Source organism: Pholis gunnellus, assembly GCF_910591455.1.
Source record: "Pholis gunnellus genome assembly, chromosome: 11".
NCBI lineage: Eukaryota > Metazoa > Chordata > Actinopteri > Perciformes > Pholidae > Pholis > Pholis gunnellus.
The window spans coordinates 15,934,022-16,060,831 of record NC_136538.1 but is presented as its reverse complement, the minus strand read 5'-3'; the positions used below and the strand labels follow the sequence as shown (position 1 = coordinate 16,060,831).

The following is a 126,810-nucleotide window of genomic DNA, read 5'->3' as shown; positions in this document are numbered from 1 at the left end:
GGTTAATGTCAGGATGATCAGAGCCCATCTGCTGGGGCTGCTTTCCGTTCAACAGAATTTACCTGATAGGGAAAGTTATCTTAAAGTTTTCTAAGATAACATTGAAAAAATGTACGTCTAGCTTGATTTTCCACTTCTGTCGTCCCTTTTGACTGATTAAGAAGTCATTTTCTTCCCCGCACCATGAGGGACGGATGAGGACAGAGGGGAAAGGGCCCGTCTTTACGAGGCTAGCCATGCGTGCAGGGCTGTGTTGTGCCTCTGAGACAATGGGTGCAGATGGCTGGCCCGCTGCAGATGTGGCCAGGCCTGTAACGGACGCCTGTGAGAGAGCACACCCTCCCATGGAGTCTATTTCAGCTGCCTGGCAAGGCCTGACACACACACACACACAGACGGTCCTGATCTGAACAGAGACGCACTCTTTCTTGGCAAAAAAACAGGCTGAATTTGTGGAAAGATGCAATGGTCTTATACAATCCCAACAATTACAGGCCTGTTTATGCAATACTTTCTCTGCTAATATGCTTCCCCCCCCTCTCATTTGATCAAGGCTATTGTTACCCTAGCTTCCCCATAACCCCAATGCAAATGTCAAAGTCAGAGATCGTTGTATCTGCTGCCACCCGCGTGTCAAAAGGACAGACGAAGAGTCAGACACGGACCAGGAAGAGGCTCGTCTGTGCTGTGAGGCTCGCGTGCAGGGCCGACCGACTGTGCGAGCTGCACGCTGATAGCGGCAGCGTGGAAAGCTGACCCGCTGTAGGTTGGTGTAGAATGTGACCCCCAACTGGAGTAATCTGAAAAGCCTGAGGATTACACCATTGGCTCGGCTGTCACAGAGGAGGCAAAGTCACACGGCGCTGGGCATGTGTGTGTGTTTATGAAAGAATGTGACAAACATCCCACACCGGTCTCACTCATGGAGTGTAAGGCTTCTGGGATGTTGTTGAAAGGGAACATTAATGGATCTATCTATGTATTGATCCGATGCTGTCGTCTCACATGCAGGTGGTCTACAAGAGGCCGGTCTCGGATGAAGCGTTGTTGTTGTGCAGCAGCAGCAGCAGCAGCAGCCCCCCTGTTGTTTTTAAAACAATAGCTGCACTTTGCCCCCGAGGTCACCGCAGAAGGACACTCCAGCAGGTCAGACGCGCGTGTCACCTGCTCCTTCCTCTCAACACGGAAGAGCTCAGCGTTAAGCTTTGCCATCCTCGCATTGGGAGGGATTGTTCAGATAACAAGTTTGGAGCGGTCACGCATTTTACATAAGAAAAAAGTAAGAGAAAATGATTAGAGAAAAGTAATTCCTAAGAGCAATGTATTATTAGTAACTGCCAATCTTTTTGTTAGCCTAAGACTTCAAAATAATATTCATTTTTATGTCCAATTCAATGCACTACCTTTTGACCTGGTGTTCTTGTCATCTCCTAGGAGAGGTGTGTGTGTGTGTGTGTGTGTGTTGGGGGTGGTGTAGGTATAGATCCTGTCACTCCCCCAACATGAACACCTGTTGGAGACACCAAATCCCCTCTTTGTCCCCCCTCTCAGTGGATTACCATGACAACGCCCATTCATATCATGGCTGAAGGCTGATTATACAGCCTCACACGGTCAATTATCACTGAACAGAGCGCGTTGTTTTAGGGGGACGCTGCCTTTCAAAAAAAGAAAAGGGTAGGCTGTGTACATTTTCTACAAAGCTTTATTTTGTACTTGAGGTGTCGTAGTCTAGATATTTAGCTTGAGTTTCACACCAGACTGAAATAAATGCAAAAGTATCCAACAACATTAAAAAACAAAACTCTACACAACTGTATTTGGGAATAAGATAAGGAAGGATAACGTCACATACTTCTTAGTCAATTAGCAAGAGAGCAATAAAACAGTTAAAGAAACATATGTGAGCTTTTATTACATCGGTGGAAGGCCATTTGGGGCTGACTCTGAGGGAAGGTGACGGTAATGTTTCACCACGGAGGAGAACCAGGCGGCACAAAGAGCAATGTACACAATGCAGGAAGATACAAGCACTAGGCACACAGATTACATCGGTAATACAATGATAAAATATAGTTATTAGATTGTACTGTCACATTTCTATGTTTCATTGTTGAACATTTGGTTTAGCGTAACAAAAGAAGTTCACACAAACAAAACTATTTACAAAGGCAAAGACTTCACTCCCTTTGGGTCAAAACAAATCATTCACATTATTGACTGGGATGTTAATATAGGTATGGTCCTCTAATATACTTTATATCAAACTCTTAACAGTGGCTATGAAGACGAGCTTTGCACAGCATATTGCCATCAACTGACACAATTAGTCAAAACATCGATCAGTCAACCACCTGTGATTCAGGCCCGACACTTTCATTGTCCAAAGGTCCAAACGAGCAGTGATTTCCTGTCATTTCTGTAAAAGTCACTCATAAACATCGATAAGCGAGAATCCTCACTTTGCGGGGCTCCTTCTGTTAGTCACAGTCAATTCCTTGTCACAATTACAATAAAGCAGCAACCATGGGAACAATACCGCTGACAAAAATGTAAAAACGTTGTGAGTTATTACTGAATTATCCATCACAGCATGTTTAGTATAAGAGTTAGTATGTAAAGACTATCAAATCATTCATTTAACTATCAAACACTATATTGTAATACCTAAAATGCAAACCAACATATATTATTACAAGATAGTATAACTATGAATACGTTCAGATACAAATCGTACTTGTTATTAGGCCGACTGTTGTATAGTCTGAGTATGTTCAGCCCCTGTTACACACAACTAGTGTGATTGTTCAATTTAAGAATTATAAAAACAATGTTCTTAGCTTTCAGTATACATTCAACAATGAACTTGTGCAAAAGGGAGAGAAAAAAAGAACGTAACTGTCATCAGGTGTTTTCATAACATTTTGATATCCATTTGAAATCCCATTAAAATATGGGTAATAACCACAGATAAGCATTTTTTGCGTTGACTTTTCATTCGATTTGATTCTACTGAGCCCTTCAGGAGCGGTCGATCACAAATTCTCGAGGGTAAAAAACTTTCATATTACCTTTTGCCGGCACGTCTTGGAAAAACTTTCACACAAAATAATAGCTGTGAATGAAGGGAAGGCTTTAAAAAAAAACAACCCAGTCCTGGGAGACTCTCTGACTAAATGTCTTCTCTGTGTTTCATTTCCCTTCAACAAGACTGAAATTAAGAAGGCAATTCAGACCTTTTCATAGTAAAACACTAATTGTTTTTTTTTTTACAGCAAATGACCTCAGGCCTCTGTTTTTTCTTTCTCATCCTTCTTCTTCTTGCTTTTTTTCAGGAATGAAGGTGTGCGGAACTTATTCTTCTTTTTCTTGGGGGACTTGGTCTGAGCCTCGTCCGTCTTCTCATTAGACGTAATAGAGATTTCCACCGTTTCTGAAGTGCTCAAGCTCAGCTTGGATACCTCGATGCTCAGATCCTCGTCCGTCTCTTCCAAGTGGTCTTTCCCATTGGGTATCGTGTCTGTCACAAGATGAAACCGCGTCAGTCAACAAGGATGCAGATGAGAAGTGCGTTGCGAGGCTTTTTTCTTTCTTTTTTTACAGATTACACCAAAAACACAGAAGCAAAACAAGCAGCTATTGCTGACAATTTCAAATCCCTATAATTTCAACGGCTATTGGCTCGATAATTACCGTGTTTAGCTGGCGTCATTATGGGAGAGAGGGAGAGGGAGATAGTAGAGCCATCAAATGTTGTCATCTCCTCTGCGTCAGTGGCATCATCATCATCTTCTGTAAAAGGATTAAAGTCATCAGCAGTCAGTCATTCATTAAAGCCGCTGTGTTCATGAGAGTGAGGCGTATTGGAGGAACACATTTACGTCGCTCAGAATTGTTTTTAAGAGCAAGAGTCTGCGGCCACGCTAGCTGCTCTGTGAGGCTGTACAGCAGCGCTTTGAGCCACGTGTTAAAGTCAGCATGCTACATGTTCCCCGTAGTTTAGTGTTAGCATGCTTACAGTTGCCAATTATCACCATGCTTACAGTTGCCAATTATCACCAAACACAAAGCACAGCTGAGACCGATGCCAGAGTCATTATTTTAGTTTTTCAGGTATTTGCTTGTAAAATAAATACCAGAAAATTACATTTTTTGACCTGATGATGGCGCTAGAGTGATTACACTGAATGTATGGAGACGATTTCATGGCAATCCAATACCGGACATTTCACTCAAAACCTCATGATGGCGCTAAAGTAAAGCTCAGGCATTGCCCTATTGCAAATAAAAACAAAAACATTGAATACTATGCTGGTTTAACAACATTGCTACATTTTTTTTTTATCAATCTCTATTAGCTGATTTGTTCCAAGACTGACACATTATTGTTTAGAGGGTGAAAAATAAAGGTGCTACTCTAATACACAGCTGGAGAAACGTTTCCCTGTCTGCAGTCATATCCAAGACATGAATAGTTTGACGAGACGTCTTTGCAGCTCGTCTCTCACCATCCCTGTGAGCTGACTTCACAGCTTAGAGGAAGAGTGAAACCATGGACTGACATTTTCTTTTTTTCCCCCCTGCGGGCATTTTTGCAGGAATATCCTCATTTCAGTGAACATAGTTCCAACATTTCCTCCAGACAGGAACCGAGCACTCTGACTGGACTACAGGCTAGTGAGACTGCTTTCATGGGGCTGCAAGAAGTACGGCCAACTACAATATTAGCATTACACCCAAATAATCATCAAGACACAGTCATTGCAATCCATGCAATAATGCATGATGTGTGTTTCTTAATATAAAAGAAAAACAACTTTAATTTGATTTCATAGTTCTTCAGAAATCTGCATTTAATGGGTCCTAAACTGTAGTTTGAACTCCTTCTTTTTGGCCTCGCTTGGCTGTTAAACCTTTGAGATTAGCTTTGTCTCTCCATCTCAATCTCATGACCTCTGTGAGCGTTACGGTTTAACTTCAAAATGTCACACTCCCATCATCTACATGGGATGATGTCAGATATGAGCTTGTGCGGGATTAAATTAAGTCGAGGTTTTCTGCGCCTCTTGAGAGCGATAGAGCACTTTAAGGCTGTGTAATAGGAGAGAAAGCGTTTGAGTACCTTCTTGGGCTTGCTGCTTTCGTTCTACCAGGCTCTTGTATTCCTCCAGCACTCTCTCCGTGAGCTCATTGAAGGGGTTGGGGGGAAGAGAGCGAGTCTGCGCCTCGTCCTCAACGATGAAAGCCTGATCGACAGGAGAGAATAAGAAGACGTTATGGACACCCAATGTAATGAATAGAAGTAATTGCTCATAGGTAACGATGGCAACTGGTTATACTTTTATGTTTACATATTAGAGAGTTGTTTGAAAGCCATTGTTGGAACAAGTTAAAAGGTCTCAACCATGAAACAGGAGGACTATTGCACAATAAAGAAGGCATTTTCTTGCCATGTCTGCATTTTTTTCCCTTGTGCAAAAATGTGACTTTGATAACGTGATAATAGGAATATCCGTATTGATTTGGGTGTTAAAACTCCTTTTGTACTTGATGGAAATTGACGTTGGCTCTCTTTTTTGTCTTTGGTTGAATGCAATGTTTTGTTTTTTTGCTTTTGTGGCTCGTTAAATGTTTTTAATGGTCGTGGTTGTAGTAATTTAAAATGGCGTGATGATTGTGCTTAGTGATTTAAAAACTGCAGCAGTGTTTTAGAAAATGTGCTGAAGCGATTAAAACCCCCCAAACAGTGACGCATCCTGTATCATGCAGTGTGGCTGCACCTGTGACTTTGTGCCTTTTTCTTTTTTTTTTTACAAATGGTAAATATACTCACTGGGCCTTTTATGGTGTCCACAACAATGCCTGAGAGTAACTGAGATTTTGGTCCGGCAGTCATCAGGTAACCTCTGTGCTGTTCTTTTATCTGAACAAATTCAAGCAACAAAATCACATTAAGTCAAGACATTACACATACAATATATCTGTGTGTGAGACATACTGTAACAAACACTCAACAACACAGCAAATGACAGAAGAGTTCTTCAATTGATCATCACAATACAACAACCAATTTAGAAATAAATGGTAAATGAATCCATGAAGAAAGTGATGGTTAGTTGCAGCCTTACTTGCCAGAACATATTGATCAGCATCAATTTATGGAATACACATTTTGTACCTATTTCTATGGCATACATCATAGAGAATGCAATGTTAAAATAGTATATTTGAGCTTAAACTGGATGTGCCTTTTTTAAATACCAGCTTTAATAATGATACAATGCAGACAATAACAATTCATTCTTTGGGCGTCTATGGAATTGAGAAATGTGATGTTTGAACTGACCCTGTTCCTCTTATCCAAAACCTCTGTGGGATTAGTGTTGAGTGGGACAAACTGGTTGGGGTCCTCGATCTTTATTGGTGTGCCGTTGTTATTGCCTGGCTCTGAAGACTTCATCCACTGAGAAAGAGAATAAGTACAAATTGGGGGAAAGAACTCAAATACGATAAAATTGTATTTTTCAAATTGACCACAAGAGGGCAGGCTAATACAAAGGAATGGCTGCTCCCCAGCCCACTACTTCCTTCAGAGGCCGAAAACCTTTAAGGCTAGATTGTTAAATTCCTTTTTACAGTTTGCCATGAAAATCAACGCACCATGGTCTTGGTCCTGGGGCTGACATCCCCGCTGGGTGAATGTTCGGGAACATTGACCCTCAAGTAGCTGTTGGGCGAGTTGAGCCACCGGGTCCTTTCTCTTTGCTGTTTCTGCGCCATGAACTTGAAGGGGCTTCGCAGACCCAGCTCACCGTCCTCCGGTGACACAGCCGACACCGTGGCGGGGATCTCCACGTCGTTCTTAGAGCGGGGTTTTTCACGCACGATGGGGTTCCTATAAGAGTAGCCTGTTCTGTATCCCTAGACGGCCACACAAAGAGGAAGCATTACTCTAAAACACTAACCGGACAGTGTTCCTGATCCAGAGGTGGAACTGTTTGCAGTACGTTGTAGTGTTCTCCAGATCACAACCATTAAATAAGACATATCAAATACAAAAGATACAAAATTCAAAGGATGCACAGGCCACCCAAGATCCACTTACACAATGCTTCTAAATATTTAAACAGCGCTGTATATACAATCTGCGTTTTTGCAGTCGTGCCCAGTTTCAAAGGGAAAAGACAAAACTTTGGTTTAAAGCAGCGTGTTGTTAACAATACATCAAAGACGAGCGAGGCAGCGAGAAAACTGACGGGAGCTCGCAGTGGGTGCAGAGTGCAGAGTCTGAAGCTGGCAGTGCAACACTACAATCAAAATCAAAATCGCCATTTTTCTCGCAGGCAATATGACAAGTTCGCCACCGAAAAGAAAAATCCCTGCTTTAGGCTTTTGATTGCCACAATGTGAGCAGGCCATCATTTATTCACAGTATTGTTGACTGCCACTGCACAGTTTTCAAGAGCTGTGATTAGTAGCATGTTTTGGGGGGGGGTATAGGCTTGATTAACCTATGCATCGCTAGGAGCAGTAGCAGAAAGCAGCTGCTCAGTATCTGTAACTACCGTATTAGGTAGCGCAGATTAGGGAAGACACCCTGGTAATTAAGTTAAACATGCACAGATAATGTCATCCCATTCGCCAACAACTAGCGACCTCCTGTTGCAGTGAGAGTGCCGGCATTTGCACCCAGCGCCATATTCAAGTCTAGGAGAAATTGCCGAATCAAATCTCCAAAATTGCATACACGACTAGAGTCCTTACGTCAAGTGATTGTGTGGTCTATGTGACTGCCCACTGCATGCCTCGCCATCTGGAAGCTATGATTGAAAGATGTGGGCGGGCTATGATCACACAGAGCTAACACAGCTGCAGCCCACTCCAGCCACACTTGTTAGCGAGACGCACACTCAAACAGACAGTCTGACATTTTCTGTGTCCACAAAACATGTCAGGGCCCTGTCATTAGCAGTGTGGTGGTTGGCGGGCTAGCGGGGTTTAAATTGACAGTAAGGGCAGCACTGCACAGCACCAAAATCTTTAACCTGCAGACAGCATGTTGGTAACAGACGGAAAACAGTATCTGCGAAGGAATTACATAAAAACGTAAACCACTGATCCAATTACACATTTATTTCCAGATTAGATTTTTGCGAAAACATATCTAGCTTCATTGTGTTCCCTAATCAGATACTTCCTGAGGAAGCGCCTTACACAGGAAACTCAAAGCATCATGGGTAAAAGAAACAGGTCAGGGTTCGCTCACCAGGTTGTCCAGCATCCTCATGAGAGACTCGAGCTCGGCCTCGCCCACTTTCCACTTGACCTCGTTGTCCATCACCAACCCGGCAGCGGCCACTCCCCGGGTCAGGGGTTTAAACTTCTCTCTGTCCAGGAGCACCAGGTTGTCCACGCTGCCGGAACACCCCAAAGCATTCACCTGAACAAAGGCAACTCAATTATTATTATTATTATTATTCGGGTGTACACATTTTTTTTATTTTAGGAGTTACAAGCCATATTATTGTTCTGTAGCAAGTTACTCCCGGTTTACCTTCATTCATTAATATCAAAACTTATATTTATATATATCTCTCTTCTCAGATACAGTAGGATTTTCATTTGAAAAGAAAGGTAATTATAAGAGGTATGGGCTTTCAATATGTGTCAAAGACAAATACAGTCCAGAATGATGGAAAAACGAGCCGACTGCTTCCCTGACTAAACAACAGGAGTTTCTCAGAAACACGGCAGGGTTCCACCTGGCTCTGGCTCTAAACAGCGCTCTCTATCACATATTTGACTTGGCTTTGTTCAAACATTCTGTATGTTAGACATCAGCTTTTCACTTCAGGCACTGCAGTATTATTTTGCGATTCGCAAACAAGCCTGGCTCATTCGTAGAAGAAATTAAAAAAAGTTTGCGAAATGTTGAAAGAATGCTGGTGATAGTAATAATAAAGTGATTTAAACACATGTAGTTAGCTTACAAGTGTGTGAAGTTGAATCTAGGCCACATTCAGGTTTAGAAATTGCTCTGGCCAAATTATAGCAAATGACATTACCGGGAAGAGGTAGCATCAAGAATAATAGCGTCAAGCTTTTTATACCTGGATTTCACACGCTTGCTGTGAGTGGTACACGTAGTGAAAAGCCTCTTCTACGGTTTCTCCCAAAGCGAGCAGCCCATGGTTCCTCAGGATCATCACCTAAAAAACACACACAAACCACCATAATCACCATGAAGCGCTAAACGAATCCAGCTGAGCTAATACTATAGCATAACCAGATATACTAACACGTTAATTACATCAATCAATGTGTGTGTGTGTGATAATTAGCAAATATTCCCCTTATCCACATACATGGCACCCGTAGTGTTGATACAATGTTATCATCTTAAAGCAAATACTGTTCATTGTGCCCTTCTGGTTATTTTGAACTGTGAAATCCGTAACTAATTTCCCAATCAACTCAGCTAGCGTTTCACCCTCGGGTGACAATATGAATAGACGGTGTCGACAGGTGTTTCTAATATCCTGTCCCCGTCGTGAATGCAAATGAGTAATATGCTTATTCGCTTTCTAGTGGGAGTTAAATGAGAAGATCGATGCCACTCTCACATTGTAAAGACCGGTAGCTTCTCCCAGTCTTTATGCTAAGCTAATCATCTCCTGGCTTTAGCTTGATATTCCTCTTATCATCTAACTTTCAGCAGTTGAAACGAAGAAGTGCATTTCGCAAAATGCTAAACTATTTGATTAAACGGTGTTTCTAATGTTCTCTTCTCTTTATGTGACTGTTAAGTGGTTGAGACAAAATGTTCATGGTTAGTTAGCAAAAGAAAAAACGGATTCAATTTTAGTAACAATGCATGATTTGTGTGACACGCTTCCGTTCCAGTTGTGCATAAAGTATGACATAATAACTCACGACTTCCAACCAGGAGTTGAAAGCCTTCTATCCCACGATAAAGGGAGCCTGTCACTAATGGACTCCCTTGGTTTGACAGTACCTTGGCAGTCGGGCCCAGAGCTTTCTGAAACTCCACCTTCTCCTCTTTATTATCCAGGCTGCCGTGGTAACCAAAGCAGCTCACGTCTCCCAGAAGCAAAGCCTCCTGGGAAATGGGCAGGATTCCACATTTCATCGAGGACACCTGTTAACACGGGATAAAAGCAAGTGAGACCGTGACGCACCAACATATAAATAGAAGCACATTTTATTTTTGCTATCAGACACAGATAAAACTTTACACTCTATGTTCATCATGTGTTGTGCATTTTACAGCCTCGCTTCAAAGGAAACGGTGAAAGCGCGTTACAGGGCGTCTGCATCTGAAACAGGTAGCAGGGGGGGGCTGCTTTTAATTCATCCTTTCCCTCTGTTGCTAAATAAGCATTTAGCCAACAGCTTGTATGCCTTGATTAAGACGAAGCTCGTTTTAATATCGCCTGGGGTGTACTTACAGCAGCTGTAGCGGGGGTATGTATGTGAACGATGCATCTCACGTCGGGCCGCATGGAGTAAATGGCAGCATGAGGAGCAAACCCAAAGTGGTCGATGCCCAGATCAGTAGAACCCTGGTCCACCACCTCACCAACTATGTTTACTTTCACCTAAACATGGCAGGAAAAAAAACGTCATTATTTTAGAACAAGACAGAATAATCATTTGAAATACCGTTAAAGGTACCCTGTGGAGTTTTCTTGTAAACAAGCAAAGCTGCATCTCCTTCTTCCCTGCCTCTTGCCTCTGCCTTGTACTATGTGTATTGCGTCACCTACATGCTTGTGTGTCTGCATGCAGCGTATTATACTGATGTGCCGTGCCTCCCTTGTGGGGCATTCATGATATACAAATAAAACAGGGAGCCACACATAACAACACATGATGGTATCATTGTCAAGCGATTTCTTTTTTTTTAATCGGAATTCCACGGCAAAGCAGTCTGCACTCATGATGGGAACATGACAACAGAACAGTCATTGTGCTTACCAAATTAGCTGCCGTCACCTCAGCGAAAGACAGACCTCGTGGACTGATAAGAACATGATCCTGCTCTTTAGTGACACGCACCTGAAACACAATGAACATATTATTCAAATCCAAAACCTATCTAGGTTACAATGAAATGAAGAAAATGAGACATTCCAAAATGTCTGCGATGATACTACAGTGAATAATCAACGTTGGCTAAGCTGGGGCAGGAGAATCTAAGACTATATTATATATTTATATGTATTTCTGACCCGTATAATGCTTCTGCAGGAGTGTTTCCCTCGTACATTTATTCTTGTCAGGGTCCAAAAACACCAAAGCCACAGGGGACCAAATCTCTACTGTTAAAAAGTTATAAGCTGGGTTAACAGCTACTTGGAGCAGGGACAACCGTTTCATAGATTCAAGGGTACAGGAAACTCTGAACCACAAAGGAAAGCTCTCTTCACTCTGAAAAACCCAAAAATAAGTGTGTGGGTTGATAAAAACTGACTTTCTAGGCTTTCGTCTTTGGGGAAAACGTGGGCTTTATATCTTGAAATCGCAGGTGTTTATCACATATTTCAGTTTGAGTTCTTGCTGTAGGGAAGCTGTACACATTCTCAAATCTGACTTTTCCCAACCATAAATAATATATGGGCTCTGAAAATTAAGAGGTATTCCCCTTTAAGCCTCCCAGTCGCCAGAAAACAAGAGGCACACATAAAGTTACACAAACCTTGTGCGGCATACATAAGCAGATGTGCAGTGGAGCGACTAGACGTCGTGAAGGGAAGTTGTACTCACAGTGTTGTAGGAGCTTGTAAAACGAGCCCAGCTGAAGAGGTCAACGAGCCTGTAGAGGCTGGCCAGCCTGCAGCGACTCTGCTTCTCCCCTTTGGTAAAGGAGGGAGACTCGATGCCAAACAAGTCGTTGACTGGAGTCACCATCCCAATGCCTGCCACAAGAAACAACATCATCAGCAACTTGTGGTGCACCAACAACATTAAATGTGAAGGATGTTTACATGGTGTGCTTCGACAGTATATAAAGTAGAAACATCCCAGGGAGTCTCTACAGCTGGAGCTTAAAAAGGGCCTTTCTCTGAATTCCCACCGAGAGACCGAAGGATATTTTTGGGGCTGGAACACCATAAAAGGGGATTTAATGATACGGGACCATATCTTTTACAGCCACTTCAGCTTTTTAAAGAGCGGCCCTGCCTCCGCAACCCCATAGACATTTCTTGACAGTGACATTTTTCCCTCACATTTACAGTTTTGATTTGTCTTTTTCAAATCGATCTTTTCAGTTCTGGGTTCTCTGTGACCTCCACAGACACATAAGACAAAGAGGTTCTGGCTAACACAATCCACATCCACAAACTGCTGTATCATTACCAAGACGGATCATGAGGGCTGGCTACTTAATAGGAACACTGACAATGAAGAATGCTGTAAACAGCTTTTCTGCCTCCTCTGCTGTTTCAGGGTTGTTGTTCAGTGTCACAGGAGTCTGACAATGAAGATATTCAGCCTGCATAATGCACACGCAGACACGCTGAATGACAATCAGGCCCGAAAGGGAGATAGATGACGAGATTGGAGACACACACACACACACACACACACACACACAAACACGCTGGTACTCACTGATGGGCGAAGTCAGAGGGCCGCCCCCCCCCAAGGTGCTGGCCATGACCAGGTCGGCAATCTGTCTCAGAGCCAGAAGACCTGTAGGGTTGTTGCCCTTGGTCATCTGATCCTCAATCAGGCCTTCCAACTCATCTTTAAACACCTGTAGACAAAAGAAGAGAGGCTCAATTAACCTAGCGACACTATAAACACAACCTAATCTCACTTCGACACCTCGGGGTGCCAGGGAGCACAGCTTATTAAATCTGTAAACAACTCACCAAAGACAGCTAGAAACCTCTTTTGTGTGTCTGTGAAAGGGACTCGACTAGAAGCAGGAGGGATCGCATTAAACCGTACAATCAATTTTTGCCTTCAAGAGTCTTGAAACAGCACTTTTTTTCCCCCCCCTCTTCCTATGTGCTGCAGCTAAGCTCCGGCATTCTGCTTCATCCAACCATAGTTCCCATGGTGATGAGATGAGCTCCACTTGTTGGGCCTGTTATGCAACCACAGAGTGTGAGCTCGTCTTATTTCCATGCACTTCATTGGCATGTGTTTGTTGCTCCTCCTCGCACTTCATCTAACTAGACTGCACTGCTCTGTTCCTGAGATATCATCTCCTGCAGTATATGGGCGCAGAGTGAGAGGAGTATTTTGCGATTGAGGCTACGACCAAAGAATATGTAGATTACCGGTTAATGGCTTGAGCTGCTACGTGTCAGAAAATGGTGAAAATGCTCGTTTATAGTCCTTGTCTTGTTCAGATATCTTGCGGTTTAATATTGCGCAAGACTAATAAAGCCAACAGAAACATAACATTTCAGACGGTTCTCGGATGAAGGTGCATCTCCGGCTTTAAAAGCTCTGTTTATTACTCATACACGCTGAGGGCTTGTGTGTAGGAGGGCACTTATACGGAGCCGCGGGCTACATACTGGACTCTGCAAGATCTGGGTGACCCTCTTCTTCTGCTCCATCATGTTGAAGTCCTGCCTCAGGTCCGGCGACATGTTCTTGTCGCGCAGGTACTCGGGGTCGCTCTCGTGCGCGCGGTCGAAGTAGCGCTCCTTGGGGTCGTTGTTGGACAGGGACAGGGTGAGAGACCCCGCCGTCTGCCTCACCTCCACCAGGCTCATGTCTTTCGCTGCGCGGCCTCCTACTCGTCCTCTGGGATCTGTAACAAAAAGATGAAACATCACAGCTCACTGCACATTCGGGCTGTCAAGGCAACGGGTTGTTGTTTCACCAGAGAAGAGATGCTGTATGGTTTCTGCGGTGACTCATGTAATTACAAGGATGGAGACAAAAGCGAGGAGGACGTTGTCTTATGATTGACGCTGCTTTGTGAGCACGAAGCTGTTGATGTGCGAAAAAATGTGAGTTATCGTCACTGCAGCTGTAGACATAATGCAGGTATTTTTCACAGAAGTAATTACAACTCAATAACACAGCAATGCATGTGGACATCAACGACACCTCTCATTCTCACAGGTTAAGTTTTCTCTCACTTGGTGTTTTGCAGCTTACAAAGCTCACTGTCTCTACACAGATGGAGGCCAAGTCATAAAAGTGTGAGATGAAAGCAGAGGGAAGTCTCCCCACTTCTACCGGTCCTCCAGCAGCTATAAAGCAACAGTAAACAAAGGTAGGCCTCGTGTGAATTAGCCAGTTTGAATAGCAGTTAGCACCTTTAGTACCTGGACGTGGGGGTGGATGGATACAGGAGACCCTGCCAGGACTACATTACATCAGGGCCTCCGAAATTAACTCGTTTCAACTCCACCAAACCAAATGCAAACTTCCACCGAAGGTTTTTGCAGCAGCCTGTTATCCAGAACACTCGGTACATGGCGTCAAATTACAACTTTAAACCATTTGTACTTCAAAAAGTACCGGCGGGAGGAGGAGGAGGAGGGGTACGTTAGCCGAAGCTACACTTTGAGACTTGTGCACGCTCCTTAAAAAAACAAAGCGAACACAAACCCACGAGGAGAAAAAAACTATTACTGTAAGTTGCTAATTACCTGAAACAAAGTGCCCACTTGGTGAATTAAGTGACTCCGGACGATGTGGTGTCGACTTGTTCTTCCCCGACAGAGGCTCCGGGATAAGCAGACGAACGTTTATTCCCGATTCGGAGACATAGTGTTGGGGGAAAAGAGCGCAACTTGGTGCCGCTACAGTACGCGCACACGGAGCACACTGCCTGCTGCGGGTGAGAGTAGTGAGATGAAGAAGAGTGGCTGCATGGAGGAGGATGTGGGTGTGTTTGTGTGGGAAAAAAGGAAAAGTGACCATGTGACTTCACTTATCCACCCACCACCGGGCCTTATGTATGCAGCGGGACAAAGGAATGGCCACTCAGGATCAGCCTACAGCTTTTTGGGCTCTTCTTTACAACAACACTGAAGCTTTCCCGTACGCGCGTGTAGTTTTGGCGACCGTGTTTCTCTGGTATCCCTAATATCCCGCACGGAACTTGTAATACATTGCCACAGTTTGAGCCAGAGTTGGTGATTTATTTTCTCTTTCGGTCTTTGTGTGTCTGTGATTCATTAACTTCTACCACCTCGTGTCATAAATAACTGAGGCTCCTGTGTGTTTGCCACAGCCCCTCAGTGGAGGTTTGCATCAAAGCTACATGGCCCAGCCAAAAACAAAACAGAGCACTTCAAAGCCAGAACAAGTGCTTCCCTCTAAAATAAAAAAAGTGAGGGCCTCCACCAGAAAAAAAGATTTCCAAAAATATAGGATGTTGATTTTAAGAAAGCAATGAAACACAGATGTTCTCTCTCGGAGGAAACACAATAATATTTCTGATTTATTTTATTCACTTTAGACTTGATCCCCAAAAAACACAATGTACCCTGCTCACTTTCATGTGCCAAATACATTAATACATATAATTCAAAGTAATAAGCCATGTGTAACAGACTGAATTATATCAGACATATTTGTCCACCACTCGGTCACTTCTATCAGCAAAATGATCGTCACTTAATGTGCTGGCTTTGCGTTCTTGGGAGTCAAATAGCACATTAAGATCATCTCATGATAATATAGAGATAATAACACCAGCTGATGGAGCCTCAGAAAATACTTGCACGCTGCTTTTCTTCAAGCAAAATAAATTGGCCCTCTAACTGTAAACGGTATATAAGATCAAGATTAAAGGGAATGTGAAGCTCTGCAGCTTTATCTTGCTGAGAAAGGCTGGGATCCCTCCTCAATTCTCACCCCCTCTCAACTCTTCTCTGCCGTGCTGCAGCCGGTCTCTCTTTAGAGAGTATTGTAGCAATATTCAAATATTAAGTGAATGCAACTCTGGAATCTCTCGTTTTCTCAGCACCCTGCCCCCCTGCCAGAGTTATTAGCCCTTTAATCACACACAATCAGACACACAAATATCTAGATTTTAGGAGCAAGAGAGAGTCTGACTGACATAACAATGCCAGGACACAGAGTGGAGTCTGGGAGGCGGAGCAGAAATGTGGACATATGGGTTGATGTAATGAAAAGCAGAACTTCCTCACTGCAGAGCTGTGTGAACCCTGAAACCCTGAAACCCTGCCTCCCTGTTTCTGGCAGAGCTCCCACCGAAACCACGTACAAGCTTAAATGTCTCCACACACACACACACACACACACACACACACACCACACTAAACACACACTCAACATCCTCCCACCCGCCAGCCCCCGCATTCTTGCTGACTATTTGAACTTTTCAGCGAGGGCAGTCTATCTTGGACGCATTGACCAAATGTCAGGTGTTATTAGTCAACGTCTCATTCATACAGATTACTGCTGAGGATAATGATGTCTGCAGATAAAAGCACACGTTTGTCTTGTCACAAACCGGCTACTCTACTGGAAATAAACTCCACATGCAGACACGCAAATGCTGCCTGGATCCACGGTTAAACCTGTGAGAGAGAGACATCAGTACAAAGACTAAAGATCAGCACCGTGTTATGGTTGAGCTTAAGAAAGCCTGGCACTGTGGCAGGCAGAGCATGTTGTACTGAAAACGCAGGGATGCATGAAGCCACCCTTTGACCCGCAGATTCTCCCTCCTATAGTTTGCTCTGGTCTCTGCTGCTCATGGGTTTGCGTTTATGACGGCGCTGGCTGGTGCTGTATTTGGTTTCGCTGAACTGGAAGAAGCTGAAGGATCTTACATGATATAGCCTACAGACTGTTAAGTAAAGATAGGGAGAATGTAGAGGAGGCCACTGAAGGCTCACAGTACCATCTGCACTCTTGTCAACATTACACATTGGTAGAGTGACATAGGCTATTAATAATGTGTGGGAGTGCATGAAATGTAAATGGTTGACAAGTAGAATATTCCGAAATGAATGATCAGTGGAAAACAGGACCATTAAAAGCAATTGATGATTTACCTATTTAATACAACAATTAATTCATTCATTCAAAAGCATGAATTGTGCTATTAGATATACATGTTATTACATAGTGAACCTCTCTAAAGTTTGAGGACTTGTGAGTGAAAGAGAAAAGGGAAAGAATTGATCCAGTTGAGCTGCAGATATCTTGACTTTTAGTCCCTATAGTCCCTATACCTCCCATGATGCAACTCAATAGTGTGTTTCATTCTTTCATTAGAAACCTCGCTGCCTGTTAACAGGGCATGTCTTTCACACTCCAACTTAGAAAACAGACTTTGTAAACTGTGAAACATTTGTTGCCTCCAAGTCCAAGCTGATAATGACAATCTTGGAGGTCATTTTCTCAAATTTGAAAAAAGCTCTTGAACATGAAACGTGGTTTCACAGGTTGAGTAGTACGCATTGTGATGAAGTTTACCTTTAAATGTTTTGCATATTCTTTCTTTCTTTTCTTTCTCTAATCTACTAGCTATCCCATGAGAATTGTTCAATTAAAATATCGCAAGCTCTCTGCAAAAAAAAAAAAGAACAAACAACAGCATTCCTCATTTCCCCCACAATTTTTTGATAGCTCTTCTGGACTGAAGTCATTAATAATAATTCAAACACATTATAGCGCAGTATAAGTACTGGACCACAACAAAGCCGGCTTCGGGTGATAGTGTTTGGTTCGTTGGGCATTATGACTGAATGAATTTGTTAGATCATATAACCTATTTTTCAGCTGTAAGATTCTGTGGAAGGAAAAATGTTGTCTTCAAGCTGCCGGATGAAAGTCTGAATTCAGCCTGTACTCTCAGGTACCGCAGATGTCACCAAAGTACTGCATGACTCGAATAATACAGAGAGCAGAGCTTTCAGTGGATCTTTGTTATTGGGAACGCTGAATGAATAGACAATCATCATCAAGGTTTAATGGGAACCACTCAGAAAGTACTGCAAACATGCAGAGCAACAGATGTACATTTCTTTTTATATCATGATTGATGCGGAGGAGAGAAAAAGAAAAAAAAACCCGACAACTTTGTCTTAGGCCTGTTCCCAGCGCTGTTGCCGTGGTAACCAATGCTTATTCTGTCTCTTGTCTGAGGCTGACGTTAGGGGAAGAGCGAATCTCTGCCGGATAACGTCCACTTTTACAGACAAGAGGCTGTTCTCTGAAGAATGCATGAAAATAGAAAATAGAACTCCTCCAGTTCATGGAAATACAATGAGGAGAAGCAGATAATAACTCCAGTCATTCTGCCTCCTTGACTGATTGTTCTTCCTTGTAATTAGAGCACGAAGGAAAGGGTCATTGTATTCCCTCATTAATTACAGACATTCTGTATTGATTAACTACAAGATTGAAATCGCAACTGTTTCCTTTCCGACTGCAGACATCTGGCCACAAATATTGGGCCACAACCCTTTCAGAGTTTTGCCAGCCCCCTCTCCGATAATCATTTCTGGTAATTATACTCTGGCCACTGCTGGGCACCTTTTTTATCTACTCAACCTGACCCGCTGCCCCGAGAGCAAGATTGTTTGGAGCCATCTGGCAGCACAGTAATCTGTGAAGCTTAAATGAGTTTCTAAATATTTGGCCATAATTTGAGCAGTAGTCTTCCCAACACAGCTGCACATTGTTTGCCTTTTAAAAAATCCTGAATGTGACCATGGACCACAAAGAGTTGTAGACCACAATTTACATACCTGTAAAACCCTAAATGCTCACAGAGGGTACACAGTTTTTGACCGAGTTGTGCAGACAATATAACCAAGTTGATATCATTCTGTTTATGTGGCTCACTTGTTGTTATTTTTAAAACACAATCAAATGTTACCGAGCAAAGAGGGTGTAGCTGCTTGTCCTACTGTAGTTTTCCAGGAATGCTGTACATTGAAATACACATTTACATTCAGTCAAACTTGCTTTAACCTTGGGGTGGTTGGAGAGAAAAGAGAACTTGTACTCCAGAGTTTGTATTTCTGCTACAAAACAATGCCATTGTTTTGACAACTTCACACAGAATATATCCCAACTTGCTAAAAATGGCCCTGCTACACTCCCACAGCAGGGTGGGTGGCAACAACAGAGCACACTTTGAACCTGAAACAATTTACATTGTTACAGTTGGATCGGTGCCTTCGCAGCTTTTGGGTGTAGAACCGCATTGGGACACACATGCATGTAGACATACACACACACACACACTGCAGTGGTGTGGAAATAGACTGTTTACCTAAGTGGAGGAGCTGGCTGTAGTCCCTACAGTGGTTGTCTTTTGATGGCATCCATGTTGGAGATCTAGTGGTTAGTGTGCGGTTCACTTTTACTCAAGGCTGAGGTGGTGGTCGAGCTAACAGATCCCTCATATGTGTCACCTTGTAACCAACACCCTGGGAAAAAGGAAGTGTTTTCAATTTACTAATGCTGTAAAATTCCTGTAAACCTCTAACATTATGCAAAAACCTGACATTTACTGCGAACTAAAAGGTAACCAAATTCAGTGCAGTAAAAGAATTCCATTTATTATGAAATTCACTGAGCGACAAGCTGATGACATCATAAAACTTAATCTAACATAAAATTCATAAAATTTAAAACGGGAACAATCCATTGCACGGGTGAAACGGTCTGGGTCACGACCTGCCTTTTCCGTTTTACGGCTGTCTATAACTCACATCACCAGGCACACGTATTATGAAATCCTGTTTCTGCCCGAGCCCCACATCTAAAGTCAACAAATGCTTGTTCATGTTACTAGGGGTGCCATTAATTGAAAGCAGCTGTTTAAAGCCTCTGCAGCTGGAGTTAGTGCAGCTGCAGACAGGCTAGTTTAGCAATGAAGATCTACCACAATGTTTGATCTTGAGAATGCTGTAAAAATAGACGTAAGCAATTCTTAATGCAAAAAAAAAAAGGCAATGCACAGAAACCATATACACCATGTCTTGATATTTTGGAAATTGTCTCACAAAAGCCTGTCTTATGTAAAGTGTCTTTTATCTGCTAACAGCGCGATGAAAATAACCTCTTACTTTCCCAGAGCTTCAAACCCCACAGATTCACACAATTGCACAATGCTACATAGCGTATGTGCTTTGTTCTTAGCTCCAGCAAACAGCTGTTTCAATAAGATAAAAAGATAAGAAAAAGAATACAACTTACGGTGTTGTTCGTTTTCAAACTTATCCTGCAGGAGAATTCCTCGGGTTTTACTTCAAACTCCCACGGTTCCAGCAGTTGCTAGCTGTTTACATTATCACTTTGAAGAGGGTCATCTGGTTTCCCAGAAGAGAGGCAACTGCTGCTTTGCCTCTGATCTCCTGAACTCCCTCAGCTCCTCTGTGACGGCGGCTGCCTATTCTCACAGGAAAGCAGGGGAACTTGTCAGAGGAGGTTCTGGAGACCAATCTTTTAGATTGGACTGGACTCAACTGAAGAAATGGGAGGGACAAGCCTTCATCCCCGACATTTATTATGTCTCCTTAATCCTTCCTTGCTGTAGTGTTGGCTAATATCCCTGAATCATACGATTTAAAGCAATTCAAAACTAGATTAAAAAAAAACTAAACTAATACTTTATTAAACAGGGATTACTATAGTAAATCTGTATCTAACCATAAATGGAGGGAAACTGCAGCAATTTCCTGCCAGGCATATTTTTCCTCTGCATATTGAGCGTGCCTCATGTTTCTAAATTTCGCCGTCGAGGAGGACATTGCACACAGTGAATGCTTGCCCGCTATCACTCCTCCCACATACTCTCTAACAGTGAGGTGTAGGGAGTAGGATGTGCTGCTTTCCCTCTTTACTGCACCTCTCGAAACCATCCGGCAGTGTATGTGGGATGCATGCCCATGATAGGTGGGTCTGGGTGCTGTTTGTCTTATCAAAATAATAAGAGCACCTAAAAACCCATCGAGAAACACCAAGAGAGTGAAATGCGTTAGCTTATTGTGCAGACTCCGGCTCAGCAAGACTCTGCTGTGACACCTATAATATAACACCTATAATATTTATGTTCTTGATAAACATAGATTTTATCCATATAATAAAAATCCAGATGTTTTGGAAGAGAAACCAACAGGAAACTGTCCTCTGATGATTTTATTTAAGTTGGCAGCAGCTGACGAGTCAAATATAGACCTTTCTCTTTTCCTCCACTACGCCGTTGTTGTTGTCTTTGCACAGGCTGATAAAACATTCATTTCCTGAGTTTTCTGCAACCACTGAACCACTGAACCACACCCACAGAATGGCCCCAGCCAAAGAGTGCACCCAGGGAGGTCAAAGGTCGCAGCCAGATAAAGACAAGTTATTAAAATAAACATCCAAATGGTGAGACTCAGACACTTCCTCCATACCGCTTTAACTTTGAGCAGTTTTGCATTTTGTTATACCCACACACACGCACACACACACACACACACACACACAAACACGCACACACATGCACGCACACACATGCACGCACACACACACACACACACACGCGCACACGCACACACACACACAGAAAGTTTCTAAAATGATGCCATCTCTAAAACTAGTCAAACTATATTCCTGCACTACACTGCCATCTAGTGAGGACTCTGCAAACATAATGACAGTAAAATATGTCACCTCACCTCGTGTGTCTCCGCGTGTCTCCTCCTGTCACAAACACTCTAATGCTCGCTCTCTCATTTGTTTTTTGGACAGGCTGAACCAGCTATCTGGAAAATCAAGAAAATAAGAAGCTTGGGGCAGCGGAGGCAGGGAACGTCACTCCGTGGATGGTTGGTAGCTTTGGGCTGTGAGGTTTCGTGCTTCAGATTTGGGCAAAACATACTTCAGTTTGTTTCTGTGAGGACAGTCAGTCAGTTACTTTGTGTTGTTGACATGCTGGGGAGTCGAACTACAAATGCTAGTGTGTCCTTTTTTAATTTTTTGTTATTTCAATAACTACATTTTGTGTAATTAAGATACTTGAATTAGTTTAAGAATATAAGACCAGAAATGGCAAAAAAAATGGCACTACATCACTAGCAATGGTTTATATTTAAATATAACAACAATCTATGAGATTGCTAAAGTTATTTAAAGATATATACAATAAATCATACATATTAGAGGTCAAAGAAGTCAATCCCTCAACTATGTTTTGCAGCAAAATTCGAAGGAAATGTTTTCAAAATCAGATGTATTTTTTCCCACGCAGCAACCTTTAACTGAATATCAGATTCATGAGTATAAGAGTATAAACATGGCTTCAATATATAAAGGATCTTCTTCAGGGCACAGAGGAAAGTGGTGACATGATCACAAAAATTGGCTACAGCCGAACATCGTGGAGCACATGAGGGAACATGTCAGGTATGTTGATATAACAGATGTGACAAAAACGGCACAAATAACTCTGTTTCATCTGTAATAGACTGGTAAATAAGCTCCACGAAAGACTTTGGAAAGCATGATTGAAACCAATGAGGTGAGATATTGAGATTGGATCAATTACATTTTCGCTTAAGATGTGGGTCTAATTCTCAGATCTGAATCCTACAAAGCAGTGACTAAAAAAGCTGACTTTGCCCTCTTGAGAAGACACTAGAATGTTGTGTCTGCGTTTCAATGAGATATTCCTCAAGGACAAAAAGCCGAGACGGGCTATGAAGCTAAAAAGCAGCACAAGTTAAGAGTTTTTTCTGCAGATATTTTACAGAGGATTTGTACTAGTGACTGTAACTTGTCAGAAGCACTGGCATCAAACGGCATCACCTTAAAACATGTAACCAATCACACACACACACACACACACACACCTTTGAAAGGCTGATATGTGTAGCGCAACGCCCTAATCTAACAGTGGAAGGATGATCTGCAGTGGCAGATACAGTCTGAGACAGATCTTGTCAGGAAGACACGCTCTAGATGAGAGTTCTGGTTCTTTCTTGAGCTGCTTTCATGTCGGCAACAACACCACCATGCACCACCAGTGTTTGACTGCTGCCGTTACTTATCACAGAGCCCAACAGTTTTGCAAATAGATCACAGCTACTCCCTTGGGGCTACAGGGCTATGGTCTTTGTATTCAAGAGTCTTTGCAGCTTGCCATTCTTGTGTTGTGCTCTTGTCATTCAAGCACTCGCCAAGACGTTTGCTTTGGTCATAGAAACACACAGATAGGGAGAAAATGGTAATCAGACTCCCCGCATTGAATGGTCGGACCATTCTTGGCTCCCTGCACCCGCTAACCAGAGCTCAGTGCCTGCCCCACTCGCCACAGAGAAAGAGAAGAACGTCTCTGATCTTAAAGGCAAAGCCCCAACTGTGGGTTCACTTTATGTTGGAAGGACAGGGTGCTGTCAGACCATATTCCAAAGTAGTTGAAGAGGCTGTCTCGGGCACGAAGCAATTAACTGTTGTTGTGGTTGTGATGGAGCCAACTGGGAAGCCCTGCTGCCTTTATTATATAGATTTAATCTTTTATTGCTATATCATAACTGAAAGCATAATTCTAAGCCTTCATTTTCTATAATTTTCACCATGCATATAATGTTTAGTCTCAATATATCTGGAAAAAATGGGGAAAATGCTATTCACTTCTTTAATGGCATTCATTAGCTGTGTGCTGCAAGTAATTTGCTTGACAACAGACGACTCTATAGCATTAATATTTGAATGGCAGAGGACTCACTCCTAAAATTACCCTAGGTAGCCTAATGGCTGTTGCAGATATCGTGTAATTTCCTTCTGCAGCACCATAACAAAGACAAAAATAGCCTCTTTCTTTAAACAATTATGCCTCTGTCATCCCAAACAATACCAATGAACTCAGACAGGTTCACTCAGGAGGACATGAGGCACTTTTCCCAACTCTAGCGCTCTGGCTCAGTCTGTCGTTGAATTACCCCCTACACTGCGACGCAGATCGCTAAAGCCAGCTAGTTTGAGGAGCCACAATATCTCCTGAGGTGACATCAAACCTTAATTACCCCAGGAACAGAGGCATAGATGGATATCTAATGCAGTGTCTCGCTACTGCGCTGCCCCAGAATCCTTGTAAGGCAATTACTACTCCTGCAAAAGAATCAGGTGGCAGGGGTAAAGAATGGAAAGCAAACTTCATTAAAATGAGAAACATTAAAAGCACATCCCGCCCTGTGATCATCATTTTCTTGTCCTGCAGTTCTCTAAACCTGGCCGAAGCCCAGACTCATAGAGGCATCAGGCTTAATAGTATCAAACTGAGAAGGGCTTTAAGACCGCAAAGCTCCGCCAAAACCTGCCCGCACTAACAGCTTCACTCAATGACATCATTCCTGTTGTGTCATTTGTACCTTAAATTGATTCCTGACCCCTGCAGACATACCCTCAGCATTTGTAATCAAGCCTCCATCTGTTGTAAATTCATAGTTATGGATTAAAAACAATAACTGTCTAATGGTGGAAATCCCAGATCTGTAGCATTACCAAAATGTAATCAATGGTTCTCTGGCTCAAGGCCTACCCGCCCAGAAAACATCATGTCCATCTGTACATTCTGAGATATTTGGTAGAACATTATAACTAAGAGGCAAAGACATGAACCTGTAAGGGTAAGTAATAAGAGAGCCGGTTTGAGATAAATATTTAAGACATGCTGAGAAACTTTCTTTAGTTTCTAGGTCAGTGAATGGTTTCTAACATTGGACTTTAAAACACAATTATTTTCTAGTTATTTCTAGTAGAATAACAAGGGAACATGTCATTAAAAGTTACTTTCCCTGACTTTTAATGACTGAGATGATGGTGTGGATGATCACTCCTCTGAGGGCTGTAATACTTTGATATGCCATATGAGTAAGAGTGATACAAGAACTTTGTAATGTAAAACAATGTCGAGGAGTAATTTAATGTTAGGACGTATGAAACAGATTTTCTCACATGCAGACAGAGCAATTTGTTACCTTTTTATTGTCCCCAGAGTGCCCAATTATTTGTTTGATCTTCCTGGGCTTTTTCAAAGCAACAAACGTATTTGTGATCTGAAATACCACGCTGAGTTTTTCACATAACACACCTGGTCATTTGGATTCATATCTGGAAGATCAAAAACAGTTTTCGACGTTACAGCTGAAAGAAAAAGAATATTTTAGACTCGTTTGCAGCACAGTGAACTACCAACGCCATAGTTTTGAATAAATACGTATCCTTCTTAGATTAGGTGTTCCTGCAGAGGCAATTACATAAAAAACGGGAGCGCATTTGTCTTCTTGTTATTTTCCCTCCAAGATCCATGAGGAGAGTGATCAGACTATTCAGCTACAATGTGTGGCGGCAGCACATGTCCAACGTGCACCTGAACTTGATCCCCGGGTGACTCTTGATGTTATTATCATTGAATACTTGAGGGTTTTCACTTTGCCAGAAGACATTATGTTTCTGTAGCAGAACCATTTAGCTCAGGGTTGCGTTTAGTGAGGGGGGGCACGGACATAAATGGCTTATCAAACCTTAATTTAATGTTGTGTTTTGTTGCCCCTCGATCATCAGCCTGGTACTTATGGCAACATTTTTCATTGTTGTGTGTCAAGTGAGGAAAACGATTAAGAAATGTTAAGTCTGTTAAAGCTGACTTTACTTTTGTTACATTTTCCCTCTTTCATGTTTTTTTTGTTTAAGAAGATTACGAGTCTACAATCATGCTAGCAGCTCTGTGAGGCTACCTCGGCACAGCAGTTCTTTTAGCTAAGTGGTAATCTGAGCATGCAATGAAAAGAAAGCAGGGGCTGATGGGACTATCATTAGCTCTGTAGGTATAGTCATAAAACAAAGAATTAGACACATTTTGACATGATGTGCTGGATGATAAGTTAAGGATATACCAATATTGTTATAATTTATCCTGAGGGAGACTTGAATGTCTCCACCAAATTTCCAGACATTTGTTGTTGAGACATTTGACTAAAATCTAAAAATGTCCACAAGGAAAAAAAAACACGATTACTTCCTGGAAGATGGATTCTGATCTGATATTTTGGTTGCAAACATGTGATTCATTTTGAGATAAGTTGTTGTTCTCCCCTCCAGGAGTGTACGAGAGCTCCACTGGTGGAGAGGCGGCGCTAGCAGGTCAATCAAATTAAGACTTCTGTCCTGCTGTTGCCTATGCTACATTAAAGATGGAAGCAGAGAGTCACTTACTTTTTTAGGATAGAGGATAGGACCATCAGTGCAGAGTGCAGCGAAGAGTCTTCTGAGTTGAAACTTCACTTAACTTTGGCCACAGCTGACAGTTTAGATCCCCAGATACAATTCATTGTTGGCACCACAGTGTTGCATACACTCAAGAGGATAGGCTTAAATTATTTTGTTCTTATGTTGAAAGGATTGTTAAACCAAGTGTGAAACTGTTCAATGTCAATTTTCTTAAGGTTTTCATTATTCCCAAAGCAATTGTTGATGCAGCTGAATTGTCCACAGTGTTGAAGAACTGATTTTTGATTGAGGATAAAAAAAAATGATTATTTATATATAAATATAGAGATTATTTTTAAAGTAGACAAAAATGTATTCTGGGGTATTTCAACCAAACTGTGAGTTAAACCACATTGTGTTTTCAGACGAGGCTCAATCATCCTTCAGAAAAGTCGTCCTACCATCTGGGACTCCAGCACGGTTGCGTGCCTCATTTTTCAGCATTTCAATAAATAATGAAATCAGCCAAATGCACTCCTGACAAAGTCGGGCCATTTTGTCAGGATGACATGTCATGGATATTTGTTATCTGTATTGTTATTGGTCCGACAATCTCAACCAATATGTATGGCTGCTCATTCTACCGTAATTTATTAATAGAGTATTCATGCAGTCGTTAAAAACTACAAATAAATGCAAAAGCACACACTGTAGCCTTGTAAACGGTCCATAGCTCTCTCTAAAATGCTGCAGAACCAGAGCCGTGTGCTGCACAAGACAACACATGGCTCTGGTTCTCAAATCTTTGCACTGGCTTCTTGTCAAAAACTTTGATTTTAAAATACTGCTATAGATTTTCTTAAAGCACTAGGCAATTTGGTCAAAATACATGTCTGATCTGCAGCTATGTTATGAATCATCCAGACCTCTCAGATTGTCTGGGGCAGGTTTGCTTTCTGTCCCCAGAGTCTGGAGAGGCATCATTCAGTTTTTAGTAGCATTCATCCACATATCAGTAAACCTGAGGTCTGCTCCAACCCACAGTTCTTTTAAATCAAAGCGTAAAATTGTTCTGTCTGCTGCTGCCTTTCGAGGGAAAGATAACAGGGGATTGCAATGGCCAATAGTCAGTCCACCACTTTGTTCCAGACTGAAATATCTCAACAAATATTAGATGGATTGCCACGACATTCATGGTCCCCAGGAATCCTGCTGATTCTGGTTATGCCGTAACTTTTCCTCCAGCGCCACCATGAGGTTGACGTTTGTGATTCAGAGTGGAATATCTATTTCATAGATTGCCGACAGTTGCTACAGAGCTATTAAAGGTCCATAGAGGATTCATTCTAATGATAGTGGTTTGATTTAGTAAGCATTGTGGAATGTTTTTTAATCGACATCTGAAAGCCTGTTTTTACACACTGAGCTTTTAAAGTCTTGTTGTGTGCTGCTTTGTGTGTGTGTGTGTCTGCCTTTCTTTTCATTGACTCACAATGCACACTCTGAAAAAGATAATGTAGAAATGGGTTACACCTTAACTTTACCTCACCTTACACACATATAGTCTCCCACGGCACAAGGACATTCTACAGAAACCTGAGGGGATCTTTGCCTATACTTCACAAAAATGAATGCAATAGATTGAAATAAAAGCCCGTTTGGTTCATGAAATATAGCTGAGGGTTGGGTGCTGTACCTGGTGCTCTTGGTTGTCATTTTCAAAGAGCATCACAGTTAAATGAAAGAATTAAGGTCATGACTTCAGTATCTTGGCTGTGATTCATGTTAGCCAGCTGTCCTGGGATTTGAACTGCATTTTTTGAAGACCAACTTCAATCATTTTAATGAGTTCATCATACTGCTGCTGACTGAGATGTCCCTGATGTCACTGCAGGGTCCACACCAAATGTATTCTATTGTTGTATCCATCGATCCCTCCCCATACATTCATTTTTAATGAGCTAAGTCTCCTTGTTACTCCTCAGAGGCAATCGCGAGGCGACACGCATATACAGATAGGATCTCCAGTGGGGCATAAACATAGCGCTATACGTTAAAGGAGGAGAAAATCCTGCGGTTATCACAATGTACTCTGTTCCTCCTGGTGACAATCATCCTATGGAGTCTGCAACAGGCTGCAGCCAGTGAAAGTAGCCTGATGATGGCTATAGAGGAAAACTCACAGGTCACAAAAAGCTATTTTAATACATCCTAAAGGGGGACATGAATGTGTGTTTTCTTATTCAATGCCAAGTTGTCACGACATTTCACAGAAAAACAAAATATCAACCAAGTTATTGAGACAATCAGTCAAGGACCAGAGTGTATGGCTTACAAACCAATTGCTACAACTATAGGCTATGCTGTGTGTGTGTGGCTAAACTACCTATGAGGCAGCTGAGCGACAGCTCCTCCTGTCCATGTGTTCAAGTGTCCTTGGACAAGACACGGACACATTGTATGGTAGCTTGCTGCCGTTGGTGTGTGTGTGTGTGTGTGTAGGTGATTGATAAAAGTGTGTACTTGCATTTACCATTAAAAAACATTTGCTGTTGCAAATTAGTAGTACAGACGTAACATTTTTGTGAAAGGAACCCACATCACCCTAACGATGCAGCAATAAAAAGGCCTGTGTTTTTAATTAAGTAGAACAATCACTATCACATGTAATAGAGGAATGAATAAAGATGAAGCTGTTTTATCGATGTTACCCATGCAGAAGTCACACACAAAAGCAAACTCACCTTGACTTTGTGATGTGGTTTTTAAGCGGCGCTGGATTAGCATTGTGTTAGCATCATCATTGTCCGTCATGACTTACAGTGTGTGACAGCTGCTGTGACCGATACCTTTATGAGCAGAATTAATGGATTACCCATCTTTAAATGACAATCAAAGTCACCATGGGCCTGGAATCTAACAAACAAATGAATACATTTTGACTGTATCACAACGCAATTAAACCATCGTTAGGGCTCTAATTTACCGAAATAATGAGATCAGAACCCTCCCTTTTGATTGAATTCTTTAATGCTGGGCAATATACCCACTGACACTTTGATCATGAAAAGACATACATAAAGTGAATATGGCTTTGTTTGTGTGTCTCTTTTTTCTTATTCACAAAAGATTTATTTGAAATCCTTGTAGAACAACTCAGACGGCGTTTCTTTTTGTTGCTTAAGCACACCCACGTGAACGTCATATTTTATTTATAAAGCCTGAAAAGTGTGCCACAGAGAAGGCTCGGCTTCCTACGTCAGGCTTCAAAAAACTGGATGGTGCTCATAAAAAATTCAGCTCCTTTCGGAATGGAGAGAATGTTGTCTTTAATTATTTCATTTCACATTAAAAGTTTGAAAACATTCACTCCATATCCAAAAATGGGAATATGTCTGGGTGCATTCTGAGGGTTACCCCTTCTGGATGTGTTTATTTTTGTTTAACCTATGAAACCATGCCCCCTTTTGTGCGTACACATGACTGCTCGCATGTGGATTTCACAAAATATGACAATTACAGAAGCTTAGAAAAATATAAATATGAGACACTGAATTTACAGCTTATCAGACAAGAATTAGCGCCAGGGTCAAGACGCTTTCTTTCTTCAAAACTGGCGCCCGCAATGTCCACTCGTCCAAAGCAAGCTGCCACCTATTTAAACATCAAAACCAGCCCCAGTGCACACATGATACATACATTTTTCTCCATTATGGCCACAAGAGAAATGTCACGGATCCCTACTGGTGGAGTTTTACACATACATTTTCCGACAGCTAGCTCGCTCAGCAAACCATACTCTGCATCCGGAGACAGAAACCCAGAAGCTGTGGCCGGAGGCTGTAACCTCATGTCTGTGCCATTCTTGTTCTATCTCAGGAACACCTTGAGCGAATTTCTTCAAATCTGGCACAAAAGTCTACTTGAACTCAAGGATGAACTGATTTTGGTGGTCAGAGGTCATTGTGACCCCACAAAACACCTTTTTGGCCTTAATAATAATAATGTATATGTTAATTATGTCAATTTCACAAAAATGTCTAATAGGATGAAATTATCGAGTGATAATTGTGATATAGTGTAAATGGCAGCCACAGAGGGCCAAGTCCGATGAACAGTAAATTCATTAAATTCAAAATACTAGTGTTTTCACTGCAGGGGCAAATGGCTACTTCAAATTCACACTACAATTAGTGGCAAAACTCGCAGCTAACAGGTGAGTTGATTTCTGAAGAGATTTCCATATGGAAATGGTTGCATCTGTAAGTATTTGTTATTTAGGGATAGTGTTTTTGTATAGTTTTAGTGTCCTCAAATGCATGGACCATGAAATTTGTGGAAACACGATATCACTGAAATCCATCATTAGGAAGAGTTTTCCCCAAAATTTGCAGCTTTGATGCCAGCAATATTTCCAATGCTGTCACATCAGAAATGTTCTGAGAAGCCACTGAACTCTGATAGTCTCCCATGTGAGATGCGTGTACCTCATTTGTGACATGTTTCTTATTTCAGTTTTTCACAACAAAGTGCAAGGAGTGCAGCTGGATAATGATGAGGTCATGCAGTTGAATGAAGTATCAGTGTCATCACTCTAACACCGAATACTGATGCCTCCATAAATATAGTCTATTGACGTCACCGCACGACTCCTCACGCAGATTAATTTGAACCTACATAAGGTTTGTGAATACAATTGTGATGGCCCTGACAACTTCCTCTTCTCTCACACCTCCGATAAAACTCAACTGAGGAGTCTGCAAGCCTTTGTGTTTGCTTTTCACAGAGGCAAATCTCAGAGGAGAAGCGCTACGTTGTGCTATGACAGTCGAGCCTGGAACGTCGAAGTCTCGCACTTTTCTTCCTTTCTTTATCTTTCTTTTCCCCTTCCTTGGCTTCTGAGAATAGGCTGAGTCTTCCCAATTAGCAGTTTTCTGAAGAGGTGTTGTGACAGCCAGGGAATACAATTTATAGTTGTTACAGCCTATCTGAAGTCGTTGTCATTGTCTAACAAAGATAATATTAAGCTTGATAATAATCCAGAAACTATATGAAGTAAAGTAATGTGATGATTGATTGTATGTGTTTGGATCAAAGGTGGTCTAATCCTTACAGCACACCTGTCCAAGCCGCTTATAAACTGCTCCTGAAATTGAAGTCTGTTGCCAGATAATGTAGACCAGTCGCAAATCACACCTGCCTACTGTAAGCTGGTGGGAGACCTGCACAGCTTAGCTGAAAGCAGGAAAAAGGGTTTACAATAGCGAGACGAAAAAATTTTACATTGGGGCTGTTTCCTATAGGTGCTGTGGCTCCATTTATTATTATCTGACAGAGACAATGAGCATGTGTGCGTGGATGAAAAATGTTGTTGAGTTATTTTTTCCAAATCTTCCCTAGAAATATTTTTATCATGCTTCTTTATTTATTTCACTAACAAAACGAACCGCCGCTATTCGGATTAAACAAACATACAATATGGATTTTTGTTATCTTTGGACAGAGTCGGCCTAGCTGTTTCTCCTGTGTTTGTGCTGAACTAAGTCAGCCGGCCAACTTTATATTTAGCTAACGTGCAGACGTGAGAGTGGTGTTGAAATTCTGATCTGACTCTCTGCGAGAAGAAGAGTATTTCCCAAGATGACAAAGTTTTTCTTGAAATATATACCTCTGCCTTATCTTCCACTCACTCCACGTCTGACTCATCAAGGTGATCTCATCGTACCTCCCGGGTCACTCTGTGAGGCAGTCACTATGGCATCTTGCCACTGGCATCAAAGCGAAAAAGCATTGATTTCTAATAGCGGTTTTGGTCTTAAATGACAGCGCTCTGTGAGTGCCATTGTGTGAAATCCGCTTCAATGAACTCCATTGATTCATTCTGTCTTTTGAAATGGCATCCATGGGTCCAGTAAGTATATTTCTTTTATACTGATACAGGGAGTCAATATGTGACTTTATTGTTCTCAGTTTTCTCAGTCAACTTTTTCCTCCACAGCTTAGCGTGACTTGGAAATGACGTAGCCAAGACAAAACGGCTCTGTCAATAGAATGAACACTGACATGCTCTCAATAGAGGCATGCCCTCTCCCTTGCTGTGGAATAGATTTATTTCATTTTCTCTTTATTCATATGCCACGTGTGAAAGTCACCTGCATGCTGATGACTTCTTCTCAGAGAATCTCAATGCCAAAGCATTGTAAATATAAGCACACACAGTCGGAGCTACCGTTTGGTAAAACATGCTGCAGTGCAGACCAGCTCGCTGTATAATCGAGAACTGGGAATAGCAGTGAGGGGACTGACCTATATGAAAGGAGCATTTTAGACCTTCAACCCATTAAATTAAAACCTTCATAAGTGGAGATTGACAGCAGAGTTGCCGTTTGTGCTTGGGGATTCTTGGGGGAAGTGCTGCCAAATGCTGTACCTGCGTCCCTGAGCTGCAGTGCAGGGTCAGCGCTGGAGGTGGCCACCTCAGCTGAGTGTAAAATGGCCAGTAAATCACAGGCGATACAGGCCAGTGCTTGTGTGAAGTTGTGTGTATGAGGGGAAGAGTGTGTGTTCAATCTTTTACATTTCAATGTTGTTCATCCTCTGAGCTCCGTCTGCACAATGCATGCATGATCAGCCAGGAGATTATCCATTCGGTATCTCTTTGTGCGCTGGTGAATGTTTGCTTCTATGCCAACAATTACACGTGTGTGTGTGTGTGTGTGTGTGTGTGTCTGTGTGCACGTGCAGGTCACCCTGAAGCTGCCACACCAGATGTGCAGGAGTCTGGATTGTGAGGAGTGATGAGTGGCTCCCTCGCTGACTCTGCAGACTTGGAACAATGCACACAGGTCTCTCCAACTAATGAGCTCTCTATATAGAGCGCACACAGTGAGAGCCTCCCTCTCTGCCTATAGTTTCAATCAGGACCCCCATATCTGGGGAGCAGAGCTTTTTATGCTTGTGCTGGCGTCGGACCAAGGAACTTGATACAAAATGCAAATCAGCATCGAGTACCTGAGGTGGTTCCAGTTTGTTTGTGTCACCACAATGTGGAGAGTGACAGGTTCTTTGGATCAGAATGGAGTATAGGCTTAGGTTTGCAGAGGCAGTGAGGTTATTTTTGCTTTCCAACAGATACGAATGCATAGGCTTTGGATTCTCTTACAAAGCACTCTCTATATCTGTGACAGCACACAAAATCTTTTAAAAATACATTTTAAATAACTTCAGAGGTATGTTGTGTGGGCAAGCGTACTGTATCACATTTACGCATCACAGCGCAGGGACATAGATGAATCATCTTTTTTAACGTTGCAAGCTTGTTGTATTGGAAAGCACTGGTCCCCGTTGGGCGGTTAAAACCGACTCAAACAAATATGGGTTACAGGGGCTTAGAGAGTGACGCAGCTCCCCTTGAGGCAAGTGTCCAGACCTCTTACTAAGAAATGACTTCATTATTTATTTCACCTCTGTCTTTGTTTTGCAACAGTGCTTTAAACGGAGCAGGACCACTAACTTCACACTGAGCTGCTAACTACCAATGGGAAGCTGCCAAAAACAGGAGATAAAAGTTCACTCAGTGCATTAAAAGAAAATCTAAAAATAGTTTTTTTTTTGTCAGCTGAAAATATACAATGAAAGGTGCTATGGCAACTGTATCTCATCATTATTAAAAGCACCCACAAGGAGGGGAAACGTCCCTTTATCATCACTGGGAGCAGCAGAATGAAATCGGGCATAAACTGAAATCTAGTATTCCCAGTGCTAAATATGACTCTAATGAGTCAGGGGATTGTGGGCTTTTAACCTATAGGGGGGGGGGGGGGGGGGGCAATAGAAAACAACATACCACATGTTTTTGGACTGCTGGGTACATGAAGACTTAGGTTGGTAAGGCAATTTTTTTGCACAACAGGCAGTTTGGAATGCAAATCTACTCGTACGCTACCAATCATAGCCTGGTAGCAATATCATAAAATATTCATTTTCACAGGAACCCTATTCTGTGGTGGTGCAAAATCCTCTGCCTCTGATGGAGAAGTACAAAGATAGACTCACATACCCTACAGTGTTCCTGTGCCATATCGTGTACCTGTCAGGGAAATTACAAAGACTCGTGAGTTTGCGTCAGATTTCAAACGCCTAACCTTTCTGTCTTAGGAGTGATTCTCTGGCAGCACTAAATTTATGAGATGCCCTCTAGTATATTACAAGCTTGCTGTTTTGATCTATGAGGTTGTGATATAAGCTTTGGTTAATAATTGATGTCTGGAAAGGAGGTCTCTCTCCAGCTCCTTCATACGACTCAAAAAATGACATTCCTGAAAATAAGAGGGGTCTTCTGCAGGATGAAATATTTCACTTCGTGAATTACTGATGTAGCGTGTGGGAGTTCCCAACCCCTTGTCGCTCCCTTGTTATTGTGCAAAGTTCAGTGTTTTTAAGTTTGCCATGGCCTTTAGACCAGTAAGCAAAGGCTGTGCTGACCTCATTAGTGGTTACTGGTTATCATGTGAAGCTAGTGTTCTGTGTCCTGAAGTTTCTATCCATATGCTAAACAACAAAAATGACCTTTTTCTCACACGTTTCTCTCCATGACTAATTAAGTTCAGGGAAAAGGGGACTATAAGATGACTGCTTTGCAAGGAGATACATGAAAACAGCATGTTGCTGCCAAAGCTAAGCTGCTACCAAAGGGTGTGAAGGCCAGGTTTAGAGAAATAATTTACGCTTCTTCGCTTTCTTGCTGAGAGCCGTGCGTGAAGTGCCATTTTTTGAAGGAGAAAAAACAAGTGTCAGTACTCCCCTTATTTATATGTTGGCGTGTGTATCAGCAATCTCTTGCTACTAGTTTCTAATTACTAATTATTTCTTTTCAGCATATTTCAGCATGTTATACTGTGCCTTTGTCTGAACATTCTTCTGGAAATGTTTGTTCAATCATATCCTGTAAATCAAAAGAGCAGATTCAGGAAACTTTATGAAGAATTATAGCACCCTCATTCTCAACCCACCTCTCCACATTGTTTTTATGTACATATGGCTATGAGGAGTGCAGAAAAAACGCTTGCACTGTCTGTGCTGTATGATTGTGAATCGCTGGTGCAAAAGAAAAAGTCACTGTATACGGCAAGGAATAAAATGCAGAGGTACGAGTACTTGGAGCACTGACGGAGAGTGACATTAGAACATTGACACTCTCCGGTCAGGAAATACAAAGTTGCAGCCGGTTGCAGTGTTGTCTTTTTGTTAAACCAACCTAAAACCTTAACCACAGGGTTTTTGAGGGCTGCAGGGATGACGGATTTTTTGTGGGCCAACCTGGAAGTTGGCATCGGACTGACTCCCTTGACAGAAAGCTAGTGGGATTTTTCCATTGGATTTTGCAGAAAATAAGTGGCAAAAAAGAATTCATGATACTTTATGTTACATGTTTTGTACCACAAGATAATCTTCACTTGTTTATGATTTTTGAAGAATAAATGCAGTCGGCAGAAGTAAGAAGCTATTGTTGATTATTAACATACTACACCACGGTCGCATGACTTCACGTCACCGCCACTAAGCTCAAGGCGGACTCTTATCCTTGTGTTTACCACAGACCCCATTCAAAAAAACCATTGACTTCGAGACGAGGGAACCGGAAGTGCCAAAGTGCTAAATCATCTCTGGGTGTTAGGGTTCATTCCTGCAGCACTCTATTACTGCAACCAGGACATGTTAGAGTTTTGGAAGCCACAGACAAATGTTGCCCTGCAATCAGATCATAAAACGCTTCTATGTGTCACTATGGAGGGCATGGACAATATTTGGCATAAACGTATATTGTCTTTTAATTTGGGGTACTTGTTGTAATGTCAGACTATTCCTTTAAGTGAAAATCAGATCATATTCAGCACCACACTCCAGTAGTTCTTATTGGTCATTATGGATGGATGAATGGGTAGCGAGATAGACTGGGTTTTATGACTTGTCATTTGCAAATAGAGTAGACAGTTTAAATGGGGATATCTTTAATTGATAATTACAATCATGGTTGTGCTGCTGTGAGCTAATGAGGAGTTAATATAATGCAACTCCCGTGACGGCTTTGCTGAAAAATGGTTTGACTTCCAGAGGTTCTTCCTACATATCTCTTAAACATGCCCCAAGAACACTTTCCAAATGTTAATCCAGTTTATTTATGATATTCACATGTGTGGTTATTACCTAATTTTTCAAAGATTTCTCTCTAGTGACAAACTGCTGTAATAATCTCTGAAGTGAGACAGTCAATAAGAAGAAAAGACGACGCGTTTATGAGGAAATCTTTCGCAGGGTGCCCGGACTTCTGTCACTACCACACAGCCTTTAAATGGACTTCTGAAAGTTATAATTACAATCAACTTCAGGAGAACTTTGCCCGTCTGTGCATATTTCAATATTTCTCTCAGATATTAATGTTTACATATCCAGGGTGTCTCCAACTACAGGTTATTTTTCATTTTGCACTCTCGGGGCTTCCTGTGACCACCCGAAGGCAACCGCCAGGAATCAAATTAGCCAATCTAATAAAGGGATGATTCACCTCACTATCATTTCCCATCTTTTTTTTTTTTTTTATCTTTATTTATTTGGAAATATTGGCAGACATAGGATATAGTAAACCTGTACTTTGACTTATATTTCCATTGTTTTTTAGCTTTTTTGTTGACATATACAAACAAACAACAAACCTGTCCCTCCCACCCCACCCACTGGTCCACCCACCTAGAACAGAAAAGTAAATAAGTAAAAAAGTTCACCTCATTTCGCAGTGCCTGACGTCATTATTTATATGTTTATATGAGTTTCCCCAAGTATGTCAGAACCGGGTCCCAGGTGGAGAAGAATTTGTTCCTTGACCCCCTAAGTGAGTATTTTATTTTCTCTAATTGTATGAATTGCTTCAGGTCACTAAACCACATAGACGCCTTGGGTGGATTTGTTGATTTCCAGTGCAACAATATTCTTCTACGAGCAAGAAGTGTTGTAAACGCCATGGTGTTTTTATGTCTTTTTGTTATTGTAGAGTGTTGTCTATCTGTGACACCAAATATAGCTGATGCTGCATTGGGTTGACAATCAATATTAAGAGCCTCAGAGAGTGTTTTAAAGATCACAGACCAGTAAGATGCCAGAGCAGGGCATGACCAAAACATGTGCGTTAAGTTGGCAGGAGTATTATGACATCTGTTACAACTAGCATCTGAGTCAGGGTACATTTTAGCTAATCTTGCTTTTGAGAAATGAGCTCGATGCAGAACTTTAAATTGTATTATGTTAAGTTTTGCACATGAGGAACTGTCATTCACTCTTTGTAAAGCACAGTTCCACATGTCTTCTTCTGTGTCACCCCCCCCTAGCTCACCTTCCCAGTCCGCCCTTATCTTCGCCAGGGTTACATTTTTAAGAGAGGCTATACAGTCATGTATTCTTGAAATTAGCCTTTTTGAGTCGAATAGGAATTCTAGCATATCATCTAAGCCTGACACTGAAGAGATGTTTGGAAAGTTAGGGTCATGACACTTAAGGAAGTGGCAGGTTTGGAAATATCGGAATAAACTGGACCGAGGAAGGCTACATTTGTGTGATAAATCCTCAAAGCTGGCAAATATACAGTTTATGTACACATCCTTAAATTTAACGATGCCTTTTCTTTGCCAGAGAGAGAATGTAGCATCTATTCTAACTGGGGGGAAGAGGTGGTTATTACATATGGGGCTTATGTTAAGAAGATAATTAAAACCAAAGTTCCGTCTAAATTGAAACCATATCTTGAGGGTATTGATGACAATTGGATTGTTTGTGAAATGTGAGATAGAAACTGGAAGACTGGAAGTGACCAGGGCTGTAAGAGATGTTGAGCTGCAAGATCTAGCTTCGTAGTGACACCAGTCTGTATCTGGAGCATGTAGCCAAAAGAGCATTATTTGAACATTTGTTGCCCAACAGTAGTAGCAAAGATTAGGAAGAGCTAGCCCTCCCTGTAATTTAGGCCTCTGTAGAAGTTCTATACGTATCCTAGGGTTCTTACCATTCCATATAAATGAAGTGAAAGCTTTGTCGATACGTTTAAAGAAAGATTTAGGAAGGTAGAGTGGAAGGCATTGAAACAGGTAAAGGAATTTGGGGAGCACATTCATCTTGATGCAATTCACTTTTCCTGCCAAGGATAAGTTAATTGTTTTCCATTTCTTCAGATCTAATTTTACTTTCTCAAGTAGAGAAAAGACTTTTTCATGGTAAAGGTTCTGCATATCTCTTGTGATGTTAATGCCCAAGTATTTAAAGCCATATGGCAATACATTATACATTATATATGGTGTCCATTTTTATAAAGAAAAATAAGAATAGGGCCATTATCTGCAAACGTATGTGAATTTGCCACCCTAAAATGAACTTCACCTCGAGTATAGAAGCATCTTCTCACAAATTACTTCATTTTAGCTTTTATTTGAGGCACCAAATAACAGTTACATTTGTAAAACTCATGGAGAAAGCTATCAGCACTAACATCTCATCTAACTCTAATGTACAGGGTCACAAAAACTTTGTTTTAAGAACATCGCATTTCTGTAATTGTCCCTTTTCCTATTTAAACAAGATATTAGGCTGGGACATACTGAAATTACAGATAAATCCAAGTGTGCGCACCAGTTGGATATTAATTAAAGAGATAGCATGTTTTGTTTTAATGGAAGGTACAGATGGGCTCAAACATCTATGATGGTTTTATTTGTTTTATTCAAGCCTGGTGGCTAAACTGTTTTAAGAAGTGTTTCACAGAGAGAACAAATTATGGAATTTAGTTGTGGAATAAGTTTCTGTTATGATATGGAAAATTAAAATTAAAAAGTAATTTTTCATTTAGTGGGGACTAGGAAATATTACATTTACTCCAGAGCCCTTTATTCTAGGTTATTTTACTCAACAATCTTTTCATTATGTTCTCAACATACTTGGTCCAGTACAAAAGAACGTTTCATTGGAATATGCACAGTAGACTGATCGATTATATCTTATGTCCTGTGAGATCGACAACATACACAATACAACTTAGTAAGTGTGTGTCTACTGTATAGTTTAGGTCTAAATGGATTTTAGCTTGTTCACAACGCTAGCTGACGTGAATGTAACCATATTTTCAATTTCCCAGCACTGATGCTGCTAATAATGAATACGCTATATTGAACAATGTGTGACATTTGTTCCTAAGTGCCATGTGCTTATTAGGGCCTGCATTACCTCTAATATGTGCTGGTTAAAACCATAATAAAGTCGTATTTGACTTTGTTGGCTGCATTGTGTGAAAACATTTAATATCTAAAAATATCTCAGAAGAAAAACGTGTGCAATTATTAGCAACATAGGGAAGTGCATCATCTATAAAATGATCAACACAGACGTATGTTCATCAGTTGGAGATTGCTTATTATACACTGCATAGTCCTAACAGTGCACTGTTTTACTGCAAATATATATACAAGTACAACTGAGACTAATTTCAAATCAAACGACCAAAACTACATACATAATTGGCTATATTTGACCATTATTCTGCTCATGGTAAAGAAGTTCATTCCTGGTGCCCGAGGCTATATTTTAATTTCTTCTAATCTCACAAACAGGTCAGGCCAATCATTCTCTCAGACCTATCACACTAAAGTACATCAGTGCATTTTGGCTTTTTGGCACGAGTGAAATGAGTAGAAATATATGCCCTGTAGCTGAATAAACATTTATTTTCTCGAATTGTGTGAAGAATTAACTCTTTTAAATGTGGATTAATGCAAAGTTGTGATCAGATAGATTGCTGCTGCTGTTGTCCTGAGCTGCACAGAGGCAAACTCTGCAAAAAAATATGGAAGAATGAAAATGAACGTAATGGTGAAGAGGTACTTTAATGGGAAAATTCGTCTTCCTTATTACTAAATCTGTGTAAAAATAAATGACGGTTTTGGATCAGACTACATATTTAAGAGCTGAAGGTTAATGAATAAAAGCCATGTCTACTGTATAATAAAATAGGCAGAAATGGACCAAAGCAGAAACTATGAGTATATTTCTACGTATCTGTACAATCCTGTGAGTAGCAAAGTATCACTTCACCATTTTACTACAGTCACATCATATATAACTGTAAACCTTAAAGGATTTGTGGTATGAAATAGATAGAACCCAAAGCATTCACTGGGGTCAGAGCACTTAACCTGCTGCCTGTATTGCCTCTCACCATATCTCTCAATAATGTAATTGAAATCATTATTTGAAAGGGCGATTTTCTCTCCTGGTGCGCCAGAGGTGTGTTCAGCACTAATTGAAGTGGATGTCTCGGGTGTCTAGCTACTTCAACACCTTCTATCTCAGCACGAGTGGTTCTGTAACACATCTCCACGAAGGCTAAAACCTGCAGAGAAGTTTCACACTTTTTTCCATTTATTTTATGAGTGAAGATGATAGCGCGTAGATTATTATTGGATGCTGAAAAGAGAGGTCATTTTTCTATGGCAACTGTGTGTGGCTTTTAGTCGTACACACATTGCTGCTTATATTCAATGCAGCACTGCAGGCAGATGTTAGCTTTTTTTAGTTGGAGCAGAAGGGCGAGACAATGTATTCTGCATGACTAATGTTCTGAGTGTCTTTGCTCCTCTTTTTATATTACTGTTATGAGCACCAGAGTCATTTGAACAGTTGTGAAAATGAACCAGATATCAGAATGGAAAAGGTCTAATTTCAGAGAGGGGCTCTACAGTGCTCTTTTCTTCTTTCACTGAAATCTGTTTAATTAAAAAACGGAGAATAATCCAACAACATGGATCGCTGTCGCCTCGCTCCTTTGTGTGCTTTTCACACTGTCTGCTCACAAGTTTCCCTCATAGAAGTATGAGCTCAGGGAGCATAACACAGTTTGTATTCAGTCTGTGTGACAGGCGGCAAACCAGCAATCTCGTCTGTCGAAAGACAATGATTCCACTCAGCTGCCATGTTGCGCACACAAATGTGCTATAAGACGTCAGGCCGGAAATATGTCACCTGTGCACAGTGAAATTCAAAATCTTTGAACAATTCAAAAAGATCCTGTTGGGATGTTTGACTTTTAAAGCACACCTCCAAGTCTGCTCGTCGCTTTCATATGCCTAAACAGATTTTGTTTTAACATGTGAACTCTACATCCTAAATAAAAGCAGAAGTAGAAGTTAAACGCTAAGTCTACAACTAGATTAGTCTGCAGCTATTGTGATAGTAGATAGAGAGTCACTGTTTAGGTCACTTTTGAAGCACAAATGCCAAGCAGTCTTTAGTTCTAGACATTTTCCAGCTGTTCACTGATTTAGATCATTGAAAATCTAATACCTTCAGGTTTTTCAGATAAAGCAACTGATTTGAAAATGTCACCGTAGTCCCTGGGAAGTTATGATGGCCCTCTTTCATTATTTTCTGACATTTCAAAAATGAATTGGTTGATCAAGAAAATATTCAGTAGTTAATTGATATCCATCTAAACATCCATCTTTGGGACATTATTTTAGCACAGAAATATTACAAGCAAAACAAGACAAAGTACTAAAAGCGAGGCACACACAAACCCAGCATGTGCACAACCATCCGTGTCTAAACTCAGCAGGCAGGTCGGGCAAAAATCCATTATTATCACTCCTCAATGTCATAGCAGATGTATCCCACAGAAAGCCACGGCAAGTCAAAAATACATGTAAAAAGTCATACAGGTGCCACACGCATGCACGCATTACTTCATTTCAGACGCCGTCCGCATTGTAATAGTTGGACTGTGCATTAGGTTTGCATTACAGTCAAGACTTGAGCTTTTTGGCCAATGTTCCCCATGATTGAAATTCTCAGTCAGCCATCAATCTGCATTATAGACTGGTTTCCCCTTGTCTGGTGGGGGCTAACTGAAACAGATTGAGACAGCTCTTGCTCACTGCATCACTAATGGCTGCCAATGAAAGACGTCTCTGTGCAGTTGACCCGTGTGTTGAACAGGATCACGTCGCAGCTCAGAGCGATGGGGAGAACACAGCTCAATATAGGGACTCTCTTCAGCATCAGTCACCAGTCAACAGCATCCTCATCCTATTGACTAAATGTAGCCTAGAAATAGAATCTAATCACAGGGTTTGGACAGGCTCTACTTCTCCTAATGGTTTACCATTAGGTGACTGGAACAAAGCCCAAACTTTTGAGAAATATAACATTATATTCCGCATTGCATGGCAATTACAGGTTCTCAGTTATTTCCATGGCACCTGCATACTCCTCTGATTGAATACAACAGCAGAGACCAGAGGTGTTTGATGGAGAAAATGATTGCTTACTCACCTTCTGTTTGAATCCTTTTCATTATTTTGTGTCGGACACCCCTACATTAACCTGAAAAAAGGGCACCCTAAACACCGAGGCTAACATTTGGGAAATATGCACTCTCCACTCAGCTGTGTTAAATGGATAATACAGGAGTGCAGCCTTAGTCTCTCCAAGCCATTATGCAGGCTGGCCACCACAGGGTCGTTACCTGCATGGCATAATTGACAGGGAACGAAGGCAATCCTGTTAATTGATTACCTAGGCATTTGCTAATGGGAAATACAAAGCCTCATTGTGTTTTCTGAAAAGCCCAAGTCAGGAACAGTTCCACGCAAGGTCTACCAGATGCAGACCCAATAATGTATTTTAGACTTTTCCCCAGAGACCCCATCATCGGAATACCTTTGAGATTGCTTTAGTCCAATGCAAAATTACATATAGGATGATGATCCAGGCAAATATTTCACAGTGGAATAGTATCTGGCACAATACTGATCAAAAACAGAATAAAAACCCCAGGGGACCACGTGCCTCTACAGAAATACAACTTAATTAAGAGTACGCCCAGTTGCTGTTTTTTTCATTCAGGTTGAGATGAGGATGCGGGGGTATGGGCCCCTCTCCCTTCTCGTCCAGGATTCAGCCTCCAGCTCCTCCTCTGATGCATCGTTTGCATCAGTACTTGGGAACACTTGTCCGCGCGCTGCTGCACCTCCCCACAGTGCATTCACGGACTCCACTTTACCAGGTGATGACAGACCAACGCTCAAGAGTGAAAATGGTATGTTTTTAACACGCCTGAAGTCGGAATCAACGTAGAATGGAGACGCACCTCGGTCATTGCCTTTTTATCATTTTCTCTAAGTGGATTTGGCTCTTCACCCTAACTTCCATCCTGGGCGGAACAAAAGCGGAGCTAAGGTGCATTCCTTCGTGCCAGCTGCCGCTAATTAAAGCTGTTCCCCGGGAACTCTCGGAGCTGGATTTGACAAATTTTGGCGAGGCACCAACTAAAGATTTTGTTGGATTTACGGATTGGTCACCGGGCGCCAAACCCGCCGACGGCGACGACGAAAAGCACAACGTTGCAGAATTAACGACGAGCGAAGAAAGTTCGTCCAAAGTGAAGCCACGGTTGGAGGGAATTAATGCAAGTTGTCTCCAGAAGGACGGGTTGAACGGACAGCAAAAACTTTCCGGACCGAAAGTGTTTCCTGGAAGTGCTTCACCCGCGGCTGCCCCTTCTCCCAGTGAGGGAAACGTGACCGAAAATAGAACCGGTGATGGAAAAAAGAACACCGAGGAAAATGGGACACAGGGTGATGTGACAGTGGGCCTGAACGAGGATACGGATACGGACAGTTGGAGACGAACACGGAGTGCGAGGAGCGCAGAGACTTGGTCCGGTTTCAGACCCGAGGACGGGGAGGACGCTGCGTTTTCGGACCAGGAGGAGTTTGAGCTCACAAGTTCGACGTTTGCACTCACCGGGGACACGGCTCATAACCAGGCGATGGTGCACTGGTCCGGACAAAACAGCAGCGTAAGTAGTTGATGCGCAAAAGATTTACGCACGGACCTCTTTTGACGCAGTGTGGTCTGCGTGCAATCACAAATGTTGCATGTTAATTTGAATAATTTAAAGCAGTAGTATTGACTGAGAATTACGGAACATACTAGATGATACTAGAAGAGTCAATGTGCGACTGCGGAGACGTTGCATAGTTTGAGGGAATCAGTCTTACCTCGCTTCATTCTGTCTCTTACTCTCTCGCATGCACACAAACACACATGCCATCTACTATTGTTATTTGATTAATTAACTTGGCAGGTAGGCTGAAGTTTAAAGGAAAAAGATAAGTAAAAAATAATACAACTTTGATGTTCTGCATAGAGTTGTGTTGCTTTTTATCGATTGATTTTAGATAGGCATATAGTCGTGCCTATTTGAGATCAATACACCTTTCCATGCACCTGTCTTCTTGCTTGAGCCTTATCCACCTTGCTCAAAAATAGAAAGATGCGTGATGCTAATAAAAAAAAGTATACAGCTCACTGAACACATAGTGAAAGCTAAAAGTAAAGGTCATTGTACAGATTCAAATTATAACACATTTACACAAAGAATATAACTTGAAGGGCTCTGTACAACAAAGACAAATCTGGAGCAAGAGGTTTAAAATAGCATCTTAGTAATATTACAAAATAGAAATATAGATACAAAGAGAGATAAAAGACAAAAATGGAAAGCTAACAAAATAGATTCCCAGTTTGGGAATGGTCTTATATTTGGTTGTGGAAGTCTAACAAACCACATTGGAAGGATGTGAGTGAATCTGAAGCACTCAAAACAAGAAGGAGTCTTCGATGGAAGCCAAGAGCTTTACTATATGTATGTCTACAAGAAAAGGCACTGTAAATTCTAAAAGATAGCTGCTCAGTTCAAAATCATGCTCACATGCTCTCTTTTCTTGTTTTGATCAGGTGTCAAGCAGCAGAGTTTGAATTATTTGTAGTCTTTAAATCGACTTTTCAGTAAGACCAGTGAAATGTGTTGTACTCCCGCCTGCTTGAGATGTAGACATGATTTAGCTTTTTGACATCTTGCTGGCTTAAATTGCACCGTGGCAATTTTTCTGAGATGAAAGAAGCTGATTTAGAGGTGTGATTTAATACTAAAAGGCAGCGAGCCGATGCTTGATGTGGGGAACCAGATATCCAAGATTCTTGCACGGTGCATCTCCTTTGCCCTCAGGGCTTAGCAAAAGTATTTATGTCCTGCGTGTCTTTCATTGAGTTTTAGGTACTTATAACTCATCTATTTATTAAATGCAGACGAGCTTTGAGCCAGTTCTATCATTTGGCTCTGCAGATGTGTATTTATATGTGTGTCATCGGCGTAGCTGTGGAAATTGACGATATGATGACATCATCTAAGGGCAGTGCAGACTGAGAAGAGCATGAGGCCAAGTCCCAGTCACGCATTAATTATTTAAAACATAGTCAGCAAGACCAACCCATTTCACAACAAATGCATCTAGTGCAGCCCACTACAACTGAACTGGAAATGTTTTAAAACATTTGTCTTAATGCTTTATAACTATATCAAAGTTGACTGTTAATTTGTAAAACAGATGCAAATAAATGTTAAAAAGAAAAAATAACAAACACCAAAATGAACCCCAACATTCTAATTCATGTTATATATTTTTAAAGGAATAATTTAACATTTGGAGACATACACTTATTAGCTTTTTTTGCCTCTCATGTCAGTAAATATGAAAATAACCCTACAGCTAGCAGCTGATTTGCTTAGCATTAGGACTGGAAGCATGGGGGAAACAGCTAGCCTCACTCTGTCCAAAGGTAGCAACATTTGCCTAGCAGCACCTCTTAATTGTACTAATTAACATGCTATCATTATCGCCAGGATTTGGCATTATCTTTTTCACAGTTACATGAGGAACTTTCTAGTCCTGCTCTGAGTAATTTCCCCCCTAATGACACAGAATCTCATTCCGCTTACTGTGTTATAATGTGTGTGTGTGTGTGTGTGTGTGTTCCCATGTCTGCGACGTGCCCCACCCTTGCTCCCTCTGTAGGTGCAGGCCAGGAGGTCACCAAGAAAGCTCACAGATTGGTGTTCTCTTTAGAAATCTGTTTAATAATCTGTTTAAAAAGTGGCCAATGTCCCTTTTTCAAATTCATCGTTGTTTTTTTAAACTCATCAACAGATAGAGTTCAGTCATAATTGCTGCAATCAGCTTCCCTGAATGTATGAGAAGAATTGTAAGAGGTCTGGCAGCTAGTCAGACATCAATAAGCAACATTATCTTACATGCCGAATAAAGAGAGAGAGACAATTTGTGAAATGTGGGTACATTGGCCAACAAATACAAAGAAAGTGTAAAGGGGCTGGTGAAAGCTTGCAGTGTTCATATACATAATATCCCCTTCGGCTTCTTAATGTGACTCAGTTTGTGTGGGAAAGTGCTGCCATGTTTTGACACCTCAGGCACTTCTCAAGTTTTCACACTTGAACTCAAATATACAGACATCTGATAGTTACTTATATAGTGCATCCTACTGTAATGTATTTATTGCAACTTTCAAATTGTGAAATTTTGTATTTGGTTTAGTGCATACAGTTTGTGAGACACAATGTCTGAGCTTGTTATTGGCAATGATATTTAGTTTTCCTGTCAAATTCCAGATATTATTTTTTTTCATTTGCCACTGAAGCCTAGTTGTCGGATACTGTTGTTTTATAATTTCTCCAATTATCACTGTTTGATAAGCTGCAGTGTCATTTCGGCATTTTAATTCAAATGAAAACAAAGTAAAATGTGATCAGTCCATTGCTACCACACTGACTCATGTGGTTATTATCAGTCACAAGCCCAGATTTGTGCTTTTCAAGTATACTTTGGGCAGTGGCGGGCCGTGCATTTTATACCTGGGTCTTCACTGCTGAAATACCACCTTATAACCACATGATGGCGCCACAGCTAGGGTTATTATTCGTTTCTTGGGCTGTAACTATATACGTATTCGTATTAAACCGTTCGGTACGAGGCTTACAAACCGAACAATACCTTTGAATAATACTAGTGCATTTGGAAAATGCAGAAGCTTCAATTATAGGAAATATAATGTTTTCTGCGCTCACTAGGAGACAACAGTCTGTTAAAAAACAAAGCTAGGTAAAATAAATAAATAATCTACACCAAGCAAAATGCAAAAAATATCAATTTCTTCCATATCTTTCAATTTGAACTCCTACTACTCCGACTAAGCCTCTGCTGTAAGTTTCGTTTCACAATAGTCACGTGCTCACCCACTGACCAATCACAGCACACGCTGCAACTCACTGCAGAGCTGCTCCTGCAAACTGAGCTGCACGTAATGCTGACGTGCTTATAGGCCAGCTAGCAGGCTCTGGCACGTCAAAGAATAGGCCCAACATGTCAAACTAAAGATTTGATTGGTTGAACACTATGACAATCAACAATATCGTCCCCATTCACTTAAACTGCAAAGGGATTCACTTGTGAGTCTGCAGGCCTGGGGCCTCTCTTCTTACCTAGAGACACAGCGCTGAAATCTGATTGGATGAAAGCTCTACTTAAAACAAGCTGCACTGGAAGCAGAGCAACTGAGGAAGACAGTAGCTGTGCAATGAGAAAATAAGATAATGGGAAAAATATTTTTATAAATTATGATACATGTAGTGTATTTAAGAAAAATTATAAAATTATAAAATAGCTATAATTTTATGATTCTGTTTAGGCCAGCAGAGAAGGCTTTGCAGGCCCTGACGGCCCGCCACTGACTTTGGGTCATAGAGGTCTTTTACACTTGTTTCCCAATCAAAACAAAGATGTCAACTTGGATAAGAAAACAGACCTGAATGTATGCTAATAAATGAGTGACACAACCTGGGCTGGGTCTGTCACATGCAACATGTTAATACCAAATTAACTCTCACATAATTTTATCAATATAATTAAGTTATTAGCAATACATTAATTGATTAATCATCATTTGAGCAATCAAGCAAGGATTTTATTATAATGAAATAAATTGTAATACAGCTATATAATATAGTAAGCCTACTTTATTACTGAAAAGATGTATTTGCTTTATTCAGAACCCTATTGTGGCATCCATGCTGCTATAGCCTTGAATGGTTTTCCTACAGGAGCCAGTGCAGTAGATGCAAAATTTCAATCAACTTGTGTTGCAGAGGATGTTTATCAAAGATCTACTGGGACTTTATTATTGTGTTAAAAAAATGTTTTACTACAGGAAATGTGAGGGCTTAAAGGAATACTTTACCCCCCAAATGATCATTTGTATATCAGGTACTCCCCATGTTACCTTGAATTCTTGAAGAAAACGTTGTTTTTCTTGCATGGCTCCACGGTAAACAGAGAATCCCAAAACTAACAAATGTCTTGATGCATTGAAGTAAATGGGGGCCGCTTTTCACAACAGCGAAGCAATCTCAAAACATCAGTTCACAAACTCTCTCACAACTCATGCCGTATTTTCCAATTCTCATTCATGCACTCGTATGCTCGCTACTTCCAAACACACACGTCTTTGCAACCACCTTTCCATTCAAAACACTCCTTGCACATGCAGGCGCATTACTCTTGTGCGTGTACTTTTTATTTACTTTTTGTTTTAAATAGTAAGATTTTAGCTAAAATGCAAACGTTCAATCTGTATTGATCTGTTCAAATGCCAAATTATCTGTGTATAGCTGCAACAGGGCGGGCCTCGTACTCAAGTGCTGTGCGTTCGTCAAATGCTCTGTCTGCTGCTGTTGTGTTGCCAACACAAAATGGAGAAAACTAGGGTGCTGGGCTGAATCCATAATCGTGACACCAAACCATCTAAGACATCTTTGACCCCAAGTGGGGGGTGTAACCCCCAGCCAATAAGCAGGGTCAACCACCGCTGCTTTGTCATGCCGCTCGTTGTCCGAAGCCTGACACAGACGATGAAGTGTGCCTTGGGCTGCATTCATTCAAAATCCATCACCTTCCCACAGGATTGTGAGGAGGTATCGATGTGTTTATTTGTGCTTTAGAACGTAACCGCCGTGAAACAATGAGAAAATAACGTTTAATTCTTCAAGGCTTTGTTCTCACAAACGCCTTTCCCTGTCTTCATTCACTCTCTAGTTCGCTCGACCACTACTTCTCTATCTCTCTTTCTCGCTTGTTGAGCCGGACAAGAGGAGCACATTTTGAATGCTGTGTTTACAAAGAGCAACCGTTAATGTGACTACATATTATACTTTTCATCAGGCATTGTGATCCCCTTCAAACTGAACATCTAACAGCAACCAATCTGGCAGAAATGTACTTTTATTCAGGTGCTTTAGTTTCCTCTCACAGTCCAGCCACATGCAAGTAAAGTGAATCACAAAGTCTAAACGTGTGAATGGGTTTGTCATTCTGTGTTAGCTTTGTGAGATTGTCAAACTGTCCTGGGTAATGCCCAGTGCATGCTGGGATAGGCTCCAGTCCCTCACGACCTTGAACACATCTGTCCTATTTAGTTTCCACTCTACCCAGCTGTTTTAAATGCCAAGTTTAATGCTAATCACATAAGATTCTCCACAGAAGCGATACAGGCGGCACACTGTATTATTTATTATATTGCAGGTGATAGATAACAAATAAAAAGGTGCTTGTGTCCTGATTGTGTTCAGAAGCATGAAGTTGTTGGTTTGAAGTGTACACCATCCTCCTCTACCTTTTCTTCTTCTTCCATATGTGTGTGTGTGTGTGTGTGTGTGTGTGTGGGGGGGGGGGGGGGGGGGACGGGGGGACGGACGGACGGACGGACGGACGATAGAGATCCCGACAGCATCCAGGACATTTCTTGGGAGTTTTTGTCCTAAATGAATCAAGTTGTTGATGGAGAGCCTGTGTCTACATCTCTGCCTTGAGCTTCAGCTTGCTTTTCAGTAGTTAGGGCATTTAGTCTGAGTCAATTTGCATTTCTTGGCAAAAGGGAGCCTCATAATCTTTCTCTGCTGAATGGCCACTTTTGTGGACTCAAAACCTTCTTCGCAGTAGTCAGAGGTATCAATCGGCTCCAGCGCCGATCGGCAGTAATAGAAACATGACGTGCGAGTGGACGCGCTTATTTTTGGCCCTCTTCCGGTGCGATACTGTGTGATATGCATTGAAGTGAATATATAAAAAACGAAATCAAAAGAGATCTGGACAATTATTATAATTCATCAACGAACAAACTTACAATTAATATGCTCTCCTCAAAGCCACAAGACTCCAGTCAGACAACAGTTACTGTACGTCGCTGATCATTAAAACAGTCTTCATTGAAACTCGACAAACGATAAAACTCATTAAAACCATCTTTCCACCGTTCTAACAATCAGCAACTCTGGTTTGGTCGAAATAAACCCCTATATATATATACCGAGTTAAATGGGAAAAGAAATAGCTGTTATATGCTCTCTTCAAAGACTCCATTGATAGAAACATTAATTTTACCTCGCTGATCGTTGGGAATGGGAAGGAGTCTATTGACGCTAATTTTGGTGGAAAAAGGCTCAAAGATAAATGTTGTGATTTAACTGCTGTAATCATCCGGGGACATTTAAGTTTGCTCTTCCACTCCTTGCGAACGCCACTGTCCTCGGCCGACTTTACGACTGGAAAGCTGAGACTCTTACGGATCCAGTGAGCCAATTACATTAATGTAATGATGTTAGTCCCCAAAGTAGCCATTTCACATAGTGAGACAAGTTTTTGAAACTTGACGTAACTGTATAAAACTCTACGTCCTATTCAGAGGATGTATGGCTTCCTAGGTATAGTGACAATAAGGAGGGTTCTGCTCAGTTCCCAGAAGCGCTCACTATCCAATTGTCGATAAATGCAATCCTTGCAAAAATCTCCAAATGTCCAAAAGTTTTAGGTACCAAATCACATCATTACTTTTCTATGGTGTTCCTTGAGGTCTTGATGCCTTAATGTGCTATTTTTGATAATTCGATAATTTGTATTGATTCTCAAGTGGCAAAAAATTGTTAGATCTAGCACCAAAGCTGTGTAACAAATGGTATCAACCTTAATATTGCTGCATAAGGTTATTAGACATAAGTGAGCAGTGGAATGGTCATCATATACTTCCATCATTCACCGTATTCTTAGCCCTTTTACACTTTCACAATTTATTAAAACTAATTAATTGACAACTGTATTGGTTTATGGCTACAACAACTTAAGGCACAGTGCTGGCTGCATAATCTTCAGGTTAACATCTTTCAGATGATACCAGCATATACTGTTGAGCTATCTCCCTTATTAAAGATTCCCTGCCCCACCTGAAAAAGACAAAAAAATGGGTCTATGGTAAGGAGTGGTGGAGAGGTTAAGTACAAAGATTTACATTGATTCTGTCAATGGCTAACAAAAGCAACAACAGTGTAATTACTTGCAAGTGTAATTACTGTATCCACAGTATATTCTGCAGTCAATGTGCAGCATGGCTCAATGGATGTCAGAAAAAAGGCAGTAAGTGGTCTTAAGAGTTAACAAAGGCAATCAATAATCACCAATAACACTAATAGAAACTATATACTGTGTGTATATATGCATACACATTTATACACACTATACACAGTATGTATTTTCATTCATAAAAATGTTCTGCACCTGAATACACCAGAGCCAATTCCATGTTGTACCTTATGAGGAACAGGAGACTTAATATGATCAGTGTTAATTCAATTTAGTCCTAAACACCTTTTTCACCAATTTACCTCCCCCACATTGATTCTGCCTCCTCAGCATAGCGTCACCAAACACCTGGACACTGTGTTGCATATAGCATGTTGACATGCTCAGACAACCCGGTGTCAGTATAGAAGCCCATCAGCTCCCCTCTCTCCTGGGTGGCCGTGATGGACAGGCTGCTGTAGGGGGAGGATTTCGATAGCATTGTTTTAGGGAGGGAACATCACACATCCTGCCAAAGAAACATACATAAATTCATTAAATGCATATTGATAAGAATTGTGAGCCCACAACACAACCAAAGACAAAGAATTTATTTTTCCTCACAAATTCCAGGATGTGGCAGTGCCTACATTGCACGGATAAACATGTCGCCCCCCCCCCCCCCCCCACCTAGTGTCTTCTCTGCTGCGTTTTCTAATAGAGCAGAAAAATCAAAAGACCAGGAGTTAATTTGGCTGTAACAATGCCTTTTGTTAATTTATGTTGTCATTGTGTTTGCACTTCTTTGTGTATATTGTGCATACCCCTTTTGTCAAATTTTCAAAATTAATGTTACAGCTTTATTTTTTTAAATTTTACTTTCAAGACCTTGGCTGCACTCAAAAAAGCAATACTTTCAACACACTTAATAAAATCATGGAAAGTATTTCTACACAATTAAACTACTTTCCATAAGCATCAAGCAGTTATGTTGGTCCAACTTAACTTACTAGGGTTGGGTCCAACTTAACTTAATACGGTTGGTCAAACTAATTTTACATTAGTCAAATTACAGTAGTAAATTAAGTTGAACCAATAGAAAAGCCTAATACTTAACGAAAGTAGTTTAATCATGTGGAAATACTTTCCATGATTTTATTAAGTTCATTGAAAGCGTTGGTTTTTTTTGTGATCCAACCCTAGCAAATTTAGTTGGACCAACAGAATTGCTTCACGTTTAAAGAAAGCAGTTTAATCGAGTTGAAATACGTTCCATGATAATTTAAAGAATAACTTTAGAGTGCAGTCAACCCAACCTATTTATTTTACATTTCCTTTATTCACCAACACAGCACGGATGCATTTAACATTTTAGTGCACTTACACAACAATACATTTTTGGCACCACAATTATAACGCATTGTCGGTGTGTTTAAATTAAAACCAAAACAGTCAGAGCCTCAGTGTTCCATCTGTGAATCAGAAACACTCGTTGGTTGCTGTTGTTGTCGATATACTGCTTTTGGCCGTTGCTCAGTCACCACCTCATTTTGTGTTTCAGAGCTCTTTCATTTTACAGTGGCCACCTGCATTACTCATTCATACCGTATGAGTTACACCATCTGGCTGCTGTAAGAAAAGCCTCATATTCAAAAGCCTCATATTCAAAACCCTAACTTTGATTTACATGCTGAAGTTTCCTTTTTAGATTTATAGTGATGCAAAAGCAGGAAGTTTCAAACACTGTTGGTGAGCCTATAAAGGCGGCATATGGGTAAGAGAAATTCTTCCCCAGCATATTTATCTAATCAGCTGTTTTACTTTTATTTATGTCAGAGAAAATGCAATTTATTAAAGAGTCCAGGGAACTTTTAGTTTGCCAACATGCAATTAATCTTATACCGTTGCACTCAGCACTTTTAAATGGAGTGCCGTAGAGTTAAAAGTAGTTTTGGAAAAAATGCAAACCTTTTGGTTGGGTTGGAAAAAAAGCTACCCTCTTGCTTTCTTATCTTGCCTGCATTGATCAGACCCTCTCCGTGCACACTGAAGCACAGCAGGCTGCCGTAGCCTAGCTGCTGAACTAGCCTTGACTTTCATTTATGGCGAAGAAGCAAATGATGCGAGAGTAGCAGCCAGAAGGAAAGCCGTTTCAGATGACTTGTCAACCAAGCTGCTACTTCCCACGCAGGGCTGTTGTCTCGACACGAGTCAGACACTTTCTGTTCTGCTTGAAAGCCAAAGCTGTAACATAGAGTATCTGTTCTCTATCAATTTAAAAGGCCGGTTATTTTATGTCCACAGATCAATGGTATTACCCTCTGTCGAGGTAACAGTATGTTGCCATCAGTCTCATTATAGCTGAACTGTATCACTCATGAATGACATGTTTTAAAAACATCCAGTCATATTAATACCCTTCAAGTCCTTAATGCAAGGACAGAAGATGTTTTAATTCACTGCGATTTCACTTCTCTTTGTGTTTGTGTATCAGGTTTTATTAGGAAGCCGATCGTTTTTTTTTGTGCAAAGTGATATTGTGAAGTCACTTTATAATTCATGATTGCAGTGACCTGCTATCCATATGAGAGCCAACAGCTCTGACTTCAAACAATCTAGCTTCAGCACAACATCTGGCCTACGAGGAAATGTTGCCTTTGTTAATGAAGTGATATAATTTGAAGTGGCAGACAAAAGCCTCTGTACGTTACATGTCTCACTGAGGTGGTATTGAAGTATTTGAGGATGTGCTTTTGCCGCAGGCTTTTGTTGCTGCGAAGTGAGTTGCAGGGCCATAAACAATGTAATAGAAATAGACAATTCTTTCTTTATTAAAGGCATTAAATTATGCTGTTTGAAGTGGACCTGGGGTCTTTGAATTTGCTCGTTAAAGTGTTTTTTTATTTTTTGTAAAGCATTTGTTGTCACATTGTTAACACTTCTGTGGCGTTAATATCTTGTCGGCCGATGTTTTCACCCTTTTTCCTTCAATTTGTCTTAGTTGTGACATTCTTTGTCACCAGTTATCACAATTTTGAATACCGGCATTAGACAAAATCTTCTCTCTCCCATGAACATGTTGATTTAAAATCTTTATGTTTTAAACGGCTGAAATCAATTTTATTTATAACAACAGTGGATCACATGACTTGTATGTGGAAGGGTTTGCGCATAGAGATGAACCAACAGATACTTACTACGCTATTTCCAGTTCCTCTCAGAGGGTTTTTGCATCTTTTAACTCATTGTTTTTGTTTTACGGCCCTACGACTTTAATACTACATATACCGAGAGCAGGGGTCACTAATAGGCGGACCGCGGCCCGAGTCCGGACCCAGACGCCGTTGTATCCGGACCTGGACCTAAAAACGATAGATAAATGAGAATTATTACATTTTGACGGAGCACTACTCAGCCAATTAATGTGTATTCCGATAAGCTTCCCGACTCGAGTGAGATTTATACACACAGGAGAGACGGGAGAGAGATCGAGTAGTCAGAGAATTAGCGTTACGTGAGTCAGAGAAGTTATTTCACATGGCGTTCTCCAAAGAGAGAAAAGTGGTCAGTGAGACCAGAGCCTTCAACCAAGAATGACGGACTTTAAAATGTTCATTCTTCCCATGGGTAGTTTTAAACCAGTATGTCTCATATGCTCAGAGACTGTGACGATTATTAAAAGTGGTAAAGTGAAGCGCCACTACGAGACAAAGCATAACTCTTTTGAGCAAACGTCCCCACTCACATCCGAAATGAAGGCACAACAAAATAAACAATCTAAGAGCCCAATATGATCAGAATCCAAACACATTAATTCACTTCCCAAAGATGATGTTAATAGAGAGTATAGAGCTGGAGAAAGTGGTTTTAATAACCAAAGATGAAGTCCCTGCACATAAATTTCTCTTATTAGAAGATGAGAAGAATATATTATTGTGGCTTTTTCTTAAATGAAGTACTTTATTTTAAGATAAAAGCTTTCTATAATGTATTTTATTGTTTAATGCAGCCCTTATTTTACTTGAAACAAGAGAAGAACATTTATTTATTACTAGATTATAAAATATTTATAATTCCTCAAGTTCAATTTAAAATCTGACAATAAATAATGTTGAGATATTATTAAATTTCTTTATTTGATTTGACTCCATACAGATGTTAATACAACTGCTAGGCTAATTCAACATATATGGGACTAAATCAGAGCGCAAGTTAGACATTATTGTGACGTTCCGGACCTTTGCATGAGGAAATTATCTCTAAATGGACCTCATTGAATTTTAATTGAATACCCCTGAGCTAGAGTAAAGTTGTTATGATGATACCAGTATCTGCCTCCAATACAGGCTAAAATTCTGGATCAGGTATCGGCAAGTACGTTAGTTTATGCGTCCGGCTTTTGCACTGATGTTTTGTACTGTAATATTGTTTTATTACATTTTGGCTACAGTTTATTACATTTATTTATTTATTCCTAGTTTAATTTAAGTTATTTTTCATTTATGGCTGACTCTGTCTAAACTAGACAGTAAAATGATATTGCATTCATTCATTTATACTGTATAGACCGGCTTATCCCATATTAGAGCTGATCCCATCATGCATTGGACGGGGTAATACCTCAGACATGTGACCAGCTTTTGATATGTCATTTCTGTCTTTATTATTAATATTCCAGTCAGTAACTCCTGTAACAATTGCTTTTATGGAATCATCCATCTGTTTAATTGCGGTGGCTAAATATGATGACAGTTTTATTGATGAGGCAACTTAATTCCAACAGCTGATGAAGCTGGATCAACGGGTTGGTGAGACTGGGAATGAATCGTAATGCGTATTCTGTCGCTGCTGTCATTTGTCTCAGGTGTTCACCTTTCAACAGCAAAATCCCCCCTTCTGCTTTCTTGATAACCCATCCCCTCTCCTCTTTATACAACACCTTCATTTCTCAACCGTAATCTCTACACCCTAAGCCCTTTAAGTCACCATTAAGCCTCCATTCATTCTTACATAATGATCAAATTCATCCCAGTCCATTTACCTCCAAGGTTTAAGATTTACAAAGGATTAGAGGTTGAAAAATCAATTTGCTTGCTCTTGGATGTCAGGTAATCCTGTTTGAAGATATGTTGGTGCCACTGCAGTCTAATGGGCTGAGCACTACATGGTAGCTGGCATCAAATGGGACACCTTTGTAGAAATTCAAAGGGAAAAGATATGCTAATATATATGGCATTATTGAAATCCAGAGGGTAAATTCTACCATTATCCGGTGTATGGTGTAAGCATTAAAAGAAGTAGCCTTCGTCCAGTGATTTCAAATAGTGATTTAATGGCTTATGTGACATGAACTTCAAACACCTGTTTCACATAGAAATATCTACAAAGTGAATATTGTATCACCGTGTTGATGGGTTAACTGCAGCCATGGGACTTTACCTTTTACTTTCAACATCCCTCAGAACACAGGGAACTTTTCTAGCCAGCATAGTTGGATGCAAATTATACCTGACTGTAGTCCTGGATCCTTCCCAAGCAAATGCATAAAGTTAATTGCCATACAGAAGGGAGCATATAGTATTTTGTCCTAATTTTCAGACTGCTGCTGCTGGTTGTTTTATTGCGTATGACAGTGTCCATGAGGGTATGACTTTAGGAAGGTATAAAGGCCATTTTATAGGAAGATCATAAATCTCTGCAACCCAGTCTGGACACTTGGTACCATAGTTATAACAAGCTACATGGATTATCTCTGAACTAGCGCTCATACAAAGGATTTCATACATTCAGCACAAAGTAATTGCAGAGTCAGAGTTTTCCTATTTCTCACAATGTTAGAGCGGAAACAAGTAGTAGATTCATCAATTTGATCAACAGAGAATTATTCTAATTGTTTAATCGTTTAAGTAATTTCTAAAGGAATAATAGAAAACATCTGTTTCCAGCTTCGCATTTGTGAGGATTTGCTGCTTTTCTGTGTTTTTGTTTGTTGGACGTTTGATCAGACTAAACAAGACATTTAAAGAAGTTGTCTTAGGATCTGGGAAATTGAGAAACATGATAACATAACAGGAGTTTCTCTATATATACCAGCAACACATGTGAGGATACTTAATTTGATTTCATTGGCTTTGATGATTCTGTTTATTGATACAAGAATTAAGAATATCATACAAGACATGTGGATAGTGAGTAGCCCATATTTAGGATGGAGCACTTGTATAATATTGTTTTGTATTCATAAATCAGAGATACTGTTTCTGTGTTTTGTGGTGTTTCACCAGTAAAATATGTTGGCAAAACAGATGGTATTGACCAATTTAGCTTAAAAAATTGATTTCCTGCTAAATGCTGGAGTCGACTGTACATAAGGGACGTGGATGGGCCTCATGTGCGCACAGTGTGTCTCTCTCAGTTTCAAGAAGAGGCGGGCTTTTATTTAGCAGAGATGAGGATGATTGACCTGTTTAATATGAAAGAAAGCCAAGAAAATGACGGGCTATTTGGAATCCCCACAAACTGTGCAAGCAGGGTTTTAAAAAGTTCAAATTTCTTGTTTACATGATGGAGTTCTTACTCGTTATACAGAATGTTACCCGAAGCACTCATAACACTCGATAATTAGAGGATAGCCATGAAAAGATGCCCAGAGAGTCTCCCCTAGAGAGCAATATGATCTGCAGATTTTACGATTGCACAGTGCAGGCGGGGCCCTGCACTACACATTTGAGTAGAGGGTGAAGGGCACAATGTGAATCAACTGTTTTTGTGTAACAGACTGTTGAGATTTTGTGGCCATTGTGGAAAAAATGCATTCTTTGGATGCAAGTTCTTATTATAATAAGTTTTGCCTCATATTGTTGCCTCACTGTAAAAAAAAAGAAAAGGAAATGAAGGTAAAATTCTGGTTAAAATGTACATAATGATGTCTTTATGCATCAGTAGTTACTTGTATATACAAACACTCAGGCTTTGATTTAGGGTTGTGATTTTTGCTGAGGAAAAATTAAACAGAGGCAAATAGAAATGTCCACAGTGAGCCATTCATTAACATCTTGGGCAATTTACAAGACATCTACAGCTTTTTATGTTTATTAAGTAATGGCCTGTTTATTGTAAACCACATACCATTATGACACTTTTTATGATCCTCTTCAAAAAAGATGTCCATAATATTTACGAGGCCTGTCTCTCTGTGCCTGCAATGTGTACAATTATTTATTCATTTAGTCATAGTTTACCAGCGGTAGCAGTTTCTGGTCTACCGGGTCCAAGAAACCATTATAGCATGCATATGTGGTCAGCTCGTCCTCAGAGAATATACACAAGGTTTGTAGCATTACGACAAAAAAAGGAACGGGTTGACATGCACATCACAGTTTTGTTTTGTTTTTAATAAAGCTGTGTCTGTCGTGGAGCATAAAAGACATGTGCATGGATGGATCGGCTCTGTTCTTTATTGTTCACTATGTGGCGCTTTGATGTTCACAAAACTGATGATACCACTCCTTGGAAGCTATTAATCTGTTTGATCTTTTTCGTAGGTGATCCTCATGTTGACAAAGTACTATGACTTCAACTCTGGCAGAGTAACAGAGAGTTCTTTATGGAGGTAAGATCTTCTGTCTGGTTACACACATGATTTCAAACTGATTGTTTCTTCTCAGAGACTTGTAAAACATGGTTAAATACAATGCTTTTTTATGCTTTGTATAAATTACAAAGAAGTTGATTTGGATTTCTGTTATTTTAGTTTTACAGTTTTTTTTTTTTTACAGTTTTACAGTTTATTTAATATAATTCTAACATAAGTTAAAACCTTACAGTTGTCTAATAATAATCTTATATACATTTCTTTGTCTGTATATATATATATATATATATATATATATTTAGGTCATTCTCAATATTTTGTCACCTTCATTAAATCAGCTATAATGAATATTTCTTACAATAACAATGTATCAAACAACAATATGATACTAGTTGTACCTTATTGTCAAGCTTTGTTTTACTCCCACGGCTCTCATAGCGTCATTTTCGGCCGCAGTAGGCAGCTGTATTCAGTGAAAAAACTCTTCAGCTCACTCATCTGTTTAGCACCAAACAGCAGACAGAGATAGTTAGCAACTAGCTGTTGAACATATGGAGCATTTAGCAGCCAAAGAGCCAGATATTTCCCTCAGGGGACCAAAAACAGAGCCAAAGGAGAAAATATTGCACTTTCATTCATGACATGACTCTCAACGAATGATGATGTTGCTCCATTACTGCAGGATTTGTAAATAAGCAAGTGTTTGGTAACAAGTTTGCTATATTAACTCAAAAGGTCATGATATGTCCCAAAAAATCAGTTATTTCAGTTTTAATCTTAAATAATAAGTTAAATAATTCCTAATGACATATTTCCCAAATGCCCACACTCAAAACTAAATATTTTATAAAATATAAAAATCCAGAAATCCACAAAACTGATTTTTTAATTTAATATTATGCAGAATAAAACATTTTCAGGCTGCTTGTATCTGAAATGTCACAAAGCATCTGAGAGCAGCATCTATTTAGCTGACAATTCATATAAAGACATCGATAATGAAGTCAACAAAGCAGTGACAGCTTTAGAGGGCAATTCATATTTTTTTGTATATTTCTGTTTTCAAAAACAATCAAAGCTTTTTTTTCAGCCAACAGGCAAATATGTCCTCCATGTGAATTTTAAAAGATGAAAATCACAAACATGAAATTACATTTTTACCCCAAAGCATCCATAATAATAATAATGATAGTAATACTTCATCCCCCAGCAACACAGGATATTCTTGTTTATGTTGATAATTAAAAGAATCTTCATTCATCTTGCAAATTGCTTCATGATTTCTGCGGTTTCAATTTTCTGCTTGCCTGATATGCTTAATGATACCATCAGCATCTTAACTAGTAGGTGCTTCTGCATATATATATATATAATTTTATTCTTATTATCGAATTTTAGGTCAACTGATTATGGGACCACATACGAGAAGCTTAATGAGAAAGTCGGGCCAAAAACCATCCTGAGCTACTTGTACGTGAGTCCGAACAACAAACGGAAGGTAAGTTTCCACATGCATCGTATAGAAAAATCCTGCCTTCCTATATTGAATGATTAGGTCAATTGTTGTTGCTGTGTTGCAGAGTTTTTAGCATTTTCACTACATAGCAGCCCTACAGAAATTTGCACCATGCATCACAAGTACACAAGTACACATAAGCCCTGTGGAATGGATGCTGTCAAGGTGGGCCGCTGACTCCCCCATCTCTTTTCTTGTCTCGTCTCAGATCATGTTACTTACCGACCCGGAGGTGGAGAGCAGCCTGCTCATTAGCCTTGACGAGGGGGCGACCTATCAGAAACACAGCTTAGCCTTTGATATCCTCAGCCTGCTTTTTCACCCCGAGCAGGAGGACTGGATCCTGGCTTACAGCCACGACCAAAAGGTAACGTGTAGCTGTCAGGTGGCATGAAATAGCTGGAATAAAAACTGAAAATGTGACAGAGGAAAAAATAAAATGAAATCCCTGGCTGCTGAATAATGGCTGTTGTGGAGGGTTCACTTGCTGCTTATCATGCACATGTTAGCTCGGATTGAGTGTTCTGCCAGGTTGTTGTTCTGTCCGATTATGAACCACAAGCCGGTTGGGTCGCAGCAAAATTAGAATCTCTATAAAATGATACAAAAGATAGGTTGTTGTAACGGTCAAAAGCATTTACTTTGATAATAGCGGCTATAGCTTTCAGGACATGGTCTTCGTGAGCAGAAATGTGCCACTTAAGCCAAGGCTGCAGTTTCCAAAACAGAGGCGTCTGATCACCTGCTCCCCTTAACAAGTCATAAAGTCTGGCTGCAGACTCTAACTCTGAATGGATATACCCCAGACAACACAGGGGAAAGATAACAAGAAAGACACTGCCAAACAATCCACAAACACACACACTAACACACGAATGCAAGCATGAACACGCACCCTTCATTACTCTGTGAGCACCCTGCTGTCTGCTTTACTCACCACCGCAGACATCAAACTCGGCCTTCCCAGTCTGCTATTGCAAGACGTGATTTTCTGAGGGAAAAACAGTCAAGGTCTGAGAAGTGAGATAAATGGTGCAGGGAGGAAGATGAAAGCTAAGTTGAGAACCATCGACGGGTCAAAATACAGATGCTCTTGAGAAGTTTGCCTTCAGGTCTTTCTATATGTCTTTGTAAAGCTAAATTGAATCAGTTTTTTTTTTCTCCTTTTAACTGTAGAAATTAATCTTAGGTTGGTTTCATTTTACATGTATTGATTGTCTGTCATGTCTTTTAAAAGTTTAAAGCTCATAGATAAGGCAAAGTGATGTTGCTTATCCTTGTAAAGCTCCGGGCTTAAGATGCTTTGCTCGATCATTATGGCAAGATGACAGGCGTTCTGAATGCTTTGACATAAGTCCAGCTTTGCAGTAAAAAGAAGGCTAATGGCTTTATGGAATAAAAAGACTACGACAGTTAAACGAGTGATTTTATAACACCAATTAGGCCGAAATCCTGCTGAGTTATGAAGGAGACACTTTGATTTTAATTCAGAGACCAATTTGTCCGTCCGCCTTCCCTCTTTTCCAAGGCATCAGAACGAATCATCTTTACATTTCTTTCTGGTTTCAGAGTATAGCTGTATTTTTACAAGAACTGATGGATTTTCTCATCACTGATGCATTTTTACAGAGTAGCGCAATATTCAAAACAACATCAACACACTGACGCCACAAAATCAACAAATCTTGACAGCTGCTTGATAATATAGTTAGACATATATCAGGAAACAATTCTCTTGGGTATTATGACATGGAACATTATTCTTAATGCTGTAACTCATTTGGTTAATGCATTCCTCTCATTTTTCAGCTCTATGTCTCTGTTGAATTTGGGAAGAGATGGCAGCTTGTGCACGACAGCGTCATCCCCAACAGATTCTACTGGTGAGATCAACAATCAGTCATTTGCAGAGGGTGTTTCTTTCTGGGAGAGAAATGCCGCAACGTCGCCACATATTTATTTATCTCCGTCAACACTATGAATAATAGACCAGCACAGAACAATTATACATTTAGTAATTAAAATGTATGCATTTTTAGCATTCTGTTCACAGCAGTAGTAGGGGAAATGCATTCGCTGTACATATCGACATGCTCTATAAAATATGTTTATTTGTATTTTCACTGACATGGTAGAAACATGAGTAAACATGAGAATTGGCTCCTAAGGCGTTATAAATATCAGATTTGAACCGAGTAACGAGTTTAGAGTAACACGTTTTATACTTTACAGTGTGTCACAGAAATGTCATTAAATTTAAATAATTCGCCACAGTTTTCATTAGTCAGTGGTGGAATCCTTGTTCTAGGTAAGTCAAATCCCCTTCTTGAAACAGACTTAACAAAATGTACCGAAAGTATAAAAAAGTTAAGTACTTTTGATTGAAATGATCATTGTATCAACTTTCATGCCGTGTTAATATAAATGCATGAATTCATTTTTAACAACTTGTTGCTAAACGTAATGACAGATTGTATTCCATTCACTTTTATTATTGATTGCCAAATGAAGCAAGGTTTTTGGGGATTAAGATCTTTTTTCTTTTCTTTCTTTAAAAAAAGAAAATATTACACTAAACGTCTAGTGTGCTGTTATACATAATATGTCATCCGCTGAATGGAATCAGCTCATTACATTTTGAGTAGATACCACAGTATTAAAAATCTAATAATATCTATTTAATATGATACCTGATCTATAAAGTACAGGATCAGCTCTGATGTTGTGGCAGATAGCTTCTTGGTGTCTCTCAAGAGTGTTTTAGCGTTATTAGCTGTCAGGTGCTGGTGCCGGGATTATGGCCCGGGATAAATGTTTAATTTCTAATGTTTTTTATAGTTGTTGGCTCCAGAATACCTTTCACACACAGAACTAAGGAAAAAGATCCACCGATTAATCAAGGTGGTTGGAGTTACCTCCAGTACATGCTTTTACAGCTTTAACATTGGTCTGGGAAACACATTAACAACAATATTACAGTTAATATCAATCACTTTAATGAAGAGGTGACACCTAAGTAGACAAAACAAAGACTATATCTTGTTTTATGAGGCTGATGTTTTGATCCTCAGAAGGTAGATGTATGGCACTCTTTTCTTATTGGGGTTGAAAAGTAATCTTTAACCGTCCCATGCTAGTGACTCTCTGTGTGTGTTATCTATGTTATTTATTGTGTCATGCACATACAAGTTAACAGCCCACGTGGACTTATAAGAGATACTTTTTTTTTTTTTAAATCATCAATTCAGAAAAAGGACTCCTTTAAAATCATCACAGAATGAGCAATAAAACATGATCAATCATCTTCAGTCCCACCTAAATCACATAACAAACAAAGCTCTTTCTCTTCAGGGAAACAATTACAACTTTTTCTGTATCTAATGGTAATGTACCTAAACTCAACTGTGCATACGGAGATCTTTGAGTTCAATTTTGCTTTACATAAGGCTCTACACTGTGGTAGCTTTCCATGAGGGAACATCCTCTTAATTATGGTTTGTACCAAACATCAACAGACTTTCCTCATACATCAGAAACAATTTGCACTAAGCTTCCTAACTATTAGGATGCAACCTGTTCTGAAAACAAGGAAAAAGAAATTGATCATACAGAATAAAGATTTTACCTCACCAACTCAGAGATGTCCATGCGACAATATTTTAGTGGTGAGCTGCTGTTATACGCTCAAGGCAGGTATATACAGTATTTACAGCTTGAGTGTACATGTTTATTAAGGACAATGGTGCCTGAGTTTTCTTTAGCATCATCCTGCAGTTGAGTTACAAGATGATCAATAAAAAAAAACTAATTTTTGATATTCAAATATACTCTTCCTTTTGTCGATGTGAAAATAAGTCAACCAAAACATGCCAGGCAAAAAAACACGTTCCCCACGCCATCAGAGATCAAGGATGAAAGCATTTCTTTCATCGCATCCTGCACTGCTCATCTTATCTGAGAAGATCTGACAAACATGATTTACAAAAACATGTTAACAGCCACCCTCGCAAGGCAGACATACTGGTATGTGTTGGTTATGGGAGAACTCTGTGCAACATTGCAGGGGTTTATTTAAGAGCAAGCACTGCTGTTCACTGATAGAATTGGATGAAGTATTTGACAGAAAGTCCATTAAAAGAGATGGAGCTGTGAGGCAATTACCGAGTGCTGAGGGAAGCGGGGTGGGGGCTTTTTATATTATAGTTCAGACACGGTATGGAAAATGAGAAGAAAGCCATCCTCTGTCACAACAGCTGCTATTAATACAACAAGTGGTGACTCTTGTACGTCATAATCCCTATTGACGTGAATGAAATGGCTAAGTGCACCTTAGCCATAAAGTGCATTGCAGGTCAAATGTCTGTCAGGCCAGTGTTTATAGATAAGGTGGTTGTATTAATGGGCCTGAGAGGAGAATGCTGTATTTCCAATGCACCTTTACAAATACAGAATGAAAATCTAATATAACCACAAATATTGCGCCTCTGATAACAGAAAAACTGAAACTATTGCTGTGAGCTAAATGCATTTATTATATATAGTTTCTCAATTGTCTTTTTTTTTTGTTATAATTATTTACACAGCATCCCTTTTATTACATATTCCTTGGGGCAGCAGAAAAATAGTTGATAAAGCTTTTTGCCTCGATGCCTTATTAAGCCACCTGATGTTCAGAACATATATCAAGAAAGTTCAAATTACAATACAAATGTTTTGTAACCAAGTCTGCTACATGTACAGGCACTGCAAACTGCATAACCTAAATCAGTGTCTCCCAACCTGGGTTTCACAACCTAGAGTCCCTGGATAAGCTCAGAGAGTACAAGATGATACAATGGATTAGAAAGAAAAACATATGCTTCTGCTTCACAAAAATAAACTCTCCATTTTCTTCTTAAATGTTGCTCTTTTTTTTTTCCCCTTGTAAAATACTGCATACTTTCATATTTCCAGGACTGGGTTACACAAGCTATTCATACATCAATCTCTAAGTTTGTGTGTTAAGTCCTTCAACTCGCTACTCGCTAGTGAGAAACTAAATAAGGTTGCACGTTAACAATTTGAATTGTAATTTAAAATATGTGGGCACATGATGATATCATTAATGCACACACTGTCAGAAATGATGCACACAAAATCATTATTAATGGACAAAATGCAATTACTAATGCACACAATGTTGTTATTAATGCACACAATGCACACAAAGTGATTATTAACGGACACAATGTCATTTTTAATGAACACAATGTCATTATTGATGCACACAATGTTTTTATTAACGGACACAATGTCATTTTTAATGAACACAATGTCATTATTGATGCACACAATGTTTTTATTAACTGACACATTGTCAGTGTTATTGGACACAATGTTATTATTAACAGACACTTTCCTTGAAGCAGAAATCTTAAATGTCTTACATAATTGTCTTAATGTTACAGGTCCAGACTGGGTTTAGACAAAGAGCAAGGAATGATCCACCTGGAGATCAGCATCTCCGACGGACGTGAGTCAAAATTGTAAACATTTGTTGTAATTCCTAAACTTTGAATTCAAAAACAAGTAAGAGCTTCTTTCTTTTTTTGCTTTACTAAAACTTACCTCCCCATCTGCATTGGCTGCATAGAGACTCCTCATACGATTAAGCTAATTCATTTTTCAAGGGCCGGCTGTGACTTGGCTCTTTTTATTGGCAACAGTGCAGAGAGGGGGAACTTCCACAAGGCCTTGTGTGTTAATGCCCTGTCCCTGGGGAGATTGCCTCATTTGGCTGATGCTAACACTCTGGGACAGCTCTCTCTCTCTCTACTTTATCTATTAGTGAGAATAAAGATTGGCCTCCAAAATGTTGCCTCCATGGCTCTCTTAAAACCATCAGCAAGCTAAACCTTGATGGTGGACTCCAGAAAGTTGTTTGTTTTTCTCTCCGTTATATTTTTAGCACTCATTTCTTGCTTTCCCACAGGGTCACAGTACATCACTTGTAAACTTCAGAATTGCTCTGATGGAAACAAGGGCAAGCCTTTCCCTGGATTTATCATCCCAAATTCCCTGGTGGTTCAGGATGAATACGTTTTCATCCAGGTGGGTTTTTATTGCAAGGTCTGGCTTCATTAAAGGACAATTAAAAGCTGTAAAACCACTGCATTCAATCGCATCTTAATGTACAGCCATGTTTCTCATTAACTAAAAGGGGCCATTATCCTGGGAAAGGATGGCATGAAATTGAAATCACAATGTTGGGTATTATGCTACAGCTCCACTCTACCATAATGCACAATATCCCAATTAGTAGCAAACCCAGAATTTTGATGGTGGCTTAAATTGTTTGATACATGCTGCTAACAATCAGTGTGCTCAGTGAAGTTTATGAATATTTACCTTAAATGTGATTGAACTATAAACTGCACTATATTGCTTTTTCAGGTGCCAGTAGGTGGTCAGCCTGTCCATTATGTGTCCTATAAAAGAAATGCTTTCTACCCAATGAAGCTTCCCAAATACACTCTGCCAAAGGTAAGAATGCTGGAAATGATGCAGTGTTTGGTGAGTTGAGTAAGCAACATAACAAGTGCAGCATTCATTTTTCTGTGAAACAGGATTTATTCCTTCAGGCTGTTTTGTGGTATCATGATGACGTGGTGAGGGTTGGTTTTTATGTACAGTTGTTCCCAGTTAGTCATAATGTTTGCTGACAATCCATTGAATTGTTTCCCCCACATTATTCTCCTCCAGTTCTACATAATTACATCTTTAGATCATGCTTTTATTTAAGACCCATGCATAGATTTTAATGAGTTTCCCTCTCGTCTGTATCAACAGATATTTGCTTGAAAAAAAATGAATGTGGAGTTGCACAGTTTCCCCACAACTCTAAAGGAACTTTTTGAAGCAGAAAGGTCAATTTGCATTTGCACAACAACATTGTTCTGCACTGAATCCCATTTGCTAAAAGCACAGCAGGGTTGCTCAGTGGTTTGAGAGACCATGTCACAACAGGAGAGATGCCTGCAGTGTTGTTTCGATCAGTTTGTCCGTCCATCCATCCAACCATGGATGTGTCAAAATTCCCTTGAGCAGGAAACGCATCCACTACCTCACCTCACTCTGGAGAAGGGATCCAGTAAAATTAAATGGAGCCTGTCTTGATTTTTAGTGCATGGCATGAAACTGAGGTCTAATCGCTGCTGATCCGGACTAAATGATGTCAAGAAGTGACGAATCGCTAGCTTGCTGCTTGAGCTCTGTGGCCACTCTGCACACACTGAAATGCAGATTCACACTTTTTTGTTGAGAGAACTCATTTGAGTCAGTTCTTAAAACCCTATAGGCATCTGCAGTACTCATGAATTTCACATGTTTAGGACTTGCAGATAATCAGCACAGATGACAACCAGGTGGTGGCAGCGATTCAGGACTGGCACCAGAATGACTCCTACAACCTGTACATGTCTGAGTCCAGAGGGCTGCTATTCACCTTGATGCTGGAGAACGCTGTGAGCAGTGGAGGACCGGAGGGCAACATCATGATAGACCTCTATGAGGTAGGCAGCGACAGTGCTGTCGGGCGGTGCTGTCATCCTTTACATGTTTTTATTCTATTCAGGCGCGCTGAACCAACTCAAATCACCGGCCTGGGTTTATAACTGCTGCAGTTTATAAGGCGTGTTCATTTATGTTTACTACTAAAACAATCAGCTACATGATAACTTGTACAATTATACATGGAAATGATTTTCGATTAAGCAATACCTTAAACTTTTTTGTGCAATTGTACACTCATGCCTTTATATTCTGTATGTTCCAATGCTGCTCATACTTGGATTACTCTTTACATTAATTAGCACTGAAATGATGTCAATCGAATGACGGAAAATCCATCAGCAACTTTAAATCTCTTAGCAAAAAAAAAGGCCAAACATTTGACAGGTTCTCAGATTTGCTGCTCAAAGTTGAGGAGTTGCTGTTTCATCTATTTTGTATCATTGCAAATTCATTACAGTCATTTAGCAGACGCAATTTTGGGGTTAAGTGTCTTGCTCAAGGACACATCAACATGCGACTGGTGGAGCCTGAACCGGCGATCGAACCGCCCATCCTCTGATTGAAAGACGGCCCTGCGATCCACTTCGCCACCGTCGCCCATTATCTGACTTCATTTTCTCAGTTTTTTAACTATTGGCTAGACAAGAGTAGGGCTGCACCCAACGATTATTTTCATTCAAACTGTTTTTTGATTAATTGTTAATTTTTTAGGTCATTACAATGTCGGTAGTTGTTCCTTGTAATTTCCTAGAGCCGAAGGTGATGTATCAGATGCAGTTAACAATAATGTTAAGAAAAGGACAAGCAGGACATTGTCACATTTGAGAAGCTGGGATATTTTTAGTCACTTAAACTAGTTGCTAATTAATTTTCTCTCGACTGTTGCAGGTCGAAACAAGAGAAGAGCTCCCTTTTTTATTTTTAGTAATTCATTTTCACAAGGTTCTTAATAAATGATTAATCAGAAAAATATTGAACAGATTCATAAATAATGAGATTAATACTTGGTTGTACACTTTAGTCATGAATCCACTCACATTCACATGCAATTTAGAATATCTAATCCACCTAACTTTCATTTATTTAACCATAAGAGGGAACAGGAAACTGTGAATAAGATCACCATACAAATTGAAATTCCTGGTTTGGGGGCTTGAGCAGTAACAAGAGACTCTGAGAAGTAAAGAACCAACAGTCAGACTAAAACTTTGCTTGAAGTTAATCTTGATTTTCTGCCGTGCTTTTCTTTAAGTGTACCCTGCGCTGTGATGGATGTCCTCACCATAATGGAACAGATGTTGGTACATTGCATTGAGTGCCTCTCTCATGTCTCTGCCCACTTTGATCTTACTTTTAATGTGACATTTGGACACAAAAAAAACATTTAGCCGGTTGAGTCTTCAAGTAGGGAACCATCTGTACAGAAGTTTAAGAAACACTAGTGTCATGTAAAGCCCATAGTCACAATTCAGGGAAAACAGCAGCTTTAACCTGTGCCCTGAATATGTTATATCTGTGTTGACAGATGTGCTATGAAGTTTGCAGTGGCTGCACATGTATGCATCACTTTAGATTATCCTCATCTGCAGCCAGAAGTAAAAGCATCACATTGTTACAAAAACACACCTAAGATAGCCGTCAGCATTGGTTACTCTCACTGCTCACTGACCTCCACAGACATTGTATGTGCAATTTTTAATATGAAGATATTATCAGCTAGGGCAGAGAAACGGGATCGAAGTAGAAGTGTCTGCCGAAAGAGGTTGGACGTCGAGGATTTGCTGCCTTTTTCTGTCCAGAGCACTCAGCACACTGGGAATTGAAGGAAAAAAAAGAAGAGGACGGCCATTTGAGAGACCACCAGCACAGCAGAAAGAGCCTCTACATGGCTATGGCTGAAAAGAGAACACCCCTGGGTGGGAAGTGGTTAGTTGTTGCCAGCTGGACACAAGCAGGGGTCTGATCAGCCTCTGCTGGGTTGAATGGGGGGAGGGAGCATGTTGTTGAAAGAACCCGGGAACACCTGATGATCCCAGGAACTTCACTGATGATGTGTGCAGCATTTTCAGAACGTTTACTTTTGTAACTCACCTTTGTCCAGAAATATTTAGTATGACTAGTGGAAGATATGAAATGGTGATTCTTTCTGTGACAAAGATGTGTGCTCTTTAAATGGAAGAGAAATGTGAATAGCCACGCATGAGAGTCTGCATCTATGTGCACAGAAGAAGAAATATCTCAGGGCTGTGCCATATGTTGTTTTGATTCAGCAGAGTCCTACAGATGGTCCAAAATAGTGCTCCCTGTCAGAAAAACTATCACTTTAAGACATCTTTTCCTCTCCGAACTAGGCCTTCAGCTTTACTTAAGTCTGAATAATTTACGGTTATTTTTTTTTTCCCCTCCCTTTTTTGTTATTTTCCCCCCGCTGCTCTCCGTCTCTCATGTTCGCAGGTTGCCGGGATTAAAGGGGTGTTCCTGTCAAATAAAGTTGTTGAGAACCAAGTGAAAACTTATATCACATACAACAAGGGGAGAGACTGGCGTCTTCTTCAGGCTCCAACAACCGATCTCCAGGGAAACAAGGTCTATTGTGAACAAGTAAGTGGGCCACTGACAAGAGATAGATTTGGTTATTTGGATTTCCATTATCTTCTAAAAGTATATATACAATGGATGAATAATGATCTATCTATATATGTATGTGTGTGTGTGTGTATATATATATTTATATATATATATAAATATATATATATATATGTTTTTAATTCATCTTTTTTTGGGGGAATCAAAACATTTAATAAATGAGCATTGTTCTATTGTTATGGTATTATTTCACCTTGTGAGTCAGTGAGTGTCATCATGGGCAAATGTGGTCCTGGAGACACCTGCTGTAGCAGAACTATACCACAGAAGCAGTTCTGAGGACTTTGGCATGTGTTTGTGTGTGGTCTGAGCAAAGTGCCAGATGGAGAGGGGTAGGAAGTGGGAATGGACCATTAGTTAAACTTTTTTTGAAGTAATTTTAAAGACAGCTTTTCATGGCAGAAATTTAAAAAAAAAGCTTTACATTATCACATGGTGACAGGAGAAGACAATACTAAAATAGATGGTGTAGAAAGTAGGAAACACTTCTAATAATTAATGGAAGCACACACAAAGTGGGGTAGACCCAGCCAACAAATCAAACCACTTTTAGCCCAATAAAGGTCCCTCAAGTAATTCCATCATCCAGACAGCCTCTTACTGTACTCTTATTGGATTGTATTTTAGCCATAATAATACCAACCGTGATAACTGAAAATACACATTTTGATAAATTGTGATGTTAAAGGGATCCTTCCATATTGAGCTTCCTGCATAAATGATTTGTAGTCAGTTGTATCTGTGGAGACGTGGTAGTGTATGATTATATTTAATGTTTTGTGTTGGGAAAACTTTTTACTTCTTCAACACATTCTGACAAACTGTTTTTCATGTTCAAATTCCGTTTCCCAGATTTCTGCGCCATAAGATTAAAAAATTCATGTTTATTGTTGAATATTTAAGAGATAATTAATTAATAATAAATAAAGTTATCATGCAGTTATCATGAAATGTGAACCAGGTCTATATCAAGCCTTTCAATTTCACATTTTCACTTGAGAAAACTAATCTCCTTGTGTTTGTGCTTTGCAGCCTTACTGTTCATTACATCTACACCTTCATGTGTCAGAGAATCCTTACACCTCGGGAAACATTGTCAGCAAAGACTCAGCTCCAGGAATTATAATAGCGTCAGGTGAGGAGATTATTTGATTTGAACAACCATCTGTTGTTTACTCTTAATGATGGTCCTCGATTGTGTCTCTCAGTCAATTCTGTCCTTTAGTTCAGTTCCCTACTTTTTCAAACTGAAATGAAATCAATCTTTCCTGCATATCTTCTCCATGTTACATCAGTGCAAAGAATAGCAAAAACATTTTTGTTTTGTCTGAATAAATGTTGAAATAGAAAAAAAGCAACTGTACTGAAAATAGTGCTATCGTACCTTTTGTATTCAGGTGTGGTTGGACCTGAGCTGACCAGTAATAATGTCAGTATTTTCATCACATCTGATGCTGGAAACAGCTGGAGAGAGGTACAGTATGATAACTGTCAGACTGGTCCCTAAACAATAGCTGCGTTTCTCCAACAATAGTTTTTGTACATTACTTTGCTGAATTTTTTTAAAAGCTTATTTGATTTGAACTTTCCCCTGAACTTTCCTTCAGTATAATGTAAAACAAAAGGAAAAAAATATGACTTTAGTCAGGCATTAGCCAATTTAAGAACAGGAATGTGACTGAGCTTTCAGTGCCAACTTTCAGCTCTCGCTGTTCAGTTCTCGGTGAAGAAATAAAGAATTGAGGTTTGACACCCAGCCTTGTGAAGAAGTGTGCATCTCTGATCTGTAAAACGAATAAACCAAAAGGAGCCTACAGAGGCAAGAGAGCAACACTTGCTTGAAGCTTTAGTCACACAGCTGAGACCCTTGTGTTAAGAACAGTTGTGGTTTCTACTTATTTAGTGTGTAGGTGTAAGTATGCATGTCCCTTATGTCGTCATTGGTGCACACTTTGTGTAGACTCCATTTTTCTCTGGTGTGATCAAACGAAGCTGGTTGTGTCTGCAGGTTTTTCAGGAAGAGTACAGCGTGTTTTTCCTGAATCAAGGAGGATCTCTGGTGGCCATCCGACACACACCTCTGCCAATTAGACACATTTGGTAAGGCTCTCCAAGGGTGTACCCAATCTTTTTAGAGACTATACTCGATCTTCAAACAAGGAGTGAGGCTGCTTTTCTGCTAAGGATTGTCGTACTGAATTCAACTCTATTCGTGGCTAGTCTGTCTGTGATCCAACCATTGTTCTCTCCCTCAGGCTGAGTTTTGATGAGGGCAGAAACTGGGACAAATACAGCTTCACCTCCTCTCCGCTCTATGTTGATGGGGTGCTGGGAGAGCCTGGAGAGGACACCCTCATAATGACGTAAGATACGAAGGAATCAAAAGGAGCTCCTGTGTTTTTAGTTTAATTATTGCTCTGAGTAATTATATATTACCCCAATAAAACGTTAGAAGTGTACATCTAAGTCTATTCAATGTGATTTTGAAAGGGTTTCATGAGCCCTAGATGTTTCTCAACCCACAGAGGAATATGGATTAAAGTCGGTGCATTAAAATTCCCAAATGTTTAGTTAGTTTTTCTTATTTTAATCTGCCCCATATATACCAAATGTTTTGACCATGTATTATGGCTTCTTTGTGCAGAATATTCGGTCATTTCAGTCATCGATCTGAGTGGCAACTTGTCAAAACTGACTTCCGGTCCATTTTTCAACAACGATGCACATCCGAAGATTACATGACATGGCAGTTACACAATGAGGTAAGCTGCCACTCGCTGATCAAACCCAAGTGAATCTCTTTGATTCAGTCACACAATAAAAGCAAGATGGTAGAGAGAAAAAAAGGATAAAGGACCTCAGAAATGTTTATGATGCATTATTCATCACAGGGCGAAGGGTGCATCATGGGAATGAAGAGAATCTTCCAAAAACCAAAAGCAAACGTTCGATGTGTCAAGGCCAGAAATCAGTACATTTCCCAGATGTCAGATTCCTGCCCATGCACAGAGGCAGATTTTGAGTGGTGAGTTCCCTGCTCTGCAGCTACTCTTTTCATTTCATTAAATCCAATACAAAACCTTTTATCAATCTCCGGAGGCAGAATCTGTGAAGCAAACCTAAGGCACAACACGAGGAGTGTTTGAAGAGTTATAGCTCATGATTTAGAGGTTGTTATTCTTATTTCTGTTATCTTTCTATCGACTTAGGGTGTTAGTTAGTATATGATTTTAAAATATGGCACAAGTTGTTTTAACTCTTAATTATGAATAAGCTTTATAAACGATTGTGGTTGTAGTCAATACTCCAATATAAATTAAAAACCAACAAACTGGGGTTTAATGTAGATCTGTGATCACGCATTACATCAAACAAAACTTAACATGTGTTAAACAATTTAATAAACAACAATTAGCATGAATTGATTGATTTGGACATCATTTTATAAAACAGTTATGATCATATCATCATAACCGATCATAACAGAAAATTACTGAAAATATTGAAGCTCAGCCCCAACAGTCAAATATGTGATAGTAGTTAATTCCTGCATCTTACTACTTATATCAAGTGCACTTGAAAAGGTTTGAATCATGAATACAGCGAATGCCTCACTCGAGAGTCTATTATTTTATACTTCTGTATGTCTAACAACTTGACTTTGTCTCTTGTTGTTTTTGTTTTATCGCTCTGATCTCACTGGTGCTAAATGAACAGCTCCTACTACTAAATTAAATAAGCTTTACACCACTTTATTACAAGGTTTATTAAACTTTCATGATCATGATGAAATAAAATCTGACAGATCCCTCTGACTTTCTCGAGGTATAATTATACTTTGTTGAAACACGCACAACTCTTTTTCTGCCTTTTAGAAGTGCGATACATAAAACATCAGTTTTCTCAAGCCGAGAACAATTCTATTCCCAGTAGACATGTACTTATTGTGTATGACTCTACTTGAGCTGAGTAATTATATCTTATATTTTAAATGAATGATAACTAATCCGGATAATTCCTAAGTGTTTCTTTTTCTTTACCTGTTGTTCCAACGTGAAACAGCGACTATGGGTTCGAGAGGCAGATTGACGGGAGCTGCGCTCCGGCTTTCTGGTTCGTTCCTACAGCAACTTCCAGAGACTGCATCACAGGGGACAGCTTCCTCAACACCACAGGGTACAACAGATTCCTTTGTGGTGACACGAGCAACGGGAGCACTCGGTGTCAAAATGTCTCCGGTTACATTCAAGCTCAACTTTCTTTAAAATCACCTGCTACTCTGTGTGAAAATGTTTGGGCCTTAAACGCTATCCGAGAAAGTATTCTTAACATTCGGAACAGACGGAGGAAGGAGAATTGGAGGAAAATCAAAACACAAATAGGATTACAAAGTGGTGTAGCGCACTACCAGCCACAACATGCCAACAGCACCTGAACCCACGTGCTGCAATTTAAAGTTCAAAAACGTATTCGCAAGCCAGTAGATAATTCAAAATAGCTCAAATTAAAGGATAAATAGTTGAAACATCAACATTTTCGTAATAGTTATGTTTTGTATAATAAAAATATGTTCTTTTTTATACAGTTAATAGTGTTAAATAACATCCATTGCAAACGGATGGCTGTTGTTCCAAAAAGCTAATTGAGCTCATCTATGGGGGTATGGTAGACAAAAACAGCTTTGGAACCACTGTTGTATATCTCTAATGAATGAATAACACCCTGTGTGTGCATGTGTTGTACGTCTGCCTTTACACTCATGTGGTGCTCATCTGTGTCTTTTCGGGGTCTTTAATGAATTCCAGATATCGCCGGGCTTTGTCTAACAACTGCACTGATGGAACACTGTTGAAGTACAGCCCCAGGCGACAAAAGTGTCCTCGTCAGGCCCCCAGGGGCCTCCAGCTCTTCACCAGTGAGGGAACACTGGTAGCAACCCTGGAGAGGAATGTCACTTTCTTGGTCTTTCTGGAAGAGGTGCTGATTTTCACTTTATCAAAGCAAACAGTAGTGTGTATTACAGGGTGATACTTGTAGGCCTCATGCTTTTCTGTAGCGTCGTATTGCATCTGTATATTGAGATGCTGTCAGAGAGGCTAAAGCACCAGCGTGTCCAATACTATGCAGTGACATGATTTACCACTTGACCGCTTTCTTGTAGATATTATGGAAAATGCGCTCTGTTACGTGTTGGCGAGGACACTGAAACAACAAGAGACTACAGTGTGAGTGACCGCATCGTGTTTTCTTTTTGAAGGGTCTCGGCTCCATGACAAGTATAACGATGGACTTTGGCGACGGCACAGCGATATCGTACGTTAACATAAGCTCCATCGATGACGGGGTCAAGCACATCTACAGTAAAGTTGGCATCTACCAAGTTTCTGCTACAGCAACCAACACTCTGGGCTTTGATAGGGTGCTACTCTATCTCCATGTCTCCTGTGAGTTAAATCATTTATTTCATTTAAAAGTGGCTTCTAGAACATAAGCAATTATTGGACTATTCTTCCATTGATTTTGGAATTTGAACACGAGCCCTTTTTCCTCCAGAATAGTCTTTGTCCGCATTATTTTAATCAATTGCGCAATATCCCATTGACTTTATCACCTGTGACTTCAAATGTGGCTCCTCAAAGCGAGACTACATCCAAAATCTCCATCCAAAGTTTTGAGGATCACTCTTCACACTGTATGCGTGAAAGACGGCAGTTTGTTGTCTCCTTTAAAAGAGAAGAGCACCTGTGGTCAGTTTTAGTTCAGCTCATTGCAATGGTTGACATCTAAACATCCACAAACACTTGTGAAAATACTCCCGTAGTGCAATCATCTTCTCCACTGTCTATCTACCATATAAGCTCAGTGTGTTCCAGGCACACTGTCATTGCTGTGCCCAAAATATGGCTAAAAACATGGCTTCTGCTGGAATTTTGAGTATCCTGTTATGAGCCACATTTTCACAAAATATTTTAATTATAGTGTTCATGTTTTCTCTCTAAAGGTCAACTTGAACAGGTCCAGCTCTCGGCTCCTTCAGTGGTCGTCAAGAACAAAGCAGTAAACCTCACGACAGTGTTGCGCCCCAGCACTGTGGGAACAGTCAGCTATTACTGGTGGTTTGATAACAAAACAGAGGTCAGCTTTACTTTCTTATCCTCGTCCTGTTTACTGAATGACATGATAGAGTCACAAGTCACAGTACATCTCTCTCTCTCTGTCTCTTTGCCTTCTAGCCTGTTGTGACTCTGGACGGAGCGATGTCCTTCACTTTCTCCAAGGAGGGAAGTCACACCGTCACTGTTCAGGCTTCAGTTGGCAACACTGTCCATCAGGACCAAATGACTGTGGCTGTTTATGGTAAACGCAATACACACAGAGAGCCTCTAAATATAATTATAAATTAAAAACTATGGGGTCAATTTTGTGTCTTCATATTGAGAGGGAGTCAAGGAAAGTTTTGAAAGTTGTTTTTTTCCGGAGCTTTCTTGGCATTCATCAGTAGATGGTTGGGTTACTTGTCATGGTGTCACATGACCTGAAAGTATGGAATTTGGTGGTTGTGTGTGGCGCGAACTCCAAATCACTGATTAAGGCCATGAGATGTGGCTGAAAGCTCAAGTATGTGGACCTTTCCAAAGTCAAGAATGAACCTTCAAAGTCAACATTGAGGCATTTTTGGATTGTTTATTTATTAATTCCTTAATATTTTGAGTGTGGCTTGTGAAATTACAAACCAATAACTCACACCTACATTTGTATGTAAAATGTATTATAAACATTATTTTACTTTCTTTTTCTCTTTATTATAGACATATCCCACAACATATGTAATCTTAGACCAACACATCGATTATCTTATTCAAGAATTACATCTACATTGAACCATCAAAAAAAAAGCACATACAACATGGACAAAGTGAGTGTGACAAAGGGAATTCTTAAGTGTGTAGTACCAAAAATATATGCAGACACACACACACACACACACACGCACACACACACAAAGTTAATTATAACCATTACTTTTTCCAATAATCAAAATTCATATGAAAATGTATAAATTCAGAGTCTCCTCTTAAAAAGAACATATATAAAACATACATAAATATATGTATCCTAGGTCTGAATTTTATTCTATCTCATTTCAGATTATTTTCGGTCACACGTTTTGGGCTTTTCTTCTAATTTGGACGAGCTGAACCCCGGGGTGTCTGAGTGGAGAGAGGACATCAGCCGAGTGGTGAAGAGCAACATGGTTCAGGTCAGTTTTTCAGCTGCGATCTTTTATTATAAAGACCGCGACGCAATCAGGAATTAATTGAACTCCTTATTCAGATTTTGCCAATATGCAGCTTTGCACTCACCTGGAGGGAGTAAGTCAAGTCTAATAAACCCAATGGCATTTCCATTCTTGGTTATGCTGCATTTGTAATGTATGCATGTGGTCTTGTCAAGTGTTGCACTCTGCTAACCACAGTGTCTTCAACCTCAATTGCTGTCTAATAGTAATGTTAACCTCTACACACTGATCTTCTGAGCTTCACCTGAAATCATTATTACCAGTACAACCTTCCAACTGAACTTGTTAAAAACAGGGCAGTAAAAGCCATTTCCATTTGCTCTCTAAAGAGCGGAATGCCAGTGCCTTGAGAGAACAACCAAAACCTCAAGTAAAGAGAACTTAACTGTGGTTAAGTGCATCCGGTTTCCCCTCTCAGACATTGTGGGGATGTCAAAAAAGCAGCAGGTTATGTAAAAGACCTGGATACTGAGGTCTATATATATCCTACAGTAGCCCTCAGTATGAAACATTCACTTTGACCTTCTGTCTTGTCAGATATTACCATGGTTTACACTAGGAAGCTGACAGGAGACCTCTGGTTACGGCATAAATGCACTAAAAGCCCTGGCCTTTACCAAAGACTGTCAAATTGAGCTTTCATGTTTCAGTTGATCCGTGCATTATATCTTGACAGTGACTGGTACTTAGGCAAATGATATGTGAAGCAGTGAGCCAGGAGAATCTTCTCATTAATACAGAACCAAAGCAGAGCATATCACTCCAAACACTGTCAATTAAAAAAACCCTTTTTTTAATGATGTTTTGTTGTTATCATTAAAGGTCACAGGAATAAACGAGGAGCAGCTCCTGGTCACGGTGCTCCCAGGTTTACCAACAACAGCAGAGATCTTCATCGTTCCTGAAAAGAAGCCAAGAGACGGGGGCATGGATGAAAAGTGGGCGCACCTGGATCAGGTACTGTCTCATCAAATTGTTTTAATGGCCCTCTGCAGATGTTCACGACAATGCGGTTTTCTGTGATAATTAAAACCGCTCAAAAGTAAGCGGAGGAAGTCTAGAGAGGATATGCCCGGAGGATACGTCCTCTCCATTTAGAGTGCCGTACAACGCTATTGAGTGATCAGCTTGAGCTATATTGCTGTATTAAAGTGTATTATTGTTTGGACATGTCTTTCACCAGAAGGTTACATCAATATTTGTACAGAAGCATGGTCTTCTAGTGAGATGTTAAAAATACACGTTATAGGCACTTGTACATGTAAAATAACATCCTGGTATGATGTGATAAATGAGTCATCAACCTCTATTCATCATGTGGTTTGTAAACTTGCCAATCTGAAAAAGTTGATTTCAATTATGGTCGTCTAGCTTTCCCATATATTACAGCAATCATCCACAATTATCTCACTAATCACTGATTATTCTCCAGCTCTGCTATGAGGTGTTTTTACATTTTACATGCTGAACATTTGAAGCCTTCCAGGCAGCGTTTGGTTGGTACTTGAAACTTGTTTTTCCTTGAGGCAATACATCACAATGAGCATCATGTCCACATTTATTTTTGTCAAAGTTACATTATTGTTGCATGGTAACACAGTTTTAAGTGCTTTGGAAAGTCTGCACTCCTGCACAATGCGACAATAAGGGTAAGTTTGACAAAAATAAATGCGGACATGATGCTCATTGTGATGGATTACTGAAGTCAGCCAAGTTTAAAAGTCTCTGCAAATGTATGTTGATACCATGGTGAAATGATTGGACACCCTGGCTACATGGTACTGTAGGAAAAATGCTATGTTATTCTTTGGAAAAGGTCAGCAGTAATGAGGAGTGAAGATTTTTTGTAGTAATTGGGGGTAAAGCAATAAACTGGTGTGGTTCATTAAGCGACAACACACACAAAGAACAAGAGGAATATGTTTCGTTATTAGCATGCAGGCACATAGGACCCATCTCCTCTCATATAGCTCCGTAAGACATCCTCCTCATTTAGTTTTTCAGTAAACCCCTTTGATTCCCTGCGATTCCCACACACACACACACACACACACACACTCACTTTGTTTTGCAATCCCTCCTAAAGAGTAATGCATAATGTCAACACTAGAGGGCAATGTCTTCCCGTGTAAAGGGACTAAAACGGCATCCATCAGAGCACTGAAATATTACTTACAAAGCATCTCGGTACATATTGTAGACTCACTGCCACCTTTTAGAAGTTTGGAGGCTTTCTTTAAACTTGTGATGATAACAACAAAACCATAATCAAGTCCCGATGCTTCATGGTTGTTATTATTTTTCCTACGGCAAAATAAGATTCTTCAAAACTAATCTCTCAACGTGTTTTTAGAAAGCTATCAAATATGTAAACAAAACAATAAAACAGCGCTGCTTTTTTAAGCACCAGCTAAACTAAAGCTAATGTATTCATCATAAGGGATAGGACCTCAATGTATCACAAGTAAACATAATTTTGCTGGCTCACAGTCAGTCTTGAACTAAGTTAATAGATATTTAATTACATTGATGCATCATATAATTGGCAGCATCGAGAAAGGAGACAAACTAGGGCAGGCGGCCTGGATTGGGAATTAAAGAGATGTATTTATCTAAAGCCTGTCTGATTACCTGGCAGAAGCTCACAGACAATAGGGTAATAAATCTTCAGTTCACCGCTCTCATCTCGAGTGAATGACTTGCAACGTGGATGCATTAAGTGAGCGTGTGCCCACACCCACACACATGCATGTGGTGAGTGCATGTGTGGTGCAGCTTATTAAAATGTGTAATAGATTTACTGACCCTGATATGCCACTAGAACAAAAAGTAATTATTCATACTGTGTAGAGCAGTCTAATTTTAACCAGTGGAAAGATTTTAGAAAGAGCAAGATGGAATTAGTGAGGCATGGCTAAGGACTCAAATGGGCTCTGGGAAGGCATTTTGGTCTCCTGTTAAATGATTGCTTCATCTAGGTGTGAAGGCAGGGGAACGTGAGGCACTTCAGGGAGAAAAATTAAAACAACAATTTTCTGATATTAGAACATACTTTGATTTCCAATAGCTTTGCCTCGCTGAACTTTCAATCACTAAATTGTATCTTCTGGAAATACTGAACAAAAAACAGGCAAGAAATTAGTTTTTGATCAAAATAGCAACACATTTTCTTTTTAAAATGTCACTGCCACACCAATCGGGCCGCCGCCCTTTTACCTGATGGAGTTTCCGTTGCCATTCAAATTCTGCCGGGTTTCAGTGCAGCAGGTTTGGTTTTCCGTGTCATATCAACGTTTGCTCCTCTTTAGAAGGGAGCAAACATTCTGATTCATAATTCAGGCTGTTAGATGAAATGACTGTGGTTGAAATATTGATGACTGTGGAATATTGCTGTGCAGCCGCTGCTAACTGAGTCTTCTCTGCTCCACCACTCCTCCTCATAGCTTTCTCAGGTTCTGCTAAGTGCTTTGAACCAAGACCTCATCCAGTTCACACTCAAACCGGGGGTGCAGGTGAACGTGTACGCCACGCAGCTGTCTCCAGGTGAGTCTGCTGCCTCAGCCACACGCCAACCCGAACAAATGGAACTCTGATCCTTTTTTAGGAGAGAGTCGCATTTCAGGCGGTTGTCAGGCCAGACTTTGTGCCTTCAAGGTGAAGATAACTAGTAAATCTGCAGGTTTTGAAATGTAGTGTTTTAATTGTATTATTGGTGTATTGTTTGTTTTTAATATATATATAAACTCCCCGGAGAGCAGTATTGATAGTGAAGGGATTATCCTGGATAACGTATACTAAGGAGAGAAAGACAAAGAGTTGATGGGATAAAAGCTCTCTCAGTCACTCGGTTATTTGTCAGCATAATAAGACAGCCGTGATCTCCATTGTTGTATAATTTATATTCATATGAAATTAAAAAAATGCATTTATCTTCAGTTGGCCTGCATGTGCACTCAATTTTTCTGTCATCTGTTTCTCCCTCAAAGCTCCTCTTGTGGACAGCAGTGATAGTGGCCACAGTGGAACTGCTGTCATCATGCTCGTGTCAGTCGTACTGATGGGCTTGGCTGTCTTTGTAATATATAAATTTAAAAGGTACAGTATGCTGGATAGAATATATTTGAATATATCAATCCTCAGATTTTCAGGAGCAGATATGCATGATAAAATAGATTATTGTTGTTTGTGTGTTTGCATAACGACCCTCTTCGGAGTCGGCCCCATTAACTACAAGCATGCATCGCACTCCTAACTCCTAAAACTTTCCAGAAGTATTCAGACTCCATATATCTCTGAGTTATGGACACACAATAATAGCTTGAGGAATAAGACAATTCCCCTCTGTCTCAATCTACAGAATATTACAGGGAATGACAGTCTAATCAATTCCCACAGAGTGCTGAATGGCTGTCAGAGGCCTGCAGTTATCAATATTCATCTATCTGACAATGTGAGGGTTGACCTTTCGGAAATGCTAAACACAGCCATCCAAGGTGAGGCATCCTCTGCAGAAAGGCAGGAAAGGTTGAGGAGATAAGCCCTGAGACAACATATATTATACAGTGAGGGACATACAGTAAATAGCATCCTCTGCTGCAGGTAATCCCATGCCAATCATAAAGGAATGGTTTAGTTCCTCTGTAGTTTGCAGGACCTTACTCATTATGAAGTAAAACATTACTTAACTTTCACTTTCAAGATCTTAATTACAACATTAAGAAATCAACTTTTAGTTTCTAAAGCTGCCTCAAATGTCACCTCTCCAGCTGCGGCACAAAATCACAAGGGGAGACTCTGAAATTAGAAATGCAAGATGTTAGTTTTAAGTGGAATTGTGGGTGCATCTGAGGGGATGAAAAATTGATTGAAAATGGAGGTGAACAATATGAAAGTGAAAGAGCAATGCCCAGTGGAATGTGAAATGCCCTAGTTTCCAGCTTTCAAGCAATCCTCTCCCATCCTTAACAGTTAAAAATAGTGTGTGACACATTATGCTTAGTGAAAGCATTAGTGAAACAGACCTGATGGCAGGTTTCCATTAGCTTGCCTTTTTTTAAATCTTTTTTTTTCCCCTCCACTGCATGACCTACAGGAAGATCCCGGGCATCAACACATACACAGCAGAGCAGCCTGACAAAGAACAAGAGGTCATCCCGACAGTGACCTCCATAGACGTCCCAAACCCTGAGGGGGACAAGCTGACCTCACTGGATCATGTGGATGTACAGTTGGACTCAAAAGGCAGAGGTAATTATGTTTCTCCCTTTAAGCTACAGCTATTCCTCACGAATATACAAGGTTCTTTTCTCGTTGTTATTTTCAGATTTTTTATGTTGGACAATGAGGGTCTATTCTTGATGAAGTGTTTTATTCTATCACTTGTCAAAGTAGGTGTTCGGTCTGTGGTATATTGCACTTAAAAATAAGTTCAGGTTATCACCACCTGCTTTGCTCTCAATGCAACAAATGTTGTGTTTGTGTGTACTGGTCATAAAGACTGCAGAACTACTTAAAAGGTAAATTCATCCTAATGACAAAAAGACATTTTCTTTAGTGGTAGTGGTTATATTTGCCAAGAGATATGCAACTATTTTATTAGTATAAAGTCGTTCCTTTAAAACCTGTTCACAGTGACACATAATGAGTAAAGCCGTAAACGGTGACATTACACTTCCATCACTTCAGTTGAAGCCCATATTGTTTGCGTGACAAATACAAGGATGCTATTCCTGTTCCGCTGCATGTCCTAGACACTTTTCTTGCTAATTGGCAGAAACAGTAATACACTGTGTTTGGAAATGTAGTTGTTATTCTTGTTGATTAATACAAAAGACTTTGAATTAGCTATTCACATACGAAATATCTATGTCAGCCAGTTACTTGGAGAAAATAGATGAGGAAAAAAAACAACCTTTAACCAGGATGAACTTTAAGCTTGAAGCTTTTCTTTGCGCTGCTATTTAATGCTCAACTTGTTTTACACATGAATATATATTGTTTGAGATTACGTAGAAGTACATATAATGTTAGACTTGTTAGAACTGATGAGTTTCTTTTTGCTTTGTGTATGATTTAATCAGTAGTTATGTTTGAATCCATGTAGGATGCTCCAAATGTTTGGCATGACAAAGAAATAAAAAGCAAACTTCCTAGAAATGTGCAATCAATTGTGTATGTTCACTATTACTCTACCAGACCACATACTGCAGCATTCACTCCCATAAACCACTTACAGTTTGACTGAAAATGTGCATTACCTTACCAAAATTGCAACATCACATCCTTGTTTGGGGCAGTTTGATCAAACAGAAGGCTAATGTGACCGTACCTTAACCTGAACATTGTTTCTGAAAAGACTTGTTGCTGTTACATTTCTGAAATGTCATTATTTTAATGCTATGAGCCCCACAAACAACATGTAATTCACCCCCTTTGTTTTTGAGTTGTGGTATAAATCACAGAAACGGATATCCCACCACCAGAGTACATAAAACCAAAACAATTCAAACAGTTATAGTTATACATATAGTTACATATCACAAGGGTTAAGTGAGAAAATGTTTATTTGTTTTGTAAATTACAGTAGTACAGTAAATAAAGTTGTCAAAAATGTTGTATGTTAAAAACTGCACCGCCAAAGAGAAACAGTGGTCACAAGTTGAAGCTTACTGAAACGAAACCGATACATGATATTCGCTTATTGTTAAGTGCTGATGCTATTCCCCCTGCATTATCATACAGGAGTTACCAAGACACCATTATTATTATGTGCAGTATATTTATGTATTTGTCAGCCTGAGTTTGTCACAGCAAGGTATTAGTATTCACAGGTAAGTGAAGCACAATCCAGTGCAAGCTAAAGTGATGAGAATGTCTAGGTGAATTATTTGACCCAATAAAATAATTAGTGCATCAGGAAAGTAGCGGAGTGGTGAAAGCATTTTCATCAAGAAATATCTACGAGGTTCCAGTTGATTTACTTCTAAACAATCGACCCATCCAAGATAAATGTGTTTGCCTGCAAAAATACACCCGTATGCAAATCGATACATAAAATTCCTCCTCTGTGTCTTTCTTTTTTTTTCTCCCTTGTCAGGCTACCTGCCATCTCACACTGACATCAAGCTCCCTGATGAAGCGCCCCACGTGTTTTAATGTTGAGAGTCTATGACCAACTCGAAAGCAATACATCTTCTTTGGCAGTTACTTCCAGCAAGCTATGAAACCACGGTCACAATGAATGGTCTCGAGTGTTTTGCTACCCATGCATCGATGGACCAGTTCACACTGTGCTGCCTAATCCCTCTGAGGAGACTGTACAGATTTATACTTGCTTCTTGAAAAGGGACACTTTTTGACTGAAAATACTTGTATTTTTGCAAGGACATTGATCTTTTTATGTAAATAATGTACATCCATAATGGGAGAAGTAAAAGTTATTTGCCTCAGCTGGTTACAGCTGCGTCTGCCCAAATATGAAAATATCACACAGCTGGGCAGATGTGATGTATAATAATATCTCAAAATGTGTTCCTATTTCTGTTCTCTGGGCTTGTGTTTGTGAAGTTTATTTTAACTATGTGGAAATAGCTTATCTGATTAAGACAGTGAGGGAAGCAGATTCATTAAGCTCTCTGTGCAATCAGTAAATCTTATCACCAGATTCTCATCAAATGAAAGCTTGCAATATCCAGGAGATGAGGGAGGGCTCCTTGTCCCAGATCTGTGTATTCCATCAAGCCCGTCTCTTTGCCGCTCAAAATGTTATAAATGTCATAACAAAAATAACAACAGAAGATTAAAGGGGAAATATACTAGACTGGTACATACAGTAGGCGAGAAACTGAGCAATCCCTCCTGTGCAGGAGACTCAAAGAAGTAATTTTAGTGACAGTGGAATGGATGCTAACATGATTATTGTCAAACCTACTTTAGACAGATTATACACAAATTTCCAATCTAAATCATGCATATGGATTATTTGTGCAGCGGAAATCTTACATTTGATTGTTTTACAGTCAATTCGACTGTTAAACAACGCAATGACTTTTAAACTTGTGCTTCGTACATATTTGTTGCCCAGAGCATTTCTTGTACATTCTGGTTTCTATAAATAGAGCTAAATGTAAACCTTCAGAATAATTCCTGTGTTACCAAAAAAAAAGCTATGGTTACAGCCGCAAACACATACTGTGATGTAGTAAAAAAGTGCTAGATCTGTATTTTAATTAACTACTTATTTGTTCAAGATTCATTAGCCATTTGTTTGTCTGATGTACCACCATAAAGTTAAAAGACTTGAGCTCCTTGACACAGTTACAAAACATTTCTCATGTTTTTCTTTGAACTGAGCTCACTGTGAAGGTTACGGGAAGTATGGCGACACTACAACTACACATGTTCTCATTTTACACCTTTTTATTTATTCTGGACTGTTTATCTACCGCTATGTTACCAGCATCTCCACCTGGCATTTCCTCAGGAGCCTGCAGTCTGTTCTCGGTTTGCCCCCAAGGACTCAGCGCACAAAAGGCTGCGGATTTGTTCATCTCCTTCGCTGCAAGGGACACGGAGATAGAGAAGACGTATCTCCTGTCAACAAGGCTCAGCCTACGCACAGAGCTTTGGTCAGCTGCTGTCTCTTTGGGATAAGTACTGAAGTTCTTCTTCATCCAACTTTTCTTTTTAAGTGTTGTCAGCATCATATGTCAGTAAGACAAATTGACTGGAGGCTTCTCCATACTTCTTTCCTCCAATCCTGCGATTGAGCCTGAAGCATAAATAAACTCTTTCTCGTCATCAGGCGAACGCTGCCTCTCTACACCGATCATCAGAGAGTTTTTGTCGAGTCCCAATAATCAACCTGTGAATAGGACTGTAAACATATTTGCATGATGATTCCCCCCCCCCCCCCCTCTTTCAAGATGGTAAAAATATGTCTTAATTAGAAAAGAAAAATGTAATGTGAACTGCAGTATTTTCCGTTTCTCAAAGGCTGGACAGCTCATTCATTACAAGTGACTTGCTGTTCCTGTGTTTTTCATTTGATCTCGCAGAAGTAACCATGGTTGCAGAATAAAGCAGAAACTAAATTAATGCAGTGTGGCGGATTGTTGAACTCCTTTCCCCAAAGCATAAAGCACTTTATATTTTTCTGCTGTCTGTTCAAATCCATGTAGTTGAACTGCAGCATTTAGATGTGTTTGACCTTTGATTTAGTCCGTTTCATGAAGGGCGGAACTATGACTCAAACAGGTAAGTTTGATCGACGGGCACCCTCACTCCAATTTGTTGCTTTTTTCTGCTTTGTCTCTAACAAGTGTTGCTTAGCACACTCAACGTCTCAGTTCAGCCATTTGCATGATACAATAGGGCCGAGCAGGAGGACAATGAACAGCAGCAAGTAGCCTGGAGTGATTCTAATGGGCTAGTTCCTTGGCTCTCCCACTGTGCAACAAATTAATTATCCCCTCTCCAGGAAATCGACACACACAATCACGGAAGATTTTCCCAGAATGGGTTGCACCTTGAATGAGAAATGTCCCACAACAATAACCCCACAGCAATATTGTGTTAGCCACAGTGTGAAATTGATGAGCATGTTTCCTTCCATTGAGTGCTACATTAGTGTCTGGCTGCAGCGAATCATCCATTAGGGATTGTCACCGTTCAATTTGATTGTGCACCGCCGAACATCCCAGGGCAGTTAGAGAAAGGCCTTGGTGTTAATTCAGACTGAGAGCAGGACCGAGAATAAGACTCTCGGGGCGTTGATGACTGTTGGAGTGATGGAGATTGGTGTGCGATATGAAGCTGTTGAGGTGGCAAACAAAATGCAAAACAAAGGAACAAGGGCCTTGTTGTTGCATCTTTGTGCGTGAAGAATCACTTCAGCCAATCAGCCACACAGTTCTGTCCTCCAAACCTTTCCGTCTCTTTGCCATTTTAATGTGAAAGGCTTTTTTTTTTTTCTAAATCTGAGGACAGAGAATGAGCAATACTAACGGCAGTAGTTCTATACAAAATCGTCAGTCTCTCATCATTCGACTACTGCCTCAGTAATTGTTCCCATTAAATAGAAACCATCTGTAACTGGCAACTTGAGTGATAGAGGTAAAATGAAGCTCAGTCAAAGTGTCAGATTGGAATCTTCACATGGGTGTTATCCCACTTCTGCCCATTAAAGCTGACTTCAGAGCCTCTGAGGGATCATTAAAAGTGTAATGCTGAGACTGATGTGCTGGATGCTACAAGGCACCTGACTTTCAGATATCACGCGCTTCATGAATCTTGTTTTCAGGTCTTTGTCATGACAATGCAGACATTTCTCATTCACTGGCAGCCAAAAAGTCTGTCTTCGCATCCTTTCGCCAGGAGAAAAGAGTGTAAACTATATTATATTCTTACATCTTCCATTTCAACAGAAATGTTGGGTGCATGCATAATAGATACACATGATTCAATATAAAAATACATTTATTTTGAACAATTTAAAAATGGCAATTTGTTCACAGTAAGAAATATGATTCAAAACAAGACAATTTATATATCAGACAAAAATGAACAATATCATAGATCATGCACAACTTTTGGCAATTGCACAACTAGACTATTAGACAAGGTGTCAATTATTTGTTTAATGAAACTTTAAAACCAATAATGATTGTGTGTGTGTGTGTATATACATATACGTATACATATATATGTATACATACATCCATAAAGTACTTGCTCTCCCTAATATATTATATCTTTTATCACAGATTATTAGGGCATGCTACTGGAAAAAAAAATCAAACGAATAAAAAAAGAGGACGTACAGTTTGTTGTGAGACTGAAGTACATAGAAACATACTAACCTACTAACTGTTCAGTGAGTCGACCTTACATCAAAGTAGGATGGTGCTACTGTACATTCCTTTACATTCCTTCTCTCTCTATGTACAAGTTTACAATATTTCTACTTCTAAGGCCATACGTTCATGATCAAACATCACATTTTTCGTTGTGGACCATCATCTGACGAGTCATTTAAAGCACCATGTTAACTTACAAAGCAAAACCAACTACATATTCCTTTCCGATGTTCCTTTCTTATAAGCATTCACAACAGTCAGATTTTGACATTTTTAATATAAATATTCATTAGTGTATATTTACAACTCACAGACCTCTAGTTATCGGGCGGTAAATGTTTATCCAGAGCGTAAAGTTAATGTGGTTTATTAAACATGAAATGATGACTAAAGTTATCTATCAATTACATTTCTGTGGTATGGAGGCAGGGCAAGATGACTTCTGTCTTAAACTGACACCTCTTTTGTTGTTTGGGTTATATTATCTTTTCTGGATATAAGGAAAAGAGACACAATTAAAAAACTAAATAAGAAGGTTACACTTGAGAAATTTTATAGCCTTCTCGTTCAATTTGTCTGTTAGAGGGAAACATTATCAACAAGTACTGTGATATTTCATTTTTATTACGTTACATTTGTTCATCATTTTAAGCCCTGTATCATGATAGTCCTTAACGGCCTAAATTATCTCATAGTGAGTCACGTTCATTCTCTGTCATTCAATGCAGAGTTGAAAGTAACTTTAAAAAAAAATCTATACATATACAGTGAAGCCTCTTGTACTGAACTGTTAAGTTAATGGAACTTTTCTCATTTCACTGTTTCTTATAGATTCTGAGGTATATTATTTTAAGAACTCTGTTTTTCCAATGATATTTTCCTCCCAAATGATGAAATGTCACAGGCGGTGTGACGCATTCATCAAAAGTGTGGCAGCTGAATATTCATAAAATAGATGGCGTTAATGTAGAGCCAGGAATCTTGAGGCTAATTGGACATTTTTTTGCTGGCTAACGTTAGAAGCCATTTTCAGCAATTCACCGCCCTCAAACTAGAGGCCCTAGAGTCTGGCTCGGTGGATCGATCTTCATCAAGTATTGTAAAGATACTTACTCTACCCATGTGGGTCAAAAACATGACTTTGAACGATAGCAGCTATCACAGTGAAATGTGTATATAAAAAGAAAACAATACCAACAAAGCAAACAATTTTAGCACAATTGTAACACAACCATCGGTACTTACTCAGTAACAGAGTCTTAGACGTTTGTACAGTTTGGAAATTCCCTTGTAACAATTCTCTCCATATTTCTTCCAATTCCTCCTGAAAACATGCAAACAAAAAATAAAAACAGACTAAATAAAGGGACAATCAACTGCTTAGACATTACATGCACATCACACGTTGCTTGTTTTGAGGATATGATAATGAAAGAGACTCTTTGCAAACACAACTTCTTTTATATTTCTGCTTTGCCTACATGACATTGGTTTTGGGGTCAAGGAATAACTGCAACATTAAATCTTGCGTTCTATCGTATCTTTCTACTTGGAGATCAAATGTTTTTTTATACGCTTTTACACTTAATTATGAATTCATCAGCCATGCATATTGGTTGAAAAGCCCCCTGTTGTCTCAAAGGAACATGGCTTCTCCGAGCAGGGCTGAGCTGGTGATGGAGGGCTGATAAGATAGGATCGCCGTGACAAGTGGGGTCGTTCAGATTGTGCAGACACTGGCTTATTTAAAGGTGGTGCTTTCATCTCTCAACTGTGTCAGTAATTTCCATTTGGTGATTTGTATGAAGCTGCTTGAAGCCAATTTCATGTTCACCTGTATAACTAATAACCTGGCAGTAAATGGATGAAGGAAAAGATCCGGCAGTTAGTTCAGATTTGCCAATGTAAATATGAGCGTATTTTAAGACTAAAATGTATGTAGTCTGTAGTAACATTTGTAAGGTAAAGGATAAGAAGAGTTTAGAGGTTTAAAATTAAGATCTGAAAGATTGAAACTTACTGTATCACACAGACAGCTAAGGAAAAAGACTTGCTCCTAAATTTAAGAGAGTTAGAGTGGTCCACATTTTGAATACAAATTACTAAATTTTTGGCCACATTAACATATTTACCTTTTAAGTTGATGCGGCAAACTAGAAAACAGCTGCTCATTTACCAGCAGTTACGGAGCAACATTATTCATTTAGAGTTGTGCTTCTACCTTCTACGAATGCAAGTCCAACATTCAGTCTCTTTAAACTCTGTTTTTGATCTCTCTGTACCAACTCCTGAACAAATATGTGTCTCTTTAGCTGCTAAATGCTTCCCTGTGTTCACCAGCTAGTCTCTAACCTTTTTCTTTACCAAAACAACACTATGTGAGTAGTAAGATGCAGGAAACAAAATCGAAACAATGCACAGAAACTATAGCTCTGGAAAAGCAGAAGGGAGCTGAAGATTCAGGTGATAATTCTCTGTAGGTTCATCACTATGAGCGACCTCTTCCACATTATCATTTCATTCCTACATTGTTGGTCTAAAAATATAATTCATAGTGCATCAAGGATTTCACACAATTAAAAATGTAAATTACCAATGTTTTTATCACTGAATAAGGATTTTTTTTAAAGGAAGAAACAGTGAAAGACATTTAGGCATTAGTGCTTGTCTCTGATTGGCTATTAATACATACAATTAATGATGCGGTTACTTGAGAGTACCTCTAAGTAGGAATACGTTTCTTGTTAAATGTGTTTTATTCTTCACACTCAACTAAGAGCTTTTTTACTCCCAAGGTAGCTCTTCAATGTAAAAATGTAACTTTAAGTGAAATACTTGCATCACACTATTCAAAAAAAAAAAAAGAAAAGTTAACTTATCCCTTAGTGCATGAGCTTTCCAGCATCGTCTAGCAAGAGTGATGTCTACCAAAGAACTGTGGTTATGGAAATATCACTTTTTAAATAGAATTAATTTGTATTTCTCACATTGTGAAATACAACTACATCACTAAGGAAACCTGTTCTGAAAACCTCCTGCCTTGTCCTGAATTTATTTTACAGCCTGAGGCCATGTGAGCTGTCATGTTAATCATTCAGAACCAATTTCTAATCACATAAATCATTACATCATTACATTTAAACGTTCATTTTAATATGCAACGTCTTGTTTTAAATGCTCAAATCTTAATTTCTACCTTTATAAATTTAGATTTTATTTCATAGCTCTTGCTGCACTGTCAAACCTATGGCCAGCAGAATCTGCTTTTTCTATGTGCTTGTAAAGCCATTTGGACTAAAATGAGAACACGTAAAATTACTGAACCCAGACATTAATTAAATTAAAACTGGTTAGTGTTTTTCCACTGGTAGGGGGCTTTTTTTCATTGGCTGGAGCAAGGCCTACTGAACGGCAATGGAGACATATGTACTTTATAAAATATATTTCAGAGGGATATGAAGTTTATACTAGGCATATTTCAAGTACAATTAAATAAACATATTGAATTATTCACAATGTAATAGTGAATAATGAAGCCAATGTTCACAAAGGCTGAATGATTACTGGACAGAGGCCTGAACTAACAGATGATTGATCATAATATGCTCTCGTATAATGGATACAACAGACTTGTATCCCCAGCCCAAATCAGACTGCATGAAAATCAAACCAAATTTCAGAGCATTAATTAAACAGCGGGTTGTAAATTCATTTGATCTGGCGAGCCACAGATCAAAAGGTCCCATGCTGATCTGCCCTTTTGTAAATAAACACTTTCGAAAGCCACCGAAAAGGACTTGATTTGTTTCAGATCCGCAAAGACTTGTAAAAGTACAAACAGCTGAGAAATGAAGAATAGCCAAAGTGCTGAGCGACCAGAAAAACAGCCTGCAGCCCACATGTCTTTGTCAGGAGTACTGCAATGCTACTTTTGTCAAATAATCCAGTGTCTGGAGGGACTGAGCAGTTGTCATCTAAAAGACATCACTGTGGATGTCAGCCATAGCAATCAAAAACGTAACTTGTCATCGATATCTGGTTACTGTGCTGCAATTGCTTGTGGTGTTCAATTTCCACATATATGACACATTGCATTGATACAGAGGTTCCAGTACCGTAGATGTGTGCTGCACTTTAATTTACAGTTGTTTAGATAAAACTGAAACAGATGCTCAGTGATGCGTTTAGTGTTAATCAGTATCAGTCTTCTACAGTTACAGCCATCCTTTAAATCCTGTATCAGTGTCAGTGAGCATTTAGTATACCAATACAATTTCATTAAAATGTCATAATATAGTATATGTAATAAAAACTCATAGTATAGTGTGTCATAAAAATGTAATTACAAATGAGAAAGTGTAGTATGTCAAAAGAAGTTATGATATAGCATGTCGGAAAAGTCATAAAAAGTCATCGTATAGCATGTTGAGGACCCTCGCATCAAAAATCTAAATAATTTTTATTCACTACAAATGTTTTAGTTGTCATGGTCTTGGCCTTTCCTATAGTGAACATGTTATAAAAATGTCATAATGTCATTATGTCAAAATAAAACGGGTGTGGTATGTCCGAAAAATGTGTTTAAAATGAATGTATAGTAGCCTATGTTATAACAAATGATATCAAAGTTAGTCAAATAAATGTCATGAAATGTATGCTATAGAAAACTGTCACATTCCAAATGACACTTTAAAAATTGTCACTGTGTAGTATGTAATGAATATATCATGTTATCATGACATGATGTCGTAAAAATGCAATAAAAATGTCACAAGAAATGTTTTGTGATACTAGTCGTTAAGTCAGAGTGTTGTCTGTCATAAAAATGTCAAGAAAAGTTATATGTCGTCATATTGTCTGCCATGAAGTGTCATAAAAATCTCAAAGTTTATTACACCATTAACATTTTTTAAAATGTATACAGATTTGAAGATTCTGTATTTAATTTAGTCTTAGCAATCAAGGGCCATCACACCTGTCAAATACTGTAGTTTTCTAAATCCTAAAAATACATTCACTTATGTATTTATGAAAAATAAGTGAAGTACAATTGTCATGTAATTATACTTTACTAGAGTATTTCAATTATATACCACTGTAATCCACTACATGTATTTGGTACATGCAGTTGGTAGTTAGTTTGTATGGGTACAGCATTGAAATCCTGTTCACATGTTACTGCATCTATAATAATGATCAAATATATATAATATTGTAACAACAGTCCATTTTGGCTCCATAGTGACAACTTGTACATGTACTTCCACTACAAGGTTTTGAATGCAGGAGTTTAACATTTAACAGAGATTGTAAATTGTGGTATTGCTAATTTTACTAAAATAAAAGACGTTAATCTTCTTCCATCACTACTTAAAATACAGTATATTTTGTACAACACCCACTCATTGCTAATAGTGGCAAGTATTAAATGTGTAGCTAACTTACCTCTGCTCTTGGCCTCCAGCTCCTTTTCCATGAGTTCTTTCGGAGAGGGAAACTCACTGAGCTTGACCTTTGACATGTTGTCATTCTGACCGACTGTACTGATCACCTCCGGTTCCTTCTCATGACTATCCACAGCTTGAACATGGATCCAAGGGATTTTCCTAATGACAAAGAATTAGCAGAGCTGCTGTGTAAGGTCTTCACGAACAACAAAGATAAATCGTTTGCGATTTAAAAGAGAATTCGACACAATTCAATACAAATTCAATTTACTTCCTTATCCAACTGAACACACCTTTTGAACTTGTAGATGAAGAATGCTGCTAAACCAACAAAGACCACGGTGAGCAGCATCAGCATCGCTGACCCACTGTGGATGGAGTTTGAATCCACAAGTGGTGCTGAAAGTCAAATGCGTCAAATGAGCGTCACATTTGGAAAAAGACAAATGCTTTCATTTTCCTCTTAACCATGTCTTATTTTAAGGAGATCCCCTTCATCACCTCATGTCATGTAACAAGTGCAGGTACAGTTTGAAGAGCTGCTCTATGCATGTTATCCCCTCAGGGTATTAAAAGGAATCTTTAGGAGGTCTCTCCCTGGGGTCCGTCATGCAGGTAGCTTATGCATAGTCATGGCTTTTTAAATGCTGAGATGCAATATTCAAAGTATTCCCCCTCCCACCTTTCTCTCCTTGAGAGAGAAGCCTATGAAGTTTGACCTTTCTGGATCATTTTAAAGGCAACCCAGACCTTTGTATGCAGACACAAATGAAGACAGATCCGTTGGTGGATGAAAAGGGTAAAGACGAGCAGGGTTGATCGACACGTTTTTGCGATATGCTAATGATCAAGTGACCCTGCCGATTCCCTCATTGCATACCAAATGCCCTCTTTGTCAATCGTGTGATTGATTGGCTGCTTTCAAAAGAGAACGACTGTCTCACAGCCTCAAGTGCAAAACTGATGTACTGTGAAATATATTTAAATCCTGTGGTATACAGTATCATATGAATCTTACTCAGCGTTTATGGTTGTCTGTCTTTGTCTTATTTCTTTTTTAGTGTTTGGGGAATACTCAATCTCAAATCATAAAAAAAGACACATGGTTTAATTTTTAACTGTAAACAGCACAGATACACTTTAGTATTTAGTATTTAGTACTGTACTAAATTGGCATAAATTAAGACTTTTTGATGTACCTGCAAAAGGTTTTTAGATGCAACAGTTGGTCCAAGTATGCAGGAACAATGGGCAGGTTAAAAACAAACTTACCCAAAGTTTGCTGAGTCATGTACACAATAATGTGAATATCCGCTTTCAGCTCAAACTGGATCAGGCCTTGGTTCAGGGCAGTGACAAAAATATCTGATATCTGTTTTAGGTATAAGGTAAGACACAAAAACAGAGAATGATATATTATGCTACAATAAATAAAAAGAAAATCTCTGTAACGTAAAACATCTTTATGCACTCATCATATTATGAACTGGGAAATTATAACTAGCACTTTCAACAAATATGATTCTTGCAAGAGTAATATAAGAACAATGAGATCACTCTGATGTTTGCATGTTGAGTATGGAGGTTTAGCCAGGAGGCAATTAGCTTAGCATAGCATAATGACTGTGATCAGGGGGAAAAGGCTAGCCTGGCTCGCTCCATAGTTCAAAAAATTCAGCTACAAACACCCCGAAATTTGACTAATTCACATGTTACAGCATTTAATGCCCCCTAAAACAACATGTCCTTTTTACATTTCTATTGTGTACACAATAAATAAGCCAGGTATAATTTGTTGATTTGCCAAAAGCGTTCAGATCGTTTTTTCATACTGTGAAGTTCACATGATAAGAAATGTAATATTTCTATAAATCATGGTTCTTACCGTCTCTAGAGCCTCCTCACTCCCTATCTTGTGCTCACTTGATGTCTGCTCATCAGGCAGGATAAAGAGCTCTGCTGTAGATGGAAGTCCAGGATACAAAGACACCAGAAGCTGATCTTCAGGGACCCCAGATACCTGCAACGACAAGACAACAGGGAGGTATTAAGTGACTGTTCCTTCTAAACTTTGGACAATAAAGTCAAAATAGCCAAACATCCACATCAGCTTGAATTCAAATTCACACAAAATAACAGTGTTTGGTTACCGTCGTCAAAGGGAAAATTACACTCATGGATCATAACAAATTGTGACTGCCTTATCAATACTGCATACAGATATAAAATAGTAATGGCCGTGAAAGCCGCTGGTGGCCGATGGCTGCTGGAAAGACCTCAGAGCAATATGTTCTCTATGTACCTGTGACAGAGCTGTCCGCACCACGCGGCCTATGTCCTCCCTCCACTCTGGGATGTCAGGATTGTGCTCATCAAGAGCTAGCGAGAATGACAACAGCAGCGACCTGAAGAATTCTGGAAAAAAAGGCAAATTGATGTCTGTTAGAATATGAATGTTAATTCTGGTTTCGTTTTTGATTAATCTGATGTGCAGTTTTGTCTTTTCTCATTTGGCAACATACGCCTTGAAGTTAATTGCTCCTCAAGATTTCGTGTTCGCCCTCCGTGACATTTTATTCATTAGATAAGTCCATGTTGACAACAACGTGGCGTTGCTTGCAGCGTGGACCGAGAGGCATCATACTTTCCCCGAGAAAGCATATTGCATATTCATGTAACGTGCATCACACCAATTAAAGTGCTTTGAAGACTGTCTCCCCCACTCACCTTTAACATTTATAACTTTTGAATCCTGCATTATGGTGCTCCCAGAAGCAACCTGGACTGTGACCTTGTTTTTTCCTTCCCTCTGAAATGTGTATGAAATGCTTCCCTCCAAGGTTATAATGGGCTGAAATTTAAAAGGAAAAACACAGGGAATTTCACAGAAAAGCCTGCATCCTCTCAGCTGAATATAGAATACTACGTACATGCAGCCCTTGACATACTGTATAATGAGGTAGTGCTGCAGTGAACACAATCAACGTGATTAATAAATACAACCAGCCTTCCTAACTGGATTCTCCAGAAAGACATGGTGAAGTCACGTGCAGTCACATTTAACATGATTTGTGTGACGGCTTTTAAGATTTACACTTTGTTAACAACACCACAAGGACATCAAGAGAAGATGGAAGAGACTGCAGTAAACAGAACAAAAAAAGTGTCCCTGGAACAATAGTTGGGAGTGGGAGTAGAGGCTTCTCACCTCGGAGCTGTTGTCAAACCACCAGAAGAAGGTCAATGTTCTGGTGTGACTCGGCCATACCACCGCAGTCAGATTAACCTCCTTCCCCCTGATGGCTACAATAGGAGTGGAGAGATATACACGCTCCACTGGACCTGCAGCAGCAACAAATACACCGCCACATACATACATACGTGCATTACACACGTGTGCAAATGCAGGCAGACGCAGTAAAACACGCAGTAAAACACACATAAATGCATCAAACATGGAGCGTTTTTAGCTGTGTGTATTTCCATTTTACAAGGCTAAAACGCATTAAAAGTATTACAGCCATGACTAAAACGAAATTCAGCAGAGTGGGAACGTGACTATCCGTGAAAGGTAAGAGATTCATGCTATATGCACTGCCGCAGGAATGAGTAATGATATCTCTTATTCACATACTGGTGATGTGTAAAAACAGTGTGCTGCTGTCAGATCCCTGGTTGTTTTCAGCAGAAGCCGTCACTCTGTAAATCCCAGTCGTTCTGTAGACATGGTTGATGCCGTCATCGGTCCTGCTCAGGTTAGAGTATGTGATCTTAATGCCGTCCCCGAAGTCTAGCTGGATGCTGGTCCTCAACGAGTCTCCCTGTGGACAGGTGGTAACACATGGCATCTGTCACTACAGCTTAGGTCAGGATACTTCAACAAAATCACATACAAGAGAAATAAGCACAGTCCGCTTCTAAAGTGCTTGGGCTGAGATGTCCTACAAGCTGCGTCACAAACACTTTGCAGGTGGATATGAATGTAGGGAGACAGAAATTCAACTGAGAAAAGAAGAGGAAAAGTAAAAAGAGTGCAACAGAGGTCACGAAAGTGTCCCGAGGATTGGTTTATCATCTGGTGCTATCTTGCTAGCTGATAAAATAATCCAAAACAAATAGACATAGCTCCATTAATACACTTTTTTCACCTTATTGCAGAACAGCTCAACTAAAAAGTACTTACTCACTATCCCCTTGTGGCACGTAGCTATGCAGATAGCTTTGGTTTTATTTCACCCTACTTTGAGATATCTGTTTTTCTGCCAGACTAATATGAAAGGTCAATAGGGTTTCTTTTCAAAACATAAAAAAATAATACATTTACAAGCCTCAACCATTGTAGTTTTGAGTAAATATCTCAAAACAATATATTGATTGTCATGTTATTTCAGTCACACTTCAATGCCCCCTAATAACTACTTTTCCTCTGACCTTTGATTTAGCGCCATCATCATGTCAAAATCTTAATTTGTCTAATACTGAACAATATTTTCATAACCGCAGTAATCAGCCTCAGCTGTATGCTGTGTTTAGTGTTAAATAGCACGTGTAAGCATGCTAACACACTATACTAGGATGGTGATTGTGGTAAACGTCACAGCTGCAAAATATCAGCATATTACGATTGTTATTGAGAGCATATTAGCATGTTGACGTTAGCATTTAGCTCACAGAGCATGCTGTCATGCTAGTCTTATTGAAATCTAGTTGAACGGACCCTTTAAAATAATTACCGGAACTACAGCTACCGATAACACTACAGTGATTTCAGGCGATACAACTCACATCATCGAGGTAGACCATGAAAGTAACGTTGCTTCCAACAGTGGCACTGAGTTCTCCTTGACTGGTGGACAGCCTTAGACCTCGGGGGGGTCTGGGATGACACGCTTGCCTCTTGGGCGAGTACACGTTCCTCCCTCCCTCCTTACAGTTATTGGACAAAACCTTTCGATATCTTTGAAACATAAAGCAAAGAAAAGTGTTTTACAAACCATACTAATTTTCATAGTATATACATTTGTTAAAATCAATGTATTTTGGTGAATGAAGACTTGCGGCAATTGATATCAATCACACTGAAACTTTAGAATGCTACAAACTGTACATTTTTGTATGTGTTTCGGAGCTGTTTCACCAACATCCAGAATATATTTTCATTGTTTCCAGTTCTCAGCAGCTCCTCATTGTCAATTCTGCAATTCATTGTGGGAGGAAAGTGTCCATCGACAGCACACAGATTTACAGTATAATGCATCCTGGACAATTTTGTTACTTTTAAAATGGGAACATGCTGCAAACTCCAAACCGGCTCAGCATCATTATGGAATTAAGTTACTTTTTTCAGCTCTACTCAGAGGCTTTTTTTCTAAACCATTGAGAAAGTGAACCATTATTTTCTGTTTGTGTTCAAGACAACGTGACAAACAAGCTGGAGTGGAACAATATTGTTTTGTGATGGATTAAACACTGGGGGCCACTTACCCTGTGCTGTTAAGAAAGCTTTGGCTGGTGCTGCAGCTTTTAGTTGCACCATTTGGATTAAACCAAAAAGCAGGGGAGCACTTCCCGTCCGCCTGGCGTTCCCACCCATAATCACTGCCAACAAAACATGACACTTCATAAAATGATAAACACTGCACCTCAAATAATCTAGCTCTTACAAGCTTTTGTAGTGGGGCAAATGCTTTGCAGTTGGCACTTCATCGCATATTTTGAGACCATAACTAGAGACACGATTGTCAGACAAGCAGGATCAAACAGAATTTCCGACAGATTGATAAATGATATTTAATATTAATTTAATGATTCATAATTAATTGAATTCTAATAAGTCACTAGACATTATGCAAATTACAGTAGCACAATGAAAAGTTCCTAACTCCCATGTACAAACTCAAAACTATAATTAGATTTAATGATTACAGTCATGTTGTTTTTCAAGTAAATGTGAAATGTAAGATGGATATTAAGGACTATGAAGTTCTGCAAAACTGATACCATCTGTTCTTGATCACCAATGTATGTTTGGTAAACACGTAATGAAAGAAATTAAAGAGGGATAAAAGTCCCAGTTGCCATATAATCCTAGTTGGGAAAGCTAAGAGAAGAAGTCCTTACCATTCAAAGTCATAGGCTGTGCAGAGGCATGGCTCTGAGGTATAGATCCTCGAATAGTCCTGGGCCAGCATGCAACGGTTGCCTGGCCTGCGCTTCATAAAGATCTGCTTCTCGCCCATCACACACAGCTCTCCCTATCAAACAAAGAAAAAGAGGATTTCGTCTTTCACAAGATTGAAAGAAACTCTTGAAAGAAAAGAGAGCTGGAAATAGAACATGTGGTTCATGCATTAAGCGAGTGTGCTGTGTTGTACAGTGACGACGGATAAACATGCATCTCTTTAAGCTGACAATAAATCAATAATGTTTAATATCCCTGTAACCTTGTTGTGCAGGTGCCATGTTTGATAATCTCCATCCATGCATCTCCTGTTAAAGAGGCCTTTGTAGTCGATCTTGATCAGCTGCCATTCTGACCGATGACTGAAGTGTCCAAAGAAACTGGAAGATGATTCACCAAAACACAGATTTGAGATGAAACCATCTTGAGATACAGATATACAGGCTTCTGATATGATGGTGTACTATTATAGTAGCAACTGCAAATCTGATTCATTTAAGCCGACAGACAAGATAAACAGAAGAGCAAATTCCTCAAGCATGATAATATGCGTTTTATTCCTGCTGGACTGTACTTGTCTGTTACGTGTACTTGTCTGCTTACGTGATAATGTGATTGTCAGATTCTGGCTCCATTAAAACTCCGTCCACATACAGAGGGGCCAAGGAGAAACTGTGTCGGTCCCATTTTTTTCCTTCGTCTAGACTGATCCTTCAAGAAAAAGAAAAAAAAACAACAGCTGTCAACGCATGAACATCTGTCTTTCTGTCTATCCATCTATGTTCATCTCTCTGCAGTGGCTTGTAAATATATTGTTTTCTCTATGCATCACAAGTACATAGGTTAAGCGGTGAAAAACAAGGTACAAAGAAATGTGATTTTAAAAGAAAATGTCAGGTGATTTAGCTTTTGCCACAGTTGAAAAATGGAGCGCCTAAGATTCTCTTCAATGTGAAAAATTATCTCGACACCGAGCTGAACAATAGCACAAATGTTCCTCTGCCCAGGGAAATTTTTGAAGGTGACAAAACAATGGAAAAGAGAGATATGACTCAGGTTGTAACATTAGAAATAGATTTGGGGGGGTTTCAAATCACCTTTCCTAGAGCTTAATCACTTTTGACAGGGCTGTAATGTGCAGGGACATCAAAGTAGATAGTGTTACAAAGCCCCCGCAATATGAGGGACTTATGGGGCATTCTCAGTCTCATATTTCTACCCTGCTCCACTCTACATTTACATAAAAGCACTCAAACCATCATATCCAACCAAGAGTACAAAGCTGTAACAGACTCTCTTCTGTTGGAAATGATTCTGACAGTTCTGAGGCTGCAAGTGCAGATATAATAACCATGCAAACTTGGCTCATCAGCATTTCAAAACATTAAATGTAATCATATGCTACATCAAAAAAAAAAGAGAGAAAACTCAAATTATACCCAGATAATTCCCGCTTTAAGTCCAACACCTATGGTTCCTACCGACAGTAATTATGATGTCAGCTATTGCTGAACAGTAGCTACACCTACCATAAGTGTCGAATAGGCGCTGCTGCATGTAAGACTGCCAGCAAAGCCCCTCCATTGTCAAGAAACCAAACGTTGTGCTCTTCATCAAAAATCTGTATTGGTGCACATTGAAAAAAACAAATTTTCTCCACTTATGACAACACATTTTCAATATGAATACATAATCTGTTTAAGATGAATGCGCGCAGTGTGCAGACCCACCTGTCTCCAGCTATTTCCTGCATCAGATGTTATAAACATCCCAAGGTTAGTGGAGGACAGTTCTGTTCCGGTATTCCCTGAGTACAAAGATATGAATAATTTTACTCAGTCTGTATTTACATAGCAAAGACTCCATAACACACCTATATAAAACCATCACCTGATACGATCGTTAAAAGTTGTTTTTTGAATCTGTGCATGCCCTCATTTTCCACTGGAGGACATGTCTATGACTTACTGCAACCTAATCATCTCCTCTAAAATAGGAGATTTAGGAGTTGAAGTTTCAGTATCTGATTTCAATGACAGAAAGAGGGCACTGTGTGATTCATTTTGTTTGTTTTTGTGGTTGCACTGTGCATTTATCTGAGAAAGTAGGGATACCTTTAATCAGTTTAATCTATAAATCAAAAGCTCTTGCTCTACCTGTAGCCACAATGATTCCGGGCACAGACTTTTTGCTGGTGATGGGTCCAGACGTGTAGGGATTCTCCGACATCTCCAGATGAAGATGCAGCGAACAAAATGGCTGTCAACAAAACGGATTCCATTGGAGCACAGGTTGAAACAATATGTATCAGACAGATCTTCACAAAAGCAATTATAATTAGCTTTGCCTCCAAATTATGCTTCCCGTTGAGAGAAAAGTGCTAGGTTCTCAGATACCATTTATAAAACAAAGATACTTTGTTCCTTTCATATTCTCTGCCTGGGAAAAAAAAGGCAGAAAATGTCTCAGAGGACACAGAGGGCATTTGAATTGTTTCATTCTAAAGCAAACAAGGCATGTAATTAAAATTCCCCAAGATGCACTGATAAAACTGGCAAAATTGATTCAAATCATTTTCACTCATCTCTCAGACTAAAGCACACTGAAAAACATCAATACGTTTTTTTCAAACAGCAGGGGTTGGAGAGGGGTCAGAAAGCAGACAGGAGCATAATGGTCTTTTGTATGACAGAGAGAAATGCTGTTACCTGCTATTAACTGAACAATATACATTATTTCAAACCGACTCTAAAGAACATACTGACTGGATGAGATTAATATCCTACCTGCTGAATAACAGCACGGCTATATAATGTAATTCAGTGTAATCTAACATTCATTAGTCCAATGTGACTACAGGTAGTAAATTGAAATCACAGAGGTTAATGGAAAGTCTGAACCCCTGAAACTATACACGATGACTCTGTGCTTTACACTGATAATACGAATATTCCAGCAGAGCATCTCATCTGCCATTTAGGAGGCTCATGCGCAAGCTGGCTCTGAATCAAAGAACTTCCACAGCACAGCTGATGAGGTTGAAACATTTGATGAATGATATGTGTCATAAGATTAATTTCGCATGAATAAGCATACATTTCACCCCTGCCCAAAGCTCAAGCTCACCAGAATGCAGTGAAGGTTATTTCTTGCCACATCAGTGGCAGGAGCTGGCAACAGGGCCCATGTTTGTCCCTTGTTGTATGTGATGAAAGTCTTGACATGACTGTCAAGCAGTTTGTTGGCGAGATACATGCCATTTATCCCCTCAACCTACAAAAGAAAATAGATTAACATCTGAACTACTATTCATGATACTTTAGAGCTAAAAGGATTACTGGGTTGGTTGATGAACAGGAAATGAATGAATATTAAACAATTAATGGTTTGAGCAGTGGTGGAAGAAGTATTCAGACCCTTTACTTACGTAAGCAATACCACAGTGTAAAAATACTATGTTACAAGTAAAAGTCCTGCTTTCATAATATTCAAAAGTACAGAAGTAGTATCAGCTAAATGTACGAGAAGTATCAAAAGAAAAAAAATACTCTTTACACAGAAAGGCACTTGTCACTGTTTTGATTTTAGTTGTAAGCAGTACTTAAATGGTGCAGCTGGTTGTGGTGGGGCTAATTTTAACTACTTTGCTGCGTAGTGCAATTTGTAACAATGCACCATCTTCTAAAGATGGATCAGATGTATTGTAAGTCAAATCTTAATCTGACAAGTAACTAGTAACTTTAACTGTGAAATAAATGAAGTGGACATTTATTACCTCTCAAAAGTAGTGGAGAAGAATAGCAGCATAAAATGGAAATGCTCAAGTAAAGTACATACAAATTGTGCTTAAGATACGGTACTTGAGTAAATGTACTTCCACCACTGTGTTTGAGTTTCTTAAATGTGAGGATTTACTGCTTTTTTTTTTACTGATATTTTTATATCACTGATCGTATAATGTTGATTAGATTAAAATAAATATGCATACGTCCCCTCGTGATCTGCTGATTGAAATCTGATACAGATGTATAGACCAAATGACTAATCAATTAATGGAGAAAGAAATAGCCAGATTAATTGATAATGAAAACAATTGGTAGTTGCTGCCCTACTTTAATTACAATCACAGGTTATTAAAGTAACAAATGTTTTCTCCTACTATGTGAAATAACTTCAAGGGACATTAGTTGTGAAGTGACTGCAGCAGTCCATGAACAAGACTATCTACGCACCTTATAAAAGTCAACCAGTAGGTTACCGCCGGGTCCTCTGCTGGTTCTGAGGTTCTCTAATGAAAGGGTAAAGTAGACCCCGGGGGAGTCTGAGATATACAGGCTGTAAGTGTTGTTCTGATTCCACTCCTGGACCGCAGCAAATACCTGCTTCTCATCCGTACTGATAATATGCATGTCCTGCAGGGAGGTGTTGGTGAGAGAAAGTAAGAGACAGGATGGGAGAGAAAGACAAAAAAAAACAAGAGCTCGTCACAAAATAACAGTTGTACGACTTGTATTCTACAAAAACAAAACAATAATCTTGTTTCTTTATGATAACACATTTTTTTAAATGATCTGATAGTTATTTGGTGTCTTTGTAGCTTACCTTTGGTAGACAATATTTAGGTAATTTCATCCGTTTGAAGGATTCTCTCATGTAGGAGACAAAGTAGCTGGCTCGTCCTGACTTGGTTACCTTTGCAATGAAGTCAAGAAAGCTTTGTCATTCTTTAAATAGACCGCATGTACATTTTTTATGTAGTTTTGCTTCCCCTAACACCTTGTTTTTCTCTATTTTAGCTCAGCAACTCTTTTTTTTGCACTTTGATTGGTGCCATGAGTTTTTCCTTACATGGTACTTAGACTTAGTAGACTGTCCAAAAATGAAAAGAAAAATGTGATGGCAGGTTTTACACAAAACAGTCATATCCCAAATGTGAAATGAAAAAATGAAGCTAAAACGTCTCCTGAATGAGGTGTAGTAATTTGCAACACATGACTGACTTGATAAAACGTTGGCAATTTCACTCAACAGTTTCAAAAGCGGACTAAAATGCACAAGAGAAATGATCATTATCTCAATTAGTCTAAAGCTAAGAGGCACTGAAAACTGTGTTGGCGTTATCTACAGTGTGTCTTGAAGATCTTAATGCACTTTCCCATCCACTAACAGGCAGGGTAACACTACTTGATTGCTTATTTTCTAATCAACTAGAAGGATGGTGTTTGTCCCCCAACACACTACATCAGGGCTCTAATGGAATAATCTATCGAAAATCAATGAGCTGCATTTTCCCAGGCCACATTTTTGAGGATGTTGCACTTGGCTGTTCCTTCTCTCCCAAGAGACTTTGGAGGTGTTGAAGACTGCTTATTTCGTTGTAGCCCAATCGATAACCTCATTACTCTTTGTCAAGTTAAATCCAACTGCCCCGAGCAATGAAAGTCACAAGAAAGTCATCTGTGCCACCACAGAGCCGCGCAGACACTCTCTGTGTCCAGTTATTTTCACCAGACATCTTCCTCATGTCTGCCTCTGCCTTGACGGTCAATCTCATCTCGGCTAAATGCAATTTGGGCATTTTATTGAATCACCAATTCTGAATCACGCTGTGATGTATTTTTTTCATACATTTTCCTTCTTACATCACAGCCATTCCAATCAAGTCTGTGGATTAAGTGTGTTGAAAGTGAAACTGGGTCACTCTAAAGTATTGCTGCTGCAACATCATATCATATCTAAAAGATTAAATCGGTGGATGAATAAATTCAAATATGAACAGTAAACATTTAGGGGTGTTTATTCAAAATGGGAGAGTGCAGAATGATTTAGTACACACTGAGCCCTAGAAAACTATATCATTTGATTTTTGCATCAAGGCTGACCAGCAGAGAGAAAATGACTTAGCTGTGGATAAAAACCAATGACAGCGGAGGGCATTTGAAAATTAAATCCCTAATAATGACCCTGACTGTCGGTGTCTAATTGGAGTCAAAGTCAGAGTGAACGATAATAAGGACACCAACCTGCCTATTCTAGTGATGTCAGTTCGCAAACACATTTTTCAGGCTTGAAGTATGTCTGTGCGTAAACGCAAACACTGAGCGTGCCTTCGCATGGACGAGACAAAACATAATCAAAACCCACATTGGGTAAGTGGGGAACAGGTGTGTTGGGGAAAGCCATTATAGAGGTTTTGACGGAGAAGAATGAACTGGATGCACAAAAGACCAAAATAAAAAATACAAAAACAAGGAAATCTAACTTCACAGAGACAGAATATAGCCTTTCAGTAAAAAGAAAATGTATCTATTACTACGCAAACCTGTGTGAAAACGTATTCATCCTGCACAACCAGTGAGTTGGTGTCTACATGTCCAGGAAAGAGGTACAGTCTATTGCCTTCTGTGCATCGTTGGGCTCTGCACTTCACATACTGGGCGCCTGGAGAGAGGTGAAAGGAAATCAATCAGAAGTAAATTACAAGCTATTACACCAACTAACTGTACTTTGTATGCAGCTGCTATACAGAACGCATGGTCATAAGTTCACAGTTCTGAAACAACTATAAGTTGGGTAACGGTAGAAAGAATTAAGACAAAATTCAACAACTAATACCACAGTAGGCAGTAGGACCTTTTGCAATTCAAAATCAGCTGAGATTCAAGACTAATGCAGTAATTGCGGTGTGTCACACTACAAGAAAATTCTAATAATTCAGAGGCAGATTTTCTCACCACAGGAAGGGCTATGAGTATCTTTTCCAATGCAGGAAACCCCTATAATTGGTTTGACAGAATATACCATGCCGTTTAGAAGGGGGGAGTTGAGGTTTGTCTACGAGACACAGGGGATAGATTAAAGAGAAGAAACATCTATCAACCCACTAAAACTCTCAGTTTTTGTCAGGAGACACCTATTCTGCTTTACTAGACTTCAGGGGCCAATCTGAACAACAGAAAGGGTCTCATCTTCCCCGTGACCTCGCTCTAAATGAGAGGCAAAGGGTCCTGTGGGTGTTGCTACTGTAGCAGACTTGAGTGCAGCACTCACGGCCTTTTGCGATGCGCGTCTCGATGTGGACCACATCTGATTCTCTGTCCAGCCCCATTACCGCCCTTGAAAGAGCGTGAGCAGGAGAAGATAGAGAGGAACAGAAAGAATTGGAGACGGGGAAGGAAAGGGAAAATGAGATAAAAGAGGGGGAAGGCCAGGTTGTGTATCAGCTGTAGATGGACATTGCTATTCTGTAAAAACCCATAGAAAGATGTTTTCATCTCCTGTAAAACAGTGTAGGATCTGCAGCTCCAGCTGCAATTAATCTCACTTCACCAAAGCATCAACACAGGAAACAACAACAGACTATTCCCAGAAATATCCACCATAGCAAATGTATGTTGTTTTGAAATTGTAGGTGACTGCAAAACCATTTTGAAAAATAACTATCTCCCATAATGTGCATAAAGTAATGGTTCTCAAGAGGACAAATAATGCATTGTATCGGGTGCCGCTATACCTGCTGCGCTGTTCTTATTTATCTAACGTCTCGCTGTTCATGCATGTGGAGAGGATGTCCTCCAACGAATGTCCTTTCTTTCATGGCAAAAAAACAGTCTTGGGTTTGACACGTACCATGACAAACAGGGATAAACGGGCTCACATCAATATTCACTGGCTTGTGCTCGAGCAGTCGAGATTACTAAATGACAGCGACAACAAAAACAGCATGTCATGTTTGTGCTATGGAAAAAAAAGGATAATTTTCCTTCAGGTTTACGTGACATGGATATAATAGTTTTATGCTTGACTGCCATGAAGATCTGTTTTTGACAGGAGGTCACTGGATCCTTCTGGCAGCAGAGGGTCATGAACACTATAATTATGCAAATTACAAATCAATCACTATACAAAAATAGGATCCACATAATCATACCAGTAGAATCGGCCTGGCATCACGTTGTCGTGAATTAGCTGCCATTTCCTCCCAAAGTCCATTGAACTGTACAGCTGCAAGATAGAATTAGGCCAATCTTCATCACACAGGTTTCAGGAGGAATATATTGTTAATGAGCAGCACAGCCATCATCACATCATCCAAAAACATCACATTAAAAAAAGCACCATACATTATCTGCATTGTGCATTCACTCAGAAGCTACCTTGCTGTCATGACTGTAAGCCAGTATCCAGTTCTCCTGTACAGGGTGGAAGAGCAGGCTCAGGATATTAAAGTTGATGGGATGCTTCTCAAAGCTTGCCCCTTCATCTGAACTGATGAGAACAGCGCTCTCTACCTCTGGGTCGCTAAGCATCATTATCTAAAGTACAGAGAACCAGAGAAGGGATGTGGCATTAGAAGAGAGGGAGAGGGAGAGAGAGAGAGAGAGAGAGAGACGGCGATATAGTCATTTGGCAGCAATTTAAAAAACAAACTGTAATTTGATATCAGGAATGATCTTGCAAGAGATCAAAGAGACAAAAGCAACAGGGAAATGCTGACCTTCTGTTTGTTGGTAGGGCAGACGTACAGGTAACTTAAAACTGTCCTTGAGCCCACTTTGTCGTTGAGTTTGGTGTAGGTGCTTCCATAATCAGAGGATCTGGACGTAAACAAAAATGACATGTTGTATGTTTGATGAAAAATACATTAGAGACCTTCCTGAGGAAGATTTTAATGCACCATAGCAGTGGTTTGGCATGTTTTAGACCATTAACTGCTAATCAGTTATACTGCACGTGACTGCATCTCCATGGCATACCATATGTTTTCAGATGGATATTCTACCTCTCAGACGTCCAACTTGTCTGGTTTCATGCTAATGTATCATTTTTGTTTTTGATGCTCTTAAAAAGCACTTCTGCAAACCTCCTAGAAATGTGACATACTGAAAAAGCGTGCTGTCATTACTCCACCGGTATTCTACTGTAGGTATTCAAATGGAACTAAATCGGAAAGAACACAGAAAAAACACACTCACTAATGGAAAAGTCTGCTCTTTCTTCGACCAGCATATTTGAACACAGGGTGGCAGTTGAATAAAAACACAGCTTTCAAGTAGTCACTTACTGTTGCAGAGATACGATTTAACAGAAATTAAATTGATTAAATAAATAACAGCTGAAGGAGCCCTGTGGAGTTTTTGACAAGTGAGAAATGTTTTGACGAGTTTTTGGCCATTTTGTTTGTATGTTGCGCTCTGTGTTTACAACCATTTTCAATGAAAGTAGCTAAAGTTTGCTCCAAAATGTGCTGGATGTTGCAAGATTACGACACAAACTAATTTGCGTATATGTAACATCATTACTAAAGTATTTGCATACATACAACTTTGAAAAAATGCAACTTAAACTCTAAACTTAACTGATGCTAACATTAGCCATTATTATTTTTCAAGCTGCTATTACATCACCAATATGCATCCAAATCTACCTTTTATTTCAAAAGCCGTACATCTAGAATGTTGTATACATATCATAAACAGAGAGGACCTAAACTCTGCTTTTTGAGACAAAATAAAAATTTGAAAAATAGCCAGGTAAATCATTTACAGCAAAAACAAAGCAAAAGAAGTTCCCTGGACAAATAAGAGAGATTAAGGAGTGATCGTTTTACGCACTAATTTACATTAATGTTACGGTCTGGATAGATTTGTTGCCGGGCACTTTTTTGCAAGTAACCAAATCTAGCGAGAAAGTTGCAACTACAATACCATTCAGCAAACTAACTTTGACAAACACATCATGTTAAATATCCACTTCACATGTGTCAACCAAGTCTTTGCAAGGTGAATTTCATGCTACAATGAAATGAAACCAGTGGCTGTCTGCAAGGTCGGAAATCAATTAATGGACCTCAGGTATGCTTTAAAATATGGTTAACAATAATGTACTCACCTGGCACTTTATTAAGTACACCTGTTATCTAATCACGTGACAGCAACTCAATTTATACATGGTCAAAACGATCTGATGAAGTTCAAACCAAACATCAGAATGGGGATAAGGTTATTTACGTGATTCTGAACTTGGCATGGTTGTTGGTGCCAGATGGGCGGGTTTGAGTATTTCAGAATATGCTGAACTTCTGGGATTTTCACACACAACCATCTCTAGGGTTCAAAGAGAATGGTCCAAAAAAAGACAAAAAAAAATCATCTGAGCACCTTTCTGATGGCAGAGGTCAGAGGAGAATGGCCAGACTGCTTTGAGCTGATAAAAAGGTAACAGAAACAAAAATAACCGCTTCTCACAACCGACTTACAAAGAAGAGTATCTTTGAATGCACAGAAGCACATGGTTTACAGCAGCAGCATATCATACCGGATGCCACTCGTGTCAGCTAACAGCAGGACACTGAGGTTACAATTGGCATGGGCTCTCCAAAATTGGACAATAGAAGATTGGAAAAAAGTTGCCTGGTCTGATGAGTCTCGATTCCTGACACATTGAGATGGGAGGGTCAGAATTGGGCATGAACAACTTGAAAGCATGGATCCATCCTGGCTTGTATCAAAGGTTCAGGCTGGTGGTCGGGGGTGTTACTGCCTGAGTATTAATGCTGACCATGTCCATCCCTTAAGTACCACAGTGCACCCATCTTCTGATGGCTACTTACAGCAGGATAACACACAATGTCACAAAGCTCAAATCATCTCAAACTGGTTTCTAGAAAAGGAGTTTACTGTACTCGAATGGCCTCCACAGTCACCAGGTCTTAATCCAATAGAGCTCTTTTGGGATGTGGTGGAACGGGAGATTCGCATCAAAGCGGCAGCAACTGCATGATGCTCTCATGTCAATATGGTCCAACATCGCTGAGGAAAGTTTCCAGCACCTTGTTGAATCTATGCCATGAAGAAAAAAGGCAATTCTCAAGGAAAAAGGGGGTCCAACCAGGTACCAGCAAAGTGTACCTAATAAAGTGGCCGGTGAGTGGTAAGTGTATGTATTAAATGCAAATTGCAGTGGAAAGACGAAAACATCCAACACGAGCAATAGTCCTTGAATATAACAACATTCTGAGCGATGAACACATTGTTATCTCACAGTAGATAGACCATTACTCTCCGTTCCTCCTTTGTAGATATTTGTACATTGAAGACAATGAGGAAGGGATTTAAAGACCAGTGGTGAAATCCTTTCATTCTGGGTTTTTTTTATTATCTTAATAAATTAGTGGCCTTTTGTTCTCTCTGTTTTCAACTGAATTAGATATTTAGTTTCATCCTCTTGTATTCAATTCTTTTCTTTTCAGCAGGGGAAGCGTAATTGTGGTATTTCTGTTACTATAGCGCAACAAATTAGAACACAAAGCTGACAAATACAGGTTTAAGTTAAAAAGAGAACAATAACTGAGAATAAATGACACAGTTCTTGGTCATTATTAATTAAATGGCCAGTTTTTTTATTAAATTAGACATTTAGGTCTGTCGCATCATGTGAAGGTAGTTGTTCATCACAGATGTGCTTGTTCCTTACAATCCATGCATCCCATGACAAGGGTAGATGTGTTTGTCATCCCAATCTTCATATTTCTCCTCGCCACAAACAGCCAATCCACACTCCCAGTTCTACCTGAGTGCCTCCTAATGTAATTTCACTGCATAATTGGATAGATACCCAGTGTCTGCTTTCATTGTCTGTGCATTAATCTGAATCGTCCTATTTGGTGTTGACATTGTTTACAAAGACTTACCCCTCAAACTCAACTGAAGGACTCCCTTCAGTTGGCATATCTCTCTTTGATTGAGGCTGTGGAAGAAAGCCTTTTAAATTATTTTATTACATTGTGACGTTTCTTTAGCAGAAAGGGTAGCCATCTAAAAACACAAAAAGGGACTTGATGTGTGTTTAGAAAGTCTCTGCAAGTCACCCATTGATCTGCACATTGCATTCTGCCACCAAGAGTGGCCCGGAGCTGTAGTATTAAATCATTTATTGTGTTATCAAAGAAATCATTTACTCCAGTTTCTTCTCATAACATTAAAATCTCAGTTTTTCTAATACCCATACTAAGAGCCTTCCTGCACCCCCTGAGGTACACTCTAATTTACTCGTGGTGCTATTGTTAAGCAGACACCTTGATGATGGAAGACCTCCTGTACACAATATGGGATTTCAAAATGTGTCAAGTCGGGTGTAAATCTTAGCGGCGCCTCTAGTGAAACAGATATTAATTTGAAACTCTATGCTTGGCAGACTGATGGTCTCTTTTTCACATGTATTTCAGTATGAAATGAGTTCTCTGCAGGCTATGGGAGAGGTGAGAAAAAAGTCATATCAGAGGGCTGGATTGGCCTCTGTGGAATAATCCTTAATGAATTCCATTCTTATTTATGATACGACAGGGCACTGTAACTCACCTCTCAATACATACTGAATGGAATTACTATGGCTATACAGTGGCAATTGCATGTCAATTGCTTATGAAACAAAAGGTTACGGATAACAATCAATCAAAAAACTATCAGGAAGTTTCTAGGTCAGAGTAAAAGAGACATAAACAAAGAATCCTTCAGATAAGTCTTCCGGTTTATCTTTCAAAAACAGCCTTTCAAACAGGTTCTTTGTTGATGATGGACAGAATATAGGTTGGGCCTTTTTTTAAAAGATTATTATTTATAAGACTGAAGGAAGCAAAGAGAAGATGCTTCATTCTGAACTACTTCAGATTGCTTTATTAAAACAAACTTCATATTGGCTTCCAGTGTAACTCGATTGTTCATATCCTAGCAAGTGGGAACACTATAAATCACACTTACACAACACTGCACTCTCTATGAATATATTATCCTTATTGTTTTTAGGGCTGTGCTTTTGCATTTTCATAAAATCTTTGCAATGATGCCATAACCTTTGTATTTAGATAGAAGGGGGGAAATAGCAATGATTAAAAACAAACTTACCTCCAGAGTGAGCTCTCAGTAACAGCGCCCAGGTTGAAATCATACAGCTTAGTCAAGATCAGGATCACCTACAACATAACAGCAACATACATGCTTAATTACATGCCAAGGTCTGCACTAAAAAGCTTTTGCATAAGTTCCTCATTACCTGTCTACATCTAATGCTGTGGAATGAATACAACATGTCTTGCTAAATCCCTTTATCAATAAATATCAGCCCCATACAATATGTTATCCAGTATGACAAGTGATCCTCATGTTGTCAGGAGATGTCAGTCTGCTGGTGACAGGATCTGAAGAAAAAAATCCATGTGGGCTGTCAAGAATTGTGTCTGTATCTCATGTGGAATAATACCTACATAACAGCAAAATCTGAACATAATTGTTCACTGAACAATGAAAAGATACGCAGTCACTGGCTGCAGAGCACAACCCTCTCCCCCTTATACTTGCTGTTATCTTCAAAATAGTAAAGCAGTTGCAAAAGCACCAACAAATGTTGACCTCAAATGTTGTTGGAAGATGTTATGTCACTTATTTTACTCATTGGAAGACGTCCAGCTGCAGTCTGGGCTAAATGCTTTTGCTTGTTCTCTCAGGATGGTTGGACAATGTGTTTCTGGGGGAAACCAAAATGTGGCCCATAAAAGCCTGCCAAGGCACAGAGGGCAGAGTGAAATGGTGTGCAAACGAATTATTGTCACTCCAATGGCATTATAAATGACTTCCCATGGGGACGCTCATAACTCAGAATAGAAAGGGAGGGTTGCGGTATAGAGTTTAGGACAGGGCACGGAGGGCGGAAGAAGGAATGGTAGATAATAACAATCAAGGAGCAGGAACATGGCATAATATGACGAATTTTGAAAAGGCCTGAAAGATATGTCAAAAGCTCAATTACAGTGAGTTTAAACACATTAACCTTATGGGACCCACGGAACGAGTCATTAAACCGAGAAAAGTCACACAAGACTCGGCGGAACAAAGACATGCCTCTAAGCCCGCTTTGAAAATGTTAAAAAACCAATTGACCCACAATTTAGCCATCAACGGCTAGTGTGCATGGCTGGGGACTATCTGCATTACAGGTTAATTAACCAATCACACAGAGAGATAAGCATTTGCATAACTAAATGCACCATGTCTGCAAGGTCCAACGCTGGAGTCTGAATCAATTTGGAGTACAGACTTAGTTAAGTGGCTGTGATGTTAGGCCTAATTGCCTGCTTTGAAAAATAGATACGAGAGAAAAACTCTGCCAAACTGTTGATCGCTTGTCTCTTCAGTTCTCTTTTGCCAACAACAATGACTCAGTGCCATGGGACATTACAAATACTACGAGGTAAATTGAATCTGGAATTGATTTCATCAGTGTCAAACTAGAGGCGATTCATTCCCAACCAAAGGGATTCAAATATCCAGCACTGCAAATTAACTGAGTGAACAACGAATAAATGTTCACAGTTTTATGGGTTTCAATCACTTGCACCATCTTGCACATGGATCCAATTTAATCAAATGCTCACAAATTTAGTTGAGGATGTAAAACAGAGTCTAAAAATAGCCCGAAACGGCACCACTTGATGACAAAAAGCCTCTCAGCACCCAAGCTGTCATTAGGAGCTCTATCTTAAATGTTGTCAACGTTTTTGTGCTGTCTGCTCATTAACAAAAGCTGACCCATTGAAATGGGTCACTGGAGATCTAGCTCAGGGACCAACAAACTAGTGAGGCAGATGACTGTTTGGTTGATTTGTCCCTAAGTAGATACATCAAGAGTACATCACCGGAGACTGTGTGTTCCCATGTCTTCAACATTATTGATAGCTGTGCATCTGTGGCTAAAGTCAATAGGGAGCAATTACTTTACATGCAAATGCTGAGGGACGGCATAGGACTTGCTCATCAGATGTGTGACTTAAAGGAATGCTTCACCCACAAAATGACCATTTGTATAGCAAGTGGTACCTTGAATCCTTGAAGAAGACATTGTTAATCTTGCATGCCTCAACAAAGAATCCAATACAAAGAGAAAATTCTTGAGGAATTGAAATGGGGTCCACATATGACAACAGCAAAAGTTACATCGTAACATCCGTTTACAAACTCCCACACAACTCATGCAGTATAATCCAAGTCTCATTTGTCCAGTCGCACACGCACAACGTCCCAAACACACGCATCTTCCCTAAAACCGAACAATTTAAAACACTTCGGACTTGCACGGACGAGAAACTAACTGTGCAAGCGTGAGACTGTTTATGCAGCAAACATTAAGTGTTTTAAATAGTGAAGCTTTAGCGTGAAGAAAATGCATGAAGTAGTGAGTAGTGCATAAATGAGAATTGGATTATACAGCAAGTTGTAAAGCTTGTGAACACATTTTGATATAGTTCTGCTGTTGTTAAACAGACATTTATTATAATTCATGAAGACTTTTCTCCGTTTTTTGATTCACAGTGGATGAATGCGAGAAAAACTGTTTTCTTCATAAATTCAAGGAAACAAGCCGTGAGGAAATTATATTCAAATGGTCATTTTGTGGTTGAAGAATTCCTTTAAACTACGAAGAGCTGACAAATGAAGAAGCATTAAAAGCAAATTCAAAGAGTTTATGGTACAGACCTGCTTTTATGTAAATACTGGAAGCAAACAAACACAAAATGGCTTCCAGAATTATTTGAGCCTTCTAGGTAAATACAATTTTCCATGCGTATCATCACTCACTTGCATACATGAAATTAAGTAAGGACCCTGGAAGGCCAAAAGCAGTGCATTTATTCATGTTTATGTTTTATTGATGTGAGCAAAGAGAGCTTTGCCCCAGGAAAGTCAACCAATCATTTTTCAGATTGGCTCTCCTCCTCCGAGGAGTTGGGTTTAGTCATCCTTTTATCCTAACGTTCTATTCTTGTCGCTTTCTTTCCCTTCTTTGCTTCCTTTTTTTTCTGTCATTCTGGCTTTCTTTCTGTCATTCTTTCGATCTTCCTGTCTTAGTTTTTTTTTTTTTTTTTTAAAAACAATCTCTCCAGGTTCTTTCTTTTGCTGTGTATCTTTTTTTGTTTTAGTTTTTTGTCTCCAGCTTCATTTCACCTGCACATAAAGTAGACAGAAAAAAACCCATTAAAAAGGCACAGTCAGGTGCTCGTTGGCCATTCTTTCTGGTATTCAAGGTATTAACTCTTTCTCTCTCTCTAATTTTTAAAGTGCTTCAGTGAGGCGTGAGAGGCATCTCAACACCATGTTGGTGGGAAGAGGATTTCCGACAGAGCTTGCTATTTTAGCCATGAATCATCTCTGTGTACTGTCCTGCAATATGGCTATCAATAAAATGAAATAGACTGTTGCAGCACATCAGTGCAGCTTTACTGTGCTTTCTAACACCACGCTCCAAATGGAACCTGTTGCCCCCAGTAAAGCATCATTAAGACAGCACCCGTCAAAAAACATTTCTGTTTAATTGGGTAGTCAAGGGAAAAAAGGGACTCTTACTCAAAACAATATCACACCTCCAGATTGTTGTTTCTTTCCTTCTCAGGAGCAACACACAACGGGAAGTAGGAGAACTCTTTAGAAATGTAAGAAATGCAGCCACTTTCATGTAGATCTGGTAGTGTTTTTGAACCTAGCCGGAGGGGACAACTGAAAGATCTAAATTAATTTCCAAGGGACCCCCAAAGTTGATGACAGTGAGTGATGTAAGGCTCTTTGTAATAACACGGCTAAAGGCTCATGCTCAGAGAAGCATTGACACATATATACATTTTATTTACCTTTACTATCTAGGGAAAAGTTCACCACTGAAATGATACACATTTACATTCTCATGAATACACATAAGCTTTTGTGTATTGTACTACGGGGTAAACACATCCATACAGAGCCATCTCACAGGAGTAACCATTGTCTATTTACCTCCTCTGAGTCTAACCAAAACATCAAAATGCCTGACAACTCACTGAAATGTGTCAACCCTAATTAAATCATGTCTTAAATATAAGCTTTTATAAGCTGGCTTTTACCCAAATATGCCATCTTTCTCTGTCAGCTGTCTGGGGGTCAGTTTTTGTGGCCTTATCAGATTTGATAAAACAGAGCAAAGGTGTGTAATTAAAAAAAATTGAATTAAAACATAATCTGACAACCCTTGAGTGCAGACACTCTTATATTTACCTGGATTGTGTGTAGGTGCATGTGTGTATATTTTTGTGCAATTTTGTGTTTTTCTATTTTTAAACTATTGTGATCATTTATGACAATAATAACTTTATTTAACCAGAAAAGTGCCTCACTGAGACTAAGAATCTCTTTTACATGTGCAACTTGGTAACAATAGCAGCAGCGGCACACAGTACATACAACATACAAGTTACACAACTTGTAACATAGACCAAAGCAAGACCGATACATCAGCCTGTTTGAGGTCATTTAGAATGACGTAGTTTGTCCACCCGAAAGCACTGACAAGTACATTTTTACACTTCTAAATGATCCTGTTTACTGTGGTCAAAAATATCAGTTATTGCGATTTATTGAAATGAATCAAAGGGATCCGTATCAAGGTTATTTATATTGTGTGTGTATAATTAGAAAATGTTACCATTTACCATTGTTTTTTGTTTGTTTTAACTAGCAAAAATCTGTAACTATATCTGCCTCAGAAATTCACTATCAGTCGGGCTATAACACAGACGGGAAGGTAATCAAAAAAAATGAGATCAGATCGAAAAGGAAAACTGATTAAATGACAGCAGTCAATACAATACAATTGTTAAGACATAATCATAAAAACACAGATGATCACAATCGATCCTAAAAGTCATACAGACTTTAAAAAAGAAATACACAAAGGCTGTTTTTGAGTGCAAATTGAGTCTGTAATAGGCTCGGCTGATGCACAGCTTTTACATATTTTTTTATATACCTGTGTCATTGCATAGATTACCCCAAAATTGACTCTATTTTGCCATTTTGACATTATTACTTTAGAAGCAGAAGAATTAATCTGGAAGAGGAAGCACGGTGAAAAACGTAGATGGAAGAGTAAAGTCTACCAAATAATGCAGATCCATGGGGGCCCCCTAACACATCCTGGTCATTATTAGACACCAAAGCTGGCATATCGATGTGAGAGGAGCAGGCTTGGACTCCATTGTTCAACTTGCTACACTGCATTTCACTGGCCTGTTGCAATTCTGAGGACACAAAAATAAAACCTGTTTCATGTGTTGTTAAGCTCATTACATTCCCAACTCCATTAAGAGAAATCAAACAGAAACAGAGTGCAACAAAGAGTCGTTTGAGTAGTTTGACAAACACTGTGTTTTTTTAAAGTCAAATAGCTAATTAACACCCTAGATCTTGCACACTGAGAACATGCTATCACTTTCATTTTAATTTCTTGTGATATGAGGGGGAAAGAACACAAGAAAGAACATAATTTTAGGGCCTTTGTTAAGACAAAAACACACTTAAAAAACTACTCGTGTTGAAAGTAATTGGTGTATCAAAATTAGCTCAAAACTTAAGTGTCACAACACATCCAACGCCAAAGACATCAATTGTAAATTCCTTTTGTGTCTCTTAAGATTAAAGATTAATATATTCATGCATCCATTAGAAATTATCTGATGCAAACACCTGCAGAGAAAAGAAATACAGTATTAGTTGCACATTTGCATAAATTTCTTTAAGGCTTGACAGCGACGAGGGCAAAATCAAGACGCACTGCAAGTGGGTGGAGGGATATGAACACAACATCTTGATTGTGGCTCAGTGACGATGCCTCCAAAGTAGAGCACTTAGCAGAAAAGACAAGCGACTTTCAAGAGAAATGGTGCGGTCGAAGAGAGGCCTTACTCTGTCCTCATCTTATCTGTGGACCAAATTGATTGTTTGTACTTTTGTGGGAGAAAACATACTCTGGGGATGCTGCTTTCATCAAGTGAACACAAAATGTCCCTTGTGCATTAGTGTGCGGTCTGAATGTTTGCTTATCCTCCTGACTCCTGAGCTTCGGTTATATAGCCCTAATGTGAGTTTCAGCAATCAATTCAGCCCATTATTGGTGGAAATTAATGAAATGGGCTGAGTAGAAAAGGGATTCACTTCTAACATAGCTCTATTGTGAGAAGATGTTTTGGGCATGTTATGTCTCTTTGCTGCTAATAACAAAACCCAATAAAGTATGCTGTTTTTGCCATTAGTGGGACACGAGTACAAAGTAAATGAAGTATGTTTTATAGCCTAAGTATAGAAATATACACCAAACTCTGTTTTTCTTCCTCTTTGTGTTTTGATGTTGACGTTACGGCACAATACACTGCGGTTTATACAAAAGGTGAAAAACAAGGAACACAGTATTCAAGGACAAATCTGATGGCAATTTTAGAAGTCATTTAAATGTTTTGACACATTTGACAAAGTTTTAGTCACATCCCGTGCAATTTGAAATTAATTTGATGCATTGTAAGCGCCGTGGAGAGACAAAAACACAACATTAGCATTTTACTCTTAAAGGTTTTTTTGTTCTGTGGCACTCTTGTTTGCTCGTATTTATTGTTCAGCAGATGAAGGTAAAGTAGCATGACTACACTTACTTACTTTTGTGTGTAATCCTGTTATTCATTAGGCCATGGAATACAACAGAAATTGGAAATTTACCCGTGTGAAATATGTTAATATAAAATCTTTGGGAAACGAACAGATTTTTGATCAATTTGAACACTAGTTAGCTTTTACTTTGAGCAACTTAACAACATGCAGGCATTTCCTTCAGTCTCTTATATTCCTTCACAGATTTGGCTCCTAATGGCCTGGGCTGAGTTGGAGCCAAAGGCGGTAGTGGGTACAAATTGAGGTTTTGGAAGAGAGAAGCACTCCACCTTAAAAGACCTCCTTCATTGCAAAAAGTGCAGTGAGACTGAGCTAATGAGCTAAATGTGTCCCACAAATTTTGTCTTCCCACCCTCCCATCACCGATTTGCATTTTCTATAGTGTGTAGAGATAGCGACTGCCTTCTCTTTAAGGTCAAGTAAAAATTCAGATTTGAGTTTCTATATATCCTAAAAGTAAGATCATATGCAGCTTATTTGTTTGACCAGCTACATTTAAAGGGAAACATAAATGCAGCCAGGATTCTGTTCAGTAGGAACGTCTTCTCCAGGCAACAAACTACTGCGTTCTTGGGCTGAATTAAAGTCACAGGAAGGTGGCGAAGTTAGAAGAGAAGTTAGCATCAGTGATGCCAAACTGGTATTCATGTTCACGTTAATGAAGTTGATGTGACGTGCTTACTTTATTTAACCAATACCACCACCATTAAGTGTAAATATAACCATTCAAAAGTTGCATCAGGCTTTGATTGCTATAGTAGGAACACAATTTAAAATGTTATCAGTGAACATTTTGCAGATACGTTCAGTAAAAACATGTTCTAATATATATTCTGATTTTAACTCTAAGTACATTTTTTTGTTTTAGTTTGGATCAATGCAAAAAGTATTACTCATTTCAGAGGATTTGTCCTAGGATACCAATTGAGTGAGTATGCCATTTTGTAAATGTGTAATTTTGTGTTTGGAAGTTTTCCATCATCTACATTGATTGCTCAGTGTGTGTGTGAGTGTGTGTGTGTGTATGTGTGGTGCTTTAGGTTGATTCTTTTCTATCCCACTAGATTGGAAAAAACATTTCTCTGAGCAATCCCTGTAAAATTTAAATATATTAGTAAATGCTGTGGCTTGAGGCAAAATGCTGCTTCAAGGCCCTGCAAGTCTTAAGGTTTAATGTTACCAAACTTAGTTCACCCCATATAAGAAGCAATAATACTAAAGAACAGGACAAGATCAGTCAGGTCCTTTAAGCATAAAAGCGTATTCCATTAAGTCCTGTAGTTTGTGTTAACTCTATCTCTGTGATGATTAATAAAGAGGTCATCACCCGATTTGAATTTGAAATTTGTGATTTTCCCAATCAGAAAATGCATAAATTTGTTTTCATAACCTAATCACAGCTAAAGTATGTGTCTACCACACTGCAACAGTTATTAAAGTAATTAATCACATGCAAACCTGTCGAATATGATTCTGCACCCGCTTTGTCACTTTGATTAAAATTGAAATAAGTGTGTATGTGTGTGTGTGTTAAACAGAGAGAGAGAGAGGGTGAGACTGATAGGGAGGCAGATAGGAATCATGCAACGGCGGTGCGCTTGAACATCCTGGTGGCAGGCCTTTATATCTGCTGTTTAAAATGCACTTTGTGAGCCAAAAGTACAGTCTAAGTGCTGAGAGCCTATGTTGATGTGATGCATTACGGTCCCACAGCACAAATGATTCATGAAAAAAAGGGGAACACATGCATGTCATTTGAGGAGTAAAAACCAGTATTTCTCACCGAATTATTTCTATTGAGAGGGGGGGAAATTGTGTGCCGTAACATAACACTGAAGCACAACAAATCATGGAACATTTTGTATTTCTTTTAGCCATTTTTTTTTAATGCACCACCCAGTCTCCTGAAAAATTGTTTTTGCTGTTATAACCAGCAGTCAATCTTTTACATAGCACGTAGGATTGCTGCCGTTTCTATCAGCATCGTACAATCACATCAGTGGAGAGTGCACCCCTAAAGGCTTGAGACGGGCTGGATTAATGAACAGACTTATGGTGCTGACACCCCAAGGGGGACAAGCAGGTGGAGGATGAAAATGGCTAGTCGAAAAAAAATGTCCCATTGTTTTTTTTTTTTTCCCATTGGCTACCACTTTAAAATCCATATCTACACTTGACTGACCATCAGTTGAATCAGATGCTGTATTAAAAATGCTATACAAAACAAGCTTATCTGGAATTTAAAAATGTCTAAATGCTGAGGTGCTGCACAATGAAAAGGATTTGCAATGACATCTCAAAATGTCCTCAAACGTAGTATGGATAATGTCCCCTAAGCTAGCAACCAGGGGGGCCAGAGGAAGATGAAAAGTGCATGGATAACAAGTTTTACAAGGTCACATATCAGCCCCCTTTGACGGAACATCAGGGGCCTTTTTTTATTATTAAGAAGGGATTTTACTCCAAACTATAACTGCAAAACCAAGAAAATGTGGTTGTGTGTGTAGAATATGAAAGCGAAACGTGGAAAATTATCAGAAAAACAAAACGACATTGGAATGTTTCCCTTTGTTGTATCTGAAGACCTCAGAGTCAGCTTTTTAATGCACTTTTCATCATCCTGTAAGACCCACAAACTGGTCAAATGCCTTTGTGAATTGGGATCTCATTCCATTTGATTTTATGGATCAAGGAGTTTCTATGCAACCAGCTATGGCATGTTAAATGGAATGGCTGTCTATCTAATGAACCGGTTTTAAACACAAGCGTCCCCCAGGGCCGTGCCATTTCCTTTTTTTTTATATCGTCTATTTATACTGTTGAGATTATGTGCAACAATAACCGCTTCGTTCTGATTAAGCATGCGGACAACGCGGCCCAGGAGGCCTGTCTGATTCCCATTCAATCGCATCAGAAAAAGACGAAAAGATTTTACAGAGCTGACGGACTGGTTTGGCCCTCGCCACCTCAGACAAAACATTACAAATAAACAACAAGATTGAACCCTGAGCCAAGAACAACAGCTAGCATCATCAATGTCCAGTAACAGACCACTGAAGATGATCAGACCCATATTCTCATTATAGGTGGACCTTATTTACACCAATGTTCAGTATCATTTCAGCAGCAGAAGCTCAAGGGACGTGATGTCAATAAAGACGCTCAATAGCTGCCTTCAACTTCAACACAGTGTCCTAGTTTGGTCAGCTGTCTATGAGGAGCTTGCAAAAATGGTCAATCAGGAGCCTAAAATCATTTGGCTGCCAATAACTCACTGATCACCAGCTGGCTTGCACACTGAGACTTTTGCCTTCAGGGGGGTAGCAGGGGGGACTTTGCATCCCTTGAGTGTAGGATGTGCTGCAAAGGCTGCTCAGAAAGATAACCAACATCGTATCACAGCTTGAACACTCATGTGAGGCAAAAATACTGAAATATTGATTAACCAAATAGTGCATCCCAAGCCAAGTGTATTTATCTGTATTTTTTAATTGGGTTTAATTTGCACTTTTGCTCGTATTTATGCCACACGTCATTACAAATCATGAATCTTTATATCTCCATCCCCATTCACATTCAAGGCAGATTTTAAAAGTGAGAAACATGCAGTCAATCAATATTACGTAGTTAAGAAGCATTCATTTAAAAGGGAATTTGTGCAGTATATGTTTTATCCCCATGGTCGAGTCCAATCAATGTTATCTCTCTTAAAGTCAGAGACCGTAGAGCTATGACTCCAGGCGTTGATGTCTCAGACAGTCACAGAAATCAAATAATAGTTGGTAGGGCTGATTCATTGACAGATTTGAGGTTTTATACGATGAAATTCTTTAACAAATCTGAACTGTAAAGATCCCCCCCCCCCCCCCCTCCCCTGGCACATTCACCATCACCTTCTACATCTTTCTCATTTCACTCCCGGTGGGATTTTACATCTTGGCCAGATCACAGGCAAAGTCTTGAATTTAATATTTGATAGAGCTACCCTAGACCACAGGAATGAAGTAATTTTCCTTCAAATGTCCCTTTTAGATTGGATTTATTATCAGTCATTTACATCTATTATAGTCTGAGCTGCCATCATAAAATGCCATCAATTTAAACTCTGCAGTTCCACTCATACTTTTTGAACCCCAGACAGGGGGTTCAGACTGTATAAATCTCAAATGTTGACTGGCTGCAGTGACAAGCCCATCAGTGATGATCCAGTGAACAGTGTCCTGCAGTATAAAAGGCCATCGTTGGTGAAGACATCTCAAACCAACAACATATTTCACAATACAGCCCACAAATCAGATTTTACAGGATGTATTTCTGGTATATTTCCATAGAGACTGTCCACAGCAATGCATCAACGTGGCCAAAGTCTGCGATGCATTTAACGTTATGACATATGTTACCAAACAGAAAATGAATCAGATGAAATACATGTAGAGGTTGAAATAAGCTATTCTCTTAAATATATCTCTATTGTTGGATATTGTATGGATATTTACAGAGGTTCTGGGATATACACATCTTCTGATTAATGTTGCTGGCACACACCCGTTTTCCCAGAAAACTGAGAAGATCTGAATTACCTGCAGTAAAAAAGGTAAAGAGTAGCCCCTTTGTTTTGTACAAGGCTGTTTATAATTGTTAGATCCTTGTACCTGATAAATGCTGGAGGTTGCAAACATTTTTGCATGCTGCATGAGATAAAATCTCCATGGCTTTGTCTTTGTGATGGTAAAATGGTGTACGTATGTGTGTCTGTGTGAGGATGGGGGGTGGTCTGGGTGGTTGCTGCAATGTCTTGTAGTTCATTTAAGCTGTGCATATTTCCATCAACCTGTTTTGAAGTGTAAAGCTTGGCAACTTTTCAACAACAAACATATTGCAACGCTGTATTTATCCAGGCAATTAGACAACTACCAACAAAGTGTGAGTCAAATGTCAACAACAAAAGCCTGGTTCATTTGCCAGAAGGTCATACTGTGTCTCATCAGCGTCACATTAAGGTTGGTTGGACACAATCCTTATTAGTAGCTACTGCACCTTCCTGAGAGACATTACTTGATTATTTCATAAATAATGAATGTATTGTGATTGCTGTCAAAATTCCTGCCCCCTCACATAGCTCAGTGGCAGGTATGTACCTGCGGGGTTAACTGTTAATTTAAAGTTCAGGTGACAAACAGGTTGTTAAAAAAATGAATCACGCAGGTTTGAAAAAGCAAGAGGGAATCCTGCAGGTGAATAGTCATATCCATATGGCGCGCAATCCGCTTACAGTCATAACCTAAATAACCAAAAAAAATGACCATGCATGTAAATAGAGAACATGTACTGGTCAATTCAAGACTATGTTAGAATGAAATAATTAGATAGGAGGTAGAAATTCCCCTCGTGCGCGCAGAAATGGCTGTGCGTAAAAAATGTGGCAAATTCGTGTAAATCCATTTAAAAAAGGTTCAGAATTAGAATTTCACAGAGAGATAAATATTTGCATTGTATTAAGTGTGTTGGAAAATAGCGTGTTCTCTAAAGCAATTACGATATTATGAAGTGTTTTTGTAAAACTGAAACTCACGCTGCTGTTGTGTCCGGACCAGTGCACCATCGCCTGGTTGTGCGCCGAGTCTCCCGATAGAGCAAAAGTAGAAGTGTCCAGGTGCGGCTCACTTTGCCTCGGGTTAGAGCCTCTGGCTTCCTCCCCTGTGCGCCGGTACTCGGGTCTAGGGTTGGAAACACCTTGGACAGTCTCCACAAACCTCTCTCTTGACTGAGCTTCTCCACTTGTACTCCTATCCACATTGTCGGTGTATGTTGTACGCACACTCCTTTTTTCCCTCTTTTTTATCTCAGGAAATGTGTTTTCTAACATTATATTCGCTGCAGGTCGCCCATGGTTGTCCTCGGATATGTTATCACACTTTTTACTTGGTATTCTGACACGGTTGTGACAGTTTAGTACAATTTTGTTGCCGATCAGCGCTTCGTCTCCAAGTCCACTCTGTGTTGCATTCCCTACTTGCTTGCCATTGTTCGGTTTCAAAGCAACGGGTGCTTCCGATTCAGAAGCGATGAAAACTTTTGCGCTATTGTCGACTTTACCCTCCGTTGATTTTCGGGTTGTACGTGCCTCCAGCGGTGTTACCTCCAGGCGATACAATCTGTCATTTGCTCTTGGAGAACTTACTTCCGCTTGAGCCACAAACTTGGTGTGAAAGGAGTACAGCAACACGAAAGCCAAGAGGGAAAAACTCAGAAATGACCACAGTCCCATTGTGTTTTTCCAAAGTGATAGTCTACCAGCGGGGATACAATAGATAAGGCAACTTCTAAAACATTCAGGATATCATCTTTACGAGCAAGAAGCCATTCAGCAGTCCCGCTCACGTCCAGGAATTTGTCAAAGTGAGGGACCAGTTGGGGAGGTGCTGCGCATCAGGCAAACGCGCCGACAGAGAGTGACTGCAGAAACGTTTTCAGCTCATTGTTCATTGGGGATATTTAGGGAGAAAAGGCTTTAAAATTATGGAATTTTAAAATGATTCCACTATTTTATTTTTCGTCTGGGACGGCAGAGTTTGTATTCTGCAACGTTTTAGAGGCTATTTATGTAAACCTATAAAAGTTATCCGAAACAGCACGTTATTGACTCGGGGCGGATGACAGGAAAAGTAATTTGTGCCTTGCAGAACA

At 39.6% G+C, this 126,810-nt stretch overlaps 3 protein-coding genes across 3 annotated transcripts; 1 reads left to right on the top strand and 2 right to left on the bottom strand.

Moving 5' to 3' along the window:
• Positions 1–1,715: 1,715 nt before the first annotated feature.
• On the bottom strand, positions 1,716–20,312 carry add3b (adducin 3 (gamma) b). The gene is made up of 15 exons (XM_079169281.1): positions 20,188–20,312; positions 13,557–13,795; positions 12,637–12,781; positions 11,788–11,939; positions 10,999–11,079; positions 10,470–10,619; positions 10,016–10,159; positions 9,111–9,209; positions 8,267–8,440; positions 6,661–6,921; positions 6,347–6,463; positions 5,834–5,923; positions 5,123–5,246; positions 3,694–3,792; positions 1,716–3,520 (listed from the first exon to the last, which is right to left on the bottom strand). The coding sequence occupies exons 2-15, from the start codon at positions 13,755–13,757 to the stop codon at positions 3,285–3,287; spliced, it is 2,073 nt and encodes a 690-aa protein (XP_079025407.1). The 5' UTR covers positions 13,758–13,795; positions 20,188–20,312; the 3' UTR covers positions 1,716–3,284.
• Positions 20,313–43,336: 23,024 nt separating this feature from the next.
• On the top strand, positions 43,337–85,277 carry LOC306703435 (VPS10 domain-containing receptor SorCS1-like; the record flags this gene model as incomplete). Its single annotated transcript, XM_079169412.1, has 27 exons — positions 43,337–44,071; positions 59,060–59,127; positions 60,508–60,607; positions 60,834–60,992; positions 62,435–62,508; positions 66,073–66,137; positions 66,597–66,715; positions 67,058–67,147; positions 67,996–68,175; positions 70,631–70,777; positions 71,855–71,957; positions 72,220–72,296; positions 72,831–72,922; positions 73,078–73,185; positions 73,467–73,584; positions 73,714–73,847; positions 74,885–74,998; positions 75,628–75,799; positions 76,080–76,266; positions 76,824–76,957; positions 77,056–77,179; positions 77,971–78,083; positions 78,945–79,079; positions 81,566–81,665; positions 82,109–82,217; positions 83,215–83,369; positions 85,219–85,277. Exons 1-27 carry the CDS (start codon positions 43,349–43,351, stop codon positions 85,275–85,277), a joined length of 3,759 nt encoding a protein of 1,252 aa, XP_079025538.1. The 5' UTR covers positions 43,337–43,348.
• Positions 85,278–90,237: 4,960 nt separating this feature from the next.
• On the bottom strand, positions 90,238–126,391 carry sorcs3b (sortilin related VPS10 domain containing receptor 3b; the record flags this gene model as incomplete). The annotated part of the gene is made up of 27 exons (XM_079168274.1): positions 90,238–90,302; positions 94,424–94,584; positions 94,719–94,824; positions 95,698–95,797; positions 96,311–96,445; positions 96,728–96,840; positions 97,153–97,276; positions 97,634–97,767; positions 98,060–98,246; positions 99,211–99,382; positions 99,910–100,023; positions 100,546–100,679; positions 100,869–100,986; positions 101,210–101,317; positions 102,136–102,227; positions 102,337–102,413; positions 102,763–102,865; positions 103,733–103,879; positions 104,839–105,018; positions 105,209–105,298; positions 106,929–107,047; positions 107,657–107,721; positions 108,537–108,610; positions 108,763–108,921; positions 109,104–109,203; positions 113,509–113,576; positions 125,696–126,391. The coding sequence occupies 27 exons, from the start codon at positions 126,389–126,391 to the stop codon at positions 90,238–90,240; spliced, it is 3,741 nt and encodes a 1,246-aa protein (XP_079024400.1).
• Positions 126,392–126,810: the final 419 nt, after the last annotated feature.

What these genes read in the sequence shown, in the direction of transcription:
- add3b (XM_079169281.1), bottom strand. Translation starts at nt 13,757, where the DNA reads ATGAGCCTGGTGGAGGTGAGGCAGACGGCGGGGTCTCTCACCCTGTCC. An exon ending in AGGTGACGGCAGCTAATTTG is followed by an intron (nt 10,620 to 10,998) that starts GTAAGCACAATG and finishes TGCCATGTTTAG; the next exon opens with GTGAAAGTAAACATAGTTGG. An exon ending in GCCCCAGGACCAAGACCATG is followed by an intron (nt 6,464 to 6,660) that starts GTGCGTTGATTT and finishes TCTCTTTCTCAG; the next exon opens with TGGATGAAGTCTTCAGAGCC.